We start from the raw sequence: 144179 nt of genomic DNA, 5'->3' as shown, positions 1-144179 counted from the left end.
TCTCTCTCTCTCTCTCTCTTTCATTCTCTCTATCTTCGCGTTTCCTTTTTTTTCCGAGACCCATTGTCCAACTTTTTCGTTCTTTTATCAACGCCAACCGAGCCTTCCACTCGGCGACAACCGATCGTATTTCCGACCTCACCGAAAAGTGGAAAGAGAGAAGGGCAGGTGCAAGAGAATTCGCGCTGAAATTGGGAAAGCTCGACAAATTCAGTCTCGTGATAAAAGTCAAATGCTCAAAGAGTAAACGAGTGAGATGGAAAGAGAGAGAGAGAGAGAGAGAGAGAGAGAGAGGAAGCGAAAGGGAGGTGAGAGTAAAGATGGTTAAAGAAAAATAAAGAAAATAAAGAGAGAGTAATATTTTCATCTTTCCAATCCTCTTTTCATCTATCTGTCCAGCCTCGGTAAAAATGTCGAAGGGACAGCGAACGTAAGTATTATACATATATACGTCGAGAAGAAAGGGAAAGGACTATTCGCTTTTACTACCGTCTGAGCCATTAAAAAATCCAACCACGTAGAAGATCTCGCGAATCGACGAACGATATATCTTCTATACGGAGATTACCACCGATCGTTCGATCCTTCGGATCCCTTCCGTTTCCCTTTCTCAAAGTTCCATTTCCTCTCGTCACCTTGTCACGCTCGCTTTGCTGATTCATTCAAAATCGAACCACTTTTTTCCCTTGCACATTTGTTCTCTCCATTATCTTATCTTCTACTGGCATCTACCACCGTTTCCCAAACTCTCGCAAAACGAATGAATCGCATTCAACAATTTGTTTTCTTTTCTATTTATTTCTCTTTCTCTCTTGTTATTTCGAATACAATAATAAAAATTTAAACTCCATCAATTAATATTTATATTTTACGAACGATCCGAGTAGATAGTCATAAAGTTGCTCGTTAGACGCATTTTTCTTGTTTACTACTATCCGCGTAATTTATACTTTGAGAAGAGTCTAAGTGCAAATAACAGAGTACAATCTACTTCGGTAAGATCCTACGACCGTGTAGACCGTTCTGTGAAAACGAGCCTGAGAGTATTGCGCCGGGAATAAGAGTTTATATGAAATCGGAAACACTGGAGAGCCAATAAATTAGCGCACGGTACTTGTCTGCAATTTTCTCTCACGCTTTTAAAGGGTTCGCTTAGCTCACGCTACCTTTTGCGTGTACCATTGTTAGCTGTTACGCGATCGTTATTACACCCAAATCCTAGTATTTTCATTTAATTTCTCTTGTAAAGTTAAACAAGGGAAAATCTTTTTACGAGACTTATAAATCGACTTTACGATATCGAACATTTTCACAATTTTTTTTTCTTTGCTTCTTAAAAAATAATATCTTATTAATAACAACTTCAAACTTCAACGATCGTTGAATTTAATGAATTTTCCAATTATATTTGCTCTTATACAAATATGGATAGTTATATTTCGAAATAACGTAGTTATACTATTCCTATATAAATTAATTATCGGTACAGGCAGTAACGGTATAAATCATTTTGAATGATACGAGAGCAATCTTCTAACATTTATCGGAGTGATGGATATTTCCTGTTCAATCGAAAATCGACCGATAAAAAGCGGATAACGGATATTCAGTTTCCGATGCATTCACGCGTCGATATTTTTTTTTGTATATCTCGATATTTTTGTAAAATCATATTATATCGACTCCTCGTCTTCTTCCCCTACTCCTCTCTTCCTCCTACTCATCCTATCGGCACTATTTCTAGGAATGAAACAAAAGCCAGTAATCGCTTTGCGAGTCTCGATCGAGCCAAACGTGTTCAAGTACCTATCACGACGGATTGAGTATCAATCTAACTGAAAATGGTTTCATTTTTCGTAACGATTGAATGTTTGGCTCGTCCTCAAATTAGTTTTGACATCCCTCGAGAACGCCTGTTGAAACAGCGAAAAGGATTAAAAGAAATAGATTAAATATTACCTAAATCATAGAAGAGGTATCGATACGATTTTTACATAGACTATAGTCTCTGTGAAACCACATATATAAATATAAATTTATAATATTCATAGATTTTACATATGCAACATCAGAACATTTATTTATGAGACCATTGATAAACCATCGTAACCGTAACGTCCGGTGTACTGATTTAAAAATTTTACTATTATCAATTGAAATTGTTATATCGAGGCAGATAAATTCGAACGAACGAACAAATAAACGAGCAACAACGCGGTTCTTCGAGCTTCGTCGTCGTTAGTACGAATTTCGAATTTGGTAGGCAGAAAAGGAGAGAGAGAGAGAGAGAGAGAGAGAGAGAGAGAGAGAGAGAGAGAGAGACAAACCGTGGGACAAATCGAGTTTCACCGATAAAATTTATTGCAACTAATGACCACCGTCGCATACGCATATTATGTTTGTGCATTGAAAATAGCAGAGCGGAAGAGGAAGATAGCTCTCTCGCACGAAATTAATTTAATTATTTGCTTTAGCCATTGCAACGAGAGAGAAGGAAAAAAAGAACGCTCTCGTCCAATCTATCGATGACAATTTATAAATAGAGGAAGAACCACGGGGGTTGGTGTTCCACTCCATGGGGGGACAGGATACACGCTGGCTGCTACGGTTATGAGGCTAATTACTTTGGTGGCTCTGCGGCTTTAGTGATTACGAGTGATCGTTCAACGAAAAGGGTTGAGTGCGAAGAGTAGGAAGAAGAGAACGAAAGAGGAAGAGAGAGAAAGAGTAATAGAGGGGATGAAAGGGAAGGGCAGAAACTATCGACCAACATGAAGCTCCGCTCAATCTGTCGGTTCGTTTACCAGCCCTCAACGAGCAGCTTCCAAACCGGATTCTCTCCCGAAGGGTCTCCAATTGTTTTTCTCCGTGACGTCACAGCCGGTTGAGAGCGTGACACCGTAATGGCACGTAAACGGATTGCTTTCCGTTGATTTCGCTCTGGCCGATTTCCCAGCTTCCACTCGACCAATGTCCGCATTAAAAAATTAATCGAACCTTTGACTGTTTGTTTCAACGTTTTATTCTCATTTCGTTTGTTATCTTTTGCTTTTCTACTTTACTACTCTGCTACTTTTTTATCAAGGTTTATCGATCTACGCGAAGTTTTGCTCTCTCTCTCTCTCTTTCTCTCTCTCTCTCTCTCTCTCTCTCTCTCTCTCTCCCTCTCTCTGTCTCTCTCTTTCATTCTTTATCATCGTACTGTAATCTTCTAGTCGACGTTGAATTTAATTTCCGATAGAAACGCACAGTATCGTGCCTCGAAAAAAGAAACGCCGAGGGAAATTCTTTTACGGCACAGTTAACTGAAAATATAAAGAACTCCAAGATGTACGACTTCAAAAAATAGTCTTTAAGATCGAACGTTCGACTTCGTTTCGCTTTGCCATTTGTGAAAGGAAGAAAAGAATGGAATCGTCCGTACAGAATGGCGAGAAGGTCCTGATTTTTATTTATTTCGACCCATCGATCGATCGATCGATCGGTTCGAGGTGACCTCTCGAGGTGACACGTTTTTTTAACATTGTATACGGTCGAACAAGCCATCGTACGTTTCTTTTACTCTCGTTTGACTTCCTTAAAGCGCGAAAGAGCTAACGGAAAGACAGGACGGCATCAAAGGAACATCGTTATGTTCTGAGAGACATGTCGTCTCGAAACGTTCGATACAAAGATCGATCTTTTGAAGGATTCTAAAGGCATTGAAGAATATAGCCTGAACGTGCTTCCTGAACACCAATAGGACTCCTCGATGAAAGAACACGTTATCCGTTGGAATACCTTTTGACACCAATCACTATCCCTATTAAACGTCAATATCTTTGAAATTAGATTTGTAAGTTGTATTATAAAAGAATAATAGAAAATCAAGGAAATGCAATTTAGAATGAACAGGCAGAAGGTAAGTGGTTCTTACAACCAATCCCAAAGAATTCTCGCAAATCGTTTCGGGTCAAGGACGATTGCTGGTAGAAGAGAACAAGTTCTACTCGCCGGGAGTTCAACAAAAGAAAACTTTTCGAAGGTTTCGCCGAACTTTCGGAGGGTGTAGTAAATAAGGACTTAAATCGAATTTATAGCTAAGACAGATAGGAAGAACCGAGTTCTCTTTTCGTAGAGAAGCCGATAACCTGCATCAAACTTTCGTGGATATTCTCAAGTCGATAAGCGAACTTTTTGTATTCGTACGAAATAATTCATTTTCAGTTGCTCCTCGGAAAATTATCGAAGGAAATCTCTTAGGTGAACCACGGAAACGACGCTTGCAGGAGTATTACTAATACTCGCTCAATTTGGGTCAAGTGCAGAGGCGTTGGGAACGAGACAGAAACTATATATATATATATATATACATACACACACACACACACACACACATATATATAAAGAGAGAGAGAGAGTTAGAGATGGGAAGTTGTTCTAAGCAGGTTGCCTCGTGAATGCAAATTTCCTCCAGTCTCGGCCCGCTTTCACGGTAATTTAGCCTAATGCCGGGAACTCCGTAAGCGCACGATTATTACGAGGATGTTCGGAAGGCCGAAGCGTCCAAAGCGTGCCGCAATTCGATGATCTCGCTGTCTACTTGAGCAAGTAATAAACGGTAATAAAGGAGAACCGCCAGTCGAGGCTATGGGACCCGTTACAAAGCGAACGTTTAAACTTTAACCCCCCGAAGACTTTACACTCGAGCGAACTTACGAGACTCACTCCAAGCTCTTTCAAAAAGTCGAAACGTTCTTCTTTATGTTTACTCAGACGACGCGGAGATGAGGTGGGTCGAAGCGAACGAAGGTGGAAGGAACGGTCTCGCTCGATTTTTCGTTGGCAACCTTTGACTTTAGAAAGAATCGGAGATTCCTCGCGCGTTCCATTTTCTGGCCGCACCTCTTCTGCTCCTGATCGCATTCTCTTTGATATTCCGTTCCTCGTTCCTTCCGTTCTCTCTACTTCCTCTATCCACCTTTCTACGCCTCCTTACATATTCGATATTTTTCTTCGCATGATATTTCAGCGCTAGAATATGGAATGTATTTGTTCTTTGATCGGTCGAGCGAGACTATTCGTATCTATATTTACATTGCCGGAAGTGGTCGCTTTATAAGACGGAACTAATAACATTCTAGACCTTTTATATCTTCGCTGGAACGCGTAGAATGATTTTTAAAGGAATACCTTCGATAAACGATATCGGTAAAGAAACATATCCTCTAAACGTCTTGGATCGTAAACTAAACGGATATTAATCGTAGGAAGATCAATGAGACATAAGCATACGGCCGAATAACCCGGGGAACATTCTAATCCCAATGAGCAATCACTGTGATCTCTCTATCTCTATCATACGTACACAATTCTACGTTAATCTCGCTCTCCTAGTGCTCGACCAATCGCGTGTACACACCTACCGGTTCTGCTCCCGTCACCGCGGACATCCGTTAATCAACGCCTAATTAAGTGCGTCAGCAAAGTGCATCGGTTTGTACTCGAATCGATTTACCTGCCTCCGAGTGCCTTGTTCGAGGAGACGATCGATTCCGCGCTGCGACATCGTCTGATCTGGAACACCTAAGGGAATTAGATCCAACTAGATTAGGAGAAACGGCGCGAAGGAGTCGATCCTTTTACAGGGTGTCCCTGAAACGGATGATCTTTCATTTAGAATCTGATAAAGGGATCATTAACTTTTACAATCGACTTTATTTCATTGCTTTAATCTTTCTGATCTCCCGTATCGATTAGATTTTCATATTTAATCCTAACTCGAATATTCTCTCCGGCGTGAGAAAAAAGAAATTATTTTCAACGACACCCCATATATTGAACAGGACGATAATAATAATGATCACGTACCAATTCGATTGAAAATGCTCGAGAAAGCACGCAAGGAATTATATATCTAGGTTAATGCGTTAAACGTACGCCCATCCAGTGTGAATTCTTATTCTATTTACACAAACATTAGTGGGAAACGATCATCGGTGTCATTCCTCGCTCGAAACTTGATCGAACGTTTGATACGCATCGTGAACGTGAAAGCGTTAGAGGAAAGACGCGAGACGAAATGATCTTACGTCGTTCTCGTTGTCTTCTATTGTCGCTATGCGACGAGGACAACGACGAGGAAGCGAAAATTGTCTTACTGACAATCGCAGGAAATGGTCGATTAATGGCGCCGCGATGCGCACAGCATTTTCGTTTTCGTACCACGACGACGACGACGACGACCATAACGATCACGATGACTAGTTGTCAGAAGTAACGCTGATGGAAGCATCGACGAACTTTTGAAAGAACATCGACGATTTTATTTCTTTCAATCTTAAATACATCCTAATAACTTTTGTTTTAACAAAACTAAATCAATTACCATAATTAAAATAACAATTATATTAATTCTCATATAATCAAATTATATTATTATATAATTGAAAATCTTCATTTTAATTATCAACAAAAATTACTATTTACATTAATTCCTTTCGTATAATAATATAATAATTTATCACAAATATTATATGAACGGATTTGGTTTACATCGATCTGAATTTGAGTGATGTACGATTTTAATAGCCGTATCGAAATTATATATAATTCGAACTAATAATTGAAATTTCTTCACTTACATTATATCATAATTCAATATAATATATTCTATTAATTACAATGATAATCATAAATTCTTATATGTTTTTATTTTATTACATCAGTAAATAATATATCTTATTAATTTATATAAATTATAAAAATATAATAATCTTTTAAATAAATTATAATTAATTAGTAACATCTATACAATAAATTAATATTTCATAAATCTGATATCTTATACGTTTTTATTGTTTAATAATTTAATAAAAACTTTCTAACTTTTAATTTAACGAATTTTACAACGTGCCACAGGAAAAGAAAGAAAAATTAATAACAATAAAACTAATTTCTCATTTCATATTATTCCAATTTTTTACATATAAATAATATAAAATATTCTCCATAAATGTAAATTAAAACTCATTGTTGAACTAAATTTGAACTTGTTTGGTCATGTAGAATTAATTCCATAAAACGAAAATCAAAATCAAATTCCAGAAATTACTAACACTTACAGAAAAGAAAGGAAAACGAAAAGGAAAGAAAAAAAAAGGAAGGAAAATCTGAGGTTGCCACTTTCGCGGTTTACCACACCGACCCACGAACAATAGTTCCTCCGCGCCATAAACTCTCTTTTCCTTCTGGAAACAGAATTTTGGTTTTCTTGTTTACGGCTTTTACGTCACTCCGTACGCTTTTGTGCTATTAATTAACGGGACACGTTTGATCCTCTGGTCACCTATTAAAATTGTTCTATAGCCGTCCTTTAAAATATAAATTTAAGATTATTTTAAATAAAAACCAGCTATTCAAAAGATCATTTTAAGAATCCATTCAGGAAATGAAAAAAATAGAAGCAGATAGAGAACAAATAAAAATCTATAAAAATTCCATCAAGATTCTACCTTCAATTTCTCTCTCTCTCTCTCTCTCTCTTTATCTATTTCTCTCTCTCTCTCTTTATCTATTTCTCTATCTCTTTTTATCTCTTTCTCCCTCTCTCTCTCTCTCTCTCTCTCTCTCTCTCTCTGTTTGTCTCTTTCTTTCTCTTTGTCGAACATATCGACAGTTCGATTCGCGCGTTAGGGCAATGTGTTTCCGAGCTATCGAAGCGATAGCATGCCTTTCGGATAGGATAATTCAACAGAGTTCCCTCTATCGTAGAGGTAGAATTTCACTTTCCCATGAATTTACGTCACCAACGGCTCGGACATTCCATTTCGATCGTTTCGCGTCGTTTCGTAACTGGCCGTGCTTACGATACCAACCACGTATGTGCGTGTACACACGTGTTCGTAACGTGCGTGTACACGTGCGTATACGTGCGTATACGTACACACACACACACACACATACATATAAATATACGTATATCTATATACATATATTTCGTAGTGCGATTTACGAGAGATCGTTAAGCTCGGTTTACACGCGTCGGGCGTAGAATCGTACGTCGGCCAGCCTTAATGCACCCTCGTCGTTTCGTTTCGAAAACGAACGATCGTATTATGTTACGATGGCACATTACCAATAACGAGAACCATGATCGAACACTTTCCTCTCCATTTCCATGCAGGCGTAAATTGCTTGGAAAAGTTTGTCATAAAATCAAGTATTTCCTTCGATAATTCGTATAAACGTCTTTTCTATGGAATAAAATGAAAGATAAATACATATCTCCTTTATTTATGTCTTTTATTTTTTGTCCCAGTCGAACGAATATAGCAGTAGTCGATGCACTTGGACGAGATCGATAAACCATAGGCATCCTTCTTCCTTCCTTGTCTATGGAGATATTGGGGAACAACGAGAGAAATAGAGAAGGGGAGAGAGAGAGAGAGAGAGAGAGAGAGAGTATCAGAGATATCCGGCTTCCTGTCTCATCCTAAAAGCCCCACTCAAAGACGGCACACTTCTGCTCCATACTCACCGAGCGAAATCCGAATTTGAAATTCGAGTATACGATTCGAGTGGTTTCCCGGCCCGCTCTGTACCAAAGCGATCGGCTTTGGAATACGAAGCTCGCGAACTTCTCGAGTATGCTTTTCTCTTTCTTTTTCTTTTTCTCTTTAGCATTCTTTGTCTCTTCATTTTTTTTACTTGATCGTAATAATAACTCAATTCTTTCGGTAAGTAATGTTAAAAAATAAATAGTAACTTTACTTCATGATTTAACGATAAACCATCGATAACCAAGAGCAAAGAAAAAAAGAAAGAAAGAAGAAGAGAAATAATAGCCTTTTATATCTCCATTCGTCCCAACGTTCGTCCAATTAGCCGAACGCCAGGTATAAAACACGTAGGTGGAAAATATACGCGAGTGATATAACAATACGGTAGGGTAATTAAAATGGTAAATTTTAACGGCGAAAGCAGCAGAAAGCAACAGCACCAGCGAGAAGTTAGCCCCGACTAATTAGCAGCCGTGGATATTTACGTCTGCTTAGTTTCTGTTGCATAGAGAAAGCTAGGGTAGAAATCCAGCTCCCTGTCTACAACGAAAGGAGCACAAGCCCTTTTCCCCTACTACGATCACTTTTAGGACTCTCTCTTCTCCGCTTTCTCTTTTACCGAGTCGCGTCTCCTTTCTCTCTTCCCGAACTTCCCCCTCTAATCTCTATATCTTCTTCTCTTTCGGTTCTCGTGTAGCAGGAAACCAATTATAAGTGTCCCGGAAGTTGGAACGAACTGTGGAAGTTGTGTAGGAAATTGCGAGCTTGGAACCGCGTCTCTTCGGGCACGCTCGTCACCTCCAACCCTTGCCACAGCATCCCCATCGACCAAGGATAGAAAGAGAGAGCGTGAGAGAAAGAGACGATGGCAAGGGTCGAAAAGATATATATATATACACATGTGTGTGTGTATGTGTGTTTGTGTGAATGTATATATATGTATGTATGTACGTGCCGTTGCCTGGACGCACACGCATACGCAGACGATGACCGAACAAACTCGAATGGTTCGGGTCGACGAACGTAATTTGCAAGCCACCACCGTTCTCTCTCTTCTCTCTCTCTCTCTTTCTCTCTCTCTCTCTCTCACTTTCTGCCTCTATCTTTCTCCCTCTCTTTTCCAAAGGAGAAACCGCACTCGATGGAGTACGACGAGAGCACTCCTCGCTAGAGTTTACGCCCTTCTATCCCTTTTCGACGTTTCACGTTCTATGATAAAGACAGCGTGTTCCCTCTACAGAGTTAATCGAACCTTTTTAATCCAAGACGCGTATCCTATTCTTTAGAAAAATTCTTTAGACAAATTTGTTTATCATTACTTTCAATAATTCAGCTGAAATTCAGATGAAATTAAAAAAGAAAATATTAAATGCCCGATACTTTCCGTCGTTCGACGACGCCTTACTAATAATTTTCCATTAGCTCTTTCTTTTATAGCTATTATATATCCATTTATTCTCTCGTTACATTATTTACTTTGCAGTTTATAATCATCGTTTCACATTAGATTAAACTCTCCTTTCATAATGCACGTAGAGACAAAGCCCGTCTACAGAGAAAGACAAAGAGAGAGAGAGAGAGAGAGAGAGAGAGAGAGAGAGAGAGAGAGAGAGAGAGAAGACGGACGTTTCGGAAACGTCGACAGGGATTCTCCGTTAGCGCCACTCGATAATACGTGTCCCGACGGAGAGCGGATACAGGGATGATGAATAAGCAGGGTGATATATAAATTCAGACGAGAGAGGAAGATCGTTCACCCTTGGAGAGTAAAAAGCATAAACTCACGGATCGGCCATTCGTTCGCGTAAACGAGCCGAGGCAGGTCACGGACTAACGGATGCTACACGGAGTAGACCGATGAATCCTAGAAATAATTCAGGATAGAGGGAAAGAAGGATGATGGTACTGTATGACGCACTCGTAAGCTCGTTGTTTGGCCTAAAAGAAGTACGACATGTATTAGCGCGTAGTGCGTCGTCGGTAGTCGTCGGGTGAATTTCGAGAGCACTCGTCGACGCTTCAAAATGGAACAAAATCGTAATTTATAGACCGTCACTCACGAAAACCACTACGCTATTCGTAGATTGCATTTGGACGAAGCAGAACGCTGTCGGGAGAATTTCGCGAGATCCCTCGTCTGGTCTCTCTACCTTATTCGTCTCTGTCCCCTTGATTCCTCTTCATCCTCCCTTCTCCACCTTCCACCTCTCTCCTCTCCTTTCCACCCGCTCACAATATTCCGTGGAAAGCGGAGCCATCGATCTTGCCTTCGTTAAGAGTCCCTCATCGTCGAAACATAAATCTGGCCTCGGCTGTTTTAGCTCACCAAGACTCGATACATGAAAATTTACGCTCCGCTTCGAACGAGATGGCCCTCGTTTCCTCTTCCTCTCTCGCTTTCTCTTTCTCTTTCCTTCTCTCTCTCTCTCTCTCTCTCTCTCTCTCTCTCTCTCTCTCTCTTCTTTTACATGTCCTCGTTACCATGCAAAAGCTAGCTAAAAAGAAAAACGGATCCATCATTTCGCGAGCTTTCGTAATTTATGATTGCTCCGATATTCGAGATAAATGTTTTCGTAGAAAGCCATACGTTCCTCTCTTTCAAATCTTCTTCTCTCTACGGTCAACTCTACACAACGACGACAACGAATGTGTTGGATATAAAATTATTTTTCCCTCCAATTTCGATCGATATTTTCGAGTATTTGAGATAGTAGATTTTACGAAATGGAGGAAATGAAAGAAAACGTCCAATTTAATGAAAAACACGATAATACGAGAGATAATCTTCCGAAGAGCGATACCATCATTTATTGCCGGGTTTTCAAACGATCCGCGAAACTCGACTACTCTTTTCAGTGCTAACCGAAGTACCTTTTTAGGAGCGAAATGTCGCTCGAAGTACGACTAGGAAATCCCGAGAGTACCGTAAATCGAAGCGCGGTCATGCGACTTTCCATCGTAGTAGCAATTACCGCCGTGGGAGTTAAAAAGGAGTTAAAAAGGACACGTGCACAACGTTGTAAATTCTCAACCCTTGAAATGACCTTCTCGATGGAGACTCGCTTAACGTCTCGGCCAACCATGAACTAAAGGAACGACGTGGGAACTTATATGTTGTATTATATAGTCTGTAAGATATAACATAATTATTTCAGAAAAAATTTGTATGAAAATTTTCTTATAACAAATTGTTAGATATGCGTATCTGTGTTTATACATATTCACTGATTATATGAAAAGAATTGATTAATGGAAAAAAAATTAATTTAGAGAATTATTTATAACGATTAAAACGTTTCTAACGATTTACTTATGATTATTAAAAATATAACGAGAAGACAAAAAAAATGTGTTATTTGAAACGATTTTTATTTGAAACTCTACAACTCCTGATTCGGAAGATGTAATACGCGAATAAAAGTAAATAAAATAGACAAGTATGATAATGACTCACTGATCTACATATATAATTTCTTTAAATAAATGCATTACATAGGGATCTACATAAATTTCTGTAATTTACGCGAGCCAGCAGAGTATTATTTACTACAACTCGTACTCGCATCCCTTGTTCATTAAAGTTATGAAAGCTTCAAAAGGTTTCTTCGCAACGGAAAGTTATAGAAAAAGCATTTTAGAAGTAAATGTATTCTCTTTTTATTCATGTAATTGTTACATCATGTGACGTAATTTAAGATGATCAGACCGTGAAGCCTTTACCAGAGATTGATTTTAAGAAACGTGAATTCGATGCTGAGCGACGGAATAGGAGACAAATCGATAGGATAAAATAAAAGGAGATCTGATAAGTAAACAGGCTCGAACGAAATCAAACGAAGCAGAGAAGAGAGTATTAAAAATAAAGATATCAAGTTGCTTACTTTTTCCACAAGCGGTATATTGACTCGGAAATTGGTTTCTGTCTCAATGATTGGCGAATAATGTACAGCAAAAGTTATGAAAGAATACAGGACGTTTCAACTTACCATAAATTTACTGATTTCCGGATACAGTCTTATTATGTTATTATATACAGAATGAAATCACAAACTTATCAACTAATTAATGAGCAGATTTATAGAACGATAAATATTGAGTTCTTTGACTGTCTTTTTTTAACCGATTCGTTTTAATTTCCTTATCCAGCTTATCATATAAAGATAAAAGATTTGCTCCTTCCATTGAATAAAAATATTAATGACTAATATTTTGATTGATTGAAAATTTAATAAGAAGTCTATTACATTACGAAACTACGTTTATTTGACACAACAATGTAACTGAACAATTTAACGAAGAATTTAACCGAATACATTCTTATAAATAGAAGTATCGCAGATCTTCTGAATTGTTTATGTTTCCAGAAATAATTAGATAAGTGCTTAGGTATTCTGAGTTTCGAAGAATTACGAAGTATCGACAACGACAAAATAAAAAGAAGCGTCGGTATAACTTTTCGCCTTAAGTGAATTCAACTGAAGCATATTTTTAGCCTTCGGTTAAGAAAGATATTAAGTGTATGAAGAAAAGAAGCAGGGCGTAACATTGTCAAATATTATCGATTTAATGAGATCGATTTCTTTTTGAATGCGTTTTTTTATTAAAATAATATGTAATATAATAATACGGATTAAAAAATTATTCATAAAAAATTTATTTTATCGCGTTCGTGACGCGAAATATCTTTTGAAATGGCATTTTTGATAAGAAGAATAAGTATTCTTCGAGATTTTGCACCGCCATGATTTCAAACATATTACGCGGAGTATTACCACCGCAACGCAAATCCATTCCGCTCGCTTACGCTCGACACGGCTATGTCTCCGCGACCGCGAACAATTACGCTAATTAGAGAACCAGTAAGGTTGGATCTTGCACCACCAAACCCTTCCAATTTGCTCACCCTCTTACCACTTCTCTCTCTCTCTCTCTCTCTCTCTCTTTCTCCCTCCCTTTCTCTTCGTCTTTCTCTCTTTTTCTCTCCGCTCCTCGACGCAACCCAGACGGTTAGCAGAATTTTAATGAATTACAAAACAATGCGGTACCTCACCAACATCGCCGTGTTTCTCTTTCCTCTCGTCTTCAACTTTTTGGATTTCACTTTCGATAATTAGACTAGACAGACCGCGGAATGAAACCTCTTCTCCTTTCAAATAATCTGTTTCCTTTCTATTCTCGACAAATTTTAAGCTCCTTCCCAGCGAATTTATTTATTTATTTAGTTGTTCGGAAGGATTCAGATGCTTTTAAACGAATGCGCGTTGAAGCGCAACGACGATTATAATAATAATACCGAGGAAGAAACGACGGAGATTAATTCGATAATCATGAAAAAGGAAAAGAAGAAAATATTGATCGCATTAGTCGTTCGGCGTGATGGGAAAAAAATTGATGAAAAGCCATATCCTTAATCATCCTCTATATAGATCAATAACTCAACTGATTATCGTCACGTCGTCGGAGAATTAGGAAAATTATTAGACGACTTTGGTGACTTATTTTGCGATCGTTTCCACTTTAATGACAGGAAAACAGAGCATTTAGTAACGGCCTCACAGAGTAATCGGTCTCGTAATTAATTACTGCATCGGCCCCTCATCCAATATTCCAGACACCGTGAGCGCTGCAGACCACTGATAACTGAAGCAATTCACCGCTTGGCCATGTACTACGTGCAAACTGTAGTGTGGAACGTAGTACCATTTCGACCAAACCGTTCCTGAGCTAACTCGAATTTGGTCTCACGATCAGTTCGAAGACCACACAATTCTTATTCCCCCATAGCCTTTACCTTAAGACGTGAATAACGAACGCTATTCTATCTTGCTATTTAATCTTTAATGGGAAGAATATAATACGTTAAACGATCAATGAGAGAAATCCCTAATATAAAACCTTCTTTGCTTTCGGAAATAATCTACCTACAAGATGTAAAATCGACTGGAATATGGGAATGGAATTTCTATTAACTCTTTTTATGGGAGCTAAGAAAGGTGATGAAGGATATTACGCAGTATCCACTCGTCTACGATGGATTAACCGAAGCTCTTCAAACATTGACCTTTTCTGCTCGATTCAGCAGGAATCCATGAATATTTTGAAGCTCGACGAGGAACCTTAGAATCCATCGTTACTCTCGACGGCGACCTCTCGATTTGGATGAAAATAAAAATTCAATAAAACAAGAGTTTACCGTGCACTCACTTTTCTAGGAAATATAAGATTTCAAAGTGCTATTGCTCGCGATCGGAATATATTGGATCGTATTTCTACGATACACTATATTTTTTCGTAGAAACACATGTGTGTGTGTGTGTGTACACATATATATATATATATATATATAGATTTATATTTCTTTTTTATTCGAACAATTTGAAACAGCAAAAGCGAGAAATACATTCCAAGGATATCAAGAAGAATATTTGAAAAGTCGAATTTTCACGATTGAGATTCGACGATACAATTGGAGAACAGTGGATTTCGATAATCGGCGATGAAGTTAACGTTTCGAGACGCCGAGAGGGCTCGACGCGTTGCTGCTCATTCCATGCGTTTAATTAAACACAGCTGTTTTGACACCGGGAAGACATAGTTTCCGCGGCGGCATTCGGAACCGGCTTTGATTTAAATGTAACATCTGCCGCGTCCGTTCGTATTAAGCACGAGCACGAGCTCGCTCTCACACCTGAAAATCCTCGAATCCCATTTACCCACCGTCGATCGCGTTGATTTAAGGTGCGATCCCATGGAATAAGTATCGAAAATTCTCTTTTACCTCGACCGTGCATGGCCTGTTAGAGAATAATGAACGAGATATTACCTACGTCGGATTTGATAAACACTCTTTCTCTCTCTCTCTCTCTCTCTCGCTCTCGCTCTCGCTCTCTTTTTCTCTTTCCCACGATTTACTCTGCCTCTCGACGCTTCGAAATTAAGTAGAAATAACATTTTTCTCGGTGTAGGACTCCATAGAGATATCTCTCGTAGCTATAAGTAAATTCAGAGTATGGATCTACGAAGTGGAAACTTCTTCCGACACGGACATAGTGCAAGGGGAGAGAGAGGAAGAGAAAGAAAGTGAGAGAGGGAAAAAGAAAGAGAGAGAGAGAGAAGATGGTGGGTCGCCTTAAATCTTCAAAAAGCTCCTTTTAAGTTGCTCCGACGGTTTCCAGACGGGTATCCGAGTGGTCGTTTGAAGCGAGGACTGATTAAAAGCCTCGCGGCAAATTAAATACAGGAATTTCCACCACTGTGAACCTCTCTTTTCCTTTTTCTCTTTTTCTTCTTTTTTCTCTGCTTTAGTCTTCTAGCACCATCCTGACAGAGACAGAAGCAGCCGAATGAAAGAATCTTGAGACATAGAAGATAAAAAATCGAGGAACGAAAAAAGGGAGAAGAGGTGAAAGGGTAGGGAGAAGGGCCACGGATTGCGAGAAGTAAACGATTAAAAAAAGTTGGCTTCGGCTGTTAAAATAAAAGTGAAAAGGGATCTCAATTCGATAGAGAATTCCTCGGATATTCTTAAATATCCTTTGGACACTCGACCTTTCTAATATTTTTCTTATTCACGCCCGAATGCACCTACCCGGACAAGACATTAAATTTATTTGAATCTTTTATCGAAGGAATTTCCCTCGTCGACCAACCCTTTCTACTCTTCTTCTTGTTCTCGCGATCGAGATACGTTTATCTCATAAATCCACAGTGATTTATTAAAACTGAACCACTCAGCTTTAGCCTAGAATTTCGATTTAATTTATCTTGAAAATAAAAAAAAAACAACGAAGGATTTTCATTGTCTAATTTTCCCTATGGTCCTCTTTTAATTTCAGTTAATTTCGCCGATGGATTGGTCGACTTCCCTTTCTACGGCCATTTTGTTCGGACACAATTAATTCTAGATGGAAAAATGTTTCGTACTTAAAAGAAGAAAGATAATGAAGCACCCTCTGTGCGTACCACGGAACTTCGAACATCTTTTTAAAATGTTCATGAAACATTTTCAACGGTGTTACTCATTCATTTAGGTAAAATTATTCAAAGCTACGAACGTTTTAATAATACTTTCGTAAATTCCAGAATGAACAAACGATAGATAGAAAGCTATTTTTAATATCTGTAAGAACCTTCGTACGATACGATTATTTACGCTCTGATCGTTACACTTTCTAATCATTCAAATTTCTCTTAAAAAATTACAAACGTTCAAAATTCTTTTTGCCATATTAATTAACACACACACACACACACACACACATATATATATATATATATTTATATATTACACTACATTAAATAAATCGCGCTACACGTATTAGCTTTATCGTATCAAATATTTCTTTTCTTATGACATACTTATATCCAACAGGAATGCTATTAATTATAAAATTTTTCCTTTTATCTCTATAATATCGACCGAGATAGAAGCCAGATCGTGGTGCAACAAATCTTAAAGAATTTCCACCGTAGCGAACGAAGCGAGATAACGAAAGCTCTCGGGAAACAGCTGGACTAATTCTTTATTTTATTTTCCTTGTTGTTTTCTGTTTTTCTTTTTCTATTTTCCTCTCTTTCTCTCTCTCTCTCTCTTTCTTTATTTTCGTTGTCGTGGGCGCGAAAAATAACGAAGCAACCTGCCTGCCTTAATAACGGTACGCTTCTTTTTATGGATGATATTAGGAAGAACCGAGGGCATATGTGAAATGTCGAGCGCTCTGTATACCCATTTTCTTTCTCTTTCTCTCTCTCTCTCTCTCTCTCTCTCTCTCTCTCTCTTTCTTTTCTCGTTCATACGGAATTCTGTACGGAATTTCATTCGACGAGAAGGCAAAACAATGCGAGATGCATCTCGTTCGTCTGGTATTCCAACGAAACACTCGTCTCCTCGTACTGTATCTCGGCCCTACCAGCGACGTACTCGTTTATATATTTCTCCAAGAACTTTCTCCCTCTCTTCTTACCCTTTTCCCTTGGTAGAAATTTACTGATTCGTTCGATCGAGTCCACTCAGGAGACCTTTCTATACGTGAGTAGCTTATAAAACGTCTTGCGGTCGATGTTTCTCGCGATTACGCTCGATTCGCCGAACATTTTTACGACGCTTTAACGAGCTTTCTCGACTAACGAAGACCGTAACAACATCAAGAGATAAATCGAAACTACTATCTCCTTCTCGCTCCTATAAAACAACCGTGAAATTTAATGCTGTCTCGCTTTTATTTGAACCAAAAATCACCACAAAATGAAATCGGTGATTTTCGTCGATAATATTTCTGGACGACGTCTTCGAAAACGATTTTCACCATTTCATCTCTTATTCAATCTTGTAGCTTACCAGTTCTTTCCGAGATTTTAATGGTTAATAAGTAAAGTATCCTTCGGAAATGAAAAGTGAAAGGAAGAAATAAAAAAAAATAAAAGAATAAAAAAAAATATTAGAAAAAGCAAAACTTCCTACTATATTATAACGTTTTTCTCAAAAGCTCGTCGAGAATGATACTCAACTTTCTCCGTAGAACGTGACGATCTTAGCGAGCTTCGTTCATTCATCAAAAGGTGAAACTTGGTTTGTTAGACTCGCGAACAAATTCGACTCCCTTTCAGATGCCATCGAGCGAACAGATGTCTTTTCCTTGCTGACAAGATAAACCTAGAAACCAAAGGGAAAAGGAAAGCTGAGCACGACGACTTGAGAGGTGAAGGAGTAAAAAAAAAAGAGAGGGAAAGAGAGAGAGAGAGAGAGAGAGAGAGAGAGAGAGAGCAACGAAAAATAGAGAGGGGAACCTGGAAAAGTTTTCGCAACGTTCCAAGCGCTGGCACATTCTCGCTCCACAAATGCAGAGGCCGTCTCGAGAGGTCGTTGAGCCTCCGTCTGGTATTCTCGTCCTTAACCCTTTACCTTCCGACGCACGAACCCGTAAATTACACTCGAGATCTCCTTCCGTGAAAGAGAGAAAGAAAGAAATAGAAAGAGAGAGAGAGAGAGACAGAGAGAGAGAAGGGGGAGGTTGCTCAGGTTTTCGTTCGAAAAGTTTGCCACTTTGATGCGATCGTTCGTTCCTACGTATTACGCTTATAAAGCACCGACGAAATAAGCCTCGGGAATTTCTGAATGTTGGAGCTACCCTTCATTCTCTTTACTACGTATTCGAAAGCGACCGAGTTCCAGATTTTCAACGTCTCCTTTTAGAATATCGCTTCTTACTCTCGTTCGATAACAGTAAAATAGATCGTTGAAAAAGTTGTGTAAAATGTACGGTTAATTATTAAAACATGTAACGCGTATAATTATAACTTAAAGCTTCACGAGTTTACAAGTTTCCTATAAAAATTATGTTCAACTTACTATCAGCTAACAAAGACGGAGATTTTTAATAATAACGTTGAACATATCGTACGCAGGGATTATTCCTTAATTAGTTGCGTTACGTCTGACCAATTCCAGAGAAGTTCGAACGACTCGACCCTCTCGCTTTCACCAACTCGACATTAATTAAAACGTTCTCTTTGAAGCAAACGTATCTATAGTATCCAGAACTCTAGTATTCGCGGTATTTGGACGATGTTCTCCACCCATTCTCTTGTTCCTTCTATTCCTAGCTCTCTCTTTCTCTCTCTGTCTCTTACTCTCCTTGCCGAGGGCAATTCGAAAGCCTGTGTAATTCACAACCGTAAATCGGAATTAAACTTAGTGCTACTTTCGATGCCACTATTATGTTCGACGAACAGGTAAAGAGAAAGGGAGAGAGAGAGAGAGAGAGAGGGAGGAAGAGAGAGGCAAAATCGTGTCGTTCCTTTCCTGTTCCCATCATTTTCCTGTAACAATTAATAATCTCCATTCTCGTAGAAATTCATATCATTCTAATTCGCTTTGAAATCCAAGTCTCGTTCTGATCAATCGTAATGATTTTTACAAGCTAGATACTTATCTCCGTTCGATACTTCAATCGATTCTCTTTTCAGAATCTCATTCGAACCAATCGACTTTCTTTCATTTTGGATTTCGTAACTATCTCATTTAACACGAGAAACGAGTCAATCGTTCTCGTACACCAGCCAAATCGATTCGAACGGCTCTGTTCTGGATTTATTGAACTAAACGATTATTTGCTCATAAAATGATTACCGCCTGCCGAGCATTAAATTATCCGGAGCTGTCAGAAACATTTATTGTTATGCACGTTGTCGGACACATTGAGCTATTGTAAATCTGATCGTTGAATTCGAATAAATCAATACGACTCAAAGAGCGCAAAAATGTCTAGTAGAGAAAAGCAGGTGTAGCTTTAACTATTCCTTGATTAATTATCCTGCCTGATTACACACTCTTTCCAACCGAAGTCTAGTTCGAGTTTATTGCTAAAAACGAAGCACTCAGGAAGGACGGCTTTCTTATCGAAACTTTCTAGGAGACATCTTACGGAACAAGAAAAGCTCCTCGAAGAATCCCAATCTTCTTGTCCTCGCCATTTTGGTGAGTATCTCTCTCTTTCTCTCTCTCTCTCTTTCTCGCGAGCACGAACTCTCGAACGACGAGACATTAATCGCCAAGTCTCCAAAATCTCGAGGTTAGCAAGAAATTCGATCGAGGCAGTTTGTCGAATGATTCTCAATGTAATATTTTTTCTCTTATTCCTTTTTTCTTCTATCTCATTGGCACGCTTCGCACGCAGAAGTTACCGTAGTTTTCTGAACCACTGGCTCTTACAAAAGAATGATAGAATATAGGTAAAAGTAAAACGTACGCCGATCTCGTGCTCTCTCCTAGATTAAATGTCGAGCCATCGCCACCTCTTCTTCTTTTCCTTCCTCCTTCTCTGTTAGGATCCATCAGGATCTCTCCAGCACCAACACAAGCCCATTTATCCGGCCATCGTGGCCTGCTTGCCGAGTCCGGTTTCTCTTATCTGTCCTAGACTCCCTCTTCTTCTGCCCGTCTGTCTGTCTGTCTTTCTTTCTTTCTTTCTTTCTTTCTTCCTTGCTTTCTTTCTCTTTCTCTCTCTTTCTCTCTCTTTCTCTCTCGATTCACCTATCCTTTTTTAACAAACCTTCACATATACCATTCGTTTTCTACACGCTCTTTTCTCGTTTCTGCTTCTTCTTCCCTTCCACTAACACGGCTTTTTGAGCGTTCAATTGTCCATGCTATTCTCCTCCCACCACTTCTACGAGTCATACTCTTCCTTCCTGTCGTCCTAGTCGTTCCTCTCACGAAAAAGAGGCAAGGATAGACAGACAAATGAATTGAAAAAAATTGCAAAAACTTTCCAAGTCATCGTCGAGATGAAGGTCTGTCTCTTGTCTTCGAAATTAGCGGTGCCTTCGAATAGGAAAAATCCATATATAATAACAATTTTAGCAATCAACCATAGTTACAGAACAATTTAACAAATTCTTAAGATTTACTTGAAGCAATATCGTTTTTTAATGTAACACCCACTTGTTTAAACTTATGAAGGCTCTATGATATCTGAATAATCTCGAATCTCGAGGCAAAATTCCTGAAAGCTTAAATGAAATCAAAATCTTATTGTGATAAGAAAATATGACGAATCGTCGAGGTTCGAAGGACGATGATGAAAGATACGGGACATCGAAGAAACGGATAGTGGAAATGGAATACGGCATCCATCTCGGTGGTTGGGAGAGATTTACCCTTAGCGTAGAAACTTTAATTACTTTCCAGGGATTCATTACTCGATGCTAATAGACACGTATTCAGTTCGTCTTTTTTAATTTTTAAAGTTCCGTGCCATGAATATTGAATGTCACGTAGAGTCCCTGCTCTCCTCCTCGTTTTAAAGACACGTTATTCCGAGCAAAGTAATTTATGGTAGCCGGTCTCGGGGACCATTCGCGGAGAAATTTCTACCATCGTCGTCTAACAAACATTCCTTAGAGAGGAAAGGGGCTTGCACGAGAGTTCACGGATAATTGCGAAGTTTTATGACGCCCTAGCGGTCTTCCCGCCACTCAACTTTCTCTACCTCCTCTCATACTCTTTTTCTCATTTTCGAAGAAAAACTTGTTCCGTACAACTCGATTCGCATGATTCCCTTCTAACAAGCGGTCCAACGCGACGAAGAATTAACTTCCCGCGAAGAAATTCATACAAGCACGAAGTTACTATCCTTTTAATCACTCTGGGAGAAATAAAAATATTAAATTAATCCTCTGTTAGCTAGTTATTTGAATAATAGACGGCTTCTTCTTTTGAACTAATTAAATTTTACAATATCCTAAGAAGTCTAAGTTTCTCTTGATATACGATAGAAACAAATTCATAGATTTCGTTATTAACTTTAATGAACCAAAACGTTACACGTTATATTATTAGTAATGCACGTGGTATGAGTAGCGAATGGGGATTCAGTAATGTAACATTAATACTGAAATAATAGCAAATATCAGTATTATTAGCATTAGTAATAGCTGTGATTTAAATAACTTCAATTTGATAGTGCTCTAGATATCCCATGTCCATGTTATTCGATTATATTTGTAACATCTGACAAATAACATGCTGATGTTGTTAACATTGAATATTAATAACATCGAACGTATTGATTACGTTATATCAACGCAGCAATATGGAGCGAGATCTAGAAAAATATCAATCTCGACAAAAACTTTATTCAATTTGTCTTCGTCTATATAATATACAATAGTATAACTTTTATTAAGCAAACATTGATCTTCGGATATAAATTAACCATTCATTTTATAATGACCAAATAAAATAAGATAGAAAGTACATATAAGTGTATATTATGATTTCCGAATTACACAGCGTTATAGTTCGAAAGGAACAAGTTTGAAAAACAAAGAATATGGATCGAGGTATGTTCTTTTTCTCATTCGAGAAAAAAAGAAATGAATTTTTTTTTTCCTGATCGATGAAAAGAGAAAAACTAAAAAAGAAAACAAAAGTAGAGGATAAAGGAAAAAAGAGATAAAGATCGCGAGCGATAGCGTTATTAATTCCTGATTGGTGGACCATGACGCATAATACGTCTTCCCTCCTTCTCTCTTTCTCCCTTTTCGATTTGCATACTTCGACGATCCGTTGTTCAGCGGAGGATGAAGCAATAGCGGGGCTGCCGACCAACGGCAACACACCACCGCTATCAGAGCTGCTAGCGATGGTAGTGGTAGTTCGCATACCAGCAGGCGGATCGATCGATTTTCAATTAGCTTCAATTAGATCACCGTACTCGCCGGAAATTTCAGTTCGCGAGATTCCAGCCGGTGCGTGGAAGCACGTGCTACGGCCGAGCGACAAGGAGTCGCAAGTTCTTTTCTCTCGTTTCTTTTTTACTTTTCGTTTTTTTGTTTTTGTTTTTTTTTTATTTTTCTATGTGATCTCATAAAAGAAGAAGAAGGAGGAGAAGAAAGATTAAAAAAAAAGAACAACAGAGACGAATTCCTATTTCGAAAAATTCCATCCCCCTTTGGAAACCATACAACCATACATCGGACTAAGGAATAGAAAATCATATCGATTTGATATCAATGTTATCTGAGATTTTGGAGAATATTCTAGATAGGAAACACGAAGCTTTCGAATCGTAAACTAGTGTCATCGTCAAAAGCTAATCGATGGATCGGCGGCTGGTTTAAAGCTGGACCGTTTGAGCAATCAAAATATCGGGAGGGAATGGAATCTGGAAGCGAACGTAGCTCGGTAGGCCAGTTATTCCTAGTTCAACGTTACCCTGGACGTTCCAAGTGGCACACTGACTGCAGTTTAGATAATGGCAGGCCAAGTTCATTAGCATGGTCTGCTCTAGAGAGTTCTAGCCAACCCCTTTCTCTCCTCCTCTCTCTCCCTCTGTCTTTGGCTCGCATCAGGTTTGCCACGTTTCATCGTTCCTCTCTCCTCGTTCCAGGAATAACGACCTAGCAAGCATCGAACGTTGTTACGAACGCAACTTCGAACGAAGCTAAGGGAAAGAGAAAGAACATTACTGACATGTAAAGGCTTTAAACTCGTTGCTCGATTACCGTTTTCGTCGTCATGAAAAGCCAGAATCGTAAAAACGCTGACAATACTATCGTAAATTCGCTCTGTTATTGCTGGTAATTCTTTCAGACCACTCGAAGAATAACACGAAACTGAGTGAATTATCGAGTAGAATGAATTCTAAAAAAAGATTTTTTACCGTACAATGGCAGATAAAAACAATTCATGTTTCCATTGATATTCTCGTTAAGCAATATTTTTGGTACATATTTCTACCAATCTTTCGTTTTCGTTAGATCATACAGGATAAATTTAGATAAGTTTTAACGTATCGGAGATAACGAACGGTAGGAAAAGAGGACAGTGAAATATCCGCAACGATAACGTTTCCTATAGTGTTACCAATAAAGAAGCACGGTCTCTTGCAGATAGATCAAAGAAAAAATTAGAAACATCTGTTACAACGATATTCACGGTATCACGAAAATCGTAGTTGCTCGATTTTCATACTCGTTAATAAAGTGAAATGGAGGAGAATATTCTTCTACATGAAAATGATCTTCATGATCTCTTTGAAGGAGGGAATTATTTCATTAGCAGCTAGTATTATATTTTCCTTGAAATTTATAATCGTTCATTAACGATTTTCGCTTAAGAAACATTTTAAGAGAGAATGGTTTCACGAAAGCTTTATGTTAGCAAGTATATAATACGATCTCGTTAACGCGAAGCTTATATTCGCGACTTCGGAAGGACGAAGTTTTCGTAACAATTTGTAACCAGAGTCTCATAGAGAAACTTGGTGTAAGACGCGACTCCCTCTCGGCTATAATTAGTATCTTTGCTTTGGAGGAAACAGATAGGTTGTCGAGAGCTAATACACGAATTAATATACCCAGTATCGTACGACCTGGCCCGCTGTGTTACCCTTTCCCCTTCCTGTCATGGTAAAGCTTCCGGGAAAAGCGATTAATTAACAAGAACGGAGCCTACGCGTTTCCTTTTATCCCACCCCGAACTATAATGCACCGGTGCGCCTGGATGTTATCGATTATCTTGATATATCGTTGCAATAGATTATCACATCGATGTAATTTTAATGAAGGGAAAAAGGAAATAGATGAGGTGTATCTCTATTTTTTCTTTACTAGATAATTTACTTTATCGAAATTAATTTTAATTTTACAGGTTTAACCATATAATGAATTTCACATTTCGAACAATTTTGAAAAGATTTTTGATCGATGAGTGAACGAATATATGAAATTTATTTTAATTAAAAATAATATACCATGGATGGAAGATATGGAATTTCAGGTAAATTAATGAATCATATTTGACAAAAATTTGTTGATATCATTCCTTTAATCAGGAATGAAAAAGCAAATGATTTATTTATTCTTTAATTATAAAAGTGATCTTTGTCATTTCGTCTTCCCTAATAAACAAAGTAATAATGCAAATAATCGTAATTCTTTTCTGCACGATAAAAGTAAACGATAATATATCTTTTTAAACAAAACAGAAAACAAAGATATATCTTATGTCCCAACACTTATTATCGTATGAAACGCCCATTAATTTTTCTATTTTCACAAAAATGTAATTCGTTTAAAACGAATTTCAAATTACGATGAGCTCGTAATACCGGACAAAGGAATTCGCATTGAGTGTTATCGACAGTTTCTATTTTTTTTTTTTTTTTCTTTTCGTAGTTTACGTCAAAGCAAGACATTGCGGTCCATTCGCGAAAAGAAGAAGGAAGTCTGAAACGACACGTTTTATAGGAGCTGCTTCATCGAGAAAAGCGTTAGTGCAGTACCGTACGAGTTTTCCACTTACTTCTACGCGTTTCTAAGATACCCTTGGGTACGAACCGTGTTGGTAGACGAAAGGGCAAGAAAAAAAAAAAGAGGAAAAGGACGCTTCTCCGACCATCCATCCACACGTCCTAAGGGACGAAGAGGACTTTGGATGCGGGCTTTGATCTACCAACATTCGATATCACGCGCCACGAAACGCCAGTAACCTTCCGTTCGAGTGCACCTTTCGTACGAGACGGGAAATAAACGAGTGGCTACGTAAGAAGAAAATAAAAAGAAGAAATAGAAGAAGGATAGAAAGGAAAGAAGAAAAGAGAAAGGAAAAAAGGAAAGGAAATGGAAGCGTTCTGGAAGACCTCGTGCTGCCAGACGAAACTCTTTCCGATCACGTTGCAAAATTAGTAGGAAACTTGTGGGACAAAGAATCGAGAAAATAGTTGAGTACTTTTAGAGAAAGAGAGAGAAATGGTTTGCCAAGCGGTAAAACGTCGGGTCTTATCGCCCGAACACTTAAATCATTACGGGGAAAGTTCTTCAAGGGGTTAACGAAAGTCTCGTCCTCGTGATAACGGCGCGTCCTTAATTCGCGAAGGAATGCCATAACTCGTTACACTTGAAACTTTAGAACGCAGAGTTTTCACGTCGCATTTGACTTGAACCGACTAATTTTCCGTCGTTTTTACTTATTCTTTCTTCTCTCTCTCTCTCTCTCTCTCTCTTTTTTCTCTTTTCCCTTTTTCTTCTTCTTCATCTTCTTTCCTTTTCTTCTTCTTCTTCTTTTATTTTCTTCTTCTCTTTTAGACTAATGTACAACTGAAATATGACTTTTTTCAATTACCAACGTTAAGCTCGTATAAGGAGCTTTGGGATGGAAGGTAGATGAGTAGGGTTTCCTCAAAGAGGCGTTCGTTTCCTTGCGAGTTTACCTCGCAAGCATCTCGTTTAAAGTTTTCGTTGACTCGAAAGATCTTTGGCACCTCGATGGAAACTTTACCTCCCATGAAATACGAATGAAACGAAGAAACGAAGAAACGAAGCGAGGACTTGGAAATAGAATCGAAGGGATACTCAAATATTTCTCGGTGACTTCGACTCGCTTTCCACGACCATTTGTTCCCATTCGTTTACGTTAATAAGCTTTGCCTTGTATATCATTCGGTCTGCAGGATTTTATACAATTTATCGTATATAATTATTATTTTTGTACGCTACACTGCTCGCTTTTTCCATTTTAATCTCTTTAAAGCGCAGGAAACTGGTAACAAAATAACGACAATGGATATCCATGAAATTCCATAAAATTTATTTTATTTTCCGATTCGATCTGTCGAGGATTTTGATTAATTTCGAAGAACAAAAATTAATTTCAAATATCTCTCGTCGAAAATATTTTTCTATATTCTAAACCAAATTGCAAATATATATTATGTGTGTATGTGTGTATATATAAATATATATATGCGTATGTGTATGTATGTATATTTAACGATACGTATATATATACTATATATACAGGTATATACGTGTAAATACGTATATATATATGTGTAAATTTATGTATATATGGACAGTATATATCCGATCAAACTTTCGATATCCCATGTCCATCCCCGAAGAGAATTTATTATACACCCTTAATACAGAACTCCCTCTAGAGTGACCCTATTTCGTTTCCCTCCTAAAGTTTTGTTGACGAGCGAACGAGGAATCGCCTCGGGCCCACATATCGCAGCTCGTTCCGTTAAATTCCACGGGCCACTTGCTTCAACGCATAAACTTCCTTTTCCCTTTATGTTTCATTACATCCTTTAACTTATCCAGTACTTCCTCTAGGCTCCCTTCTCTAAGTATTATTAGTTACCTACTAATTATCCTTAAACTGAAAGCATTGAAAAAAGTTTTTACAGTAGTTACTAATAATAAATTTGATAACATTTAACAAAAGTTTTTACGGTACATATCAATAATAAATTCGATAATTTTTCTCAGAATAAATATATATATATATATAGAATAGATTGGTGGAGTGCTAGTGAAATGCTATCGAATTATGTCTTTTAGTGCGATAACGCGTTTTATTGGAGGCGAGTGTTCTTTGTTGTTACGTTCTTTGTTAATATAATTTAAAGAAATAGAATAAATGAAAGAACAAAGAGACAGAGAGCGCGACAGTTAAACAAAAAAGTACATGGCTGAAAAGTGTGTGCTGGAAGGAAGGAATTAGTCGGAGAGAAAGCGAGCATGAAAATGGATACAACGTCCTTATTATATAGTCGCTTGCTTCAAATATACGTATAGTTTTATTTCTTTTTTATTAAATGGTCGAGAGAGCTCATTCATTTCATCTGAATACCATACTTAACTCAATACTTCCCACGTATATAATAAAAAAAAAAAATGATTTTCACACTTTTATTTATGAAATATATGAATTGTTACGAAAGAAATTGAAAAAAGAAACGATCGATACTACGAACATATTAATATCAATAGATCTACTTGATCTAATTGTTGATATAATCATCCATCAATAATAAAGCATGGATTTCGACGAATCGAGAACGGAACAGAAACGAGAACGTGGACCTTATGGGTTACGAATTCATCAGTTTGGATCCAATCCTCATAGATCTTGCGTACAAAGTAACGCTAGGGTCGAGCAGTGTCGGTGGCGTAACACTCAGGCCTAGAGTATAGCTACAGCATAGCTTAACGAAGTATTAAGAGCAAAGCACTCTGCGTAAGCCAGGGATATGCGCGATGGCGCATACAGATGTGATGCAAATTAGCGTTTAGTATAAGCCGCACCAACCTCGCTAGCGATCCGCGTTCGTCTACCCTTTCCCTCTTCATATCCTATACGTCTTTCCTACTACTTACGTACGATAAGTCCGATTACCGTTTCTTCCTATCATTGATTTATCATTTTAAATCGATCGAGTATTACGTCGTGTTCGTAGATTCGATTAAATATTAAAAAAAAAAAAATTGACACGATCTCTTTTATCTATCAAATGAATTGTCACGTCAATGGCGATTCAAGATTTTTAAGTTAAGAAATAATGTTTTCACTTGAGTCAGTGGAAACTAATAAATTTAAATTAAATTGCTATTAGGAAGGAAATTTACCGTATATTATATTTCAACGTATTATATGAAAACAAATATATAAAATAAAGCCACATTATTAAATTATTATGAGCTATATAAATTAGACAAAAGTTATTAATTGTAGTTAAGTTTTTTAAATATTTGTAATGTCAAATTTAATTTATAAATTTATAATTTATATTAGTAAACTAATTAAATTAATTGAATTAAATTAATTTATAAATTTATTATTTATATATTTATAATTTAGAAATATATATATATATACACATATATATAAACTATTTAATATACCTCATATTTTTCTATAGTAAGAAGTAAAACGTTGATAAGATACAATTTTAACGACCGATAAGTATTTAATAATTCATCTAAAAATGATACTTCAAATTATACCATGACGTTATTCTTTAGATTATTATTTCTGATTAAACTTCTCCGTTGAGTGATATTTCTTGTCTGAATTCAACGTGGGTTGCGTCTAGTTGATCGAATGGTAGTCGGCTATCTACACACATATATATACTACTACCACAATTTAGATTACTATCCAACCATAATCGACTTTTCTACTTGGAGGGTACTCATGTCTGACCACCAAACGGATATTCTCTACTTGTCCCGATAGCAAACTAACTCGTACTTCTATTCACGATCAGAAATTAATAACTGGGCAAAGTAACGATGCAAAGTTTCTCGCAACGTTTCCGCAAGACCCCTAATTACTTGGAATATCATCGCAGTAGCATCACACTCGTCCATCATGGCGTGCATCGCGACGCGTCGGTCTCAAGTTCCGTTCTAGGGCGCATCGTATTACGTCATGCAGGTATTAACGCGCTACCTGAATAGGGTCACATTTGCGTAATACAGACGCGTATCTGAAAAGACCGGACGGGCCATTTCTCTAACTATGTTCTGCTAGTTAGGAGACCGACGGTAATCCAGGCGTAGCTGCTTCACAATAGACATTAATCGATCGATTCACTTGAAATCGTTTGACCGATCGATCGAACACCCTTCCCCATCGGAGAACCATCTCCTACGCATTCCATAATCATTTCATACCGTCACCTGAACATTTCTCTTTCCCTCTACTAACTAATTTCAGATAATTACCAGAAACCTATAATAATATGAAATCCGTTCGTTAGATCCATTCGTTCGACCTCTTCGTTAGAATCAAAGTTGCAAACTGAGAATTTCAGAATATAACTTTACATGAAAAAAGAGAAAGAGAGAGAGAGCGAAAAAAAAGATCGTTAGAAATATAATGCAATTTATTTTGAAGAAGTATACTAATTCTCAAAGATTTAGCGATACGAATGAGTTAATTTTGACCGACAATGAATACCGAAAGCCTATTTTATACGATCCTATAGAAAACTGTTTCTACGGTGACTCGTCGCTACTTTGATTAGAAACATTCGGTAATCCGATCGAATAACAGATAGACGAGGATAATCCACGCATTATCAGAACGTTTCCTAAACGCCAAGTACCCTTCTTTCAACATCGACCAGCTGAAAAAATATCGTTCGTGTCAGGGATGTAGGTAAATAATAGGAGAGGGATAAAAAGAAGAAAAGAAAATGCAAAAATAATCCGAAAATGGACTGATACGAAATAGACTGATATTACTTCTAACGGTGAATTTCTCATTATTCGTGGGATTTTATCCGAATCTTCTTTCGATCTTCGAAACGTTACACGCTGCTTCCGTACCACTCGTTCGCTCGTATTCTCTTTCTGGAATTGGCTCCTCGACGAATGAGATCGGTAAATAGTTTCGACCACGTCACCGAGAGCGACCGACATTTTCTTTTCTTTGGATCTTGTGAGATTGCCAGCCGTCTTTCCTCCTTGCAATTCTTTTTACTCTCTCTCTCTCTCTCTCTCTCTCTCTCTCTCTTTTCCTCTCTTTCTTTCTCCCTCTGTTTCTTTTTCGATAAATATTAATAATGCAGAGGGAAAAAAAATTGCTACGTGAAAAAACAGCTGATTTCTTTCGTAATACATTTTTTCCGAGCGCATGTATTATTTAACTCGACACCAGGATTTCTCTACCTTCTCGAGAAATCCCATCGAGGGTGGTCCTTCGATTCGATATAACTTGGTTGCTACCCTTAGCACATAATCGGAAAGCGTTGAAGCATACTCCGTTTATCGTCCTAGAAACGAGATTTTCTCTTTCTTCTCTTTCACTCTGTTTACTTCTCTCTCTCTCTCTCTCTCTCTCTCTCTCTCTCTCTCTCTCCTTCTCTCACCCTCTTTCTCTCTATATCTGTCTTTCTTTCGAGCTTGCTTTCTCCTCTTAACGACCGAGAGTACATAACGGACGTTAATCTTTCCGCTAATGTTGGTAGTTCGGGCGTTCCAAGGGATCTTGAGATCTTAATCGCGATTGTTAACTGGAGCAGCTCCGAATTTTCGCGTACAACCGCTAAAAGATAAAGAGAGAACGAGAGGATATAGAAGGAAAACGATAATACAAACTACGAAAGCAGCATGTTTTTCTCAGGAAAAGTAAGAAAGAGAATCGGCTTGCTTCGATCAAAAGAACCGCTCGTAGGTTTTCTCTTTTTGAATTTTCTGTTTCCTTTTTTGCTGGCAAAAGTGACTGGTATAGTAAATTGTTGTCTGTCGTGAGTATGATCGATCATATTTACATAATTTTTGAAATCTCTCTTTAAGCAAAATAATCTGCTCTTTAAGCAAAATAAATTTGGAAATAATCTTCTTGTTGAATATTAATAGATTCTGTGAAGTTTTAACAGCATGTCTTTCCTTTCAATGAGTTTCTATAAACAACCGAAAACTTTGCTTTATTCTTATTTCAGAATTGCTTACAGAATCATTTAAAAACTTCATTCATTTATTAGATAAGTATTATCATATAGAAAAATAATATTTAAATAAGTATTATTATTAAGGAAGCTTTGCTAAAATCGTTATCAGGAATTGCTTCATTTTATATTACGTTATTAAATATGTATTATAAATAAAAGAGTTAGTTAACGTAAAAATTTTAAAACAGAAAGAAACTATGATCTTTATTCTCGCTTGGTCGCCCTAAGCTTTGTTATTGCAAATACTTGATACTTCAAAGCCAGGTCTTACCCGTAACTTTTACAGTTTCCATTTTCTATCCGACTTTTCGTGGAACTTCCAAAGAGATGCCTTTCTCTTAGTCGTCCTTTTCTCATACGACATGCCCTATCTCTTTCCCTTCTCCTCGTTCTCATAAATTTCCTCGTAGAAGCTCTCTCTCACTCGGGACAGAAGAGAGGTGTTTTGCTCGAAACTACGCGATTGCAATATTTGTGACCGGACGAAGCTAATATTTGCATATAAATTGAAATTTAGTGAACTCGAAATAACTCGAAGCCAGAAATTTGCAGCTTTTGTCGGCCGACCAATGAGACAGAAAGGAATAGAGTGAAAAAGAAAGAGAAAGAGAAAGAGAAAGAGAAAGAGAGAAAGAGAGAGAGAGAGAGAGAGAGAGAGAGAGAAAGATCGCATGCAATTATTAATGTATTAAAAACATCGAATGCATCGAACGTTCGTAAGAGATAAGATTTGTCCCTTTCGGTTAAAGCAAAAAATCAAAGTCACCTTGGAACGTAGTGAAAAATTGACTTCGGTCTTGATCCCATGAGAAAATTCCATTGGGTCGTTCAAGCCAAAAAGTATCTATATGAAAGAAAGGAGAAGAAGAACGATGTAAGAGTTAGGAATCATGAATCGTTGGTTAGCACGTGGAGCAGTAAGTAAAGGAACTGCTGGACGAAGGAAAGCCGTCGAAGAAAAGACATCGAAGAAAAAAAGAAGAAAGAGAACGTAGAGAAGGAAACAGAGAATAGGAAGTTTCTCGTCGGCACACGTTTCCAATGGAGATTCCAACTGCGTGATAAAGTTCATTTCGTTCGCCCGACCGGCTGGCGACGACAGTATCTTCTCTCTCTCTCTCTTTCTCTCTCTCTCTCTCTCCCTCTCTCTCTCTCTCTTTATTTTTCTTTTCTCTTATTTCGAACTATCCGTAAGAGATGTGGGAGCGAAGAATTGCAGAGATAGAGCAGACATTCGATCTCGTAACAGTTTGCTGTAAAGTGGAGAACGATTATCGGCGTAACTACGTGGAAATTGGAGCTCGTTCGTTCTTTCATTCCGAGACCACCGGCAAGATTTTTCGGTTCCTTCGCAGAGAAAGCAAGAAACAGGAGCGAGCAACATGAACGTTCCTTTCTTTTCTCGTCCGCGACGATAAACCGTGAAAAGAGAACGACGCTGGGTTAAACTCTCGCTTCGAAAAATGTCAGAGGCTGATGGGTACTTCGGACGTCTATCATTTCCTCTCGATTAACTACGAAAATTCCTTGATAAATTGGATCTTTCTCCTCTCTCCTCTTTCTCTTCCTCGTCTACCACCACCCCCTACATCTAGCGAAGATGCAGATACTCCAAACGTCTACCGACAAATTTACTAACGCATTCGCTTGGCATTGCCTTTAGTTTTAGCCAATAAATGCATTTGCCAGTTTCCGAGTTATGCTGCCCTAACTCTTACACGCCATTCGCAGATGGTGTATTAAAATATAGATGGCAAATTAAAATATAACGGCGCGGCGAACGATGGCCTAATTTAAAAAACGATCGATCGTAAATAGGGGAGAAAATAATCACGTCTCGTCGATACTTTACAACGAGAACGATAATGTATAAAAGAAAATTATTAGGCGAATTTTAATGGGATTTATAATTCGAATCTTCTCTTAATTTAATGATCTCGCTTATTTCTGATCAAGAAAACAATCGACTTGTAAAAGCACCACGAAATTTCTTCTTTCGAAATAAAGGAAATTGATTTAATCCAGAATCGAATGTTCCAACGAGGAGAAGCATTAATTTAATAAATTAATCTTCCAAACGACCCATAACGGTTTCTTAATTGAACGTAGACGAGACGAATGGACGATCATTAACGTTGCGCACCAATTCCTCCCATCATCGTTAATTAATCCAAAAACACGCCATGCCGTTAAGCGTAGCCATGCTACGGAAGATACGAAAGAATATCTTTTTTTTATTACACGACATTCGAAGGAAAGCGAAATGAAATTCGAGCGAGACCGGTCTTCGATCTCCGCTATTATTTTTTTTCTCTTCTTTTTCCTATATGTTTTTTCTTCTTCTCTGTGTCCTCATAAAGTGGCACGGAAGTTTCCAAACTCCTCGCGTAGTCTCCTTCCCGTCTGCAGCCAGTGGGATGCTCTGCCAAATCGGTTCTCGTAAATACAAGGACGAACGCGGCAAGCACGATCGTTCGATAACTTTACCAGTTATTCCTCTTTCTTTGCCGTCTATAGTTGTGGTAGAGCTTCTTCTTTCCCTTTGATCATCAGAAGAAACGTCCCCTGAGAGACGTGCTCGCTATGACGGTCATTCCTTTAAAAATTATACTCGGCTTTCTCCACTCAATTTTCAACTCAACGTTTTCAAAACTACGATTTCTGCTCTCCGTTAATTCCTCAAAATCAGTTCATTCGTCGCTTCTTACGTATTTACCTCTTCGAATTTCACCAACCAACCTGTTTCCAAGTCATACGTACAAATTCGGTACGATCTCAATCCTTTAAAATAATTATTAACGCTTCAAATCATTATTACGAGTTACATCGCGAGTAGAAGAAACTTATATTCGTCCGTTACGGTCATTGAACCGCATTAACCGACCGGAAGTTACTCGCTTCGATATCGATTCGAGGTACATCGACCATGAACGCGGTGACTTCGTAAATCTCGAGTCGACTCAAGAAAAGGAAAGAGAAAAATCGCCCCTTAACGTTTTACCTTATCCTCTATCTTTCTGTCTCTTTATCTCTATCTCCCTTTATCTTCAATTTTCCCTTTCCTTCTATCTCACTTTCTCGTAATGTCGTTCAGTAAGATTTCCCAAGTAATTTTCTCCTAACAATTCACCTTGTACCTATATTCCACAGTTAAATTAGCTCACATTAGATCGCGTCGTATCAAGCTGATTTCATTCAAAATTATGCTTCACCTTAATGGGTTTATATTACACGAGTTACGTAGTCCTGGCTGCAACGTGTATATCGAATTATGAAACAAGTGCCTTCAGTGTGGCGTCTTCACAAAACTCGCTTCGTACGCGAGTGCGTACGTTGTCAGGTGTTCTGTGTTCCTTGGAGGTACATATATGTTCGAGAAACTGGATCAATAACGAGAGAAGATGAAATTTTGTAAATAATCGACATCCTCCGAAATTTCATTAATTATTATAAACCTTCTTTAATCGCGACGTTTTTCATTAAAATTTTCATTATTTTGAAATTATTAAAACGTATTAACAATTTCGATATTATAGTAAAAATTATACAGGACGATCGAAACATTTTAATATTTTTTTTTGGAATTATTAATATGGGAGAAATGTTGCAAGACGAATTTGCATCTTTCGAATACCTAATGACAATCATGATCTACGAAATACATCATTCGAAACACGTAGGTTTAAGACCGTTATGTTTTTCTCATCCAAATGTAATTTTTTCCAATCAAGGTCAGAATTGAAAAAAAAAGAAAAAAAAAACGATATCCTTCGAATTATTCTTTTAACTGTGCTTAAAATTATTTTGAAAATACATTTCTATATCATTATATTCACCCTTTCGAAAAGTACAACTTCTCCCTCCAATATTTTTTCATATTAATCAATTCAAGGGGAATTTTTAGGCGTTCAAACTTAAATGGGACACCGTGTATATTTTACGCAGAAATCATACAAATGCGGGATATCTTATGAGGAAGACAGAGAGAGAGAGAGAGAGAGAGAGAGAGAGAGAGAGAGAGAGAGAGAGAAAGAGAGACAGAAAGAAAGAAAGAAAGAAAGAAAGAGAAAAAGAGAAAAAGAGAGAGAGTAAAAGAGAAAGAGAGAGCGAGAAAGAGAGAAGAAAGCAAGAAAAATGGAGAAAAACGCAAAACTAATTCTTTCGACGATGCCGACTGGACGACGTAGGGTGAATTCGCACGGAATCGGCGAATTTTTGGGAGCTGCGCGCGTGCACAACATAAATCGCGGTTAGAGTAAAGGGATGGGAAGAAAGCGAAGACAGAGACGGAATACAAGAGTACGTTAGTTCCAGACGAAAGAGACCGAGGGTTGCTGGTGGTCGCGAGATAACCACTGACGAAGGGCGAACCAAAAAGAGAAAGGAAAAGGGATGATAAAAATAACAACTCTTTCTGTATCTCTCTTTCCTTTTATTTACGTTATTATAACAACCTCGTACCTCGTAATTCTCGCTTTAATTATTATTAAGTGCCATCGTTTTCCCCGTATCTAAGTGATTGTAATTCATGCGCGCGAGCTTGCATTTAGCGATGATATAATGTAAAATGGCATTAGGAAATGCGTATTAAACGGTGTTTCTACACGAGCATAATAACGGTGTCATTTCTTTTTACTATATAAAGATATACAAGAAGAGGAAAGAATAAAGGAAAAGGAAATAAAAAATTCCAAGAAAGATAATTGTTCTACGTTTATAAATCTGACAAAACGCATATATTATTACCACTTTAAAGAAATTTATGGTTTGAGGGAAAGAGGGAACTCGAAAAAAAATGCGAATATTTGCTAATTTATTTCGTTGAAAAAAAGGAGTATAAAAAGAAAAAGAAAAACAGAATAAAAAGAAAATACGTTGTCAAAAATCTAGAATGATTCTAATCAAATTAAATTGATAAAAATTCAAATAAAACTACTAAAAGAATAAGGAAACGAACAGATAGAGAAAGTCGATAAGAAATGTCTTAGAACTTTAGTTGAGTCGCTTTTGTAAATTCAATGCTGTCACTCAAATGAGAAAAGAACATACGAACTGACGAGATCTTGAGCCGTTGACTCATAATTATTTCTTCGTTATTTCGAGAGAGCCCTTCAGCGTTCCTTGTGGCTCTTATAAGTCTGTAAGTCGTCGGGTTTAGTGTAAAATCTGACAGAAATGTAGAGAAAAGTTAACGCGACCCAAAGTCAGTATACATTCTTTCCTCTTTCCCTCTATTCTCTTTTAGCTGTAACGTTAGAGGGTCAGAGTAAGAGAAAAAGAGAAATGAACGGACCGGATCCGAGCGATCCAACCTGCGTGTGAGTGCTTGCGGGATGTCTTCGTAGGTACGGAGAGCAGTACGACTCAGACTCAACTCTTCGGCCTTGTGAGTGCAACGCTTTATGAAGCATTCGCAGACGTGCTCGGCGTACGAGCGGTCGAGACTAACCACTAATTGTACCTGCCAGAAGAGTTATTACGAGAGAAGCGATGAAACAGTTGGCTTCTCTACTTTCCGGTATTCCGTAGAAGTAATCTGGGACCTACTACCATCTACCTCGTTACTACTATCACTGTCATCGTTCAACTCGTTTGCTCGTGATAACACGTTTCACACTTTTTCGCCTTTTTTTCCTTTTTTTCATTTTTCCATTTTTCATTTTGTTCTATTTTATTGAGATTCGATTTTCTCATCAAAGAGAGGTACTCTATCCGTATTTCGTATCAATATCGACTACCAATTATTCATTAACGAACATGAAATATTAAACGGCAAATAAATCGGTACAAAGGAACTCATAAATAATTCTTATTATTGTATTTAAAGTCCTTTGTATCGTGTATAATGTGATAGAATTATTTGTGATTCATTTACCATAGAAATTCGTTTAAAACGATAGAGACGAATAACGATAAACGAAGGGCGAGCAAGAGAGAAAGGAAGAAGAGCAACATATTGGACGACGCGTTAATATCGCCTTGACAGCAACCTCCATGTTCTGCCATTAAAATTTGATTATAAATCTTTACGCGAGAAGGGGGTTGAAGAGCATGGGATACGGATATAAGGGTCGGTAGAAAAATGGCGGGGTAATATCAGCTACCTTGCCATCCCGTTGATTATTCCATTCATTGTACACCTCTCGTTGCTCGTTTTTCGCATATTTTCAAAGACGAAGAGGAAGAAGAAGAAGAAGAAAAGAGAGAATAAGAACAGAGGATGAATGGAACAAAGTGTTTCCTTCCCCACCTACTATTTAATTCCTTTATTCATAATTTCTAACCATCCCTGTCATGTTTCGTTACTTCTTTTAAACCTTATCACCTCGGAAAAGACTTATTTTATTTTACTTTATACGCCACTTTAAGAATCACTAGCGTACAACTAAAAAGTATCAGCCAAGTTCGATCGTTCTTTAAAAGGCACAAGAAAAATTACGATCTTCGAGTTATTAACGTCTGCAACAACACGTTTCAAGGGAAGTTCGCGAAAGCTTTTTCCGAACTTTCACGAGTACCGTTCTTCTTCTTCTTCTTCCATCTTTTCTTCCTCTTGTTCTTCTTCTTGTTCTTTTTTCTTCTTGTTCTTCTTCATCTTCATCTTCTTCTTCTTCTTCTTCTTCTTCTGCTTCTTCTTCTTTCGAAAGAAGGTCTTGGCTCGGATAGTCGAACGTGCTCGGAAGGTTAGATAATTCGTGAGTTCTCAAAACGAGACTCTAGTACGTGAAGTGAAAACGTGGAAACTGCGATAAAGAGCAAGAGAGAGAGAGAGAGAGAGAGAGAACGAAGATAGGTGGCATCGGCAAATAGCCACGCATGCGGTGAAATTCCGGTTTACAAAGCGACTGTTTGTTCAATGTCCACATACGCATATTGGTCCTACATTAATTCTTCCCCGGTATAAAGACCATACTATCTACATGATTCGATTAATTGTTGAAATTGGAATGTTATGTCATAAATATCGAATAACGAAAGTAGAAACTCGAAATCTTTCGTGCTAAATGTCGTTAATAACTATAAAGTAAATAAACGATCTCCTTACAATACCTATTCAAATAGTAAAACGTAAAAATAGTGACTTGTATTCTTCTAAAAAGATAAAAAAGAATTGTATAAAACCATATACATTTATCCTATCTAATTGACCATCTTAAACGTCTCTGTTATTTTTGATGATATAGGAATATATCTCAGGACAAAGTTGAATAGTTCGAAGGAGAAAATAGAATGATAATATGGAAATTGTGTAACCCATGTAACTAGTATAACGTTAGTATCTTGTAACGTAGAACGTATCTATCCTCTAGAGGATCCTATTTAGAATAATTCAATTCTTATTGCATTTACAAGGAACGTAATGTACCTTCAGATGGACGGATAACAATGAAAGTTTCTAATTAGCGAAAATCGACGTTGATACGATGCTGACTTGATGGAATGTACGAACGAGAATTAGGTTATTTCAATGATCGAGTACAATGCTAACGAGATAACGACACACAATACGAAGCTCTCCCTTTTCGATACGCTCGGGCTTCGATGTACGGCGAACTCGGCCCTTTCCGTACACCGCCGTCATTGCATTTGCGGTCGCAAACAATGCTTCCAATGGTTGCAGCGCTCCAGGGGTTAAACGACGACGCATAATGCGCCATTGTGAAAACGAGTTAATTTATGCTGAACTTCGTCTCTCTCTCATTTATTCATTCTCTCTCTCTCCCTCTTTCTCTATCTCTCTCTCTTTCTCTCTCTCTCTCTCTCTCTCTCTCTCTCTCTCTCTCTCTCTCTCTCTGTTTCTCCCTCTCTGTTTCTCTTTCTCTTTTACTTTCTCATTCTCTTCGTCGTTGCATGCCAACATCTGTCCTTTTCACACTTTCGTTTGGACGCTAATTTTATCCTAAAAATTAGTACTTTCCTCGCCAAATTTCAGCCTCCGTTTCTCATTCTCTTCGTTGGACGATCTTTTTCTAATTGTCCCTTTCTTTCGTTAATAAAAGAATGATAATAGTCGAATTGTAAAGAAGAAGTAAGTAAATTATTACAAAGGTTTTATGGAATTTGTAGATAAGTGATCTCGATATACCCAACTATTTAATATTCATACACTAAGATTTGAAAGGTATATTTGGAACGTGATTAGAACTCAGAGAAGAGATTAACTCGAGATTCTTATCGATGTCTATTCTAAAATCGATTGAAACAAAGATAAGAAAGTTCAAATTACATGTTAAAGAGAGAGAAAAAGATTGAAAAGAATAAAGAAAAAGGGATGAAGATAAAGACTATGAAGAGAGAAAGAAAGAAAGAATAGGAAGAAAATTGCAATTCTCTTGAAGGAACTCAACACCACCCGGAAACTTGCTCTCACGAACGGACGAGTTGCGCGTTAAAGTCGTAGGCGTTCTAGGTAGGAAATTTCGAAGAGCGGTTGTGTAGTCAGCGACGGCGATAAGCCGCCCTCCGGGCGAGACGAGCCAGCTAAGTAAAGGAACTTACCAGACGAAGAGCCTGAGACTTGCTGCTCCTACTGCTACTATTACTACTACTAGTACCACTATCTAGCCCCATGATCCGACGTAATATTACGGGCGCAACGGAGCTTTTGGTACTCGCCTGTTTATTATTAGACGCCCACCTACTGCCACTATAACCTGCGCCCTTACACTTCTGTGTACCTACAAAGTGAACCAAGCGAGCCTTTAGATCCAAAGGATGAAGATTTCGAACTGACAGCGAGTAAATAGGCAGGTACTATTAGTGAACTTTTCTAATAGTAGTTCAATCGATTGAACTCCTGTAAGAAAAGTTTCACGTAAATCATTTATCCGTTTAATTTATTTTATTTCCTTTTCTTTCTATTTCTTTATTGAACCAACCAAATTTTCATCGCAAACGAAATTGAATATTTTCAACGTGTAATAGTTACGCAGGGAACTACGTAGGTATCACAAAAATTTTCACGCTGATGCAAGAATTAGAATACCTTTTACAATTTTTCCCATGGTAATGCCCGATGAGAGCTTGACATGAAAGCTATGCACGTAATAACGGCAGCTAGACTAAACCGGACTAACAGGTGAGGGAGTTGGTGGAGACGGAGTTCAAATTGTAACTCTTCGTAAACGTTTTAAAAGCCAGACTAATACGGCGACGATAATATACTATCTTACATTTTACATACATACATACATACATACATATATCATATATATATATATATATATATATATATATATATATACACACGTAATTACTATATATAAATGTGCATATATATACGTAGGTATATATAAAACGAAAAGAAATCCATTTATACATATAATTATGCGAAACCGGAGAAATAGTTCTTGTCTGTGTACTTTATTATTCTATTCGAGAAACTCCTTCAACGTTGTAGAAAAATATTGTTCGACGTGAACGCACCCCAAGGATAAATAAGTGACGTAAAAAAGATTAATAAAACCTGAAAAAAATGGAAGACAAGAGAGAGAAAGAGAGAGAGAGAGAGAGAGAGAGAGAGAGAAAAAATAAATTTTAAACAGCATTTTTTTTTCAGTCCGTTGGCATTAAAAAATAACGATGCTATCGTGACTCAGATAGAATTGTTATACGCTCCCTCGAGACATCACTTCTCCTCCTCTTTCATTTCATACTTTATTTCTTTCTTTATTGTCAGCCACGTTGCTATCGAGATGCGTGCATATATTTTTAGAAATCGGATCGATAAAATCAAGTAATAGTACCAATAATAAAGCGTATGTATTCCATTGGGATTATTTTGAAAAAATATATATTTCTCAATGAATTATATGAGTCCTTTATTTTGAGAATGGCTTAAGTCTATTTTAAAAAAGATCAAGTTATCCTTTATAACGATTATAATTCTTACGTTATTTTCTCACTTTTAAACAATTTACAGCCAATGTGTTCAAACTCATATTTCATTAATAGATTAAATTTAAAGATATTTAGATTTAGATATAGATATTAGAATTAGATATAAAGATTTCAGATATTTCATTAATAGATTAAATTTAAATTAATAAAATAGATAGATTAGAACAGATGATATTTTATTAATAATTAGATTAATTAGTTGAAGTGGTAATTATTTTTATTCTGAAAGTCGGTTAAGTCTACATTCGAACGATAAATTTGTTATCGCATCGAAAAAGATCAATGATGTTATTAACGTTCTATATTTAGAACTGTCGCTGTTGTATAAAAATGTAGAAACAATCACAACAACTAAATACAAATATATAATAGACATTGCAATATATACCACCTGTACATCATGATCATTTTAAATCTTTCCCGTATAAATAAAATAAAGGAGATATAAATATAATATAATTTGATTGCATAATTCTTTTAAAAGTGAATAAATGTTCAATTTTTATTTTTACAGCTCAAGATGATAGTTTTTTAGATGCATTGACTTTTAAAACTATTATAATACTTTTTAAAGAATTCACGTTTTTCTAAAAATTAAAAATATCATTTCATTAAGTTTTGAAATAGCTTAAGTCCATTTATAGCCACAAAAACATCCTATCTTTTAAATAATGTTTATTAAGCTGATTGGATTTGTAGATTATACATTTTTTTAAACGCAAAAATATTATACTACCATTATCAGAAATCAATATTTTTAGATTGATTCAAACGATCTAAAAAAAGTATACTTAAGCCACTTTAAAAATAAACGGCTCGTATAGAACAAGATTATATGATTTCGAAATAATATCATTTTTCTCTTATTCTGAAATTTTGTTTCTTTATCACCGTGTGAATGAAAAAGATGGAGAAACTATTTTCTGTGGAAATTTTCGAAAGAAGAAAAACAGCAATGTTGTTGAAATTATGAATGCCAGAAGTGATCAATGTTTTTAATAAGTAATAATAAAGAACAATACAAATAAATACTAAATGCAACATTAATAAAACAGACGAAAAATTCAATTCGTTGAATATAAACGTTGAATAAAGACACATATGTAATATATTAATAAGATATTGTTACGTTTTAACACTTAAACTCACAATTAGCTTTGTACTCGACGGCCGCAGAGAAAATAAAGATAGCGCATTTTGACTTGCCGCATCGATGAGTATATATAAACTCTATTATTTTTGAAAATTAAATATTATCGATACAACAAGTACCCATGTAACTACATATTACTTGATCATTAATGTGCGACGTGGGACATGATTTTAAAATTAATGACTTGCTCTACTACGCTTCACTTTAAACAACGCACGAAAACTTTAAGTAACAAATTACGTTCTCCATGCTCCATCGCCTCTTCACCCATTTCCATTTTCGTGAAATTTCGTCCCCGCGAATTGTCACGAAGAGCATGCGAAAGGATTTATAGATAGCAACGGTATAGCACGCGAGGCCATTCATTGTTATTCATCGCTGGGCGTAAATAACTAGAATCGGTCGTGATATCCGGCGAACAAAAGCAGCGAAACATGGGTAAGGGATGGAGAAGGGAGGGAAAAGAGAGAGAGAGAGAAAAAATGCTCGAAGAAACGCGCGCGTGCGGCTGACCTCAACGATCCTTCACTCATTCGGCATCGCGACCTTAAACGCGAATCTCCCTCCTTCTTCCTCTTCCTCTTCTTCTTCTTTTTCTTCTTCTTCTTCTTCTTCTTCGTCTTTTTCTCTTCCTTCTTTGTTTCCTACAATGAAGAAACACGAACGAGCAAGTACCTCAAACCATATTTCATTCTCTAGCCTTCGGTATTTCCGTTCAGCCGATCTCAAATCAGTCTTGACTATCTCGATCGAACGTATTTACCTAACGTATCACGTACTTTTCACGAATGTAATGCTATTGAAAGAAAGAAGAAAAGAAAATATATCGTAATTATGGTTTACCGTCATAATTTTTCTTTTTTTTCTTTTTTTGTACCGTATAAAATAAATAGAGAAATTTATCATGCAAATGAAACGTCATCGAGAAAAAGAAATATAAATGCCGAGAAAATGGACTGTTTATAGTAATTGAAATGGTCGCTTCGTGGCTAGAAAATAAAAGTAATTTAAGATTTGAAAAGTAAGTGAAGAGATAAAAGAAAAGGAACGTTGACGTTTATGAAAGGATGCAACTCAGACGCTTTCCTTTTTCAAGACCGGTCTCTCGAAGTTCGAAAGCTTCGTTTTCATCTAAAAGACCTTACCTTGACTTTCCAGGTTCACCGAGAGAAGGAAAGAAGAAAAAGGAAAGCAGTAGTTTATAACGCGCGTCTCGTACTTTAGTCAAAAGAACAAGACGACAGCAGTTTCGCGGTTATGAACGGTCTTTCGTGGTGCCTCTCGAAAGCCGTCTTTTTCCTTAAAAGTATATTTTCTTCGTCGGTGAAGGAACGTTACAACGTCTTTCTACGTATACTTATATATAAATATATGTATATTGTGTACGCACACGTATTCAAGAAAGCACACATATAACTACCGAGAAACCGCCGAAGTTTGGTCTTTGAATTTGAAAGCTTTAAATTTGATTCTCCCTCTTTGGTCCTTTAAAAGCATGTTGTGTATAGCGACAAGAAAAAGAGAAAAGAGAGAGAGAGAGAGGAAGATAAAGAGAAAGAGAGAAAGAGAGAGTTAGAGCTCGCGGAAATTGGCAGTCGACCTAATCTCAGCGAAGCTTTTCAGTCGACCCGCGTTTCACAGAAAATTCGAAACCTGCAGTATCCCCCTAGGTTCTTGTCTTTGAACGTTGGCTGGTGTACATCGTCGCCTCCATGACGACAGCAACGACAACGTGTAAAAGGAAACTGTATAGGTACCTCACGTCAGAAAGTGTCGGGCTTGCAGTGCTTCCTAAAAGCTCCGTTCACTTGCTCTCTTATGTAGCAACACGTCTTTCTCCCTCTCTCTTTCTCTTTCTTTACTTTCTTCTCTCCTCTTTTCCTATCACTTTCTCTCTTTCTCTCTCTTTCTCTTTATCGCTCTTTCTCCCTTCACATAATACTTGTGAAAATTGCTAAACTTCAAATTTACAGACCATAAATCATTTTGCAATCGCCTACTTCTCATTCTTTCTCTCTCTCTCTCTCTCTCTCTCTCTCTCTCTCTTTCTCTCTCTCTCTCTTTCGCTTTCGTTCTCGTTCTCTTTCTCTTTCTCTCTCCTACAATATCGTTTCTTAACGAAGCTTAACGGCGCATACTTTGGTGCGAGAAACTTTCTTAAGAATCTCCTAGTATTACATCTTATTCCTCTATCTCTCTTCATGGGTTTACGTTACTAATACTAATCTCGTATTTTATCTCGCACACGCAGCCAACGATTATTTCAACATTAATTCTATTTGTCACTGTCATTACTTTCGTCGATATTTATACATCATTTTCAAAAGCTTTGCATTTCCATCTAAAATTCACACTTTTCCCTTTGTACCGCGCAATTTAACTCGTCTTCATAAAATCCAATAAATTTCAATATATTCTTTACTCTTTTATCAAAGAATACGGAATATTATCCTAATGAAAAAAAGATGCAAATGATATATCTTAGAATGGACTAGATCGTGAATTTCTTTCTAAAAAAAAGAAAATATCAACAATAAAAAGTATAGAGCGAGAAGACATTGAGAGAGTAATAAAAATATAGCACGAATAAATCACGCGGGAGAGGTAGTATTGCGAGGAGAATACTGTCCTCTTTTTACCCCATATTTGCAACGAAGTACCTTTAGAAGAAGAAAGAAGCTCGAATGCGTTCTTCTCCAACGCGTAATCAAAGTATGTGGAAGAGGAGACAAATACGAAGGAATCGAAGGACGACGTCTCCGAGGCAGCAACCAGTCGACGTTTTAGTACAAACAACCCCCCGCGCTTGCGGAGAGCTTGCGCGCCAGAATGTAGCCGCGAAGAGAGCGGTCACGAGCAAGAAACTATTCTTTTTGTCTCTCTCTCTCTCTCTCTTTCTCTCTCTCTCTCTTTCTTTCTTTTTCGCTATCTCTTGACGGAGTTACATTGGACGAATGGAAGGAAAGGAGACGGACCGAAAGAACATCGAGAGAGACAGACAGAGAGATAGATAGATGAATAGACGAACATACAGAGAGAGAGAGAGAGAGAGAGAGAGAGAGAGAGAGAGAGAGAGACGGAGAGATGAATAGACGAACATATATATAGAAAGAGAGAGAGAGAGAGAGATGAATAGACGAACAGAGAGAAAGAAAGAGGATGCTGCGCACTCGCACGAGTCACCCCTTTCGCTGCCCTTCTCTTCTTCTCGTCACGGCATCGTTCGTCCTTTTCCGATAGTCGTCTCGCGCGTGCTCGTCGATCTCTCTCTCTCTCTCTCTCTTTCTCTCTCTCTCTCAGAGAGTTGCCGGCGCTCCCACATCTCGGCTCGGCGGCAGGCTCTCTCGCAGTCTGCCGGCGACTCTTCGATGGGAGCGACGGGTTCGCAGCTCCTAACGGTTCGCCGGGTGTCACGTTTCCGTCGACGGAAATAAATGGAACGTCGACTGATCTGAGTACCGTGAGGTCGACACGCGACGAGAGAACTATAAAAGCGGTGCAACTAAGAAAGAGACAGAGAAAGAGAGAGAGAGAAAGAGAGAAAGAGAGAAAGAGAAAGGAAGAGTGAAACGAAGAGAACGAGCGAGACACGAAGCTCCGAGAAAGCTTTTACGTCGAATGACGATTTCTCTACGCCTTAAGCTCTTTCCTTCCTAAACTCTTGAAAGCTCTAATCGAGAAAGGGTCAATCGTGACTATTCTCTCCTTTCTCTCTTTTGATATCGCGGACTGTCGTGCTTATTACTACGTTCGAACTTTCTTGAGATTTTTCTACGAAGTGAGTTTTCTTGCTTTCGCCGAACCATTCGACGTGCCCCGTTCGTTCGACATTTCGTTTGGCTCTCTGTCGGAGAGGAAAAAAAGCGCGCGGTCCGTCTTTTTCTCTCTCTTTTTCTTTCTTGGGTATACAAAGCTCTTATAAGGAAAAAGAAAAAGAAAGAAAGAAATGTGATTAACCAAGATAGAAATTACAGTCCACGAAAGGGTTCTTCCTTTAAAAAGCGTGTTCCGCCTCGGTGACCACAAGCTACGACGGGATGGGGTGACGCGTCGGATGAATCAAAGGGAAACTTAATGGATACGACGAGAGCAATTGTTCGCTACGAGGGCTACCGAGTCGAAGGTACTTAACGACCTTTCGTTATGCATCTCTCTCTCTCTTTTTCTCTCTCTCTCTCTCTCTGTCTCACTCTCACTATCTTTCTCTCCCTCCCTCTCCCCTTCTTCTCTCTTTAAAGTTATTTTCACACGCACACACCATCACAAAATACTCTCGGCCCTCTCGACGAAACAACTCGAGAATATTACTTTGATCGATCGATATCGGTATGATCGAGAGTGCTTTTTGGCGGCAAGCTTTCTCGATGTTTCCGATAAGTGGACAAATTGGGTAGAAATTATGGTCACTGTGACCGCTTACTCGATGAATGATGCGACAGGGCGCACTATGCATCGTGAATCAGTGGACTATACAATATCATGAAATTGTCACTTGAGCGTGCTCGCTTCAACCCAAACGCAACACAAGTTTCCCGGCTTAATTACCTTACGTTTTTGTTAAGCTAGATTAGAGGATTCTTTTATCTTTGATGCAGCATTGCTCATCGAATCGCTCTTCTTATCGATCGTTATCGAGTGTTCGTATATCGAGGAAAGACTGCATTTCATCTTTTATAGATGACTTTTAGCCATAAAATGTTTATAGAAAGCTCATTCTTGCTAGCGATAACGTTATCGCCAGCTTTCGATGGCGTTGTATCGTCCCTTCGGATTTCTCCAACTACCCTCTATCTATCTTTCTCTTTTCCTCTCTTTCTCCCCTTGCATTCGATATTCGAGCGTAATCACGTCGACGCCGCGAACAAACGTTTCGTTTCACACGATGCTACCCAATGTAATTGCTAAAGTTTCCAACACCATAACGAAGTTTACATTCGTAGCTATCGATGTTCACGAACAGTAACGAAATATCAAAGCTTCTCTCTGTCTCTTTCTCTCTTTCGTATCGAATAATATGTAGTTTACGAAATTGGAGAATCGAGGAACGTGGTATGCGCTAGTCATGTAGAGTCGATGAAAATGGACGAAGCTGAAAATTTCTTTACAGCTCGTCACCAGGCGAGGCTTTTAACGCTACCATATCCGCGCTAAAATTTAAATATATATTCGAGCTGTTCGTACGGGTATGTGCATACGATACCGTCGAACTTCTCGTTGTTACAAAAGCCGCTCGACCTCCCTTTTCGAAATGGAAAAAACATAAACGAGAGAAAAAAAAGGCATATGTACGGGTTCATACCTGTGTATAAGAGAGAAAATTTTCCAACGTGTTCTCTTGCGACTCTCAGAGCATTAGAATTCGAACGAGGACCGAAACGAACTCGGTATACGAGTTTCGCAAACTACGAAAAAGCGTACGCGACGTCATTCGAAATAAATTCTCGCGTACACGAGATATAGGTGCGCATTGTTTTCTATTCGTAATTATACCGAATTTTTCTTTTTTCCATCTTTATTTCCCGCCTCTCTTCTTTTATTGTAAGCTCATTAGAAAGTTGTCGATAAAATAATAATAAGAATAAAATCAATTTAAATCGCAAGCATCGAAATCGTCTCGTCTCGCAAACAATCCGATATCGGAAAAGGATTAGCGTTTTCCGTTCCGAGAGACAGGGTCGTGCTAGCATCGAATGATTTTGAAGCGAGCTATAGCAAGGAGTGGCCATAATGAAGCGAGGAGGCAGAGCTTATACCTGAATAAGATATGAATATGCATAACCGTATTGTTTAACACGATGGTTTCAAAATGATAACGACGTAGGTTTATCGATAGTAGCACAGTAAGGTATTGATGTAATATTTTTTCTTTATTTTTAATACAAATTTAAAGATTTGAATATTTTTATTTCACTAAAAATTTCACCATTGAGATTGTTTGCTAAATGAATTTTATTTATTGTTAAACTTGCGATTTTACTCAAAAGAGCAGTGTCAAACGAATCGCAAATTATTTTTTCAAAAATAAATATAGACCATGGGTAGCTGCAAACTTTGACCGTGAATGTATAAAAAGAGAGCAAAGATTTATATAAAGAGAAAAGTAGAGAAAAGGAAAAAAAAAAGAAATAAAACAAACGTATTTCTATATAACTGAACTCGCTCTGACGTCAAAAGCTATCGTTTAAGAGAACTCGCAAACTCCAGAGTTAACGATTTATCGATCGCTATCAAAATTTTGAATGGATCTCGATGTACAGCTTTAAGCTGAACTTTTAATTATATAAGAAGGAGTAAATTTAGAAGTTATTACGAACAACACGCAATTCGTCATTGAGAAATATTTGCCATTATTAACTTTCGTTGCTAAGAAAAGCGTAGAAATAGATTTGGACTATGCAAAAACGATAAATTCTCTGGAAAACAACAGAAACATTTTCGGTAAAATCGAGAAAGACAACTTGTACTTCTATACAATCTTTTCTCCTGTCAGCACTCCTGCTTTTTACCACTCAGCAGAATTTATTTGCGCTTAGATGCAAAAATACGATAAATGTTTCAAGGATCGATATTCGTTTTCGTTGTAGGTACATATTCCTCCTATCCTTCTCTCTCTCTCTCTCTCTCTCTCTCTCTCTCTTTCTCCCTCTTTCTGTTTCTGTCTCTTAATCGTCCCGACAGATTCGTTGAATCCGAGCAGTCAGCTTGACGGGCCAAATTTTCGCGGCAGTTTTTGAACAGAACGGATTTCCCAGGCGTATTCGTCTCGTTTCTCTTTTATACTCACTCGCACACACACAAATACATACATACACACACAAATACACACATGCACAAACGCATGCGAAAAAACTGAACTACACGGACTAACTTTTTATTTACCAATTTTAAGAAAAGAAAAAAGTGTTTCGTATAAAAAAATCGACGCCGTTGCTGTCGGACATCGGTGTAAAAAAAACATTTAAATTAAACGTCATATTCGTATAATTACATTTCAAAGACGGATAAAAATAAATAATTATTTTTTTAAATATATTGTATCTATTACTGTATATACATAAAATCGCACACACGCACACACATATATATATATATTATTTTCTAACAAGCACATACGTCGAGAACATTTTCCAAAGCGATAGGAAATTAAATCGCGAGACGAAGCTGGAGATGTTTCACGATCGATCCTGCTCGAACACGAGCAGGGTGCTCGTTTCTTCGTTATCGTCGCGACTCTCGCGTTCGAAATGGCCGGGAAGTCCGTCGTTCGACTTGAAAGATCGCGGTATCGAGAATTAAATTTCCATCAGGACCGAACGAATACAACGTGCCGAGCTGGTTACGACGTCATCTTCTCACGCTCGGCCGCTCGTCCGGAACGGAGTTTCTCTCCGTCTTTCTTCTACCTCTTGCTCCTCAGCAACTATCTCTCTCCGTGAGACGAAAAATTATTTAGTAAGGGCCATTAATGTTCCGTCGGCGTTCATAAATCGACGTGGTTTATCGTGAAAGGGCTACATAAGTACTCACTTTGTTCGACCGGCTAGTATCCAGCTCGTAACGACGCCTTAATGAAGTCGTAAAACGACGACAAACGACCATCATTTTCTCTTTTCTCTCTCTCTCTCTCTCTCTCTTTCTCTCTCTCTCTTTCTCTCTTTTTCTCCCCCTTTATTTCTGTCTATATTTCGATGATTTTACAATCTGGATCAGTTCAATCTATATCCTCCACATTTGATCCCTCAACGCTCTTAACAACGAGTTACTCTCTCGTCTCTCTCCTCCACGCAAGATAAAGAGAAAAAAGAGAGATAAAAATCCGATAGGCAACGAACAAACTGCAACGAAATTCATGTCCGTAACATGCGCGGTTGGTCATCGTATCATGCAAAAAAAAAAAAAAAGAAAAAGATCGGAAAAAATCGAAAAAAAAGAAATCGAAAAAAATCGAAGACCATCGGGAAAGAGTGAAACTTGCATCGACCGTCGTTTCTAGCTTCCCCTTTCTCTCTATCTATCTCTCTGTCATGTACATAGAACAGGATACAACATTATGGGATGTCGAGTATCACTGTTCCGTGGCGGCTACAAGCGCAATCGCGCAGTTCGCACGATTCTCGCGTAAAAAGGCATTAACGAGTTTCCTGCGTTTCGATCCAGCATATCGAAAGAGTGAGCGAGATAGAAAGAGACAGAGAGAGAGAGAGAGAGAAAGAGAGAGAGAGAGAGAGAGAGAGAGAGAGAGAGAGACAGACAGACACGCATATACATATACTAGAATCCGATAGCACGAGCAAACGTAATCCGCGAGCTCGGTGTAAACACGGCGTTTGCCACGAACAATCCGATAACGAAGTGCTCCGTTCCTCTCTCTCTCTCTCTCTCTCTCTCTCTCTCTCTCTCTCTCTCTCTCTCTCTGTCTCTCTCTCTGTCTCTCTGCTCCTCTTCCTCTTCCTCATCCTCCTCATCCTTTCTCTCCGATCCTTCTCGTGCGTCATTTTGTGCCACAGGACACAAGCTGACCAGTTTCCGTTACGACGCATCCTCATTCTATCGGTCAACTTCCGCTTCTACGAATACGAAAATCTAGTCTCTCTCTTTCTCATACATACATACGCATACATATACACGCACGCTCACGCACATACACACATACAAACACTTTTCTTCGTTTTCTCTTTGTTTCTCTGTCCAGCCAAAACGGAGAACGTACCAACTCCAATTAGCAGCTGGCGGCAATTAATAGTGTACGTAGACGGTACTCGTTTACTCTGCCGAAAATTCTCTTCGTAGTAACACCTGCCGCTACGATCGCGCTTACACGTCGAGGAGAAAAACTCTCTCTCTCTCTCTCTCTCTCTCTCTCTTTCTCTCTCTCTTTTTCTCTCTCTCTCTCTCTCTCTCTTTCTCTCTCTCTCTTTCTCTTTCTTTCTTTTTCTTTCTTTCTTTTTCTTTCTTTCTTGCTCGCGTGTTTCTCCGGGGCTTTGGAATTAATGTTCTGCTCCACCGAACTTTCCGCGTTTTCCGTTTTATTCATTCTATCGTTCTTTTGTTCTTTTTTTTCTTGTTTCTTTTATCTTGTTCATTTTATCTTTCTTTTTTTTTATCACGAAGAAAGGAAAAAAACCAGCAGCGTTAATATCGGTATACATATATTAGATGTCTGATAAAAACCTTCGATTACGATTTATTTAATTTCGATTTACGATTTTATTAATTTCATTTTTAATTGTATCGATTAAAGACTGTATACAACTTTAATACATTATTATCGTGAAGTAATAATTATACAATATAAATTTGTTTCGCTATTACCCCATTCAAAATACTCCAAACATTTGATTGTAAACAGAGAGAAAGTGAAAAGATGAATGGACGTGGTTACTAACAAAATAATCCGTGAATGATCCGTAAAACTACGTAGTTCCTTCGTAGTTTACACATTCTTTCTTGCGGAACTTGCGGACGATTGTGAGACGAGAGAAAGAATCAAGGGAGATTATCTCTCTACCTTCAGAGCGTCGCCTGACGACCAAAGAAATTCAATTAAGCGTCTAGCAAGCGATTAATAGCCCACTCGAAAATGTTCGCTGGTGCTTACGAGAAGAACGTCCACCAGACGATAAAAAAAAGAGGACAAGATAGAGATAGAGATAAGGAGAGAGAGAGAGAGAGAGAGGGAGAGAGAGAGAAGGAATCATTGCGTATCGAAGACCTCTAACATCGTTTTCTTTTTCCTTTAAAAAATATAAACAAAAATAGAATGAAGGTCTCTTTTTTCTGATATTTTCAACGAGTCGTATGTTTTCTAATCCGCAATTTTCGTCGGACGAATGACGAAGCTCGAAACGTAGAGAAAATGAGAACGAAAAAAAAAAAGAAATATTTTCGAGAGAACGAATCCAGTTTGCTATCCTAACTGTTGTTGCGAGAGAGAAAGAGAGAGAGAGAGAGAGAGAGAGAGAGAGAGAGAGGGAGAAAACGTGAGACAATATTATCAACGCTTCCAACGAAGCAGAGTAAACTTTGAAAGAGAGAGAGAGAGATCAAACGATTGGACGATAGATAGATCGTCGAGAGAAAGTAAATCGACGTATAATGTCTCTCTTTTTGGCGTTTAACGAGAGGATGAAGATCAGATCTACGAATGATACGGTCTTCTCTTCTATGGACCAATCGAGAGGGAAACGCGATCAGGGATAGTCGATTTCTCCAAAAGATACGATCTCAGAGTTTCGAAGGTACGAACTGAGAAGAGTAAGAGAAAGAAGAGAAAAGACTAGAGCGACCTTTGACCTTTCTCGAATCCTTCCGATCGACTACTATCACTAGCTTTACTACCAAGTCGATCTACATCCACTCAACGGTATCGCGAGTATCATTGCATTTACATATCCTTTCGACTGGATTATTTCGCTTCGCTTATATTCGAGAGAGAAAGATAGAGATAGAGAGAGAGAGAGAGAGAGAGAGAGAGAGAGAGAGAGAGAGAGAGAGAGATATTACGATCGTTGCTAAGATCGAAAAACGGTAATGAGTCCTCCTAGTACATCGATCCATATGATGACACATCTTATCCCTTCTCGTCCACTAGATACATATTATCGTTTAGGTGTATGCTGTGTGCGCGCGTGAGAGTGACTTTGAACAGTGTTGGAATACGGGTCTTCAAGAAAGGGAGTGGGGTGAAACGAGAAAAGGATTAAGGTCAGGGTGGAGACGCGCCTATCATCGTCGTCGTCGTCGTCGTCGTCATCGTCTTCTTCTTCTTTTTCTTCTTCTTCTTCTGCGTTCCACGTTTATCTCCTCGCAAGCTCTCACCCTTCACGGACTTTCTTTTTCATCACAAAGCTTGCTAAAACGCGTAGGTGAGTATTATCAAACTCCTTATTGCTTCCATTCTATTTCGTCTATCTCTATTTTTCTTTCTTTCTCTCTTTCTCTTTCTAGACATATACATACACACATACATTTATATATATATATATATATATATATATATATATATATATATATCCTCTTTCTCTTTAATCGGTTCTGTACGCGTTTGATCGTTCACAAACTGCAAGGGATTAAAGCATTGCCCTTTGCACGAACGCAATTCGGCGTAAAGCTCTCTGTGTCGGCAACGCGGCTTTGGAAATGGGCGATCGTCTGTGAGACGACGGTTCCGTTGACGGACGTAGATCTTACGTGATTGTTCTGTCGTCTAACAGAATCGATTATCTTCCTATGAGATACACGACAGATGTGCTTCTCAATTTCCTAAAGTGACTACAAAACTACTTTATTGCTAATCCGATAAAAACATGTTATTATTATGTCAACGTTTGCATGGACAACATTACTCGAAAGTTAAGTAACTTCAGAAAGATTGAAAAATTATAATTTATCTATTAGAAAATCATGATATTTTATCAATTCACACACATACATACACTCTCTCTCTCTCTCTCTCTCTCTCTCTCTCTCTTTTTCTTTCTCTTTTTTAAATATGAATGTTCAAAGCTATCTATAAAGTTATTTACAAAGCTGTCTAAAGAAATATCTTTCTCTAAACTCCGATAATATTCTAATATAGGGACTAACTGAAATTCATGTATCGATTATTCTGAATCGTTAATGAATGCTACTGCATTGATTCATAAATTCCGGTTACGTCCTGCAAAGGGGCCTTATCGGTTACCGTGCATTCCATGCCGACCGCGAATATTAGCGATCGACCAGCATCGAATTGAATTTGCTAGGCGTAGTAAATGTGTTCTGGTGTACGAATTTCTTCTAAAATTTTCTACGTATTCGTAAAACGTTTAAAGAGAATGGAAAAAAAAAGCTTGATACAGCTGACATTTCTTTTTCTCTTCTTTACATCGCTTTAACGCGATCACGAATGACAGCGATCGTGCATATCGGCTCTCGTTAAAAAGTTAAGAGAGTTTGCTTCGTGTTCGTTTTCCAAAGGAACGAAAATTTTTCTCGTTTCTAAGGGGAAAAACGACGGGATCGACGGGTAAAACGAAACGATGGTGATTCATGAGAAGAATATTGCAGAGAAATCGTCGATAAATTTCTTTCGAACGTACATGCGTACATATTACTTTTGCCTATAGTAACTTTCAACGATTTCTGCCTTTGACAGGAGCAAGGCAAATTAATTCGCGACAGCTGTCTCGATTGTCGCTTCGATCAACTACCAGAGAGTCGGTTACTGCCCGATAACGAATCAGATACTAGAACGTTCGCTAAGTTATGCTTATTGAAAGTGGGCGTAGAAACATAGACAAATTTGAATTATCGATTAGTCGTCCATCGATGATAATACTCTTTATCGTAATCGTTTGTGTTGAGTTTGAAAAGTTGCTCTTTCATTACGATTCAAGTCTTAAAAATAAAATGTAGTTTACTTTCTCGATCATAGAATTAAAATAAATAAGTACGTAACTCTATTACTCTGTATAAAATATTAGAAATTCAATCTTTTCCTTTAGGAGGATTTTCAGTCAGAAGTCTACAGCTTATCGTAAAACTTAAGAACCGTACCGAATTAAACTCGAATACGGAAATAAAAGAGATCTTTCTTAACGTTTTCATGATAAGTAAAATGTAAATCGAATAAATGGATCAAGACGAAACTTTGCTTTGACCGATCGATATAATAATGATAATAACGTATATTGTATGCCTGACAAAGGCTATTATTCTATGAAGATCAGAGAGAGAGAGAGAGAGAGAGAGAGAGAGAGAGAGAGAGAGAGAGAGAGAGAGAGAGAGAGAGAGAGAGAGAGAGAGAGAGAGAGAACGACAGAGAACAGGAGAGAGAGAGAGAGAGAGAGAACGACAGAGAACAGGAGAGAGAGAGAGAGAAGTTACAAGGCATATAACAATGGTACGTCGACGCTCAATCAGCACCGATCGACACCATCTCGATACGAGCGAGTACTCGTCCTCCGATATCGACTTCCCCTCGACACGGGTCATTAATTACGATAAGCCACTCGTGTTTCATAACACTCTCGCGACGATACCACGCTATCTTTAAAAGGAACATTCGTAGAATGTTCAATTCAACAAGCGTTACGAGTCTCCAAAGTAATAATTATAATATATATATATATATATATATATATGTACGTATCATACGCATCCTATTTCGTCGATATATAATTAATTTGACGAAGTTTGCTATTTATAATAAAAAATAAAGTAATAATAAAAAAATAATAATAATAACGAATATAACGATACGTTTTCACGTGTACAAATAAAAACAAGCGATAAACGCTCGTCGCGGGAATAATATGAATATATCTGATATTCATCGTCAGTCGAATAATGTGATATTAATTTCCTTTTGTTTTCTGTTCTCTTCTCTACATATGTATATAATATACCCGCCTATCTATACATATATATATATATGCATATATGATATACTATATGTATCAACATATATGTTATACTATATGTATCAACATACATGTTATATTATATGTATCAACATATATGTATAACATATATGTATAAATATTACTTTTATGTACCATCGAGCAGGAGCAGACGAAAAAACGTAGCGAAATCCTTTCCGGGGATTGGATTTCTCGTTTCGATCGAGCGAATAATTCGGTCCACTCGGAAACGCATAACGCGTTCTCTTGATCGTATCGTAGAGAAAAAAAGAAAGAGAAAGGGAAAGAGAGAAAGAGAACTACCTTCGATCCAAGGATTACAGATAGTGTAGCTTCGTATCACAGGAAACTCAAAATCGATTTTACAGAGGTATATTATTGCGTTCGACTAAATAACAGACAACACTGGTTACCCTCGAAGCTCCCTTAAATCGTTTCATGTTCCTTTCTCTATAACCCTGCGATATGGTTTGACCTTACGATCATAGTAACATTCTCTTCATTCTGTTTTCTCTTTCTCTCTCTTTTTCTTTCTCTCCCTCTCTCTGATCGTCTGCTATCTTAGTCTGTCTTATTGACTTTATCTATCTGTCTTTATTTTTCTGTCTGTCTCTTTTTTTGTCTACCCCTTCATTTACCTACCTCTGCCTTTTTCTTTCCCACTGCTTCGATCCGTACATACGTCGTTTGATTAACACGAGCATGAGAGAGTGTGGACGGCGTGGTTCGGCATGCTGCTCATGACACTACGAGCCTACCATCCATTACTCTCCCCTTTCATTTTCTCTCTCTCTCTCTCTCTCTCTCTCTCCTCTCTTTCCTTCTATGCTTCTGTAAGAGAGAAAGAGACAACTTCCTTCTCTCTTCCTCTTTCTTTCCTTGAAACACATACGTATCTTCATCCTTGTTGTGTATATTCGTTTTATATTATAGTATAATATATATATATTATATATTATATATATATATATATATATATTATATATATAAGCGTAAGTAAGAGTGGCTTTGTGTCTTCTACTTTGGTTCTATTCTTTTTCTTTTACCCACTTTTTTTCATCTTTTTCCTTCCCAACATAACATAGCAAAGAAGAAGAGAGACGCCCCGAAGAATAACGAAATAACGTGGAGAGAGAAAAGAGAGTTAGGCGATGCTACTCGTGACGCTCTTTTGATTTTGATGGATCGCTCCTTCCTCTCGATGGTCTCAACGGATTCCTTCGTTCCTTCCATTCTATCTTTCTTCCTTCTAAAGCTTCTCTCGAATGCGAGTAAAGCCGATATCTCGATCAGGATCGGTATCTTTAAAAGAACGATTCTTTTTCGGATACTATTCCTCGCGTCGATGAGTGAAAAATCCATTTTAAAGAATTTCTTTTCTGATCTTAATAAATGATTTAAATCAGTGATTTCTATTCAAAAATCGGATGTGATTTTGATGATATTTACGATCAGCAGGTCGTTACGGAAGTCAATCAAAGAGTATCGCGAGAAGGTAACGTGTTTTGCACACTATCGAGCAGCTCGATTGATTAGAGAGGTATTGGAAGTTTGCCAGTGGTCAAGTCGAGAAAGGAAAAAAGGAAGAAGGAGAAAGGATGAAAGAAAAAGAGAAAATGCGCGCTCGCGAGAGAAAGAGAAAGAGAGAGAGAGAGAGAGAGAGAGAGAGAGAGAGAAAGAGAGAAAGAGAAAGGAGGACGAAGGGAGGAAAGAGGGTGTGTTCACGAAGCTCGTAAGCTTTGGCTGACCTCCGCTCGTCTATCCTCGGGAGATGAATTTTTTTCCTCCTGTCAGGACCTTTGTCCTCGCGAAGTAACCGTTCGGCCATGGCTCCGAGCGCATTGTCCGCCGATGTGATAGATACTCCCACGAGCCACGTAGTTACGCGCACGACTCGTCAGAAAGAGAGAGAAAGAAAGAGCAAACCGGATACGCTTGTATGTTTTACGAGCTTGCACCAGGGTGCATACGGGTTTTATCCTGTGGGAACCGAACAAGCATCGTCAGCACTTAGACTTTTCGGATGATCGTTCCTTCTAATTGCTTACAGTACATACATTCTTTACATCCTGGTTGACGTTCTTTCTTTTTCCTTTTTGTTTTTCTTTCTTGTCGTTTTAAAACGATAAAGAGAAATATCGCATCTATTTTTTTTTAAATGCATGTGGTAAACATATTAATATTTAATGTAAGATTGATATTCTGTGCAACGTATATGCAAAAGTTTCATTTCTTATTCAAGTTTATCAAAAATACGATGAGTAATCTGTTTTATTATTTTAGTTTTATTATTAGATCTACTTTGTAGCAAGTATATTCCTATTCTCAAAAATCGTTAAAAAGAAATAAAACATTCTAAAAATTCGAACAGTACTAATTGATAACAACGTAGCTATAATGATATAATCCATTTTTCTATTTCCACGTGAAATCGAATCAATTATTTGAAATAAATATATTAACTATAAAAAGAAAATCAAATACAATGTATTATATAGTATTCGATTAGTTACACAGGGGCCTTGGATTAATTCAATTTTCATATATATAATATATCTATCCTATATAATGTACTATGCTTTCCAGCTTATTCAGTTCTCGATTATCATGAATCATAAAGCGCAGAATGTCAACGAGTTCGGTTGACACGAACGCGCGCACGTGCATTAGAAATATTTCTATAAATAACGTTGAATGATTCCGTGGGTATCATCGTTAATCGGTTTTCCTACACTCGTACGTTCTCAACGATCGCGAACCGCGCGAAATGAAATTCCGTTGCGCGCCTGACATACGACCTGTAATTCTCAAGCGTACAACGTGAAAGAAAGAGAAAGAGAGAAAGAGAAAGAGAAAGAGAAAGAGAGAGAGAGAGAGAGAGAGAGAGGGGGGAGAAAGTAAGTACTTTGACAGTCGAAACTCGTACTGATCCCATCTTCGATTTCACTGGAACGAAAAACAAATCAATAAAGAGTCTTAAGAGACTCAAATATGAAATACCCGAGAAATAGAATCGAAAGATTCTGATCTTAGAAGAGTTTCTAGATACATAAATGGAAACTATAGTATTCGATAAATTTGTCTTAGATAAAATGATACGAAAATAGTTTACATCTTTCTTCTATCTAGATAGATAGACTGTTAAATGAAAGTTGGCATTTCGAAGGATTCAATAAATCTATCGAAATCTCTGTAGAAGAAAATTTTAATTAATTTTATTACATTAATATTACTCGACAAATAAACGCAAAATTTCTTGAAATAATATAATTGCAAATTATCAAGAAAATTAAACTAATATTATCGGATAACATGTGTATCAATTTTATTTCATATCGATCTCCCTGCAATAAGAGACGTTCCTGAGTAATTATCGCGATTACAGCGAACCGCCACAATCATGGACAACATCACGTTTCTACTCTCACGCTCGTTATCGCCTTCTACACTATCCTGTCCTCACTACTCTTCTCCCTCTCGGTCTTTCCGCGATAGTAATTATCGCTCTAATTACACCGTTTTGTCTAGCGGCGTTACTTTCGACGAAGCGAGGTAGTTAACCGAAATTTCAGTGACGAAGGCTCGACCGTTGTCCTTCTCATCCTCTTCTAAATCGATCATCCATCAGTCGACTGTAATTGATACTTAATTGGTATTTCAATTTTGTTAAGACATGTGTATCTATTACATAATTTTATAACTTCAATCTGCTAACAACTTAATTAGAAAATATTTAGTTAAATATTTAATTAAATAGGTCGATATTGAACGAAATTCAGCAGTGTAAATATGAATAAAATGTAAATTAATACAGTGAATTACGGATCACAATTCGAAGCACTGAAAATAATTATTTGACGAAAATGTAAATATATGAATGATCGTTCGAAAAAATGTAAAGAACAATTAAATAGCAAAAATCACGTAAGCAAAAGGATGGCAGATAAGTTTTATCGATTCTTATTTTTACGTTCCACTTTCGTTTATTCGAAAAAGATTTTCGTAAGATCTGATCTTTCCACGAAATTGAGGCACCTGTCGGCACTATTGTAAAACTTCTCTCGAAGATAATTTCAAAACGGGTTCCTACGCATCGATCGTCCTGAAAACTTCATAGAACAAACCAAGTTCGTTATTAATTCAACTCGTAAAATACATTCCCTCTCGATGTATTTTCATAGTTAGCAGAATCCAACTTAAACTTTTATACATCTAGAAGGATTTAATCATTCTGATGAAAGAAACGAAAAACGAAAAGACGATACAAAGAAATGATAAATGTACGACTTGGGGCTTCATAACAAATTTCATAAGAAATTTTATTTTTTATTACTTAATTAATAAAACGTTATAAATTAATTAATAATAACAATCGTTGTTCTCGTATGTCTATCCCTTACGATTTAAACGATAACAGCGTATTCTATTTGGCTCTCTTCTTCTGTTCGGTGATCATCGACTTCCAACTTGACTCGCAGCAATTTCCTTTTCTATTTACATCCCAACCTACCTCTCGTGTTTCTTACGGAACATCCGTTTTGACTCCATCCTCTTATCTTCTCTCTCTTTCTCTTTTTTTTTCTTTCTGTCTGACTGTCCGTCTATCTCTTTTTCTCCTTTTCTCTCTCTCTCTCTCTCTCTCTCCCTTCCATAGTATCAACTTCTATCTCACTCGTGGCAGCCTTGTTCTCCCGTGGGCTTTCATACTCGGAGAACTGAATGGAGTTACTCTGTGAGACCATCCAAAGGAACTGCGATCTTGAAATCTCTCTTTCTTTCTTTTTATTCTTCTCCTTTTCATGTCTTAAAAAAGAAACCTGGTCGACGATGAAGGCGAGATGCGTCGTCGTCCTTAAAAGTTTATTCACGTTACTTTAATTAACTCTTCATTTGTGCTTCTTGCTATACTTTTCCCGAAAGTCACTGATTAGTACAAAATATCGAAGAAATTAATGAAAAAAGACCGCAACAGATGAAGCAAAGAAAAAGGATAGAAACATCTTTGTAAATTGTATTAGAAAACTTCGTGTTATCGCATGGAGTTCCAACGATCCTTTAATATTAGACGGATCTGTAGATAGGAGACGCGATTTAAATTACATTTTCTGACCGATATATATAACTTTGCGGTAGTTGCTCAAAGAACCGTCGATTGGAAAAAAAGAGAGCAAGAACTTCTTCGGCATAATAATAAGGATTATATCGAAGGTAGAAACCGGTTATTAATTCAATGAATTAATTATCGTGAGTCGTTGAAAGGGTCAAAGGAGATCGTTCATAAAGGAGCTTCCTATACAATACATATTTTTCTGTCAAATAAGAAAGAAGAAATGGAAAAATACTGAATGAATATCCGTCGCATAATGAGAATTCATCAAATAAATTCAAATGCTTTCCGTGATAAAACTTGTCGATCGGAAAATCCTCTTTACATGCGCTCACCGAATGAATTTGTATTTGCGACCTCGTTTCTGTGATAGAACGAGACAAAAAACGAGAGAGAAAAAGAGAAAGACGCAAAAGTGTTCTCCCAATAAGCCTGCGGGTTCAACCTCGTGAGTAATACGAGAACAAGAGAGTCGAAATTTTTGTTAAACGAGTAGATTTGTTCGATCGGTGATTTAATTCTCGACATTCGGCCATTGGCAATAGCACGTCGATCGTCGAAGCAACAAGTTTTTGTTGCGTGTGCATCTCGCAAGCATTGATGCATCGGCAAAATTCGATGCACCAATTACCGAGGAAACTCTCAGTTGCAAAAAGCCACTCGAAGGTTTTACGACGAACTTTCTAATCGCTTTATAACGTTGAAAATTAATAAACGAAGAGAAACTTGTCCGTTGAATGTTTGGCTTTTCGAAAATCGCATCACTGAAAGAAGGAATCAAGAAAATAATATTGAATGAAATACTTTAAATCTTATATCGTAGTCATACTTTACCGACGTTTTCGATTCGATCGATATCTTTTATTATTGGAAAAAAAATAAAAAAGTACGAAAATAAGTACCAACATCATGGACGACCTATGAAGGATGAAAAGAATGTCGAGAAATAAAGATTTCCCTTCGGCACGGAGATTAATTTTCGAATATCTTTCGTTGGCAACGCGAAAAGCAAGAATAATAATTATCGCGTCGTCACCGACAGGAGAAACTCGCTTGCGGAATTTATCCGTTTCCCAAATACTTCTCTCCCTCTCTCTCTCTCTCTTCTTCTTCTTCTTCTTCTTCTTCTTCTTCGTATAAATCCAAGCTTAAACGACGTTTACCGCCATTTATAAAGCGCTACCTCGGTCCTCCTCGAAGTGCCTCCGCGTCGATTAATGGAATTCCTCGGCGACGTGCCGGGCGTTCGTGCGAATAAATTCGCGAAGGGTCGTCGAAGTGACTCCGGGGAAAGTACCCACGCGGCTACGTTTCTACACTCCTTCTACACTCCTTCCGAAGCACCCACCCACCTTGAGCTCTCAGCCAACACATCCGATCGTTAATGGAGCTTTGCCGGAAATTGATTCGGCAGCAAAGGATGAATTCACTGAACGCTCGGAGGTTGCAACGTCTCTCAGGGGGTTGCTTGCTCGCAATCCACACTGCTATCCTCGCTTCGTTCGAGATCTCGATAACAAGGAAAAAGCTTATCCGCTTTCGAAATTACCCGATTCATCGTCGAAATATTGCGACATCGCAAATTTAACGGCTTAATGAACGGCTCGATTTCCTTACCAATTTTTTGATCGAGGGCTTACGGACGTCAGCCGGATCTTTAAATTATGTCATTTTATATTTCTTCTACTTCTTCTTCTTCTTCATCATCTTTTTCTTCTTCTTCTTCTTCTTCATCGTCTTCTTCTTCTTCTCTTCGTCTTCTTCTTCTTCCACTTTTTTACTTTCTCCTCACGGAAGTAGCAAAAAATTCAATCCGTTTATCGCTACGGGGAATGGCCAATTTAACGGGCTCGTGAATTTCTCCGTGCTACCTCACGACATCTCCTTAGTCCTAAATTACCAATGCTTGTTTTAAAAGCAACGAAAAATAAGAGAAAGATCGTACTCTCAATTTCACATGTATATAATTCGACCCATTTGATCTTCTACATCCTACTCATGGAATAATATTTGTTAAATGAAGTTCGAGTTATACGAGGAGATGCGTTATATTTTATTCAAGAGCCGTGAGATATTCATGGTTACTATCTTTACGCTCGAAGGCGGAGGAACGTCGCTCTCAACTTCTCGCTGGTTTTCCTCGCGTGTACTATGTAAGTACATATATCTGATGCAAGTTACTCGAAGAACATAGTCTCTTTCACTCCCCCTTTCTCTCTCTCTCTCTCTCTCTCTCTCTCTCTCTCTCTCTCTCTATCTATCTTACCCACGTCCACGTACGTGTTATTTCTTCTCTTAAGTGCTCATAAGTACCCAGTATTAAAGCGAAGCACCTTTTATATCATCTGCCCAATAGAGAAAGACATGAAGAAGTTAAAAAGTGTGTATATAAGAGAGGAAAGAGGGAAGAGATAAAAAAAAGATGATGAAAAACGTAAAGCCAAATTTCTTGTTTACTCGTTAGAAAGAAGAAGCCGAGAAAGCGTGAGAGAAAGATAGAGAGATAATGACCGCCAAAGGAAACGAAATTTCTTTGTCAATTAATCGAGTCTTCCTACGTACCGATAAAGTCAATTAACCAATCGAGTTAATGAGATGTCCCTTAACGACCGTCATCGTTTTCTTGCAACCTTCTAAGCACTGGTTACCAGAGAAAAACTTAAACTACGTGCACCGTATTTCGATTTTATTCTCACCGAACGACCAAATACACTTTACTCCGAGAAACTTATGACATCTAACACTTGTTCGTAGAACGTATAAAGAGTGGAAAAACAAAATATAACATCTATCTTTTCTATTTGATCTTCCGAAAGTTCGATAAATTATTCATAGAATGTTCATTTTTGAGTTTACTTTACGAAGTACTTCGAGTTTTGATATCGCCTACTCGAGAGTAGAAAGTTAATTAGATGTGGGAGCATATCTTCTTAAACTTTACGAAGAAGTTTCAACTATACAAACGCGGATAATCCTTCTATATATTACCGGAACGTTCTCGCGTGGCCGCGTCACGCTCGTAAGTCGCGATCCCGGTTCGAGCCTGAAAATGGATCCTCTTTTTACGAGGAGTCCGGTTAAAAATATACTTCCTTCTCACTCCCCCTCTACATTTCTTTTTCTCTTTTCCTTCTCATCCAGCACGGTCCTTTACAGGAAATCACGAATAGCTCGTAAGTTCGGCGAAGACCCTCTCTTCTATGAATATCTCTTCGGCCAGACAGAAGAGAAGAGAAGAGAAGAGAAAAGAAAGAGAAAAACTAGAAGAAGATGAGATGAGAGTGCAACCATATTATGTGACATATATATATGCATATGTATATACGTACGCCTATACAAGGTGTCCTATGAAATTTTCACAAATCTCTCGAGGAAATAAAAAGCGTAAAAATACGAGATATGAATTGAGCGATTTAATAAACCGAATACATTCATCCTTCTATGCCCCATAATAAAAACAAATATACGATGCATGAACGTCACGAAAAAAAGGAAACGTACGAAATAAAAAGCCAATCTCTTTTTCGACGTAATGCAAAGAGCTTCAGCCGGTGTGTCAAATTCGTGTTATCATAGAATCCGAGAAAGAAAAAGAAATGAATGGGAATAGAACAGAAACATAGACAGAAAAAAAGACAGAAGAAAAAAGAAAATTAAAGCGGTTTAATAATCCAAAAAATAAAGCAACGTTACCCGAGAGCGAAGTGTCGCATTCGCTCGTCGAAATTCGTTCGCTCAAAAGACCTTCCTTTCTCTCGATAAATTTATCCGCGATATAAAATTTCCACGCGACATACACGATAGCTCGAAGGTATCTTCAGGTAAAAATGAAGAGAGACTCTTGGAAGATAGTTCCTCGTCGTCTTGATATTAACCAAAGACATTTCGTTCAAATCCGACGAGATAGAAAAAGAAAAAGAAATAAAAGGAAAAAGAAAGAAAAAAAAATCGATCGAAACTTTCTTCAAAGGGTTGCCTTGAATTCGTGCGTTTTGCAGTAATTTTCTTTCTCGCGGTACGTCTCAAAGGAGCGCCGAGCGAATCATAAATCTTCGGTTACGTCGAACGGCGTACCTATACTCATATATACACACAACACACACACAGATATATATAGTAAAGGAGTGCGAGAGAGATAAAGGAAGCAGAGAAAAGAGGGAGTTTTCCTCGCAGGCTCTTTTACGAGAACTCTAGCGCGTATTTCCATGGTCTCACCCCGAGGCGCTGCCGAGTCGAATGCATCGTGCCCGTTCATACAAGCACTTTTATATCTCTTACGAGTAGGGCGTCAAAAGGAGGACGAAGAGGATGAGGATGAGAAGAAGCTTTGGAACGCGGAAGCCACATGCGAACGGTGGCTCGCTGAACCAGAAGACACGTAATAACGTGTTCTTGCTTGGTGAACTTTTAAAAGGCACGCGCGTGTACCACCGTCTCTCTCTCCCTCCTCACTCATTTCACCCCAAGCCAACGTAACATCTCGCAACTCTCCTTTCCTCATCGTGACATTTTCGACGTTATCCTCTCGAACGACGTTCCACTTCCTTTTATGGTTTCAGCCTATTGTACGACGTAATCACAACGGCGTGACCTCGTCGCGAGCTTTTTCCAGTACGTGATGGTTCAGAAAAGAGTATATGGAGAATTCTTGCGTTTTACAATTCTTGAGTTTTACAAATCAAAGAGTATTCATAAATTTGTTTCTGTCCACAATGGAGAAATAGAATGTATTCGATGAAGAGGAAAAGAAGAAGAAGAAATAGAGTAAATCAACGAAACATCGGAAAGATCGTTCTACTCTACGTTGACTTACCTCAAAGAGAACGGAGACAAAGTAATTATACAAGTGGGAAACATACTCGGTGTACTCATTAAAACCGCACAAAGAATCCCAACGAGAATTCGGTTCTTTGCTCGGTGTCCTTGCTGGAAACAACGGACTATTCGACCTATCCATGCTTCTCTTCGCTCTGGGCAAGCCGTGTTAGCCTCCATCGAACGTTTCTACGAGCAAACATTGGCACAATGGCATGAGTTTAGCGCTCGTACACTCTTTGTTCGAGGAGGACGTTCTGGAGTGCTAGCTGTGTTTGATCGTATATCTATCTACTGTTGTACCACGTCATCGAAACGTATCCTTTCGTATCGGAGTTCCTTTTACGTCGAGACTCGTCGCAAGCAAAACGCTTTAGTGGAGTACAAATATCCACGTATGTGGATGAACTTTATTACACCTCCAATCTATATATGTACGTTTAATGTACATATACCGTACTTACGTATAAATATAATATATACGTATATTACTCTTGACCCCTTTCCTTCGTTTTCTTGTTTTCTCCCTCCCTCTTATATTAAACCTTTCCGCTGCATTTTCGCTTCTCTTTTTTCTCTTTTTTTTTTTTTTCATCGAGGAACGAGTCTGATCGATTGCTGAGTAAACGTGCCTACGCCGAGGTTATAATCATAAAAAAAAGTCGGATTGTACAGAACGAATGGATGAAGTTTAATTGAAAATTCGTAAAATCAACCTGTTCCGATGAATCTACGTTTTGACTTCCGTGTGCTCAACGTTCGAGTTACGTAGGAAGAATCCTTTTTACTCTTATTTCGTTAAAGGGGGATGAAAGACAGAAAAGAAAAAAAAAAGAAAAAGAAAGAAAGAAGAAAATCGTACTTCTATCCCACTTATATAACTAGTTGCTCCTCGGTTGAAGTTCGGAACGAAACAAAGACAATACCATTAAACCGCGGCAGTTTATTGGAATTAAATTAGACGACACTCCTAGAAGAGAGAGAAAGGAAATAGAAAAAGATCAAGGATTGAGAGAAAAAGAAAGAAAGAAAGAGAGAGAGAGAGAGAGAGAGAGAGAGAGAGAGAAAGAGAGAAGAATCTCTTGAAACTCTCGAGGTTGTTACCGAGAGATCTTAGATTTCACGACTGTACTCGCTTTTAGTTCGGGAAAGAGAGAAAGAAAGAGAGAGAAACAAAGAACTCCTTTCAAACTTCATCGCGATTTGTGTTTTCCACGTAACGGGTAAAAGATACCTTTCCTTTCTATTGCTTACCTCGTGGTATACATGCAAATTAGTATCCGCTGTATACCTACTACTATCGTTCGAATGCTCCGAAAGAAAAATGTCGTCGGAATAGATATCGACGGTCTTTTCTATCGGAAAAGTTAAGTCGAGGAAATAATTTATTATATTAGAAATTTGGGCTCTGAAAGGAGATCAGAACGATGCATAAGAGAAGATATTCACACATATAAATATAAAAGAATCAAATTTGTAGGATAAAAATAGAAGACAAGTAGATGAAAGATAAGATGATATGGGAAGTAAAGGATGATGTATGACGTCAGTGAGTAACATTGTTCGTCGACCTCGAGAACCTACGTTGACCTGAGTTCGGAGGATGATCGAATAGGGATAACGAAGTAGGGAATCCAGCATTAGCTAGCTTTCAGGGATTTAGCCCACGGGCTATACAGCTGCGGTGGATGCTGCAAGTGTAGAAGAGGAAGAGAAGGAGGAGATAGAAATGGTGCAAGTGGTGGTGCAGGTGGTGGTGATGGTGGTGACGGTGGTGGTGCTGGTAGTAGTAGTGGTGGTGGTGGTATCGGTGATACGCGGAGATGAAAACAGTAATTCAAATCAAACAACGGAGTTACCAACGTAGAATACCGCCTTCAACCACACGCTTCTAGGTGTGTAGAGGTTACACAGTTGTAGTTGCAGGGAGCAAACGGAGAACGTAGAGGCCTCGTTTTCGGCGTGTCAGCAGCGAGCCCGCAAATATACGGCGTTTCGTTCCGTTCGATCAGCTGCCGTTACCATTCGTTGTTGTTCTCTCACGCGCAGGGAATACATGGCAAAGGGTCTACCCGTTAATTCCGTACGAGCTTACGATAAACCAAACTCCGGTCTAATGTGATTTTATCGACAAAAAGCTTCAACTACGTAGTCGTCCTTCTCCAATCTTCTTGCATAATCATGTACTTTGAATATGTGCTCCTCCATTCCTCGCTCTTGCAACGTTGAACAGTTAGGAAAAATTATCTCTTTATGTGTTGGACAAACTTTGAAACACTTTATGTACTTATCATTTAAACATTAGTCTACGTTAATACAAAGTTATTTCATAGTAACTAAAATCGTCGAAAGTGTTTTGCGTTGGACATTGTGTTGGTTCGAGATTAAAATAATATCGCGAAGAATTTTTTTACGTTGCTTGGACGTTCCTAGTTTTTCTTTTCTTCTCTACGTATCGAGCAAATTGAGAAACACCTTACGTACTCATAATTTAGATTTATAACACGAAATTACTTTATCGTTATTAAATATCGATCATTGAAGGTGCTTCGTTTTTATCTTAGTTCTAGATTAAAGTAAAATCGTGAATAAATTTTTACGCCACTGGGATGTTTCCATTCCTTTTTTCTCTCTACCTCTATCGGAGAAACTTTGGAACGTTCTACATAGTCCTAATTTACGTATTATTATATACGAAGTTACATCATTGCAATTAAATAATAATCACCGAAGGTGTTTTGTTTTGCGTTTGAAACTCTGAGATTAAAATAAAATCCTAATTTTTTTTTCTCTACATATCCCTAGAGAGAAAGAGAGAGAGAGAGAGAGAATGGTGAACAGGCACCGCATAAAAAGGAAGCCAGTCGAGATAGGTAGATAAAAAAGAAAAAAAGACAGCGAGACGAGACACACCCTGTTTCGCTTGAATTTCCGAGCAAAAGTTGAGTTTGCGTACGCGAAGGGATTTTCTCTCTCCCTTTCTCTTTCTCATTCATTCGTTCGCTCGCTTTTACTCGTTTCGCATAGCGAGCGAGCGAGCGACCGACCGGACTAATTATTTCTTGTCTCTCTCGCCTTTACGGGGTGTTTCCGGAGCGGTGCGGCTACAAAAGTACTTAACACACCGCCCTCTCATCTGATAACGCGCCTTCCATTAACGGCGTATCGTTTCGAGTTTCTCAACACTCACGACCCTTCATTGAGGATGAACACAGAGGAGAGAGTACGCACGCCGTGTCCGATAAGTTCCAAGAGTAAAAACAAGAATTCCTTTGGCTTTTCCTCGAGTTATCGTTCTCCAAAGATTCCTCTCGTTTACTTTTCTCTCGAATAAAAAGAAAATGAACAAAACGAGGAACGAGTAGTAAGAAAAAAATTAATTTAAAAAAAAAAAGAAAGGAAAAGAAAAAGGATAGAAAGAAAACACGAAATTAATGACTCGAAGGAAATTCAGAAAAAGAATTTCGTCAAGGAGGAAGGAAGAAGTTAGGAAGAATTTCTTTGCAGTAAACTCGCAAAAGAGACGAATACTCCAAACTCGTTGAACGCGAGATGAATGGAGCGCGAGAGAAGGCGAGAGTAACGAACTGGCCGGGAAGAAGGAAAAGAATCTTTCTGCTAGTATCTCTCCATGTACCGTGTAGCAGGCTATTCCCGAGTACTGATGCAAAAACTTAATGCATCCAGCTTCCTTCATTCGCCGCCTCCGCCATTCCGCTGTAACACTTTTCCTAACGACTCGATCAATCGTTCTCGTTATTTTCCTCTATCGTTTCTTTGTTCCCACCCAGGAACCTCCATTCAGTCCAAACGCAACGAAGCCTTTTCGGCACGGAAACATCGAGATTTCTCGATAATGGCCACCGCCTATTCGTTTCTTTTTCTTCTTTTTTTTTTTTTTTTAAATCTCAGCGATTTTATGCATGGAAATAGAATATTAAAAAAAGGTTCAATTTTAGTAAATTGGTAATCTCTTTTAATCATGCAAATCATTCACATATATTCTTATAAATTATGTATTAATTATACTCGAAAATCTCTTTCTCGCTCACTCACTCACTCACTCGCTCACTCTCTCTCCCTTTAAACTGCACCATATGGAACACGCTCCAAAAATTCTGTTCCTCATTGTTCTCTCAAAAATTCAATATCGAACAATGAGTATGGAAATCTGAGCATACTTGTGTAAATATCAACTAGACTTAGTCGATTTTTAATTACGATGATCTCCGATCGATTTTTATCTTTCACTTAATTCCATAATTACATTAATTCCACGATTTTGCGACTTTATAACATTGCACGTCTATAATTTTATACTTTTAATGGTAATTAATGGTTGAAAGCATTTCCCGAAAGTTCCACTATCTAGCCGTAAATCCTTCTAATGAATTTGCTTCAATTCCTTCTATTTCTCGAATGAGAATTGTAGCAATACGTTGTACTGGATGAAAATCGTTTAACTTGGAAATAACGAAACTCCGTTTCACCTTTCAGAGACATCGTAGAATTTCACGAGTCTCAATTTTCGCGTTCGAACACTCTTTCCTCTTCGTAAAATCTATTTCGTTGTGATTTGGAAACTCCGTGAATTGAAAGCTACATTTCGAAAACGAATTGATAGGTATGATATACGGTATAAACTATAATCCTGACTTCGCATATACAGACGTTCATATTTTTTTCACTTCCACGAATCTTCCTTCTCTTCCATCTCTTTCTCCAATCTCTTCTCTCTCTCTCTCTCTCTCTCTCTCTCTCTCTCTCAATCATTCTCTTTCTCTTTTTTTAAATATATGTGTATACGCACTCGACATATACACGCGGTGTAAACAATAATAACGCACGGTACCGGAGCACCAACCGGACGATATCTCTTCGTTCCAGCGAGACAGGAAGACAGAGGCGAAATTCATTCACGATTTCCATGGAAATCGGAGAGGAAAGTTTTCTATGGATCATAAATCGTAATATACGTTGCTAGTTTATACCTACATCGTATCACTCGTAGGAGACTTTTCATATTCACAGAGATTACAACAACGTACCACGGAAGTCTGATTCATCCTCAATCCGTGAATACTTTTTAAAGTTTTGGGAACTTGGATAAAACCATTCCGCCTCAACAGCAATTTTAACAAGAAAAAACTCGTAAAGGCAAATAGGAAAAGTCTGGAATGTACAGGACTTTTTCCTTTTTGTTCTTTTTTTTGTATAAAAAAAAAGATGTCATTTCATGAAAAAAAAGAAAAAAAAGGGGACAAATAATTAAAACAGTTAATTAGAAATTCGTTAGGTAATCTTCGCGTTAGAAGATAATCTCGATCTACTAAGAGATCGCATAGCGTTTGTATTTGCATATTTGCAAAATTAAACGTATATATGTTATCGAAAAACAGCATTGAGTTTACAGATCGTCATCGTTTTCTTCGTAAGTCCACTTAGAACCTCAAACGAGTGGAGTTCCTCCTTGTGGTCCGTTCTAAACCAAGGATCGACCATGATTCAATGAAGCAATATCGAGAGTTCACCTAATTTACTTAACGAAATCGGATATAACCCATAGCCAACTTTGATAATATTCACTTTAGATAGAAATTCTGATACGTTTCACCCCATGATTTTCCTTTTTCCGCTTCGTGTCCGTCGAATATCTGACCGGAAAGTAACTTTTCTTTTTTTCTCATGTCGCTTTTCCTTCTTTCTCGACGCGGGACAACGAGTAAAAATAAAAGATGAGAGGAAGCTCAGATGTCGAGAAATCTCGTCGCGCCTAACGAGGATAAAATAACGAACTCGTGTTGTAATATAATTAATGCCTGTTTAACTACGACTTTATCGTCGAACATAATTAATTTTTTCCCTGAGGAAAATTTTTGACCCGAACTAAAGAGAATAAATAAAAAGATACAGAACAGACAACGACGAATACGACGGTGCTATAAGCAATTTGAAAAATAAAAAAAAAAGTATCAGAAAAAAGAGATCGGGAACAAGTACTATGTTCTACCTGTTCCTCTGTATTCTCGGAAAAAACAGAAATTGGTGCTTCGAAGCGTGTGCCGTGTTTTCTATACACCGGAACACGCTCTCGATACGTCGTAGACGATACAATCATCGATCCATTGTAGCTACTTGATTTTATTACGATGCACGGGCGCCTCTCTCAGCCCGTATGAGCACCTCTCGATTCTTCTTTGAATACACGAAAATTTCGATGAATCGCAGAGAAGTTTCGAGTATATCCTGGGAAAACTATTTCGAATTCAATCAGAACCGAATAAAACGTATAATTAATCGTAAAGCGTGCGATCGAATAAACAATGAATGAAGCGAAGTAGATGGTAACAAAATGAGCTCCATGCTCTGGGATAGGTAAGGTTGTGAGGAATATAAAACGATGAAAAGCGTAATGGAAAGATGTTTCTTTAAGGCACCTTCCTTTCGCTGGGTGAACACGACGGAACTTTTTAACCGCCTTTAGAAAAACGATCCTAAGGCAAGGAGCTACGGTAGGACCACGGTCTTCGCGTTCTTTTTTATTATTTATAACGGACTTATAGTCGTGAGCGTAGGTAAAAAGAAAACAAAAAGAAAAATGAAAAAAAGTAAGAGAAAAGAAAAAGTAGGAGTCGCGTTTAAATTCCTCCCGTTGTTTCAACTTAAATGAAAGAAAACTCCGGAGCTGCGTTTCCCTTCCTAATTAAATCTGCATCTCCTGCCCGGCTTTCTAGTCGTGGTTTTTCCATGTTTCTCTTTTCGTTAAAATCAAGTAGTAAGGTTTTTCCAAGTTTTAAGTACTAATCGCGTTACGATCGATGCCTACTTCGGTCCATGAGATATAAGATTTCCGTGTAAAAAATGTAAGATAGGTATGCGACTCAAATGCAAGAAATTACGCTTTTAAACAAAGAAAATAATATAGGAGAAAAGTAACTCTTTAAATTTGCATTAGCACTGCTAACAATTAAAAGAAGATAGAAATATATTTGTAGATAGCTTCGAGAGTGGATAAATATTAATAAAAATGTAATTAACTCGTTTATTTCATCTACAGTATGTAATATGATCAAATTATTTGCAATATTACTATTTCTTTGTTTTATAATAAAATAATAAATATATTTTAATTTGGAATAAATATATTTTTAATTTTAATATTTCTTCGTTTTATAATGGAATAATAAATATTTTTTTTACTGTGTTACTTTTTAAATATTTCTTTTACATTTTTTTGTCATGAATTCTCACATCTTTTATAAACACGTATTTCCAAATGAGTATATAATCTATATTAGTGTAATATGATATAACGAAAGTCTATTCTCTATGTATACATTATGTTAAAACATTGTAATATGCTTAAAATATATTCGTTTATTACATAAAACAAAATTAATGAGAAAACAGTGAATATATTTGGCAATTTTCAATAACTTTAAACATTTCGAAATTGTCACGCATGAAAATAGTCGAATGATAGAACCAGTGAAATAGGTAATACAGAGAGAGAGCGGTCTTTTTGAATGCGGACCATTAAATAGAGAGAAGTATGATCCGTTCGAAAAGGTTTTAATCTGCTTGATGTCTACATGTCGATAACAAGACGTAAACGCGCATGCGATATCAGGAAACGTGATATTTAATCACTAATTTTTTCCATCTATGATGTTGTTGGAATAAAGAGTATATTGAAACATCTGTCACAACCATTCGCCTCTTCAATACGTTCCGATGTAAAGTAAAAAGAAGGAAAGAGAGAGAGAGAGAGAGAGAGAGAGAGAGAGAGAGAGAGAGAGAGAGAGAGAGAAGTATACGCATACTTGATGAAAGAGAGCTTTGAGAGGTTCGCTCGACTTATCATCGTCTAGGAATCTGCCGAGCGAGGAATCGAAGAAAACCGTAGGTAAATCTGAGCGACAAATATCATCCAGCCGAAGGCGGAAAAGCTTTTTCTACATTGACGCGCGTATTTCAAAGATTTCGTACCGAAGACGAAGAAAAAGAGAGAAAGAGATATTTCAAGACGAAGAAAGAGTGAAAAAGAAAGGAAGAAAGAGAAAGAAAGAGAAAGAAAGAAAAAGAGAAAAAGAGAGAGATATTTCAATCGCGTACTAGTCATAAGAAAAGATAATCTTACTAGATGACTACAATGAATTACATAAGGATAACGGGAAAAGGTTTCATTGAAATATTTCTGGAAAAATGTCGGAGATAACGTATTTTATATACTTGTAAATACCTACAATACTTACAATATTAACAATCATAAAAAACATAATTTGATCCGATATTAAAGTCAACTCGTTCAACGGAAATTGAAGTACATATTCGTCGGTTTTGATCCCCAAACTCAATCAAAGATTTCGATCAGAAAGTATGGGCGTAGGTTATCCGAAATGAAGTTACGGGAAAATCACAAAAGGACGGAAGCGTAACGTTCTCGTAAAATAATAAGATTGTAGCCCGGTCGATCGAATGACGCAAGAAAGATAGAGCTATTAGCAGCGAAAGCTCACGGCTCGATGGGTTATAATCGACGAGGATCAAGGTATTTACTCTTCTCGTCTCTTCAACATCCATCCATGAAAAAAAAAAAACAAAGTGTAAGAGAGACAGAAAGAGAAATAAAAGATCCGTCTAGCAAGCTCGCCCATTTTTTCCATTCGAACGGGAGCTTTCGGGGCGTAGTAACAAGCGCGTACTATCTATGAAAGCTTTCGGACTATTTATCCGAATTCGTGGATACGGCACAGGTGCTGGCCGTATTCGGGCTCGCAAGTGTGACGGACACGTCATACCGTAACGGCACTCGAATTAATCCTCTTCGCCCCCTTCGACGGCCCTACCTTTCCACTGGGAATTACGGGAGAATCCCAAAAAATGCCGTGTCTGCCCGCTAATCCCGGATAATACGCGGGAAATTGGAAATTCTGGTCGAATGCGAATAGCGGGTTGAAAATTGGTGGGAGAATCCCGAGAGAAAGAGAGACAGAGAGAAAGGTCCATGCTCGTACATATATACGCGATTCTCCGCTCTTTGAACCTTATCGATATTGCGAACGCAAATAGAAAGACTATACCTACGAATTCTATGATGATAGCCATATTAGTTTCTGATAGAGAAAGATCCTTTTTATCTTTATACGGAGGCTTAAAGCACACGGCAATGGCATCGTTCATTTTGAATCAATTTTCGTTTAACCTCTATTCGATCGCTAATGGTGATCGATCGGCTTCCCTTCCTCAGTCTCACACGCATCATTATTTATTCATTAAAATGAAGGACGAGAATTATTTTTGAGGCTCCCTTGAAAAGCTCCGTTAACTTGGGATAAGACGTGTCGAATTTTAAGATGATCGATATCCAGTTGAAGGAAAAAGAAAGCTTTTCTCGTAATATCAAAAATATATCGACGTAAGCGATTTGCCAACGAAGGGTTTCACTATTCTTTTCCCAGTGGTGCGATAGGACCAAAGGAAGGTCTACACAAGGGGAAAAACAGTAGGATATAAAACGCATTGCGTCGACGTCGAGAGACAATCCACTCTGAGAGAGCGCGATGGCTTTTTCTATACCTTTTGCAATTTCGTCGGTAGAACGAATGAGTTAAAATATGGGCTGACCTTTACAAACAGTTTTTTCTGTACATTCGTACTAAATACGAGCTTGATTACTTGCTTATGAATGTTTAATTATATCACCGGAAAATTAAAATCATTCTAATTTTGATAAAAGATCAAATTGGATACGCAATTTATTTTATTGCGTTATGTAATCGCATTATAACAATTTATCCAACATTATATTATACATTTTTCTTGATTATTCCTCCATTCTCTTCTATATCTTTTATCACGTGACAAGAATAAATCGTACCTCTAAGTTGACATCTACGAATTATCTCCTCAACTCACAAATGTTGACTTTCGAAAGAAACGTAAGATGCACCAAAGCATATTGTCGTGGGAAAAACTCACGAAAAAAAAAGTTCGCGTAAATCAAACAGGAGTCTACCCTGTTAACATTGGCCTAGACGTTAAGTTCTACCCTGTGCTTTATCCAGCAACTCCGCAAGCTTTTCTTCGAGGCGCTTCTCGTCCCTCACAAAATAACCACAGTAATAACTCATCGCTCGACCGATGCTGAGATGTAAGAAAGGAAAAAAGGAAGGAAGAAACCAACGGAAGAACGCGTTCGCACTCTATCAACGTGACTCAGGTTCTCACCCTTTCTCTCTTTCTCTCTCCCTCTCTCTGTCTTTTCTCTCTCGCAGAGCGTGAACTTTACTTGGGTTCATGGGTGAAAGGAGAAAGAAAATTAAACAAAAAAAAAAGAAAAAAGAAAAGGAAAAAGAAAAGTCTTCCGCTTGCTTTATTTTTCTTAATTCTCTTACATTGTTGCAGCGTTATATATAGTTAATTATGTTCGATGCATCTCTTTTCATTAACTGTCTTTTTTCTCTTTTCTCTTTTCTCTTTCAATTTGTTTTCGCTGAGCTTCATAAGATTCAGTTCGATGAAATTAATTTGACGATTTTGAAAGCAACGTGACGACAGACCGACCATGAAAAAATAATAAAAAAAAAAAAAGGACGAAAAGTGACAAATTGCCAACTGGCTCTGATACGAACGGTATTCGATATTGATCGTAAATTTTTCTCGGTTGAATTTGGAAATTTATATCTACCCGCCTGTGTGATATTTGTCTTACGAAGAACTTTCTGTGATTTATTCAATTAATATATGTAGGTTCCTATATCCACAGATAAGTAAAGTCGCTGGTATTATTGTTACCATTAAGAAAAATAAAATATAAGTAGAAAATAAATTAACAATTTTTTTAACCTGTTGCCTGTGCAAATAATTTGCAAATTCCATGATTACAGGAAAAAAAAAGGAAAAAACACGTGGTTGTATTGGTAAATATAAAGATTTAGTTAAAGTTTCGTAACGTGTAATTTAATTTAAATGAAAAACAAAGAGACGAAAAGAGAAAGAGAGAAAGAGAAAGAGAGAAGGAGAGAGAGAAAGGAGAAAGAGAGAAAGAGAGAAAGAGAAAGAGGAATTACGAATACAAAGAAGAATTAATTAAAATGATTGCGAGTCACACGGATATACCGAACGTAATCTCGGCTTACTGGTCGAGATAAGCATAGAATAATGGCACATCCCGCTGTGTTACGTGGTATAATGCCGCAAAAGGAACGAATGTAGCTGAAGTCGCAAACGGGGATATCATGGGCAGCGCATGACGGCTAATCCGATGTCCTCGATTACCCTCCGTCTCTTTGCACGTTATTTCCCTTTGTCTTCGAGCGTTCCTACAATCTCTGGATATATATACGCGTTTATTTTAATATTCGTAGGAAGATTTCGAGATATATGTGTTCTTAGTATAACACTTCTAAATCGTGAAAATGAGTTCCTTTCTCTTGTAAATATGTGAAATTCATAGATTTCGTGAAGCACGTACTTAAGGAATATCGTATAAAGGGGAGAACGAGATGGTGCATTACACATTAACATGACGGTCTTTGATCAAACAAACTCAGAAATGTACCACGTTAACCAAACACGTTCCAGAATCGATATCACTGAATCTGTTCGACCGTGTATATATTCCTAGAACGTTCGTCTCCTAGTTTCGTCTATCGCGCTAAGGAACGCAACGTTGTTTCCGTCTCGACGACAGTGTCGATTGTGATGCAGAAAACGATCGTATAGTCATGAGAGAATAAACAAGCTTCGGACAATACGAAAAGCAAGTTTGCAAATTTAATAGAATCGATTCTTGACATATGATTGGATTGGAAGATCTACGTTGAATTAGAGATATCGTGTGGACTAATTTCTCGATCAATTTCTATTTCTATTAAACTCTATAGAAAGACAGTCTCGCGTTTTTTTATCAAATATTAATTCCTTTCTCTCTAATTTACTTTATGGTAAAAATAAATAGTTTCTTCCGAATTGTTTCCTTGACATTTCTAATCTCTTGAAATATTTCAAACGTGGTTTAACAATTTAAAGCATTGCGAAGAACGGAGTTTATTTTCTCGAGTACTTGGATATACTTGGTATTGGGGGTCCTTAGAGATTGACAAGATTCGTCCTAGTGGCCATCAAGTCTGTGTGTGTGTGTGCGTGAGTGCGTGCATGCGTGCATGTGTTTGCGTTCGTGCGCGTCTGTGAGTGTGTACATAAAACTGACTCCACGAGTAAACTTTTGCCGCAGAAATTCAAACAAAATTACAACGGGCAATTTCCGAGCATCGGGGAAAAAGTTAAACACAATTTATTCTTCCTGTGAAACTTTACTCTTACGGTTACTAGCAATGACGAATTTACTTTCGTTTTGTAGCTTCCTAGATTTAATTCAAACGAGACCTTCTCCCTCCTCCTTCTCCTCCTCCTCTCTCCTTTAGTTAAGACCGTCATGGGCAGACCTTAACACGGTGCATGCGAACTACGTTTATTTACGTTAGAAACTTCGATAAAACATTTCTTGCGTGATTATACGCTTTATGGATGATGGATAAATGCGTGTATTTGCAACGTAAACGAATAAAACGTATCGGCAAATGTAACTTACGTTTCGGATCGATAAATGCTTAAAAGCAAACTTTAGAGAACGAACAAATATTTCCTCAACGTTAACAACTTTCTCTCGCGTCCTATGCTTTGCGATTCGAAATATCGGAAATACGTGTCATGCGAAAGATCGAGAAAGACGAAATGATAAAGAAATGGAAGAAGTGATAATCTGTATCGGTGAAAAACGGAAATATATATATATATATATATATATATATATATATATATATAAAAAGAAGAACAAATCTTTTTAGAGTGATACCTGAATGTTGACAATCAAAATTCAATCGTGATCGTGAGAGTGAAAAATATGTGTCATAACAAATCGAAAAAGAAAAAATAATAGTGAACGAAAAACAAAACGAGAATGATAAACAAAGGTAACGTTAATTCGAAAGAACGATAAAAAATCATAGACGACTTGCTTCGTATTATTGAAGTGGCTCTACTAGCAGCAAATCTCTCTCTCTCTCTCTCTCTCTCTCTCTCTCTCTCTCTCTCTTTCTTTCTCTCTCTCTCTCTCTCTCTCTCTTTTCCATGTTCTCATTAACAGCTGGGCAAACGCTTTACGAGTGCGTCGAGAAACGAGTAGATATAACATTTCCGAAATATGCCAGATGCGTGAAAATCTTCCTCTATACTTCTTCCACATCCTCTTGTTCTACACGTAATGAACTTCGTTGTATACAAAATTAAGCTTACCGCTGTGATGAGGAAAAAATCAAATGTTTTATAGCGCCGTACTAAAGAATATTTTACACGATGAAAACGCTTAATATTTGTATTACAACGAGGATAATAACAATAATGATAAAGATGATAATAACAACAACAATAGCAATAATAACAATAATAATAACAATAATAATAACAATAATAATAATAATAATAATAATAATAATAATAATAATAATTCCAAAACATATTTTAGTGTAACATTTTATTCTTTGATCCTTTGAAATTATCGTCGCTTTGTTTATTCGAGCGATTAATGATCATTCGTTGTGTTAACCAGAGAGTATATCGATAATGTCACGTATATATTCTCTAATACGTTCATTGTGTATAGCGTTACCGGTAATGCGTACCGAGTATCATCATATTATCTAGGAAACAAAATCCTACGGATATTCTATCGAGATATTTTGCTCCTCGTACAAACATACCTATGTACGTGATAAATCCCAAATAACGATAAATGTTCGATAGAAGGTGGTGTATAATACTTATGATCTCGTAACACGTGTTAGGTCGTTGTCAGCCGGCAGATCGATTCGATTTCCCATCTTTTCCTCGAAGAATCTCCTTTACTGCTTCTCTCACTAGAAATGGAATCCCACTGATAGAACGATCGTATGTATGTGTGTGTGTTTATACGCGTTGCGTAGTGAATAGAAGGGAAACGTATTAACGAGGAATAATAGGGGGTTACAACGCCGACTCGTTAATTAATTGCGTGCCAACCGAATCAATTATGTATCGCAGGCTGGTATTACCAAGTACGCTCGATCGATTCGTTCCTACGTAATAGTGAAACTTAGAGACGATGGATAACCGTATACGATGATTGCATCCACTCTTGATGGGGTCTACATTCGATGACATGGAAAAAGATCGATGAATTAAATATATTTCTCATCGAGTGGAAAAAGAAAAATGGAGAAAATTACGTTAATTAACTACGCTATAACATTGCTACGATGTAACCTTCCTAATTAAAATGGAACTACTAATTACCACGTACCGAAGCAGGGTCAATCATCTGACGTAACCAATTACAAATTATTGTTACTGATAAACTTTTAAAGTATTTTTTATTTTACTTCCATGATTTTAAATTGTTTTGATTTCAAATTAATAAAATATATTATTTAATATTCTCAAATATAAAATATTTTAATAAAATATATATGATTTGACATATCTATTACATTATCTTACAAATATACATATATTTATGTATATATGTGTATATATGTATATATATATATGTATGTATGTATGTATGTATATCATAAATACACGCCCACATACGCACACACACTTCGTTGATTGCCTTCGCCGAAACTTTATAATAAGATATTGTTTACATGCTTGTTCTGATAAAATTATTCGGAGTATCCTGTCTACAAGAACGTCGTCTTAAGATCGCCCTTGACATCAATTTCGACAGCGAACTCTCGTAGATTGCCACAAGGGAGATGGATCGTCCACTCGAAATAATTTATCGCTCGGCAAATCGTTCTTCCGATCAGCGAAGAGGTCGGGAGCAATCGAGTTCTCTGACACGTTGGACAGACTTCTTTCTTTCTCACTCTCTCTCTCCCTCTCTCTCTCTCTCTCTCTCACTCACTCTTCATGTCAACGTATAAGATAATTCGCAGGATATAACTATTTTGCTCCCTTCCTTTTTCACTCTCTCTCTCTTTCTCTCTCCCTTCCTCTCTCTCTCTCTCTCTCTCTCTCTCTCTCTCTCTCTTTCTCTGTCTTTCTCTTTACCTCTCTTTTATTCTCTGTTCGATAAATAAAACAAAGAGACAAACTTTAATGAAATTGTAATGCTCGATGATCATACTACCGATCACGATCAACGACATGCAAATTAATTAATAAAGCGGAAAGATGCCCTCATCATTAAGTTATTAAAACTAAAACTCTTGACGAAGGGTACCAGACTTCAAGAGAGAGAGAGAGGGAGAGAGAGAGAAAGAAAGAAAGAAAGAGAGAGTGAGAAGGAGTCTCGGTAGAGATAGACAAGAGGATGAAAGGGTATACTTTTCCAACGCTAACTTTAAAATTGACTTCGTTAACGATGCACTTACTTTCCAAAAGTTAACGTTTAACTTGCTTTCGCGTTCAACATACAACGGAAGAATACGAACCGTGAAGGCTAGTAATTTGCACAGAGCGTACTACATTTCGAACTTTTATCGTAAGAGGAAAACTTCGGTGACGAGTAGCGAGAGTGAAAATCGGTTCTGTGAATTTTTCTTTTTTTTTTCTTCAGTCACGGACTCTAACCGTCTTGCTCGTTACGATAACAATTTAGCGAGAGCTATGATAAAACGATTTCGAAGTAACTCTAGAGAACATATGAGAACACACTCTTTTTCCTTTCTATCTATCCATAACGATGTTGCGCGATTCTCATATGAATGACGAGGAAAATGATACGATGAAATGGATACTGGAATACCATGTAAAAAAGAAGAAGAAGAAGAAGTAGAAGAAGAAATAAAAAAGAAAAGGAAAAGAAAAACGAAAAACAAATGCGAAAAAGAGAAAAAGGAGAGTGAGAGTAAAGTTTCGTTGGGCGATCAAGCGTAGCATGGATTTTTCAGGAAGTAGAAAGAAACAGAGGGAAAGAAAAGAAAAGAAAAGAAAAGAAAAGAAAAGAAAGAAAGAAAGATAAAGAGGAGATGGGGGTTGGGTTAGGGGTTGATATTATACCTCGTTACCGGCACGAGGAAGCTCTGGCACTTTTCTGCGCGTCGCTGCTTTCCAGCAATAAGCGATATCTTCTTTTCTAGGCGACGAGTGAATCGGCCGCAATTGTCAGACCGTAGTATAGGGAAAGAAAAAGAGAGAAAGATAGAGAGAGAAACAGAGAAAAAAAAGAGAGAGAGAGAGAAAAGAAAGAAAGAAAGAGAAAGAAACAGAAAGAGAGAAGAAGAGAGAGAGAGAGAGAGAGAGAGAAAGAAGATGAAAGCAAAAGAATGAAGAAAATAGAAAAAATAGAAAGAAAAAAGAGGAATGAAAAGAGAGTAGAAAGAAGATTCGCCGTGCCGCTTTTTTCTCCGGGTCACAGAGAGCTCAGTGAGCGTAGCTCAGCAACGCGTTGCGAGGCTACGCGCTAGGCAGCCCGTTCGTTCTCAGGAAACTCGGCGAAACGTCTCCATGCTCGAGGGCATCATTACCAGCCGTAGGAACAATACAAGTCCCGGGGCCATTTTCATTGCCCGCTCTATCCTCCTCCCAATCCCTCCTCCTCTCTTCGTCCTCCTTTTCTCCTTCCATCCGTCGTCGTCGTGCGTCATTCGTGCGTATCAAAACGAAAAGCCGAGAGCTAATTGCAAACTCACGCTCGCCATGGATAAAACCCTCCAGACATCTTTTGCGTCCTTATCTTGAACCGTTTGCTTCTTTTTTCTTCCTTTTTCTTTAACTAATCCATCATTGCTTTTTCTTTCTTTCTTTCTTTCTTTTCTCTTTTAGTTTTTTATTTCTTTTTTTTTTCGATATGAGACACGATTCCGCGATAATTATTTTTTAAGAAAATATTAATATCGAATGATCGTGTTGTATATACTTGGAAAGAAGGTTACCAGTAAGTGGATATTTCGATAAAATTATGAAAAAATTTACAAACTGGAGCAAGTGCTGCAAGTGCCAACCAAACAGTAATAAAGTATCGCGATATATATCTGAAAGAGAGAGAGAGAGAGAGAGAGGGAGAGAGAGAAACCATACAACTTACTGCAATTGCTGACGCCATCGGAATCGTAATGAGAAACTCCAGGCATTGGCGTGACCGGAGTAGCAAAGTCCCTTCATAGAGTCGCTCCACTTGCCGTTGCAGTTTCCAACTTACGGAAACGACGTGCCGGCCGAGCGCTCTCGAATACGGATCTACCCTTAAATTGTTCCCCCTAGTCTAAATAAATGACGATATTAATTCCGATCGCCAAACGCGCTATTTCTGATAACAGGTAGAGAAACTCCGCCTATGAAACAAAACCGAAGCAACAAGACCACTACCTTTCTGTATGCTATTCGTTTCGCGATCGTTTTTAATAAATATAAAAATATATTTAAAAACCATATACCATTTATATGTGAGAGCAATTCAATATTAATCTCTTTTAATCCGAAACATTTCTGAGAAAAAAGAAAAAGTAAAAAAGGAAAAAGAAAAAACAGAACCTCTTTCCATTCTATATTTTTGTATACTTAACAAATTCTTCGTGGATAATTCTCCTTTTATATGACAATAGATAGCTTGTTCTTTTTATAATATATACGTTAAATGCACATAAAAGCGTACTCTTCTTTTGAATCTGAAAGAGAATGGTTTCTTTTCTAACAAAATGACTATTACTCGAAACAATGCTATATAAATAGCGAACATACCAATTCAAAGAAACTGATCGCTTGTAAATGCAACTATTTCATTAAACGATCTTTGGAACGATCAAAGAATATACCTGTAAAAGAAGCTGGGAAAACGCTTTCGTTGAAAAACGAAACGATGTCCATTTGAACTTTCTTCCGTTTGCCATTCTTTTATTCTCTTCTCTCTCTCTCTCTCTCTCTCTCTCTCTCTCTCTCTCTCTCTCTTTTCTTTCTATCTTATGCGTCCTGTTTAAAACTCGCAAAGTAGAAACGTCAAAAGCAGCCGTGTATCTACGTAGGTGTAATGACTCCTTTGATTAACATTAGGAAAGCTTCCGGCCAGTCACGAACGATATCCTTCGTGTTTCTTTCCATTTCTATCTCTTGCAAAACGTGACTGGCCTTGCAAACCCCCAAGACGGTCGCTTTCCTTTTGCTAGCTTGGTACGATCTCAAAAAGCGGAACCTCTATCTATAAGAAATACGTTCTTATCGCATTCTTTTCACGGACGACACGAAGTCAAGATGCGAAGGTTCTTTCACTTTACTCGGTGCGAATGTTATCTATTCTCGTTTCTATTCCTTCGATCTTTGATCTTTGACGTTGACAAAATTACGTGTCAAGTATATACCGGGTAAATCACCTGAAATTAAAAATGTTAATGTTTCGGTTAGTTATAATAATAAGCACGTATCTTTTCAAAGAAAAATTTTATTGGAAGAAGATTTACAAATTCTAGGACTTATATGTATATAATAGACAAGAATAGGGATTACAAGTTTAACTTTGTAAAAAGGAAAGTTATAGTTTTTTATTTGTGGTTGTTATCGACATTTTTTTATATACCTATATATAAATAGAACTTAATGTTTGAAGTGAAATTTCTTAGGATACGATAGTACGAATTCGAAATGAAATGAAACGAAAAATAAAATACGGAGAAGAGCCCTTACTTTTTAATATAATGAATATGCTTGCTTTCACAATTTCGTTTTATACAGAGCTTATCTCCGAGTTGAAGTTTGAGAAGAGGGTAAAGATTAGTCCCGGTTAATCCTACCCCTCTTTGTTAGTGACTCAGTAAAGCGAGCAAAGCACGTTTCACATTTTCGTTTTCTTCTCAGTTCGTCTCTACTGTGGCAGGGAGATAGTTGGCAAAATGAATTACACGCGTTACATGTAAATGTTTTTTTTCCCGTATACTCTGTTTAATGAACCTTTATACATTTACGATTTGCGTCGTAATTGTTATCCGTGTATTATTATTTTATATTTGATTTTATATTAATGTTAAGTGACATTAATTGAAAGAATTAACAATTCTGAAGAAAAAACAAATATAGAACGTATAAAATCATTCCGTGAAAGAAAGCGTGTCCAAAAATCTCCAGAAAATGCTCCATGAAGTGTTCTATAAGTGGAGGATATTTCAAGTGCGTCAAAAAGTGATGAAAAGTGAAGTTGCGTTAGGATCAACAGTGCTAACTGCTCAATCGTCGATGGTCGATAATGTTAACAATACAATCAATACGTCTACTAATATTTTATTCAATTCAACTGAATTAAATCTACCTTATACAAATTTCAAAACCAATAACAGCGCTCATCAGATATTTCGAAAGAAATTCTCAAACAATCCATTCGGCTTTCCATGCGGAATTTGTGATCAATTGTAGTTTAAAAATGACATTAACAAAATTACTCAAGAACACCAACAATTGTTGAATGCAGTATTTCCCGGAGTTAATTTAGATACTGTAATGGCATGTAAATGTTGCATTCAATCTCTGAGTCGTGGACACGTTCCCACTTTGTTAACATCCAATGGTTTTCTGTATCCACAAAAACCATTTCACCTTCTTAAATTAGATTTAATATTGGAACGACTCATTTTCCCACGCATACTATTTATAAAAATTCGACCATCGTGTCATAGACAATATGGGATTTTTGGACAAATTATAAAATTTCTTCTGTTTTGATAAATAATATTGCACATCAGTTATCAATAGGCATTGATGATAATCATTGCATCAGTATTTACATCAAAAGAAAAATATTCATAAATCGAGCTATTTTATGATTATCAAACGTAATATTAAAATATATTTATAATATTTAACGTTTAAGATATGGTTACAATCTTTACCGTTTTTATGATATTATAATCAATCCATTTTTGATAATACATGAAACTAAAGTACAAAAAGATGAAAGTAAAGACATTCCTATCGAAGTGAATCTTATTGGACAATAATAAACAGTGCCATGAACTAATGAAAAATATTTTTAAACAGTTCCAAGACAAATGAATTCGATGAACACATAAAATAATTATCTTTATTCAATGTTTACTTTGTTCACTTCTGAATATTCAAAGAAAGGCTATGTGTTACACTTTTCATAACAATTATAGATTATTCAATTCGATCGTCGTGAAATAACTTCATATCATTCGTATTATATAAAAATAAAAGTTATGTGTATAAATATAACGTGATTCTAATATAATATGACAGCAAATTGAATCAAAATAATACATCAACTATTATTTAGAAAGTAATATTGCTTTCCTTAGATTTATACCAAATTTAAGTTGATATTAGATGTTGCGTGAACGAAATCGCGACTTATTCGCCATAATAAGAAAAATATTATGTTCTTCGTACTAAGAGAAGAATTAATGAAATCAGTTGGGTTTATTTACTTCAAACCTTATATAAATTGAAGAATTCAGAGGACATGGCGGTTCAACTAAGTTATATTCAGAAAAGCACCCTGATTAATGAGAACATAGTCACCTGTGCGATATATTTTAACAAACTTGTGAACGTACTGATAACTTTACTGTAATCGAAGAAGTGCAATCCATTTGAAATTCAACTTGTATATGAATAATGTAGGATTCAAGCGAGGATGAGTAAGAGTTTCAATATTAACAGATCTTATTTATTAAAGGAAAAAAAAACTAGATTATATTATAGGAAAGAAAAACGAAAGTACAAAGTTCTTGATAAACTCACAATAGTTTCCCAATAATGACTCACTCTCGATAACGTCTTCTTTTACACGTCTGTTTCCTAAACATTCTTTCATTCTCTTTCACTCAGTCTGTCAATATTATTCACACGTGCATCTTAATCCTTTCTTTGATAACGCAATAATATTTATCGCACGTACGCTTAGACTTTTAACTTTCTTTACAATGATAATTTAGCAACATCAAGTACAAAATCTGGAAACAATCGACGCAATTATTCCACGGACAGTTAAACAATCTCAAATCTGCTGTTTGTAACCAACAGTCTCTTTATTGGGTTATAAGAAAATGAATACGTCTGAGTAATAATATCATGTATCAAAAAATATTATATGAAAAAATATAAAAGAAATAAAAAATAGTATGTGTAAATAAATATTGTTATATTAAATTGAAATATTTTTATGAAAAAATGATTATATCATTACATTAATTCCACAAGTTTTATCTCTAACACGACTGGTGATCACGTACCCATTTTTTTGTTTTCACAAAAGTTATAAATTAAATAACAGAAATTTAAAATGTCACAAATTTCTCTTTCTACGATCATTATGAATAAAAATATCTTCTTCCGAATTGTTTAAATATGTAAACCTATTTATACTAATGTTTGTCCATGATTTTATATATCAATAAGAATATCAATTTGTGTTGAATGTGTACTGTAACTTTAATAGACTTTTATCAAGAATATTATATCATTATTATAAATTGTACAATAATGTACAAACAATTAGATATACTACGTTTTCTTTCTTGCTTTATTTCATTTTTCGAGATATCTTATAAGTTATAAAATAATGTACTACGGAATTATTGTTGAATTCTTTACTTGACAAAATCATGAATATTATTATAATATAAAATCAAAAGTTATTGCATTAGTTTAACAAATTTTGTTTTTTTAATGAAAAATACCGTAAGCAGCTTGTATCGATAAACTTTACGATTTCAAAATAATTAAAAGATTTCACAAGAAGTTTCAACCCTTGCTACATCAATCCCTTCGAATCAGTTTTTTTAAAAAAATTTTTTCTATTAGGTAAAGAAGCCACGATATTTATACTTTCAATATGGTTGGTGACTCGTTGAGTATATAAAGGAGAGTTCTCGTTATTTTTGATATTTCCAATGCCATTAATTCGAATTAATTTTATAAAAATTATCATATATCAATATACCATATATATGTACAATGTATACATTTCAAATAAAGCTATATACATTGGACATAAAAATACGATAGATTATTATATACACAAGTAAAGAAGACTCGACAATCTAAAATAATAATTATTGTAAGATCCATGTCACGTTTTCCTTGTTGATAATGTTTTTTAAATACATAAGATAATAGAATATTCTAATTTCACATTTTATATTAATTTGATCAAAATAAATCATTGCGTGGACATTTATACAAAATTTCTTATTAAACTTTTCAAGATAAATATACATCCTAAATAACAAATGATAAATTAACAAAGCGAATGAAGGAAAATAAAAAGATATGAAATGTTTATCTTCATTCCACTTATCGTTCGTAAGATCGAACTTGCCTATCATTCTCTCTTTTGCTTCCCTTCCACGATTATTTTAAGAAGGGTAAAAAGATGAGGGTTCATGGCGCAAGTCTTCATCAGTATCGCGTTGCGACGCGTAATTTCATTAGCAGAAGATGGTGTCTGAGAGAGAAAAAAAGGCATAGACAAAAGGACAGAGAAAAAGAGAGATAGAGAGAGATAGGAAAAGAGATAGAGAGAGAGAGAGAGAGAGAGAGAGAGAGAGAGTAGCCTCTGGCGCATCGCAGAAAGCTTGTATTCTCCGCATTATGCAGATTCCGTCTTCCTTCCAACCGACGATGTTTACGTCGACAACGAAAAGCTAAGAATCTAAATTAACCGCAGAAATTCTCGACGATGGTACCTTTCTTTCTCCTTTTAAAACTTCTTTTAATCCTCCCACCTTGCCCGCCAGCGAGATAATAATCGAGCGGAATAATCGAGAGACATCGAGAGCTCCTTTGGTGGAAATTTAAAAAACGATGACGTATCGGGTCGACGGGTTTAGTGAAAAACAAAATTGAATTTTTCAATATGACAATGGAAAGGAATTTACGAATTAAAATATACGATCTTAAGATTGCTGATTCAGACTACGATCAAAATGTAGAACAATGCATTATGATTTTCAGCGAATCACGAACTGAGAAGCAAAGTCGAATAGACGGATTATTAAAATATCGAAAAGCCAAGGCTAATCTACAAGGACGATAGGGAGGCCGAACTCTAATAAATTTTCAATGCTTGCCAACCTATGGATCTTCGACGAATAAAGTCGGTAAAGCGAAGAACCGAAGAAGACTCTGCCCTTCTCCTGATTACCATCATATTAGATTTTCGATGAGACTTTTCTTCCCTCTTCTTAGCCCTATCGACAAATTTCTTTCTCTCGGTCTTCCTTGCTATAAAAACACCCCGAGGTATTCTATATTTTTTGTTTGTATATATACATTTAATTCGATTCTTTTCTACAATTACCTTATCTAATTTAAAACTTTTGACGTTTAATAAACGGACCGCTGGTATTCATCGAAGCCGTTCTTATCTCTTTTTCTATTCCTCTATTTTCTTGTTTGTAATATTTTCTATTAAAAGATTTGGAAATTGAAAACGATATTTCGAAAAATGTAATTTTCCTTTTCAAGAAAGGCCAAGGGAAATTCGGAAAGGTACTCGTCTCGATATACAAGTGGATTCAGAAATTGGAAAAATTCTTTTGTACTCGATTGCTGTCTCTCTCTCTCTCTCTCTCTCTCTCTCTCTCTCTCTCTCTCTCTCTCTCTCTCTCTTTCTTTCTCTCTTTCTCTTTTTCTCGTGACCCTTTTCTCATGACCCTTTTCTCTTCTGCAGCGGATAGGATCTCAGGTTGTACTAAAGTTTGAAGAGAGTAGGTACGTGAGTAGATGCGTGGGTAGGTACAAAGTGACGTCGTATATTTGCCGAAGGTCTACATATACACACAGACACACAGACATTAGGTATCCAAAAGACCCTCTTGAACGTGATTCTGAAAGGCGTCGAAGTTGATAAAAGGAGAGCTTGTCGATCGAAGCTTTCTTTCTTACTTTCTTTGTCTTACGATCTCTTCTAAAAATAATTTTAAGATACCTTGCTTTTCTGCAACAGCTTGAATTCTAGTAGCGATATTCATATACCTAGCAACTTTTTTATTTAGTTATAAATTAATTAATCAATTATAATTCAACATTTAATAAGTATAATAATAATAGTAATGAAAGACCTTGAAGAATCCTTTTTTAAAGTTTCGATCACTTTGGTATATCCTTGACTATTATTATACTACTCGGAAGACGTTTATATTTCCATAACATATCACGTTACAAGGAACGTTCGAATATTCTTCCTCTTCCTCCTGAAGCAAAACAGAGCGTTATCCAGTGCACTGATAATAGGAAGTTCGGGCGGTTTGTCGAATATGCGCGGCTGTTTTCGCGAATCCGAAACTTCGGCTATCGGTTGCACGTGGCTGAACTTTGAAACTGCAGCCTCACGCTACTGGAGCAGTTTGGTTCAATTTCGTACCCGAAACTGAAATCGATGCTATCGATCGGCCCCGCATGAGTGGAATTCGCACGTGCTGCACCGTTTCGACTCGATGACCGTGTAACGATTATTCTCCGAGTGGATTTTGATTAAAAGCGCAAGCCTTTATAAAAATATTTTCAAAATATTATATGATGGATAACGAAATAAGATTCTTTCGAAAGAGAAAAATATTGTTATATATATATATTAATCGAAGTGCAAATTATTTCTATATGAAAGAAAATTTGAAAACTTTCATTCTATGCGGATATGACTCAAGCAACAAAGATGAATATCACAATGAGAATTCGCTCGCCACGGTGCGCCAGGCAACGTAAACGCAGCGATACAATTCGCCATTCTAACTGAAGTACGTGGTAAGCCGCAGTGCACCGCAGTAACAATAATTTAGCGCGATTAGTCGCCAACGTCGGTCTCTTTGAATGCACCAACTATCGGCCTTGCCTCCCCTCTCTCTCTTTCTCTCTCTCCCTCTCTCTCTCTCTCTCTCTCTCTCTCTCTCTCTCTCTCTCTCTCTCTCTCTCTATACATATATGTATATCCATTCCTATCCGTCTGTCTGTCTCTCCCTCTGTTTCACTTTCCTAGTAATACCAAAACGCCACATCAAATCCTGAAGTTGATTTCACGATGGAACTGCTGCCTATCGCTTGCAAACGGACGTCAGCTTTATCGATTCACATGTACAAGCTCGTTCGTTCCTACAAGACAAAGCATTCTGATTGCGCTCTACTAAGCATCGTGCCAATACCGACAGTTTTCTTGTTTATTAGACAAACCCGCAGAGAATAGTTCTCTGCGGATTTGTTCTCGACTTAACGAATAGTCCAGAATTCATACTCCCATATGTGAAAATCGAAACAAAATTTTCGTATTAAATTATCCTTTCGTTCTATTACAGTAAACGGAACTTTTCGTTGTATCGAAAGAGTAAAGAAAAAAATAAAAAAGATTATTCGAGAAAATAACGACATAGTATCATCATTATACCGATACCGATGCATACATGTTAGAAACAAGAGAGAGAGAGAGAGAGAGAGAGACAGAGTGCATGGCTGATAAAGTTAAACGACGTGTGTATGCCATCCGGTAAATTTCATGGTTCTGGGAAGTACCGTTAAGTAAAAAAGAGAGACCAGGAGGTTTCAGAAAGAAAAGAAGGTTAAAAAAAAAGTAAGAGAAAAGAAGAGAGAGAGATACATAGAAGATGCGGGTGAAAATTGAATCCCGGGCAAAGATTAGACGGCCTCTAGCTAGTGAGATTGCTTCAAAGAGAACGAAAAAAAAGGATGGAAATAGAAGTGAAGTATGGCGAGCGGGCAACACCCAGCCAGACGAAGAGGAGGTGGAGGATTGGAGATGGAGTTAGAGGTGGAGGTGGAGTAGTGGAAGCGGAGGTAGAGGAGTATGCGTATTCGTTACCAGGAAGCAACAGCAGAGGCATTTTGACGTTTATACCATGATGGCTTCAGCTTTGATGCTTTAACCAAGGATATACTGGGCATTAAATTTTCCTATGTGTGTATGTCTTTCTCTGCCTCTCTCTCTCTCTCTCTCTCTCTTTCTCGCTCTCGGTCTCCTTCTCTCTCTCTATCTATCTCTTTCCATGGGGTATCACAGAGGATATTGAGCAGGATACGTAACTACGAGTTACATCAAGGGTATGTACCTTTCGCAAAGGGCCAACCCCTCTGTTTCTCTCTGATTAAAGTATGAAAATCCACAAAGCGTAGTAACGCTAAGCGAAACGAGCAAGATGAGCTCTAGAAAGGGTAAGTTGAGAGAGGCTTGCTAGCCAGCAATGTATAAGCATTAACGACCTCGAAATGAGAAAAATTTAACGATTTTGTTCAAAAGCATCATCCTAACGATTCTACCGATCTTCCTTCCCTTACCCTATTCATTCCTTTTGCCCTTTCCTTCATTTATTTTCATCGAACGAGTACATAATCATCTTTGAAGAACGCAGACTTTATATACGTACCTAAATCTACATGTACACGTTTGCGTATATATATAGGTGCTCATCGTGAAACTTTTTATTCAAACTTAAATTACAAACCGTTAGAATGAATAATAAATCGAAAGCTCCGGTTTCCTCTTTAATTTTCCTATATCCCGCATTTTTGTTGTTTCGAAACGGTGCAGCAGTTTCCGGATTATTATAAACATTATTTGCGGTAATTGCATTCTTTATTCATACGAACGCTTTGTTAGCTTCGAGACGTATAACTTCACGATGTCGGAATCCTTTCTTTGTGAATACCCATGTACGTAGCTCTCTACTCGCGTTAATAAGAAATGTAAAGGGAAAGAGAAAGAGAGAGAGAGAGAGAGAGAGAGAGAGAGAGAGAGAGAGAGAGAAATAGAGAGAAAGAGAGAGAAAGAGAGAGAGAGGGGGGGGGGGGGCGAACTTGGTTGCGAAGTACAACACAAATGGTGCTTCGGGGAATTGACGAAAAGGTTTCCCTTAGATTCGAGATTAGAACTATTTCGTAAGCAACTAACACCTCGAACGCCTATAATCAATTTTATAAGGAAATCCCTGTTCCCAAATAATTTAAAGCTGAAAGAGAGGAATAGGTAGAGTTCAAAGATTTATTTACAATAAATAATAAATAAAGATTTCAATCAATGTTACGGAGCAGTAATAAGAATTTTACAGGAATAAATAAATTCCAGTTGATTATAGTCGTACGTTAATTCGGTGCATTATTAAGCATATCTACAAAATACACACCCGCATGCACCAACTTGAAACGCGCAGATATATACATTTTTCTCTCTCTTTCCCTCTCGCTCTCTTTCTTCGGCCGGTTGGCGTAAACCCAACTAATCCCACAGACATAAACCGATCCGCTAAGTAGATCCTTTTGCCGAGGATTCTCGTGATGACCCAGCTTACACATTTCTGTCTCTCCTGGATTTCGTCCAGAAAACAAGTAAACGGTTCCCCGCTAGCTGTTAATTTATTTAAACATTATCATTGTTTTTGTTATTTTATTATTTATCCATTCATATACTCGTATTTGGAATAAAGTTATAACAAAAATTTTCTCTTCTAATTTCAATGGTACAATTTAAAAAAAAAAAAAGAAAAAAAAAAGAGTCGAAAAGCTTTATTCGACGAGTTTGTCTTAAGAAAAATTGTTTCGGCAAAGAAAGGAAGAAAAAAAGTCGTGAAAAAGAAAGAAATGCATGATCGCGAAGAACGTTGAAACGAAGAGAGACCTGAGCAGAAAGAACACGAAGAAAAGCGAAAATGAAAATGCAGCGTAGGAAGGTTTTCACGCAGGAAGGAAAAAGGGTATAATGTATGGCGCTAGGAAGAGGGAAGCGTTATATTCCCAGTTTTAGAATCGGATAAAGGAACGTACTCCATGTCCGAATAATAAAAACTGCGCTATTCTCATAACTAGCTACCTACCTACCTACCTACCTACACTGATTTTTAGTTTTCTTGTCAGGAATATTATTATTCGAGTACGTATGAATCTTTTCAGAATAAAAAATATTTTATAATTTCATTTCTACTTTAAAGAATAAGAAGAATAGAGGAAATAAAAGATCTTCGAATCGGTAATTGAAAATACCGCCAACATGGATAAGAAAATATGGAAATCATTCGAAGTTATATCACGAGAGAACCCACACCGAAAACTATCTACGTTGGATGGCAACGTATATAAGCGTAAAAATATTTCACGCTACCTCGACGTTTACCTTTAAATTAGCTCGGGGGAAAGGTCGGTGTATGAGAATCGTGCTCGCTCCGTCGTTCCAAGATTAAACTTGCAGCAATATAAATGATTATTATCGTCAAGCGTGTATCGGGCCACTTTCTATAACAAATCCCGAGAGTAATTTTCGTTCTCTCGAATCGATACTCAAGCCAGGATGGCCCTTTGTTTCCGTCAGTCTCGTATTAAAAAAAGAAAAAAAAAAAGAAGAAGAAAACGACTCGGAAAGACTATTAGATTAATGAAGTTAACTTTTAACTCCATTATGTGGCCGACTTATGAAATATAAATTGTAAAATATCATTGAGCAATGAAATTAAGTTCGGGATAAAAACACGTTAAATATTCAACCTTTTAGTAATTTTAATTCTAAAAATATTTCCACGGATTCCATAGATAGGAATTCTCAATTTGGAGATCTATCGAAAAGCTCCAGAAAGGGCACTGAATTTCGGGTTATCCACGAATGACAAGGAAAGAACGAGTTTCAACGGCAAGGCAGAAGCCAACGGTAGGAAATCGAAGCATGTGGTCGACTGAATGGGAATCTGCCAATGTCACAGAAATTTTCCGATCACGAACGTATCTAGATACATCCTGGACAGGAAATCGTCTCTCCGAATCGGGTCGTGACCGATTCGAGAACTCGTGCTACATCCGGCCATCTTCCTCGCGTTCCTCTGAAAAATTGGCAAGTAGAAACCGTTTCAACGTTTCAACGAGAGAGAAAAAGTGAGAGATAGTTCGACCTCATTACAATACACCATAAAATTCGAAGAATTTATTGCAACGCGATAATTTTACTCGATCTGGATTTACTTAAATTTATCGAAAAATGTCAAACGCTTCGACGGCCGGACAAAAAAAAAACACGAAGTTTGCTTTTTCGTTCACTTCATAAAATATGTACCTATGTTGGCGGCTATGTAACAACACGTCCACAAAATGAATCCAACGAGCGAACGGTGAGAGAGCAATTATAAATCACCTGTGTTTCGATCGAAGTGGAATTACTGGGCGTGCGGTAGCCCGTCAAACTTTCTCGATTGCCAAACGAAATGCGAGCTTTAAAGCTCGTTTCACATGGGCACTCGCGGTTACGCTCGCCAAAGTGTGCTTTCATCGAAATAATTCTCGATCCATTTTTACGTATAAAAGGCTAATTGATATTTCACCGATCTACGCCGACGAGTGGAGTGTCGTTATTAACGTTGATGCGTATAACAAGAGTACTCACTTTGCTGATGTCCACTAAAACGCTGTCCCTCCCACTCTTTCTCTTTCTCTCTCTCTCTCCTCTCTCTCTCTCTCTCTCTCTCGTTTAGTCCTGCTCTCAACGTTTCGGAATGTATAGTATCGAATCGACAATTGCTCTTAAATCGATGAAACTATCATATCTGTATATACATTTAATATTCACACAAATATAAGAATGATAGTTTGGGAATATTAATTTATATTTACCATTACTGTGTTTCGATCAGTCAGTATTACGCCCATACGATCGTTCAGGACAAAAAGCATAATTTCGTATTCATCCAAAGCTTTCTATTTTTCTTTTGTTCTACAATTAATTACATATTACGTAGTTAGCGAAACATGGAAAAAATTATATTCATTTGTTACATTCATTCTGAATCGGTTTGAAAACATGTTTCTGTATTTATGTCTGATAATCTTGCATAATGTGATTCATCTAGTATTCTAAATAAGTTTTTATGTCTTTATAGCAATCTTTGTTCGATACGATTACAAATTTGTATTTAATTTTTGTAACTTAAAAATTTACGTGAACTATGGACATTTAAGAAACAATACAAATTTAATAGATTTTGTTAGAATTCGTAAAAACAGTTCTAACATTGGGTAGAGTCCGGAACTCAAACTCCGATCTATCGTTTTGCGAGTGGCTGCTGTAACCATCAAGTTACCCAGGCCCTTCTGTCAATCTCCCCATAAATCCCTACTTATATGAAATGGAGGTGATCGCCCCCAAATATCGATATGAAAAAGTTTATTTTTTGCCGAAATATCACTAAAATCCTCGACCCGGCCTACTATGGATGATCATATTTGGACCTACTAAAGGAAGTGAACATATCTATAACGAATAACGATTTAGGTTATTTTATTCATTTTGAGTGAGTTGGGCAAATAAATTTAACATTAATGTAAAGTTAAGTTTGTCAAGAAGCGATATACATAATATGGTGGTACTTTTTTAAAAGTCACTTCAAAGTTTATAAAAATGTTATATACAAAATTAAGAAAAAAATTGTTATTATTCCATTACAATTATTTATTAATTTTAAAGGGTACTTCAGTATTAAAATAAAATAAAAGGAACAAATATTACGCGTATGCCACTTGTTTGATAATTTTTGGATGAAACTTCCCGTTTGCGTTTTAACAATAATTAAATACATTCAATAAAAATAATTAATTATTATAATAATAATGATTATATATATAATCGATTATTTGTATTGAACTAGAATCTATGAATTGAATTACAAATTATATTTCGTTATTAATATTTCTTAGATCTAAGATTTTTTTAAATCTTAGATACGGAATTTTTGATATTTTGTCCGTTTTACGAAATACTGTGAGCAAAGCAGAAGGTAAAGATCTACGTAGATAACCTTATCTCGAAAGAAGATGGACGTCGGTAAACGGGATTGGTCAGCCGAAAACCATTCGAACTTTAAATCGGCCGTAGCCAAGAGAAGGTACCATCTCTCTTTCTTTCCTTCGTGCCTTCGCTATCCTAGCCTAAGTTACTGCACGTACAACGAGAGCAGTAAATTTTCGAGAAGCTATCACGTCGAAGCAGGTCGAAACTATTCCACGTAAGGACTCGAAGGAGTCCTTGAGTTAGGTAAAGCGATGTCAGAAGGAATGACCGGTTGGAAGATCAGCGATTTCCGGAGAACGAGGCCGAAAGGAGATTACGTATGTGCCAATACTCTTGGAATCTGAGAATCGGAGACTTCTCGTTTTCCAACAGCACACCTACGTTAGGACCTTCCACACATACACTTGCACGTATATACATAAACTTAACAGGAACATCGTTTCTTTTTCACTACGCGAAAGGTTGCCCCCGTTGCCCCCAAAAAGAAAGTACTTTCGTTGATCGAGCGTTAGTACTTTTCTACCAAAATACTTCGCATTTGTTTTCTCGCCATACAATTGGCCTTCCGGAGAGAAGTTACAGCTTTTTCTCTTCCTCTCTGTTTCTCTCGTTCGCTCTCTTCCATTTTACGTGAAAATTACAGCCGAGAGAAAATCGTAAAATTAAATGAATAAATAGAAGCAAATGCGTACGAATTATTCCGATCGTAACGATATCACATTGTTACTATTGAAAATCGCCAATATTACGTACAACCCGTGAGTGTTTCTCTAATTAACTAATTTCGGTAATTCGTTTATCCGTGAGGGGGAGAGATTCAACGTGTATCGACATCTATATACACACTGTAACGCGAAATGTCTGTCACGGATTTTTGGATTATACGATGCAAAATCTCGGCTTTGGCGAAAGAGTAAGAAGAAACATTCATGACGAATCGTGTGTACTGAAAACTGCATGAGTTTCTACCGTTCTTCCCTCTTCCTTCCTTCGCTCTATCTCACAGCTCAGATTGAGTAGGAAGGAAACATTCAAATCACGTTCGCACTCGTCACAACGCCCTTTAAATCGAGGTATTTCAGACGAATGTCGCGTACTCGAAGGAATTCACAAAATGTATTACTGTCTAGGCTAATTCAAGTGGTAGACATTCAAAAGGACAAGTCTCTCTCTCTCTCTCTCTCTCTCTCTCTCTCTTTCTCTCTCTCTCCGTTTCTCATATTCGTGTTTCATCGACTAACGGAACTCACCAGGAAGAACGTATTATTCTCAACTTGATCCATCTAATCTCTACATATTACTCAGAGATCAGAGGAATGGTTAATTTCGTTGATAACTTTCTTTCACCAAGAATAAATTATACATTTGACGGTAACGAATTGGGAATAAGTTTGATTGGATTGCATTTGAGGAAGATCGATTTCTCGATTGATGTGAAACTCGGAATAAATCGACGAAGATTCACTCTCTATTTTCTCTCTTTTCCTATCCTTTTTCTTAATATATTCTTGATTCTATTTCTATCTCTATTCGCCTGCCTCCCTTTCTTTCTCTCTCTCTCTCTCTTTTTCTCTTATTGTATTCTTCGGTCTTTTCATCTATCACTATCTATCACACTTTCTTTCTCGCCAGATTCCTCTCTGGCCTCTTACCCTCTATACCATCTCTTTTAAGCCTCCGTAGTAAAGACAAAAAGATGAAAAAGTAGGGTCGACGGTAATCCAAACTGGGACACTATGGATTCACTCGAAGCTTCGGTCTGAGGAGCCTCTCTCGAGCCACTTCCGTTCACGATCTCCGGAGGCGAAAACGTTTGAGAAAGGGGATAGGCTTTGCGGAAATTGGAAGTTTCTTCTTTCTCTTTGCCGTGGAGGAACAAGGTAAACCGTTTAAAAGGCGATGCGGAGACAGAAAGAGAGGGAGAGAGAAAGAAAGAAGCCAATAACCCGCGAGCGACTGGATTTTGCGGGCACAGGGGATTCCAGATGGAAAGAAGGAAACAGAAAGAGAGAGAAACAGAGATCTTCTCGAAGTTGATTCGTCTTTCTATCAAGAGCGACGAATCAAGCGTGTTCTTGATGAACAGCTTAAACTATTCTTCACAAGTAATCATTTTCGTAAATCCTCCAGATTGTTCGAATTAATGTAATTAATATTCTTGTTAAAATATGGTGCCAGAATAAATAAATATCAGTTTATATTTTTTTGATAATATTGCTTGTGAACGCGATCAATCAGTAGGAAACTTTCTTAAAACTTCTATGATAGGCAACATCGATGTACAGATATGTAAATGTGTGTTGCCTACTATTAGGGGCTTAAGATATTAATCCAAACGAAATTATTGAGTTATATATATAAATGATGTACTTCGTTATCCTGAGAAAGGTAGAATCATTTGTCCGTGATGATACATTCTGACGATATTTCACGGAGTACAAAGTTTCGTCGGGGATAAAAGAAAGGACCTTGACAGCTCACATAAGCGATAGCTCGAAGAAGACGTTAAGAAGATACGTAGTGGATAAGGAGGATGGGTAATCTTTCATGGCGCAGTCAGGATTCACAAGGGAGGAAGAGAGGTGGAAAAAGAAAGAAATAAAGAAAAGGTGTATAGCGAATACCGAGCTTTTAAGATATATCTATATATCATGCAACGAGTATTATATGAAGTGGCACATATGAGAAAAAAGAAGAAAGTGATAAAACACGAGAGGGTTTTTTACAATTTCCCTCTGTTTTATGAAGATTTCAATATATATATATATGGACATATATATATGTGTGTGTATATGTATACTTTATATATATATATATATACACATACTACATTATTAACTAGGACACAGATTAATAATTTCCTCATATATATCATTTTTAATTAATCATTTGCCGCTCTACTTTATATACCTTTCAAATTTGGAAATCGTTCCGAGTTAGTAATATAAATACGCGAACTGTGAATTTATGAATCAGCATTTTATCAAATAATACGTCTTCATGATCATTTCTCGATCATTTTTCGAGTTTGACACTTTTCAATGATTTCCAATATAGGCGTTACGGATTATCAATGGAAATCTTCACTACTTGTCATCATTTACTTACAGAAAATCTCATTATTCTGACGCTGTCCAGAAACCATTTATGATGGAAAAGCTTCGAGTCGAACAGAACAAAGAACACGCAGAAAATTTCTTATTGCTCGACAAGAAGATGGATGTATTTTTCTTTTACGACTATATTCGTATCTACATAGCTCTTTCTCTCTTTCTCTGTGTGTGTGAATATATATGAATATTACATGTATCAATATATATAGTGTGTAAATATGGATGATATACACCTATATATATATATATATATATATATATATATATATATATATATATATATATGGATGATTCTACAAAAATAGAAATTGTTTGCTTTTTACTTATTATACTTTAATTATCATTTAATTGGATTATATTTTCAATACAAAGGAGGATAATAACTGTGAGTATATAGGCAAATAATGAAAAACGGGCAAAGAGTAGCATATTTATTTTTAAAAATTATATTATAAAAAATTCTCAGTTTTCTGTTGAATTGCAAATCCCATTAAATTATAACAAATGGTTACAAAATAATTTTAGAATTATATACAATTATATGTATAAATTATATATAAACGATCACAAATATGTCTTAAAACTAATTTACATTAGTCACTAATATCGACAACAGTTTTATTTATTTTATTAAATTCTATGTTATTGATAGATAACATTATTAAACTTTGTTCCAAGTTTTAATTCTCAATTCCCTGATATTAGAATCATTTGCATTATAATGCCATGTACGCTCTTAACGAAATAGCCACTTGAATCGAATGAATAAGTTTGAAGTGCAGTTAGTCCGCGTCATAAGTTTAGCGACGAGTCGTTATTTTTATTCATTTTATCTCGCTTGATCTGTTGAACATAGTTGATTTTTAATTGGTAAGTATTATTTTAAAACTTTATTGTTATTAATAACTTTCATTTGATCTAAATTATGTATAAGTTTAACTTACAAATTTTCTTTAACAATTTAAATCTCAATATAATTTAAACGAGATTTTTTTAATTTATAATACATTTTTATACATTTATAATATATTTATAATATTTTTATAGATTTATAATATTTTTTAAGTTTTAAGATATTTTTAAATTTATATGTACAAAATTATCCAGCCCCTGAGAGACAATGTAATAAATTGAGCATTAACGAGGGAATTGATAAATGTATATTAAAACGAATATATTTTTATATTTATTCTTTAAAAAGATATAAATAAGTTTATTAAGGACAGTTAAAAAAATATATATACATATATAAATAATATATATTTTATATATATATATTTATGTAATATTCATTTATTTTTTTTTATTTCTATATCAAAATTTATAAAATATAGTATATATTTAACATGTATATTTGATATATATTTATAATATATTTAATATTAGTTAAATATTCAAAATCAACTTTTAGCAAATTGTGATGCAATAAATTAGTTTTCGTAGTTTATTGGAAGCGATTCATTTCTTTTAGTTTTATACATATATATTTCCAACTTCAGAAATAACTTTGGTTTTGTACGTTTATACGTGATTCTGAAAGGAATTTTCTTGTCTCACATAAAATAGACGACGTGGATTTCCACTCTTTCCATCACACTAATGAATTGTCAGTTCTCTTTAACAAAAATTTATTGAAGTATATATTTGATAAAGTAATTTGAGATATATGACATTTGTTTGTAATAATCCTCCTCCAAACATTTTTGTGAATTCTATTTTAGCGAAATAAAAGCGTACTATTTTGAGAGAAATTGATGTAGGATGAGCAAATATTTTTTTTTTATTTTACGATAAATATGACATTTTAATATTAGTTTTGTTGTATGTACGTGAACTTTTTTTATTTTCTAAAAATTTACAGAATCATGCGGTATTCAATTGAATCATCGATCAAATATTCAATCTAGCAAAATATCAAAAAACCAATTCCCTGTTCCGGAATTATTTTGTTAAGAATAATAGTTAATTTACTTTTAAAATAACAGAAATAAAAATTATTTTCGTGTTAATTGCACAGGTTTTCTAATTATTCTCCTATGAAAGGGATAAACTTGAGATTATAAGTATAGAAGAATGTCTTTTTTTCCTTTTTTTGGTAAAAGAGATACGAGTTCTTATTTAAACTATAAAGTTTCAAATACTTACTCTTTAATTTTCTACTTATATTCCATTCTTTCGAAAATCTTTTTAGTTCCCTAAGTATATTTTTTGAAAAAAATGTTCATAAAATCATAGATACATATTTTTTTGTAACATTAATAATACATTTCGTCGCATGTCATAAACCAGTTAAAATCCATCAAAAATATTGAAAGGGATGTGCACAAAAAAAACTATTAAATAATTCCTATTTCTGTAAAATCAGCTGTATACAACGTATTTTATTTTTATGTATGCATAATATTATATATATACATATATATACGAATGAGTTGTGTATATAAATATAAAAGTGTGTTTTTTTATGCATGTACAATATAAAATATTCGAACGGACGCTCGTTGTACATATATACACGCATATATAAATATATACGTATATGTCTATAGAATATTACAAATGAACAGATACAAATATATGTATATGTGTTTTTGTATATAGGTACAAGACCAGCTTCCTCTCGCCACAGCGTTAAAATCGTTTCACGTAGAAGCAAAACGTTTCCGCGCTTTATTACCACGAGCTATTGCGTGAGAGAGTCTGAGCTTGCACGTATGCGCAAGAAAGTCTACGCGGCCGGTCGTTGCTCTCGAGGAACGTACTACCGTGCACGCGTTTAGATCAAAATGATGTCTGCCTCGTAAAGTGCACTTATCACGTGGGGAGATAGAGAGAGAGAGAGAGAGAGAGAGAGAGAGAGAGAGAGAGAGAGAGAGTGAGAGAAAGAGTGGGAGGGGGAGAAAGAGTAAAAGGAAGATGAATTCTTAACCACTTCTTTCTCTCGATGCATTTTAATTCTCGCCTCGTAACGTCCCACTATGCTGATATATTTCTATTCCCAGGAGTAATAACTAATTTTTGTCGAGCTTTTTTTTTTCCCCTCTTTCTCTCCGGTAAATATTCCTCGTTAAAAAGCACGTGATACGTACTGCTTTTCGTTAAAGATCCGTCGTGAATTAATTTATTTTAAAACATTAATAAAAATCATTTTGAATAAGAAATTTTCTCGGAGTAGTTACGTAGTTAAAAAATATTATGAAATCTATTGCATGGTGGATAAAAATGAGTACGTACAAAAATAAAATTAAACGCGAATTAAGCGGTGAAATTTATTACAAAAAGGAAAAAAAGAAACAGAAGAATAAATACAAGGAAATTAATTGAAATAAAAAGATCAATACGTTGCGTATGGAATGAATAAAAAAGAAAAAGAGATAAAGAGAAAAAGAGAGAGAGAGAGAGAGACGAAGAAGGAGAGAGAAGAAAATAAAAATGGCATATCATGGGACAGTGACTTTGAAAATATAGTCTATAACGATCATGTAATAAAAGAGTTTAATGAACCATCGAGACTATATAACCGGAATCTAATAAAATATATCTACTTTCTGTATCTTTAGGAACTCGTAGGTTTCACGTAAAGGGTAAAAGTTCCTGTTATTTTATATCATTCGTCATAAAACGATAGGAAAAGAATAGAACTTGAAAGTGAGTACATCATTCGAATGATATCGTTCTAGTAAGAGAAAGTTTTATGATGCTTTGAAAAAGTTTTCACTACTCGATATTTATTAATACTCCGTTGTCAAATTAGGAAGAGGTTCGTAAATAGCCTTCTCTAAATCGATACAAAAATTTGCATACTCAATATTTCTCTCTCTCTCTCTCTCTCTCTCTCTCTCTCTCTCTCTCTCTCTCTATCTATCTATCTATCTATCTATCTATCTATCTATCTATCTATCTCTCTCTCTCTATCTCTCTCTCTCTCTCTCGTTTTCGTCCTCGCTCTTTTTTTGCGACTTAAGGTGAATTAAATCGAGCGAGACCGCTATAAACCGATACCACTACCCATAAAACATTCTGCAAACTGAATTCAAAATGGCGAACTTTTCGCAACGAAAGGTGACCGCGAGTTGCAGCTGCATACGAAGAAAGAACTACCCTTTAAAATGGTTTTCCTCTCTTGCAACTTTCTACGACCTCTCGTTGCGAGGATATTCGCTTGGAGGAATCGCGATTCCGAGAATTTATACGGACGGCGAATATCCACGAATGAATGGGAAGAACGCCTTCCGACGAGAAATGCGAGGATATCAAACCTGTCCACCGGGTTTTTCTTCCTCCATATACCTAAATTAATTCTACTATTTCGACAAATTTCGACAAATTTTATTGATGGGACAAACAAATTTTCGTTATTCACTGATGCATATAATCGATCGATTGCCTGTTAAATAACTATTCATGTATATAGTTTATCGACGAATGTATTGATACGCGGCAGATGTTTTTTATAAAATAAATAATTAAAAATAAAATAAACATATCTACTATGAAAAAAAGGAGAGTAAAAATCTAAGGTAAAATTAAAATTCTAAAACGTAAATACAAAAATGATATTTATTTCGCTCGGGTCTCCTCGATACCGATCCTCAAAACGCGTCCTAAAAACAAAAAACACAAACTAATATCATGTTCTATCGATTTACCAAAACCTCTTCATGCATTTATTTCGATGGAGTCAAATACTTTATCTCTCTTTATTAGCTAAGAACAACTTACACTACTGAATATTGAAACTTTTATATTATTTAAAATTGAAAAGTTAACGAGATAGGTAAAAACTCAAGTAGTTTTAGATAATTTAATGAATTTTAAATAAAACAAACGGAAGGTAGAATACTTTCTTAATAACACAGAGAGAAACAAATGACTTTTTTATTATTCTTTAATTATGAAAGAAATTAAATCTTCATAACGAGTTAACAAGTTAATTAAATGCTAATTTAATGAATCAAATAATCGTAAATTTCTTCTATGGAATCCGTAAAATATAAAAGTAGAAACAGCTATTAACAAAATTTCAACACTTATTACTGTATGAAATATCTATTAACGTTTTTATTTTTGTAAGAAAGTAATACGAAGCAGATAAAACATCCCCAACGAATCTCGGATTATGATGAGCTCGTAGCACCGGATAAAGACATCCGTACTGAGTGTCATAAGTGATTCTTTTTCTCCTCGTGGTTAAAACTCAATTGTAGTACATTGTATTTCATTGATGAATAAAAGATTTGCACAATTAAACACAATTTAACAGAACAAAAAATTAATCTTTACGTATTCCTTACGAAATCGCATCAATTTCTAGTTAGTCGATTTTAAAGAGAAATAATTCAATTCGAATGTTTGACATTTTAAATAGAAAAGAAAAAACAAATTGTTTTGCGCGAAAAAGCAACTTTCTTAGATCAGCTGAGTGACATCGGACGAACGGAGTCATGGTGTTGGTAGGGCACAAGGGATCGACTTTATGCGCGTTAATCGGATTTCCGAGAAAAGCTACTTCTTTCCTCGACTATACCCTCGATAAATACACACAAATATATATATATATATATATATATATATATATATATATATATATATATATTGTAGTAGACTTACGAAGGAACGTCAACCAAACTTTATTAATACTATTTGCAGCTATAGAAGTCCTGCTTTTCGATGAAATATGCAGTCTGAAGTGTTTACATAAAAAGTCATTCCCAATCGAGCTCTTGTAAAAAAACAACTGTATGGCGTATTTCATAAATGAATCCTGAGCTCCTGGAAACAGTCTACTTCCTTTGAGTATACTCAGAATTTCGCTATGCTTGTTCGCAACAATATATGTTATAAATATATGTATATCGTCACTGAAGATGAGCTTAACGCCTTTCTTATGCGTTTCGCAGAAAGCACTGAAGCATTACGTACGATACTTTACGAGCTGAGCCCATAAAAGTGCTTCTCCTATGAAAAACGCGAAGCTGATACAAGAAGTATGAAACATTCTTCCATGAGAAAAAACTGACTATACTCGCACATGTGTTGAGCTTTAAATCGCTTTCTTCAAAGCTTTCTCGAGTTGCCTATACGCGATGCATAATTCGGAGTATAGCGATCCAGAAGTAGAATTAAAAAGTAAAGATGGTCAAACGAAACTATCAAACCATGTATTCTCCTCATCCTTTTCCTCAATTTTATCAGTATTCATCTAAAAAAGAGGAATATTTTTAATACTATGATAAGAATTTTACACATTTTATACTAAGGAGTCATGAAATTTACTTTATCTCAAAAATTATTGATTACAATTATTAATATAAAATGTTAAATACCTCACTTTTTACTTTACATTATTATTTAGTTATTTGCGTTATATAAAATTTTCTTTTCGTTGGCATACGACTTATGATACATTATAAAGTAATATTTATATTTTATTTAATTTTATTTAATCCACTCTGTGGAACTCAATCTTTCTCTCTTCAAAAGAAAACTTCTCCTATTACAAGAGACCATTATAACGTTGAAATTATTTAACTCCAGTTATTAAAAGATTCTATTGCCTACATAAACTTTGTAAAAACAGATCAAATAAAACATTACAAAGAGATCATAAATTTTATATCAACTGTAACGATTGTAACATAGTTAATAAAACACACTTTTATGAAAAATATTTCTCACCACTGAGAAAGTATCTAATCGCTTATTGTATCTGTTCATGGTCTCTCTGAATTCATACGTACGGAAGTGGCAAGAATAAAGTTAAATTAATGTGGCTCTGGCGCGAACTCGTCCCTTGGTTGCTGACTGAGACAGAGATAGACAGAGAGAGAGAGAGAGAGAGAGAGAGAGAGAGAGAGAGAGAGAGAGAGAGAGAGAGAGAGAGAGAGAGAGAGAGAGAGAGAGAGAGAGAGAGAGAGAGAGAGAGAGAGAGAGAGAGAGAGAGAGAGAGAGAGAGAGAGAGAGAGAGAGTGAGGACGGAAAGGGAGGGTTACGCTATACGTTTCCGTTGCATCAAAACCGGACGTTACGCAGACGGGGAGCAGTTAACGTCTACAACGGCAGCAATGTCGCCGCGGGTGACTATTCAACGAACATCCTCCCCTATAGGGTGTTTCCCTGTGAGATTAAATAAACGACGCGTATGTATATCTTCTCTCCCGAGAATATAATGGAAATGCACGCTCAAGATTCTCCCTTCGTCCATCTTATTTACTCGCTTAATTATAACGAACGATATATCTCTGTCTATCTCTTTCTCTCTTTATCTTTAGTGATCTTCACGTTTCAACGAAACTCTCTGTATAACTTTAACTACGATAAGCTTCAAATAAAATTTGCATGCTAAATGTTTCAGTCAAACGAGAACTACGCTTGATTAGATATATTTGTATAATTTTATACGAATGCCATCCGTAAACTGTTAATAAGTTAATTTATTTATCAAAAATACACATGTTTTATATATGTATATGTATAAAATTTAATATGTTTATTACGTACTTAAATGGTTGATAAATCTAAAGTTCAATTTAATTAACGGCTACTTTATTCAGGATAATGTACTCAAAAGAATTACAATTACACGGTACAATTAATTCTGTTTTCCAGATGAAGCTCGTAAACACGAGAGAGTAAAGGGAGCTGCGATCACGGATATGACGATACGATGATGCGAGATCCGCAAAGACGGAAACGAGCTGCTGGGAGTCGGCGAAGCCTGACTCTTATAATTCAGGCTCTGCTGATACAAAATCTCAGTGTACTAAGAGCTATAGGACAAACATCGGAATGTCCACCAACGGAATCCATTCCAGGTTGTCCTTGCTATAATTTCCAGGATGGTCTCTTTCTCGAATGCTCTGGCGCCACGGAGGAGACCCTACGGAGTACTTTGCAAGCTGTTATAACGGCGACTGGTAAGAACGTAATTTAATTATAAGAGAAAATCGTCGATGAGACGAGCATAGAGAAATATTGAAAAAATCAATAGAAATTTTACTAAATCTTACGTGATGTAAACGATGATTACACGATCAAAGTTTCGCGTCGTAGTTTGATAACATGATCGATACATATATCTAATGATATCGTAACGAAATCGAATAATCTTGAAAATCTATTCCCGTCAAAGATAAAAATGCAGAAAGAAAGAAGAACAATTTCCTTTCGAATCTTTTCAGGAGCAGATACGATAATACAGTCGTTGAGCGTCTACGAATTGGATAAAAGCATCGAGATATTGAAAGAAGACTGCTTTCCGGCGGAAACACAAATAAGACATTTGCAAATATCGCATTCGTCGTTGAAAGAGATCAACGAGGTCGCCTTTTCTAATCTGAGGAAAAGTTTAGAATCTCTAGCTCTTTTGTCCGGACGTTTGACACACGTGCCACAGAAAGCGTTGTCCGATTTAAAAAAGCTCGATGCCCTTCACCTTGAATCAAATTTGATTCAAGATCTTTCTTCGTACTGTTTCTATGGTCTGAAATTATTGAAATTGAGTTTAAAGAGCAATCAAATCTTGAAGATATCGGAATACGCGTTCGCCGGACTGGAGGACAGTCTAAGCGATCTGGATCTAGCCGAGAATAAGCTCAAGTTATTTCCGATGGCACCACTTAGGAGACTCGAAAGCTTGGCCTCTCTTCGACTTTCCTATAACGAAATCTCTGAATTACCGGACGATGGTTACAGTCTCCTTGGTTCCTTACTGATTCTCGATCTGAGTAGCAATAATTTTGAAAAATTGTCAGAGAATTGTTTCAGGCCTTGTCCAATATTACATACTCTTTCCCTTTACTACAACTCCATCGAAGCAATTCACAAAGATGCTTTTATATCATTGAAAGACTTGGAATCGATAGACCTAAGTCACAATAAAATAGTTTTTCTCGACGTGACTACTTTTAGAAGCAACGAGAGACTTCGCACGATCGATCTCAGTCACAATCATATCCATTATATAGGCGGAGTATTCGCGAGGCTACCAGAATTGAGAGAACTTTATCTCGCGGAAAATAATATTCTCGAAATTCCTGGAGACGCGTTCGCCGGCAGTGTCAGTCTCGCGGTGGTTTATCTTCAACAAAATGCTATCAGGAGAATCGACGCGAAGGGTTTAGCCAGTCTGACTCAACTGGCACAATTACATCTAAGTAACAATTACATCGAAAAGGTACCGCGAGATTTTCTCGATCATTGTGAAAATCTTTCGTCATTGTCTTTGGATGGCAACAAAATTCGGGAACTTCAACCGGGCACTTTCGTTAAGTTGCATCAATTAAGGGAATTGAGACTGCAGGACAATCAAATAACCGAAGTGAAAAGAGGAGTATTTTCACCGTTACCCTCTTTGCTCGAGCTTCATCTACAGAACAACGCGATCACGGATATGGAGACTGGCGCGTTGAGAACATTGAATAGTCTTCAACACGTTAACTTGCAAGGAAATCAGCTGACGATGCTGGGCGACGTCTTTCAGCTATCCGCTTCCGAATCCTCATCCGGTGGGAGTTCTCTGGTGTCGATTCAATTGGACAGCAATGCTCTGGCCGTGTTGCACAACGATTCTCTACGCGGACAGGCTTCCGTTAGAATTATGTGGCTCGGTCATAATAAATTAACACACTTGCAAGCTCCTCTCTTCCGAGACTTGCTCTTGGTCGAACGACTGTACTTAACGAATAACTCCATATCTAAGATCGAAGATTCCGCGTTCCAACCGATGCAAGCACTGAAATTCCTCGAGCTAAGTATGAATAAGCTCGGTCATGTAACTGCACGCACCTTCTCCGAACTTCACAAGCTCGAGGAATTGTATCTCCAGGACAATGGACTCCGTAGATTGGATCCTTACGCTCTGACGGCTTTGAAAAAATTACGAGTGTTGGATTTGGCGAATAATCATCTCGCCGTACTACAAGACACTATGTTTCAAGAGGATCTACCGATAGAAACGCTCAATTTGAAAAATTGCTCTATAACGAGCGTAGAAAGCGGCGTCTTCGGTGGTCTCCTGAATTTGTCTTATCTCAATTTGGAAGATAATTTGATAACCGCCGGCGCTCTTATTCGTCTGCACGCGCCAGGACTTCGAACGTTGCTCGCCTCCGGGAATAATTTCAGTCACATCATGGAACACAGTCTGAACGGCCTGCCTTCCCTTCAGGAGCTCATCATCGACGATGCACAAATATCGAAATTACCCGAGACTATTTTCCTTTTTAATAGAAATTTGGCACGGCTGCATCTCAATCGGAATCTTCTCAGAGCTCTACCACCTGGCATCTTCGACAGATTGTTATCGCTCCGTGAGATTCGTTTAGATCGCAACCGATTTCTGGACATTCCCTATTCCGCATTGGCAAACGCACTCAACCTCGAAATACTCACATTATCCAACAATGAGATAGTTAATGTGGACGTGGCCAGCTTTGTTAGTTTAAAGTATTTGAGAGAATTGGACTTGAGCCACAATCGGATAGACACAATGTCTGGCTTTGCCATAGCCAATCTATCCCACTTGCTCTCCGTGGATCTAAGTCACAATTACTTAAACGCTTTACCTGCTAACTTCTTCGCACATTCGTCGATGTTACGACGCGTCAACCTATCGGAAAATAAATTCCGACAAATACCAGCGGTCGCTCTATCCGGACAAAATCTCCCCGGTCTCGCCTGGCTGAATCTAACAAGAAATCCGCTCAATAGAATCCACGATCTACCCTCGGAGGCTATGTATCCGATCCTACAAGAGATTCACATATCTGGTACCAATCTGAGCATCGTCACGTCACAAGATTTCGAAGCTTTTCCGGCTCTTCAGCATCTCTTTCTAGGTCAAAATTGCATCCTAAGAGTATCGCCAGGAGCATTTCGTAGCCTACCAAATCTATTGACCCTCCATCTAGGTATGAACAGCCTAGAGATTTTACCGAAAGAGAGGCTCCAAGGTATGGAACATCTGCGAATACTGAATCTCACGCACAATCGATTAAAGGAACTCGAGGAATTTCCAAAGGATCTTAAGTCTCTTCAGGTACTGGACCTATCCTACAACCAGATCGGTATCGTTGGCAAAGTGACGTTCAAGAATTTAATTAGCCTGGTCGAGCTGCATCTCTATGGTAACTGGATAAACGCGATCTCCAGCGAAGCATTTAAGCCTTTGAAGAAACTACGGCTTCTCGATCTAAGTAGAAATTACTTGGAGAACCTTCCGCTGAACGCTTTCCGACCTCTCGAGACACAAATACGAAGTCTTCGAGCCGAAGGTAACTTGAGGTCTTATAAATTAACATGTATACAGTTCTATTCCTCTTTCTCCTCGGTGTTATCCTCAAATATTAGACTCTCCGTGATTACATTTACCGCGAACGTTATTGACGTTTGACAAGTACCAAGTAAACCAATTAATCTCAAAGAAAATTTCCTGAAATTGTAATTTATTAAGTAATTTTTTATAAACGGTTTATATTTATTAATACTTAGAAGAATTGCAATGATTATCAAGTCGTTAACGGTACGGAACCATCAATTAACTTTTTACTTTAGTTCTTACTGTCAAATTGATCAAATTTTATGAATTTAAAAAAATGTATAAACTCTTTAGATTCTTTAGATTGATTTCTCTCGATCTTTTATCTTTTTCTTGTTAATTTCGTATATTAAACAAAGAATTAATTTTTCTTTATACTTTACATTGTATCTATATTCTAGAAATCTTCGGAAATATGTGCATTCTCATTGTTTATAAAAAATTAATTAATAAACTACAATTTCACGAAGTCTTGTTTGAAATTGATTGGCGTACGAATACTTTCTACACCTGTTATAACTACTAACAAAAATTCTTATCATCGACGGATAAGAACTCGATTAACTAATTGCAATACTAGTTATAACGGTAATCATAACAATAAGTGTCCTCTTCTAACATATTCCTGAGTGCATCCGATTTCTTCCAATAAAACGTTCACGCGAATTTCTAAACACAATGTCCAAAACATTTATATGTATAAATCGACTATCGATCCAAGCGAAGTTGCTGCCGGTTGTATTCGCAATCCAATCATATCGCCGGTCACGTACCGTCGTCTCGAATCGATACCCAACATTACGACAATCAAACAAGCCCGGCTTTACTGTCCTACCCCATCCTCTTATCAAAGTTTGCCGGCTAATCTCCCATCGAGCTTTAAGACCTAACAGACGTTCCCTCTAATCTCTTCCACGAAATCTCCGAACACCTGACACCTACTCTCTTTACGAATCATTTTTACCTCTCCACTATCAATCCGAGTATCGATTGAAATAAGATGATAAATCTGATCGAGTCTAACCTTCACAGAAAATCCCTTACATTGCGGATGCGAGTCACAGGAGTTGTGGGAATGGCTGAGGGATCATCAAAAGTTGGTCGGTGGAGTAGGTCGTGGTCGCGGCCGTGGAAGAAACGGTGTCGGAGTGGGTGACGTCGAGGGTGGTTTACTGAAATGTGAGCAGCCACCGGAGCTTCGTGGACTCGTCTTTCTCGATCTCGACCCTCATGCTTTTTGTTCCGCTCCTCTTGTCCTCAAACTTGCGATACAGGACATACAGCCTTTCTCGGTGTTGGTATCGTGGCAAAGCAGAAATCATTCGGGACTTCATGGTTATCAAGTGGCCTATCATGCATTGGATAATGTCGCCGAGGTGAGTGTTAGTTTCTTTCTAAACTTACAAATTCCACAAATGCAAATGAAAAACTGTGATAGAATCGGAGATTAATCGTTGAATTACAGGTACGTGGTAAATTATTAGATCCAAAAGCACGCTCGGTGAAACTGACAAAGCTGTCATCGGACACTCGATACCTGATCTGCGTATTAGGTCTCGGTAGTTGGGGTACACCGATCCCAGAGGATATCGGTGCCTGGCAGTGGAATTCCTCTCATGACGATTTAATCGAAGGATCAACGTTACCGGTTATGTCCGATTCACCAACAAGTCGATGTACCGAGGTTAGAACGTTGGATGCTCCGGATTCGATAGTCGGTGATGGTACCATGAACGATAGAGGAGGTCTCGCTAGTATTCTAACGAGACGCTTGGGTTTGATAGTCGGTAGCTGCATGGGATTCGTTGTCTTTATAGTGTTAATCTCAGTATTAGGTTACATGAAGATGAAGAAGCAAAGGGCTGCCATTAAGAGGGATCAACCGATAGCCTCAAACCCACCGGAGTACATGTCCTACAGGCACTTTTCCTTGCAAAGCGGCGATCGAGCAGAGAATCCATGTCCCAGCTTTATCAGCAACATCGGCACCACACCTTTGAACTCGTAGCACAAGCCGAACGAGTCTCGCAAGCACGAATCTCGCGAGCACGATATTGAGATGAAGAGCGTTTCGACATACACAGGTATCTTCGGCTAACTTATTCGCTATCGAAATAACGACGACCGTCCAAACGTCGAGTAGTCGAGGATATCGGCCCGCTCGGAAAACGAATCTCGGGAAGAGTCTGCTTCTGATCGGTGCGTAAAACATGGACGTTTTTTCATCATGGCACGTTATACAAACACAAAGAAAAACGGACGAGTATATATGTTTCTTTTTCGAGATGTCGCAAAATGTTCGTTTTTCGAAACTCGCCAATAAATTCGAATCCGGACATCGAACTTTCTCATCTACGCGAAAATCAACGTAGAACCATGAACGATTTATCACCACAGAAGATTCTTACGATGCTCGTAAAACTTCTTCTTCTCTCTTCTATTTCTTGTCTTTTTTTTTTTTTTATTTCTTTTTTTCTCTCTTGTTCTTCTTTTTTACATCCTTCAACTCGGACGCTGCCTGGTTAAACTAACTGTGCCAAAAAGGGATCGGAAACTTGCTACTTGCTTTTCTTCCAATCCTTCGAAATCCTCTAAGATCGACCAATCGACAAAGGAGGAAACTTTAAGACGAAGACTTTTGAAATAAATAGACAGAGAAACGCGATAATAGTTAAAGAAGATCGATCGTCCTCCGATCGTTCATATTTACTACCAAGCAACAACGCAACGACTTCCGTAAAACTTCGAATCGCTTGCGCGCGAAGACTGATTTTTTAAGTGGTTTATTCGATTCTCGTCACTACAATACTTCCCGTCTTACGATTTTAAATCTCATCGGTGTACGATATGAAGGAAAGAAATCATTGTAAATAAAATCAAATGAAATAAATGAAAAATAAAGAGAAGGAAACAAAGGAAAATGCGACTTAACGATTGTTCGTACAAACGTGTATATCTAACGAAAAGAAAAACATAAATTAATAAATAAATAAATAAATAAATAAGTAACAAGAAATTCCGTTTCCATAGTGCTGCGAAAGCAATATTACACTTATTCATAACGATAGTTCTTATGAACAGCACTAACGGCGAAATAAAGGAGGTATGTTCGGTTCCGGACACACGGAAAAACACTTTAGAATTAAAGAATTGTCGAAGTTCATGTGTGATTCCTGCCAAACGAAAAAGAAAGAGAGGAAGAGTGAGAGATCAGACGTAATCAATCAATTGCCAAAACTGTTGACTGTGTACGAAAGCGTTACGAAGAATCAGTATATTGTATATAGATAGAGAATATGTATACACTTAACAATTCTTTATTATAGTCTAGGCTTTCGTTTAATAAAAATTCGTCAAAACTAACGATCTTGCTTTTCTTCTTATAATACCTTACTGAAAAAAATACTTTTGATTCTGCTGAAAAAAAGAAACAACAAAGAAAAAAAAAATAAAAGAAAATAATAATATCTCATCTCAAAACGATATCTATCGAGAATACAATCGTCCTAAGATAACGACAACGCACAAGTACTTTTCGTTTGTAAGCCAAAATGTATTATCGGTAAAACGTTTAACATTTACCGTTCGCCATGCGGAAACCAAATGGAATTTCCAAGCGAATTGGCAGCGATCCGTTGAGCCATCTCGTACGACTAATTAATTAATTATAATGGAAGCTTAGCCGGGCCAGCTTAGAGCGAGTTTGCGGTTCGCTTAGGTCTCGTAATTAACTTGGGGTCGAGCGATTCTATCCCTGAACGTCAATCAGTTTCGACCTGGCACATCGAAAACAAAATCAGTCGGCTCTAGGATGTACTGTGAAGCTCTATGTACATACATACGTATATATGTAGGTATTTAAATAGATAGATACGGAAAATACTGACCGATTGAGGTAAGTAGCATCGATTTTGAAAGAATTCACTCCGATTATTTAATAAATCTGTAGAAAGAAAATTTTATATAAACATTATTATAAAAATATAATTATAATAACTATTTCAAATACTTAAGAACATAGGTAAAGTAAATCATCGTTAATTACTTAATCTCCGAGGTAGGAGAAAATGTTCTTTCTTCTTTTTTTTTTTCCTTTTTTTTTTTTTAACCGAGTTCCGAAGTGGAGGATTTCCTCGTTGTATAAAGCATCTCGCGAAGCCCGGAAAGAACGGGGGAACTCGCGTGGCGACCGCGATTGCAATTACAAGTCGTAATTAATTCCGTGGGCTTCGCTCAGACTGTCGCGTGCTGTCGAGGTGAAGATGGAGGACAAGAGAAAAGGAGAGGGAGGGAGAGAGAGAGAGAGACGGAAATAAGTGCTCCCCCTTGTAATCCAGAAGTACCAGTGTGCCGCTAGAACGGCTCGTTTCTGTTATTTCGTAATTAAACGCTCGACTCAATCGACGAAAATTAGCAATTACACGAAATAGTCCAGAGGAACAAAGGGAGAGATAGGAAATGGCTTGTCTCGTTCTTTATTCTCCTTCAAACCTAATTATTATTTTATAAAATTTTTAAACTAAATTCACATTATACGGAGGAATATGATAATTTTCATTTTTTTTTTCTTTTATTGAATATTTTTCCAATTAATACTAATCTTAGTTACGTACTATAAAAATTACGTTTTAATAAAAATAAAATAAATGTGATCACAAGTTAATTGTTATAAAGAAAGTTAAAGTGAAGCAAAACTAAAAATAATTTTAAAGCTTCTCTTTAGACTTTGGTCTTACGCAACGTTCATTCTGCTACGATCTGATTGACAAGCCGAACAAAACAAAATATACGAAGCATAAAAAAAAAACAAAAACATAGCCGTCATATCGTCATGCAAAAATTCATGATAGACATGTGTCTAAATATTTTCCAATATCTCTCTCTCTCTCTCTCTCTGTGTGTTTCTTCTTTTTCTAATTGTTATAGAGGAATAAAGAATTAATCGAAAATAAAAATATGAACAACAAAAAAGGTCACCAATATTTTTCAATCATTTTATTATATGTTACTAAATATCTTTAGCTAATACTATTACTCGAGATGAACACTATCAATCAAAGTCATGCTTCGAAAGTTATCCAACTAGATCTCTATAGAATTCCATGAAGTATCTCCATAATCTTCCTATTCATATTGCCATTCGTAAATCAATTAAACTTGTATGATTTTGTTGATACGATTTCGTTTAATATTTCGATTTCGAATTAACTATTCCACTTAATTTATAAACCATTTCTACTTAATCCTATTATTATATTTTGTTTTCTTATACACATTTCTTTATAATTTTATAAAAGGATTTTTGAGTAATTTACAGAATTATAATTGTTAATAAAGAAATTAATTTATCGCTTTAAAGAATGATAAAAGAAAGAAATGAGCGCGTGTGTACATACCGTAAATGTCTCGGTAGATGTTTGTATATCGCGAAATAGAATGGAGGGGTGGTTGCCGAGGTAGGGTAGTAGTTATAGCTAGTACTTTACAGCCAAGGAAGACTCTGTGTAGAAGCAATTTTATTAAAGTCCGTATCCGCATCTAGCCATAAAGGCTCTTTCTCTCTCTTCCTCTCTTTCTCTCTCTTTCTCTCTTGTTTTCCATCTTTGTATACTTTGCTATATCTTTCAACTTCGTTGAAGGAGTCCACCTACCGAATATTCTCTCTCTTTCTCTCTCTTTTCGCACGTGTATTCACGAACACCAGAGCAATATACGTTGAATTTCTCGACATGGGATATACACAAAGAACGAGAAAGGCTTGCTTACCATGCTCAAGCGATGCACTTGCAGACTAGGAAATTATGCGAGCAACCGAGTTCTCCGTTTTTCCTTGCACTACCCTTCCTTCCGTCTCCTCGACTTCACGACTATTCTCTTTCGCGGTGTCTGACGTTCCTAAAACTTGTATGGAATGTCCTCGCTTAGAAAGCTACTATATTTCCACATTTTGCAAAACGATTGGCTCAATAACTTTTTGGTAATAAGAACGAGAAAAAGAAAGAGAAAATAAAGAAAAGAGAAAAAGAAAAGATGAAGAATAATGGAATGCTTTGAAGAAAAAAAATTATTGACGTTCGATTATTAACTACTTCTAAACGAACGAATAGAAAAAAGAGAGAGGAAAGATAAATCGAACGAAATTATATGTGGCAACGAAAATATATTGATATAATATCGTAACTCTTTATAAACGCCATTTAACTTCAAAATAACACACTCGTAACAAAGTATCTTTTTCGAATATTAAGTTATTTTTTCGAATATTAATTTATTATTAAATTTTCAAAATATTAATTAATAGTTCATATCCGGAAATTATTATTATTATTAACAAACGTTATTGTTACTATATATAAAAAGAAAAACTAAACTCTTTAGTTTTTCTCTTTAGTTACGCGCTCTTTACAAACGCGTAACTTTTTAAAAATTTAACTAATTAGAAGGATTATTTTACTAGATGACGCGTAAAAAAGATTGTTGAAAAAACAGGGATTTGTCGAAAAAAAAAAGTAAAGATTGCTTTTCACAACTTTTTTATTTAAGGCTATAATAAAAATGTAAACATCATATTTCAAAGATTTATTTCTGCAATATACATAATAAAACTTTCATTATCGACTATATATAAATTATAAATTATATTTTTATAAAGTCATTATATACTAAATAATAATAATTTTATAAAGTTATTATCTATTAAATATATATCTATATAATACTGAATGGTATGACAGATATAAACTATAATCTTTATATGTGATTTGAAATCATTCAGAGATTCAGAGATTCTCGAAAACGTCGAATATTTCTCTTTACCTTTCTTTTTTTTTTTCAACGAGTCTCTCGACAAGTAGTACTTAACGGTATGACGTGACTCACCCCTGTATAGTCGGAAAATCAGTGTCCATCGAGAGAAGGTGAAATAGGATAGAAAGACGCCGCTTAAAATGCTCCCGCGCAAGTCGTAATCTCATTTGGAATGATTCCATTCTCTCGGGTTGATCCTCCCAGGGACGAGGAAAGTGGTCTAGGAGCGAGAAATGCCATCGTGAAGAGGCGATAGAACCATCCTTGCGTGAGAAGAACCGATCCGGAATCAAAGGAACGGATGGAAACTGCTTTTTCATCGCTCCTACTCTAACTTTTATTGTACATAAATCATAATCTCGATCCATTTTCCTCGATATCGAGAGGCACCGCCTAGATGACACGATCGATTCGAGAGAAGTATTTATTTTACTCATCTGAACGAGTACGCTTGAAAAAAATGGAAATATACCATTTTACGCTGTTAAATCTATCAGGTTTATATGAATTCACGATCGATTAGTCGGAAATTGTAATCTTTCACATTCAACGGGGATAAGCGTGCTTGTAAAACGCAATACTTGCTCAAAATACTAACAATTGTAACAACAAAAATGATAATAAAAAAATGTTTAAACAATTTCTCATCGTTCGTTCGTTCGTTCGTTCGTTCGTTCGTTCGTTCGTTCGTTCGTTCGTACGTTCATTCGTTTGTTCATTTGTTTGTTCAATAAAATACCATTGGAAAGAGACGACATAACGTTGGTTATTTATTTTCCTAAAAGCCACGAGCCAACGTATTACATAGGAATTTTACCAATGACGTATAATTAATATTTACTCACTGTCCATTGGGAAATGAGTATACTGAAAGGGAGGTGGTGGTTATTGTATACACGGAGACGCAAAGAAAATCAAAAATTTTGCAAAATACAATTAATGCCGGTGCGTTCTAGTACTCTCGTAGTAACCACTACTAACACCAATACAAGCCTTGCATATTTCGATGCGTTCGTTCAAGTTAAACAATTGTGACCCATAATAATAACGAATGATAATCCGATAAATCTTCGACGCTTCTGGCGTTCGGGAAACGCAAAGTAAATCGGTATTCCCTTTACGATATCACGTGCATCGATAACAACATTAATTATTAATTTTAATCGAGCAACGTTTATCGCTTCGTTCGTTTCTGCATGTTAGTCCAGTACCGATTTCTCGCCGTTTACGAAGCAATACGACAATTCATTAAAGTAATTCGCACGAAAACAGAACACACCGTTCCATTAACGACCGCCAACTTCTCGGACCATTTATCATGGTAATGAACTAAATTCATTCGATTTTGCTCATGCAAATCAATACCATTCATTACCAAACTTTCCACATTCTTTTCTTATTTTTTGTTTTACGATTACGATAACCTCGCTGTATTAGTATCATCTAACTCGATAACAATTTTATCTTCGATCTTTTTCGTCTATTCGAGAGTCGATTCTGAACTATTTTAAAAGGACGTATGTACATACATACCATGTGTTATATATCTTGATTCTATAGGTATATCGTATTTTCCGAACAATTCGAAAAGGTACGAAAGAACGCCAGACTTTATTAAAGTTACGCAACTCGTACGTTCTCACCTCGTGCATGTCATCGGAAAAATTTGTCGTAACGTTCAACTACGCTTTAATAACTCGGACACGGTTTAGCAATTCCGCGCGCGACATAGCACGAAATATTATATTTACCTGCAACCTTCCAAAAGTCTATATACATATATACATACATATATATATATATATATATATATATATAATATAGTCATACATACATATATATATATACCTTCGGAAAGTTTATATTTATATTTATATTTATATATATATATACACACACACATATAGTCTTTCGGAACGTGTGTGTGTGTGTGTGTGTGTGTGTGTGTGTGTGTGTATGTGTGATGCATAGAGAGTGTTTACCTGCAACGGCAGGATGAATAATTTTACGAGCGCGCCGAGTGCATTTAATCCATTTTCATCAGCGACGCTACAAAATTACATATCTTCCTGGTGCGATAACAATATCGATGATTTTCATTGAAACGAAAATTCGAACGAGTCTCCAGAGGCAATGCTGATGAGGTGGATAGTTATATAAGCAAGAGAGAGAAAGAGACAGAGAGAGAGAGAGAGAGAGAGAGAGAAAGAGAGAGAGAGAGAGAGATGACCCGTGATTGCCAAAATGTGCTATAACGGCCGATACGAGCGTGCTAAATCGCCTAGAAAATTTTCACCCTACCTAAGGACATCGTCATTACGATCAACGTAACATGAAAAATGATCGTTTCTCGTGATTAAAGCCAGACAAAAAGAATACAAAGAAGAGATACCAATTTTCAAGACAAAAAAGATGATAAAAAATATCTAATTCATTCGTAATTTTATTCGTATAAAAGAAAAGGAGCATGAGTTGGAACGATTTCTAACGGAATACAATGTCCTAGGAGGGTTGACTCAGTGGCATAGAAATTCGATCGTGATTTATTAGATCACGCGATAGCACTCAATCTCAATCTACGATTCAACTAGAACGAATCCCTCGTTTAAAGTCGTACTTCCCTCATCCGAAAAGATCGAGAAAGAGATGGTACGTACTCCGTGTCTCATTCTAATTTATGCACGACGTGTATTTGAAATAACGACGCCGCTTAACGAAGCCAGTCCCACTTTTCTCGAAGGAGAACTCTCAGACATCCTTTCTATAGGGGCAACCACCCTCGAAGCAAACGAGCAACTACCACCCTCGAAGTAAGCGGGCAGACCCTAACCAAGTCACCTTGGCTTTTCGAAGAGAGGAAAATACGCATACCGTGACGTTCTGAGTTGAATAAAAGGTTTGAGTTTTCGTGTGTATACCTTTTTGTGTGTATGTGTGTTATACCTGCTCGTATAGAATATCGTAACAAAACCGCACGTTAGAGAAAACGAGAAAGAGAGAAAGAGTTCTCGGCTGTGTGCCAGTTTCTTAAAGAAAAATGGAGGAAACGCCGTTGACAAGCAGCGACCCGTCCATCGATGAAATTCTCCTTTGCTTTTTCCTTTATCGTTCTTCCACCATTTCCCAAATGGTAAGCCATGTTTCTTGATGTCTCTTCGATTGATTCGAAACGAATTCTGAGTTATCGAAGAGGAAGTTATATGCACGTGGTTCACGTAAATACTATTTTAGTCACGAACACCTGTAAATTATCGTTACTTTCTTTTTCTTTAATTCTTCTCAGAAATGTTCTATGATGATCTTATGCGATATTGCACATTTTTAAAGAATTATTAATTGTACAACAGAATGGTATGGATTTTATCAAATCCTCGCGAGAATTTTGAACAAAGAAAAAATGATTAAAAAAAAGTTCATTCGTTTAAAAAACAAACGAAGTAAAAGAAGAAAAATATTTCTCATAGACGAGATCTTGAGAATAGGTGTAAGTAATTTCGACGTAATAAAATTGCATGAAATGACACGTGTCTACGTTTCTTTTCTCAATAGTAAACATTAACTTTCTGCCCTTTCATTTTGTTTTTCTTTTCTTGCAAAAACTCTTTTTTCTCAAACATACTTCTCCTTTGCATTACTATTCTGGACAAAGAGAAACAAAGAAATAAGAGAAGAAGAGGAAATGAGAGATAGAAAGAGAACGAAAAGCAGAATTTCTCGTTATAAGCATTCATTTCGTATCCACATAAACCACAGGGAATTCGCAAAGGCGAAAGAACACACAAATCGCATTTCTGTTAAGCGAAACAGAACACGTTTATGTATGTCCATCCATTGTACGCTTCTATTAACGACGAGAAAATTTCAAATTGCTAAAAACAAGGCGATAGAAGTAATAATGAAGAAGATTTCATTTCTTTCTCTCTTTCTCTCTCTCTCTTTCACTCTTTTCTTACTTTTTCATTTTTTCTTGTTCCTTATTTCTCACTTTTTTTATTTCCTTATTAGCTGTCTATGAGGAGTAAACTTGTTGTACAAAAAAAGTAATTATCACATTGTTTAAATTAAAATGTTAGTAAAAATTATAGCATATTCGTAAATCTCAAACATTATAGAATATATTGATATTAGAATGAAATAAAAAAATTAAAGAAGAGAGAAATACAAATATTCATTTAAAAATAATTGCGTACGATATTGCAGATAAAGTATAATATTTATAAATTTCTGGATATATTCTTTTCTTTATTCTTTTTTTTTTTTAATTTTCTATCAGTTATTCATTAAGATATTTGCCACTGCTACCATTCGTAATAAAATCAAACTTCAAAGAAGCCGAAAGATAAAATATTACTCATTATCAGATGCGTATTTAAATGTTAGCAGTCTTTATCATCTTTAATAAAGATCGATTACATAAATTGTTCTATTTCTAGTAGACCTTATGAATCAGTTGCTTTCTTTAAATTATGCCTATAACTTATCAATTTGTAAAAATGTACATACGTTACCATGTCATTTGTAAACAAAATCTTTTAACAGATTAAATTTATAATTTATAATTTTTTTCAAGTAATTGATTTTTTCTATTTTTTAAGAAAATTATGAATGTTTAAATTTTGTAAATAATATAACCGAAATTTTTTCAAAAAACCAATTGACATTCCATTATATTTTAATTCAGTTTTACAATAGCAGCATATATTCTGTGTTTAAAGAGTATATCCAACATCTTTTCAATTTTGCGACACAACGTAAGTAAACACTTTTAAAATAAGTGTACAGAGCTAACAGGTTAAATAATTATAAGACCGAAGAGAGAATAAAAAGAAGATACCACAATATGTTTGAGAAATAACTCGCGATCAATTTTTTATTGGCTTTTTACAATGCGTCGAATCCAATTTCTTTTTTCTCTCTTTTTTATTTTTTTTACTTGTGGTTTTAAACTACACGTTTTTCCCCTATGCATTAATGCTCGTAAAAAAAAATGTACAGGCGGTAAGGAAACGTAATCTCGCGGGTAATTTTTGTAACGAACGGCAAGGCGAAAAGAAAAGCAAGCAGACACTTTAATTTGCCGCAATATCAAAAGAAATAATAAAATGTGAAAATTCTCATTAGCGTAATACTCATTCTGAACGAAGTGGATGGTAGGAGAGCACGGAATACGGTGAAATTACTGGGAGACCTAACGATAACGCCATATTGAAACTGCTGGCTCGAGGTGGCAAAGGAAAAGCGAATCTTGTCTTCCTAACGTAAAACTAGATTATCCTGGAAACTGATGGAACTCGTGTACAACCCACGGTCCCTTCTCGAATAAGTATGTAGTTCGTAGCTGAGAGGTACACTCGATTTCGAGCGAAGTCAAGTATAATATAAGACAAAACAATATGTTGTAAATAAACGTCATTTTCGAGATTAGTTTGTACTCATTTAAACTAAATATTCTAACTGCAATCTCATCTTGTATAAGATCGCTCTCTAAAAACAATATCCCATCAACGAAAGGAACATGAATGAATATTTTAAATAAATTCAATATAAACGATAATTATCTTAGAAGATTGAGTATAATGTAGTTACGGAAGAAAAGCAAGATATATATATATATATATATATATATATATATAAGTATCCATTGTATTCTGAGTAGAAAGAGAGAGTTTCATCTTAGGCACGTCGTTAAATTTACCGCAGTAGTTTAAACGGAAATCGTACAACAGCAAGATGACATTATGTGGTAGTGGTTATTTCCGTCTGTCCATTATGGCAACTAGAGAACAAGAGAGAGAGAGAGAGAGAGAGAGAGAGAGAGAGAGAGAGAGAGAGAGAGAGAGAGAGAGAGAGAGAGAGAGAGAGAGAGAGAGAGAGAGAGAGAGAGAGAGAGAGAGAGAGTGAATAGTCTTGTCATCTTAGACCACATTCGATTTATGTTTCCTATACTATACTGAGGAAATCGTTGTTTATCCTTCCCTACTCTATCCTATTATCCGCTTTTAACTTATAAATAATTAAATAGACTTTTAATCGTCTCAATCTACTACGTAGTAACATCAATATCAATTTTCGATGATGAACAATGTCCAGAAAAAAAAAATTGAATAAAAAATTATTACAAATAAAGAGAAGTACTTGTATACATAAATGCTCGTAAGAAATACGAACGTATTTCATATAAACTATGATATTCGTTCTGATATTACCGTGAGCAACACCCATGATAATATTTCAAACGGATAATTAATAAAACACTTGCCAGCTGCAAAGATTGCTAAGAATTGGAACGAACACGCACGGCTATCGACAAATCGATGATGAAGTAACAATACGAGTAGTTATTAGCACGGAACTGAAAAGAGAGGAAAGAGAGTGGCAATTTTAAAGCATTCTCGCTTTTAATTGAGTTGGTATGATAGAAGAAACAGACGAGCGCTTAGTCGGCAAATAATAATAATAATAATAATAATAATAATGAAGTTCTACATTTTCCACTGTCGAGATTTTCAATGATTAATTAGGAGATCGTACCTTTAGCTGAGAAAACTCGATATATAGCCAAGTATTTTATTACAGAGCTGCATTCTCGCTTTCCTTCTTTCTCTTTCTCCTCTCTGTCTCTCTTTCTCTCTTCATTTCTCTCTCTTTCTTCTTTTTTCTCCTTCTTTATCTCTCTCTCTCTCTCTCTCTCTCTCTCTCTCTCTCTCTCTTTGTTTTTCTCACGGCGAGAGAACAAATTAATCAAGAAGGAATACATTAGGCTCGTGTCCGTGCAACGCCGCTCGTTAGACAACATCGAGGCTACTAATAAATTTAGTGAAAACATCTGTCAAATCGCCGAGACACGAGTCACGTCCTTGTTCTCCACGAAGTATCTAGCTAACACGCCGAGACACGCGGCAGTCATAATTAATGACGATGAGAGAACAAATTTCTCGAGAAGGCTTGCTTTCTTTCTCTTCTTTCTTTTCCATTTTCCTTCTTTTTTTCTTTCTTTGTTAAGGAGGAGTATCAACCTCGAAATGTTAAAAATACAATATTTTCGAAAGAGTGCAAACTTTTTAAGATCTCTTCTATAAATATCTACGAACAAATGAGTCTATCTTACATCGTTGCAACAACCCATCGTTGAAGTTCCCTTCGAGTTTTTATACTCGAAGTTGTCTTAAGTATCTATTTTGTCCGTCTCTTCTCTTTAGAATCAAACATTTTCGAGATATTTTCCAAAGCCTCCAAATACCAATGATCGACCGACGAAATAGCTTCGTTACGTTCCCGTAACGATACACGTAATATTACAAAAAAGGGGTCGCTGAACGGGATCGAAAATTGTATGCATAGAAGCTGGCTTACAAACTCTCATGGCAGACCATTATAAAGTTTATGAAAAAAAAAAAGAAAAAAAGAAGAATGAGAGGGAAAAAGAGCGGAAGAAAGACAGAGAATACTTCGCGTTATTTCAACGATGTCTTTTTCGAACGATAAGGGAATAAATTATTTTTTAAAGCTTTATTCTCTTTCTCTTGTTCTCTCTCTCTCTCTCTCTCTCTCTCTCTCTCTCTCTCTTACTCTCTTACTCTCTCTTTCTCTCTTACTTTTCTCTCCCTCTGTATATGTATCAGATCTATCTACGTTCACATTTACGCTCGAAGTAAATCGCTGTCTTTTCTTTTTTTTTTTTTTTTTTGACGTACACGTTTAGGAAAAGGGAAAGGAAGAACGTGAAAACGTGAAATCCACGTGATAAAGTTTATCGACGAAATCGGCGAATACTTCACGAGAAAACGGACGCAGAAAGCAAGTGAGTGAACGAGCAAGAGATAGAGATAGATAGAAAGAGATAGAGAGGGAGAGAGAGAGTGAGTGAATATCCGTAGACGGCGAAGGCTGTTATTCTGACGGAAATTTCTCGAATAAATATTTCTATCGGTTGTCAACCCCACTTTGAACCCCGTTCGGCAACTCACCGAATTCGCTTCCGTTCCGATTTTCCAACAAAATCGTCAAGAAATTTGAAGATCTGGACCAACGAAGGTAACCGATTTCTTCAACAAAAATCTTACAAATGGAATCGTCGAAGAAAAACGACTATATATCATCTAAAGAAAATTGGTAAACGTTTTGCTATTTCTGCTTTGTTAAAACATCGAGCATTCTCTATTGTTGGCATATATATATATATATATATATATATATATATATATATATATAAGTACATGTGATGTCATCCACGTGTTATTTCGACATTTCTGTTTCTGTAAACAAAGGAAGGAAAATATATGATACACGAATCATTGAAAACTCAATCATTTGTAATATTTTAAAAACGACTCAATGAAATAAATTAATCATTAAAATCGCGCTTAAGCGTACACTTCACAATTTTTTTCTTTCCTTCGTTAAAGTTACAGTTATTTGTTTTTAAATAAACGAACAATTCACTCTCATATAAACTTCTAAACTATCCTTTGATTATCCTTCATTATCGACCGATTTAATAGAGTGGTTAAGTTACGGGTCAACGACCTAGAAGACACGCCCGATCGATCGAACTTTCCTAAAGCTTTCTACGACGATTTCTTGTTCGCATCGAAGCGTAAAAAGCCATAACAAAAGCCCTAGAGAAAGAGGAAAAGAGAAAGAAAGAGAAAAAGCAACACAAAGAGATACCGTTTGGACAGGCTTTGTATAAGCTGGACGCAGTAGAACGTGTATCCGGACGCGAGACTTCATTCGAAACGCATCGGTACTCGCGGTTCACCTTTTCAGGATGTCGAAAATAAAAGCAAGCGTATCAGCGCGAAATGGTATTGAACGAAATACGAAGGTAGAGAGCCGTAGAATCGTTGCTCTCTAGTACGCTTTGCAGAAGAGAGAATTCTATATAAGTGAAAGAAAAAGAGAAAGAGAGAGAGAGAGGGAGAGGGAGAGGGAGAGGGAGAGGGAGAGAGAACAGAAAGCGAAAGAAAGAGAAAAAAAGTTAAAAGAACAAACAGTTACACGACAGTTGGTGCGGATGTGGAGTTGGCAGCAGTTGCAGCGTACCGGCCAGCTTTTTCCACCTGATAAAATTTAACCAATTAACGTCAACCAGTAACTTACTTGCCGCCTGGCTATAAACCCAAGAGGCATCGAGAGATTCGGCTTGTTTGTACATTTTTACTCTTCCTCTCTCTCTCTCTCTCTCTCTCTCTCTCTCTCTCTCTCTCTCTCTCTCTCTCTCTTTCTCTGTCTTTCTCTCTTCCTACCGTATTGCCAGTCGTTTCAAATTTATTGGATCTCGCGGTCGGATAAACGAAAAGAAAATACGGAGAACGTGCGCTTTGTAAAAACACATCGTACACGCTCGTTCGGAAATAAATATTGATCTTTTAACGTTGTATCCGTGAGAGATAGAGAAGAGGGACAAAGAAGGAAAGAGGAAAAGATAGAAAGTACTCTCTCTATTTTTTAGCGTAAATTCGTTGCTACCATGAAAAGCGTTAATTCGGTAACATAATGAATGGCTATCGTCCCGAATCACTTTTTTTTCTTCCTTTCTCCTCTCTTTTTCTCTCTCTCTCTCTCTCTCTCTCTCTCTCTGTCTCCCTTTTTTTTGTTCCAAGGATAAAGGATCCCTCCCGACGTGTAGCCCGTGGCGATGCCGACTTTAACAAGAGAAACGAGCGCGCAACATTGCGCATGAATTTTCCCGCGAAATTGGGTTAATGGAGAAGCGTAATCAGGCGAACGACGTTTCATAGTTACTACGAGCATTATAAAAATATGTTGCACCGAATGACATTAGCACGCTGATATCGCTTGAAACGCAATAAAGATGAAATGGAAAGACATAATAGAGAAAAATATATAAATTAAATGTCTACGTCAATGTAAAAATTTACAATAATTAGTAAAGCGTAGTAGAAGAAATTGGAAAAGGAAATGAAAAGATTTCATTAATGAAATAGGATCTATCTCTTTTTTCTGATCGTATTGATAAAGGCCCAATTAATATCTCTATTAATTTATTACCTTTGATATCATGACTCTAATTTTCAAAGGCACTGGATTGCTTCGATTTCTAAAGGTTATCTCTCTCTCTCTCTCTCTCTCTCTCTCTCTCTCTCTCTCTCTCTCTCTCTCTCTCTCTCTCCCTCTCTCACCTTTCGTCGACGTGCACGGATAATTATCATCGGCGAACAACGTCAGACAAAAGAGATTTATGACAAATCGATTCGGCGCCACGTATGCGTAGGCATTCGTCGAATACGCGCAACGAAGTGGTCACGGTTTGCGCTTGGTGCTTGCTCGTTTTCATCACCTGCGGCTGATGGTAGGTTTATTGACGAGATGGATAGATAGAGATAGAAAGATGTATATACATATATACATATATATATATATATATATATATGTATATATAAAGAGAAAAAGAGAGAAAGAGAGAGAGTCAATAGAGGGAGAAGGAGGAGCGTTGCAAACGAAATGACGAGTACCACCGATAGAAAGTAAAAAGAGAGGAGGTAGAAATCAATTTTCACGCCGCTAGGACTGCCTTTCGCTTGCGATTGGTCGAAAACCGTGGGACGCTGCATCCCTTTTAACCACGCAGACACAAACGCATCCACGCAGACAAACGCATTATCGGCAACTCTCTCTCTGTTGCCTCGTTAAATTACCGACTATCCCTTCCTCTCACACAACCCTTCGGCAAGAGGGAACATGATCATCCTGTTTTAATATTCTACCAGCGCGACAAACGCGTAACAAACGCGAGATCATCGACCGATAGAGGTGGTACGTTTATCCCAGGATTTTGAACTTTTCAAGACTGACAATGAATTTCGTTCAAAATTTTGTTCGTCGATGTATGTAAGACCGTCGTCGATGAATTTCTAAAACGTTTGTTTTTTGAAACGGTATGAAATGTACGAATCGTTAGTCAATATTGAATGATTGATATAAATGTTGCTTAAAATATGTATTAATGTAACTAATTATTAGGTATATTGAAAATGTCAACAAAAAACGAAAAAAAAAAGAAAAAGAAAAAACAAATTTACTTCGAGTCCGAATTAAAATTCCACGTTGAATGTACTCTCTACACGTTATCGACATTCTCTTTCATCTTTTCCCTCGAACTTTGTTTCACACACCGAGAATAGATTGCTGCGTGTGTCGCGAATCCTGTGATGGATCGACGCGTGTGAGCGAGAAAGAGAATACACGAGGAACGTTCGAATTCATTTTCTCCGTGATTTATCCAGCCGCGAAGAATGGCTCGCTTGATATCTTGTTTTCGTTTTTTATTATTTTTTTCTCTTTCTTCTTTCTTTTTCCTTATTTCTCTTACAGGATTTATGACGAGCTTCGAAATAGAAGCTTCGAAAACGAGTACGAGAGAATATATAGAATGTATGTATTCATTTCCGATTCATTTATCGCGTATTAATTATCGTCGTGGTTATCGACAGCAAGCTTTTAACGTAAAATTTAGCTGTGATTGTAATAATAATTTGACCCGTTTGAGCTTCGAAATAGAGTCAAGCACAAAAGGGAAAAAGAGTAGGGAGGAAACTTTCATGCGATTGGTTGGGAATATCATAGACCGGATCGAATCCTGTTATACGTTTTAATTCAAGTACTCTCGATACATCCAGTATCCAGTCGTTGTCTTCGTTCGAAGACTGGCTACGATCAAGATCGATCAATCGATCTCTCTCTTTCTCTCTCTCTCTCTCTCTCTCTCTCTTTCTCTGTCTGTCTCTCTCTTTTTTCTCTCTTTCTCTCTGAAACATTTAATCGAACGTCAAGACGAATAGCTTTTTTCGTTTCTGACCCATAACAGTAATGTTTCAAATCGAATGGAAAAACGAAATCCAATTTGAAAACTCTATCTTCATTATTTTTCCTGTAATAAAATCGATTGCATTAACCTTATCATTAAGAGCAGACGATCGGAACGGTTAATGACAGTTCTCTTTAATCTAATAATCAAACGGTTCAGATTGCACATTTCGCTCTGTTAACCAAATTTCACTTTAGTCGCAAACATTAATAGTTTAAAAGCGTACGCATCGCGAAATCCTAGTGTTTACTACAATAACCTAAGACGTTCCTAGGTAAATGCATCTAACGTATGCAAAATGCTCCTTTCGTGCTTACGCAAGAAAAGGGATGCTATCAAATACACCATGCTATCAAATACAAGGATCAATGTAGTATGCAATTGACTACGTGTAATCTATAATAATAAACTAACTATCATGGAACTACTCATTTCAGAAATTCTGCTTTGTTGTGGCAATCGATGCACCGTAATTGAATACGTCCTTCGTAGATACAAAGCTATAAAACAATCTGTTCAATATTACTACAGTTAAATATCAATAATCTTATTATAAATACAATATTAATAATCGGTTAAATATTACTGTAAGTAGTTTTCCAATGATATCCGACAAACTTTTAAAAATCGTCAAAATAATTTTTTCATTACGAGCTTATCCGGTATACAGGATATTCCAGCAACAACAGTACGATTGAACAAGAAATGATTTTTCTTTGTAAAAAAAAAATAAATCGAAAATGTAGTTTTTGCGTATGAGCCACCGTTTTCGAGAAAAAGGACTTTTCGAATCTATTTGATATATTTGTATTTACTATTTAAAATAGATTGAAAATAATCATTTTCCAGAAGATTTCGTTATATTTTTACAATCATACGTCGATCAAAATGACAGCGTGATTTGAATAACGTTCTTTGTACAAACAACTTGCCGTGAAAGCATTACCATTGCATAATCCTAAACAGAGGATCATGTCCACATATTCTCACGTAGTATATTTTGACATTATTGTGGACCGAAAGAGACTGCTGTTACAGCACAGTAGTGGCAACAACAGGAAGCAGATAATAATATTACTCGTGTTTGTGTTTACAAACATGAGTAAAAGCAAGTCCATCGAGTCGAAACTTGAAGTAAGTACAAATATATTAAATAAATTTTAAAAATTATGTTTTCTCCAAAACGGAGTTTCATACGCAAAAGCTTTACATTTTCTACTTATTTTTTCACGAGAAATCACTGTTTCGATTATTCAACTGTTACAAGAACACTCTGTATAATCGATAAAAATAAATTTTCTAAATCACAAAGAAAAATTATTTACATCGATAAGTTATTTCTTTCAATCTGCACTATGCTGTATATATCGTTTTAATTTTTTGTAAAAATCACGATCTCAAAAATTCGTTATGAAATATGTGTATTTAAGAAGTAGAAACGTTCTAAAATTATATTGTAGGATCAACTTTTGGAGAAAAAAGAATTGTACATAAAAAATGTTTATTTCTATGAAAATATTAAAAATTTCTATTAGAGCAAAAATAGATTGTTTTGTAAAAAGATGAATTAAACGCAACCTCTGAATGACTAATAAATTGATTAATATTATTGCGAATCTTATCGACTTCGTATTGTATCGTCTACAAAATACAAAAACGTACGTATGTACGTGTCCTTAACAGATTCTTAATATCGGTTTTCGTCACAACGACGAATCGTAATTCACGTCGAAGCGCTCGAGGCTGTTCGAAAAAAGATTCTCGAACGAGTAAGAGTTTCGCAATAAATCTTGGCTCGGAATGAAAACCACCAAGAATTTTCTACACTTCGATGGAAACGAAAGAAATAAGTAATATCAGTATTTATTAATTAAACGACGAAGTTACAAATCGAGATAATAAAGAAGAAATTGGCAGCAAAAAAAGAAGCCATTCGTAATATTGACCATCGAAAGAGTTTAAAAATCGAAGCAGAAAAGTAAAACCAAAGGTAAATCTCGTAGAAAAGTGATGATACTCGATCGGTTTATCTTCGGTAACGTTGCGTACCGTAGCACAATTTCCGTTCACGTTATCCCATTATTTTTACAGTGGTAGACGATAAACCCTGCTGCCACTCCAGATAGCGTTATTTTCGAAATGGGGGATAAACAAACGAGTTGGCATAGGTAGCCAGGTTTGCGTGTCAATCGACGAGGATCAAAGCGAAGAGCGTTTAGGCTCGATCGAAATGTTTTTAAGCTACGTACACGATTGCGACGAATACATAAGCGGAAAAAAAGAGAACTTGTGTATATTCGACAAAATTAACAAACGGAAATTTCCAATTCTCATTGCTTTACTAACAATTATTTTACGTTACACCGTCAGATATTTACTATAGGAGCTACGACAATGAATCTAAAGCCTCTAATCGATAATTTAACATTGAATCAAATTTTAAAATCGTCACGAACGTGTACGTACCCTTATACCGTCCTTCCACACCCTTTCATGCACGAAGCTGCTCTCAGCCACGAAGTACCGACAAGCATCGACCATTGCATAGTCATTATCGACGTATCAGTGGTCCGAACGATAGCCTCGCGTGGGCTGATTACAATTTACATGCATTAAACGCGACACCAAAACAGACATTCAGGTCGTACAGAGAATCAGCCGTTCGAGTAACGAGCGCTTCGGTTAAAGTAAGCCAACATCCGTAATTGATTTTGAACGTTTCCCAATGTAACGTTGGTTGGCTAAACTTCTAAGCGAGAGAGAATATCGAATCTGATTATGAAATATCCGTTGTGTTAAAGAGTCGAATTAAAACGGAAAACGGTCGTCCCTTTTATGTTCGGATTATCCACTCTCGCCTCTTCGATCGGGCACGAAATTTTCAAATTTAAATTTGAGCTATCGACTAAAGCGGGAAAAGACGAAAGAAAAAGAAAGAGAGAGAGAAACAAGAAAGAGCGAAATTTGCGCTGAAATACTCTCAAGTAATCTCATTTTAGAGAGAATTTTCAATCTAGCTGAACGGTCCTCTTCGGCTTTATAGTATAATTTTAAAGGGCATAATTCGATGCAAGCTCGTAGTAGTACTTTATTCTTAACAGCACCAAAGCTGTCGATTTTTAAGCGGATTAAAAGATACATCCAAAGGGTTCTCTGTAATTTTTATTTAACAATTCTTTTACGATAACACGCGCTTCGTCAAAAAATTTATATTTGTTTCCACGCAAAGAAAAACTTCTCTTCTATTCATTATAATTAAATAAATTGAAATGTCATAGATAAAGTTGCGTTTAAAACTATTCCATGAATTCTGTCAAATGAAATAAATATCGACGTATGTACAATGCACATTCATATGTATATACGTATTACGATAAAACCAGAAGTAAGTGCGAATGAAAGAATTCGATTGGAATCAATAAAAGAAGTTGCATACTTGCAGCTCGGAAGCTTTTGAAACGCATTGAATTTTCTTTCCAATCTCACGCGACTACAAAAATTGTTTTCGATATTCCAAGTGGCATTGTCACGAAAAGGAATTCAATAAATCAGTGTGTATACCTCGACTTATTATTGCGATTGTTATTATATTATCATAGTCTATTTCATAGGCGTATAATAAAACTTGTTATTTTCTTTGTCTATCGGTCCTTTGGAAACTCTCTAATTTATAGGGTTGAATGCGTATACTTGTTTCGTGCTCGAAATAAAAATTACTTTTGTTATCGCGTCGTTTCTTTTTCTAACCCTTTCTCTCTGCTCACACCCTCTGATACAACAAAAGGAGAAAAAAAGAGAGAAGATATGAAAAAACGGAGAACACATACGTATATCGACTACGAATAGAACAGCGATCAATTCCAGTTATACAAACGATTCACTTTGTTTGATTCTACGTAACGCACAAATTGAACTGTGCTTTTCATCCCTCGCTATATTTATACGATCGGTGCCGAAAGCAAAAATTCAGGAAGAAGACCGTGAATCGAAGAAAAATAAAGTACAATTTTTCGACCCGAAAAGAAAACGCAATCAAAATAAAAACGAAACTATAAAAAACAACACATATACAACAGAAGCACATACATCCCACACATACACACACGCTAGCACACAGATGAGAAAGAGACGAAAGTCACTTCAGAAACGATGTTCCGTTGTGTCGCCAAAAGAAGAAAAATCAAACGATACCGCGAATGCTTGGGATAGTATGAACAAAAAAGCAACATTATCCAACCTAACGGAAGATATATCTTAAAAACAGAAAGAAAGAAAGAAGAAGAGTAAGAAAAAGAGGAAGAGAGAGACAGAGAGAGAGAGAGAGAGAGAGAGAGAGAAGGCGTTAAAAGGCCGAGCTTCGCCATTTTCTTGCAAGCTCACGGGTCTTCAATTTTCTTCGTCGAGGCAGTCGAGGAGAAACAACGAAGGTAGGAAAACACGTTAACGACGTTTTCCCATCCTCTGAAGTAGTTCTCTCTCTCTCTCTCACCCCTCTTCTCGTCTTTCTCAAGCCTACGATCGTTAAACGAAGAATCGTCGCATGGAAACCATCCGACCTTATGCGAAACGGCACGCGGCTCGTAAATTAAGGCCACCAACACGAAGCCGAACACACCAGCGAGAATTCTCTTTCTTTGTCCTATCTTTTACCGTTTCCACTTGGACCCTTTTCCGAGGCAGATCGAAAGGACTAAATCTGCGAGGAACACTCGTAAAGCAGTCTCACTGGCTAGCCGGCGTAACCATCGAAAGGTCTGTAGCGATAGGCGATTAGAGTGAATCTCTGCGGATCGGGGATAAATCTGTGGTGAAGTTATTCCAAGAGACCCCTACTACTATGGTATGTGCTGTTGGTTATGGTGGCTGGTATTGGTGATACTGCTACTGCTACAACTACTGGTGGTTACTACCACGAGAATGAGAAGAGACAACGCCAGCAATTCGAGAACAAATTATTGCCCTCCTGCAATTGCTTTATTCTCTTCTACATTAAGGATACGTATTCTAATACAATGAACTTTCGTTTTCAATGTTGTACCGATAGAAGTGTGTAATGAAAGAGAAAAATAAGGAAAAATAGAACATAGATAAAAAGATATTATATATATATATCTTTCTATATTAATATATATATATATATATATTTATATTAATATTTTTGTAACAATTATATATATTTATATTACTGTGTGTGTGTGTGTGTGTGTGTGTGTGTGTGTGTGTGTGTGTGTGTGTGTGTGTGTGTGTGTGTGTGTGTGTGTGTGTGTGTGTGTGTGTGTGTGTGTGTGTGTGTGTGTGTGTGTGTGTGTGTGCATATATAAATTTAATGGATTTATACTTTTAATTTTAAAGAGATAAGTAAAACATAGAAAATTTTTCATATTTCTCATTACTCCCAGAAATCTCGCAATGGATATTGTACTCATTGTTACGAGGTGAGCCGAATTAAACAGGAATGGCTCGAATGTTAATGTTACGATAAACACGAATGTCGATTAGACAGTCCGAATCCCCGCTTTGACTTCCTAAATGCGTCCTCGCGAAAATGTATCGCGTGCTCCTCTTTCGCCTCGCTCTGTCTCTCTCTTCCTGCAAACACGTGCATATTTAACGGTGACGTTTTGCGCACGGTACGATGAGTTCGAGGGAGGGTACACCGAAGTGGTACCACAAGCGGACGAGCGCGCGGTGTATAATAAATAACCGGTGAAGCGAGATTTTATTCGAAATGGCACGTCGCGGAAAGCTCGCTAAAACCGGAATGGCGATTACGAGCTGTCGACGTTCTCGCGTTTCGATTTACTCTTTCGATCGATTTCGCCTGGCTGTTTCTGACATGTCCACGAAAAATTAACAACATACCGTAAGTACGTATTATAATATGGAAATATCGTACTTACGATATAAAATTTAAAAGAAAGTTTAACAAAAAAAAAGGAGATGTAAAAATATGTAAAAATATGACATGTAAATTAAAAAAAATAAAAGAGAGAGAGAGAGAGAGAAAATATAAAAAATTCGATTTCCTTTCGACTTTAAAACGAAAATTAAGAAACCGTACATATGGTTCAGTTATAAGTCGTAGCGTGAATGAAGCTGGAAAGTTTGCAATAAAATTGTGTCGACGGAAGGATGAAAAACGTAACGCCTTTCATATTCGTAGACGACGTTACAGAAACTTCGTTCTTGCATGCTCGAAGGTGGACTCGAAACGATGTCATCCCTTTCCTCTCTCTTTCTATCTCTCTCTCTCTCTCTCTCTCTCTCTCTCTCTCCCCCTTTCTCTCTTTTCCTTTTTCATCTTTTTCCAGAAGACTTTCTTCTCCGACGTACTCGCGCTGGTTACATATCTGTCCTCGTGGTATCCACATTTTCGCGAGAAGTATCGATATATTTTACGACGAGATAGTAAAGCGTCGAATCGATGGCCATTGTCGATAGGATACGTTGTCTCCCTGTTTTACTGGAGTAACCTATGCGTAATATTTCTCAATGTCGCATATGCTCCCACGGTTTTTCTGATCCGTTCCAATGGATCTAGCGATACTAACGTGTCGATCGTTCCAAAGGAAAAGACGTTTCTTTCTTCTTCTCTATTATTTCTTTTTTCTTATTCCATATAATGACATCCACGGGAAAAATTCGACTAGACGAACTCTGTACGAATTCTTACAATGAAAAATTTTCCATCTTACTGTACCCAACGAAAATATAAAAACATTTTATTTCTTTCCTTCTATTTCTCTCTGTTTGTCTGTCAGAGAAATTTTATAATCGTAAAAGTTTGCTTTCTCCACCGGTGCTCACTCTTTCAGTAATGCACTGAGACGTTAACGAAATAGCACGGAGTATCTTTTACATGCAGCAGCCACAAAACAAATCACGCACGCATCATTTGTCTTTACCTCTCTGGCAGAAAAGAATGAGGGAGAAAGAGAAAGAGAAAGAGAGAGAGAGAGAGAGAGAGAGAGAGAGAGAGAGAGAAAAGCTTTTTCTTTAAGCCGGTTTCGAGGGACGAGTCTGTTCTCCTTTTCCTCTTATATTCAATACGTTTTAGTCTTGAAACCTCTTCTAGAAGCGATGTTCAGCTACGTTTTAATGGACAAAAGCAAGGAAACTCGCTTCCTACTTTCACAAAAGCGTCTGATGCTTTTCTCAAGAAATAGCAAGGGTGAGATCGACCGACACTGGAAGGGGTAAGGGTAGGGAAAGGGGTGGCGGAGGGGGAGGAGGAAGGAGAAGAGAGTGGAAGTGAATAAGTCGAGGCGCAGTTCTTAATTGATACGCCCTGTTCCAGCTGGATGCTAATTACGACTAATTCTCTCTTCTCGCATGCCATTTCCTAGCATAAACTTTCGTCGTCTTGCAATTTCACGATTACTCGCAACGCCGGATATTTTGATAATTTACCCAGTCCACCTTTATAGCCAGCAGGACGAACGTCAAAACTTTCGTTCTTAGAAAGACTCGTCGAAATCTCGATGAAACTAATTAATCGTCCTCTTCTTCTTCTTCCTTTTTTTTCCCCTCTTCGGCCACGCCTCTCACGCCGAAAATTTGTCGCTCGTTCGCAGCAGGGCACGTGTTTATTGGCAATAAATAATTGATGCAATGAAATTTAATTTCACGAATAGACGAGAGGAACAATTTACATCGATCAAAAAAAAAAAAAAAAAGAAAGAAAAAAAACAGAATGGAAGAAAGGAAGAAAGAGAAAAAAAAAAGAATCGAACTTTCGATCTCTCATCGGTCGAAAGCTCTTTACGAATTCACAAGAGAATCAATTTTTTAACGCTCGTTCACTCGGTTATTCGGAACAAATACTTTCGTCGTGAAGATGACTCAGCCATTTTATAATGGTACAAGAGAAAAAAAAAGAAACAGAAGCAAAGAAATAAGAAGAGGATCAAAAAGGAGCAAGAAAAGTAAGTGTAACAGCAAACCGAGAAAAATTCTGGCAAAGTACCAGACAACAATTTTCTAAAATCCATTCATCATCCGAGTATCGGGAAAAGGTGAATAAAGAAAGAGAACCTACATGAAAACGAAGATAGAACGTAGTCCTAGAGAAACGGTACGACCGATGAGGATGAAGTGACCAAGGCGAACTAAACTGACAGACAAACAGACAGACAGAGACAGAAACAGAAAGAGAGAGAGAGAGAGAGAAAGAGAACGAAACTTTTTCGAGGCAAAGCTTCGATGACATATACTACTATTGGTCCCTCATCGTCGTCGCCGTCGATGCCACCAACGACGACACTCGCGTACTCTCCATCGGCCCTCGATATCGCTACCTTTCAAAAGTCCGTTTCTATTCACGAAGCAACCACTCTCAATACGACCGATCCCATTTACCTAACTGCCACTTGAAAGCTGCCGTTTCTCGTGGAAAACGTTCTCTCTTCTCCTCTGCATCTGTTCGACTTCTTTGTAGCTCGTTGAATGATGAACCGACGAACAGGGATGAGAAAAGAGCATCGATGCGCTTCTCAAAAGGAACAAAATGCGTGTGCCAGAGAAGGCATACGAGTGATTACGAACTTGGGAGATTGAGATGAAGAAACGATACGTAGAGTATAATCCATATCTCTTTATAGAATGAAACATAAGCTAATGAAAATGTAATCGAGAAATTTTTCTAAGAAAACACAACAGTTTCGAAGGAATGACTGATAATATAATCTATCTCATTGAATTCGACAAATTTATGTCGGAGATAATATTTTATGATACGTATCGAATATGTACTTACCTGTTTATGTCTTTCACTGATATGCCGAGCTATAGCGATAAACGAAACTGAACGAACTTCATAAAATTTCCAAGAAACTGATTCACATACGCAACCTTCTATTACGATCAATTGGTATTATATAAAAGTAAACATCATACGCTATCTTTTAAGGCTTTACAAATTAAAAAAAAAACACAGGTTTATTTATCTCTTTTTTTTTTTTTTTGTTATTTCTTTGGAAATGATAAATCGGTTGTATTCTGTTTTATATCACTTTGAAAACCAGTCGCTTACGAACATTCGTCATCGCTAAATATTCGTCGTTACAATAATTATTACGTAGAAGTTAAATGATGTTAATATTTCTTAATTCGCTTTTAGTAAGATTAGTTATCTGACCCGTAAAGTGTTTTTTAAAATGTTTTACCAAACTTAAAACTAATATCGAAGAACATCGAGAATAAAATAATTTCGAAATTTTATTCTGATTCTTTTACAAGAAAAATTATTAAAGAATTGAGAAAATAAGAAAAAAATATTGTACTGATACACAAACATTGTTCGAACTGCGATTCGTACTTACTGTGGTCACTGAGAGGTCCATTGTCTACGGAAAGGATCCAATGTCCTTTAGTGTTAAGAAACCGATTGTGTCTAATGTTGCGCACGAAAATCCATTAAGAAAACAGAGAAAATCGGAGCGATGGAAAGTATTAAAACTAAAAGCACCAACGACAACTTCTTCTGTGAAACTTGCATGTTAGGGAAGCATACACAGAAACCACATTTTCTTAACAAACGGAAGAAAGTTCAAAAGCCAAGAAAAATGACATACTTGGACATCTATTACCCGATTAAAATAAAATCTCCAAAAGAATCTCTGTATTTTTTATTATTTAAGAATGAGTGTACAGAATTTCAGATAGTTTATTTTCTGCATCACAAATCTGAATTTCCGGACAAATTCAAAAAGTATGAAGCTCTAGCGATTAAACAGACCGGAAATAAAGAAAGAATTTCGCAAAAGGATAACAGAAAGGAATATTTGTCGAAGTATTGTTAAGAATTTTTACGAGCAAGAGATATTGTTCACGAAATATAGTATTAGACACCGTACGTTCCGCAACGGAGGAACTGAACACGAGATGCGTACGCTTGTGGAGAACGTCCGATCGATATTGATTGCGAAGACTATATCTAAGACGTTATAGGTAGAGATTGTAAACACGCCAGAGTATGTTTTGAATAGGATACTGTCGAGACAATCAACTAACATAACAACATACGAGTGCTCGTTCAGACAAAAGCCGAAACTCAGCGCGTATTTCAGAACGACGCATAACATAAACATGGTCCAAAAAAAAAAAAAAAAGAAAAATTCGATTCGAAAAGTGAGAAGATGAATATCGTCGATTACAAGGAAAAGTCGACGAATTATTATTTATGGGATATTGCGAATTGGAAAACTTATATAATTTGCAACATAGATTTTAATGAAAAGTCAGAAAGCCTAAGGCATCCGAGAGGGAAATGTGAATTCAATAGCATTTCGGAAATTTCAACTTCTCGAACAATGAAAACGAATTATCACAACAAGTCATAAGTTGAAAATCAATTTGAAGAGAACAATGCACAGGGAAGCGATAGGGTTTCGGAAAGAAGAGTTCTATTACGTAACCAAATCTGATAAACTCTATTATATTCGAAACCTAATCGGTACAACAAATTCGGTTACAGTTTCGTTGTATTGTAAATTCAGTACTATTAATGTATTACTATTATGATTGCAGTGTAGTACGTAATAACGAAGCTGACAAACGAGCTATGCGGGAAGAAATTGATGTAGTCAAAAAAAAATATAACGTGAACATTTTAAAATGAGACTAAAAAACAAAGAATCTTTAGCTGCAAATATAAAATTTATATTATTAAATCGGACTCGAATATTAAGGACTAACGTTTCAAAGCTAGTTTAACGATAAAAAGTTTTTATACATTCGTACCGGTTATACTGATGATTGTATGAATCGATTCGGACGTTGTCAGTTTATCGAGGTTGAGAAAAAATTTGAGATTGCGCAGTTCGACGTAGAAACATAGTTTCTTTAGAGTGATCTGCAAGAAGAAATTTACATGAAACAGCCGCAAGGTTTTGAAAATTCAGAGAGAATCGACGGGGCGTGTAGATTACGCAGAAATTTATACGGTCCCAAGCAATCCTTACGCTATTGTAATGCAAAATTTGTGTACTTGCTGAAAACTTTTGATTTACATACAAACAGAAAGTGATCATTATGTCCTCAGAAAAAAAAAAACAATCGTATTTTTAGTAATCTATGTTGACGACGGGCTTTTGTCAACCTCAGAAATAGTAATTGTGCATGTACTTTGGAGAATTTGTGATATAATTTTCAAATCACGATCGGAAATGCGAAACAATTTATTGGTATTGAAATTGAGTACAATCGTCAAAATCGTATGATGAAGATAAGACAGAATTTGCATATTCGAAAGATGTTTGAAAATTTTCGAATGAAAAGAGCGAATCAAGTGAGTGCTCCTGCCGAATCTGGGTTATATCTAACTCGATCGAACCTTTCGAAGGCCAAAGATCAAAAAGAAGAAAATGGGAGATGTGTCTTAAAGTGAGGTTCATAACTTTTTGTCGGATCAATCGTCCTAAGATAAAATATATCATTAATCAAGCGAGTCGGTTAATTAAAGTCTAGTAAACTATGAGCAGAAAACATAATCAATCGCTCAGTTGGGTCCAAGAAAGAAAAAGATAGAAGATATTTTGAATCAAAGCAGGAATGATCAACACAAGAACAATTGAGATATTCATTTCCGGACTTACACGGGTATTGTGATAAATATTTACGTAGCTCGCAATACACGTATTACGATAGATATATCACGATACGTATATCTCCGTATAAAACTGACCTTATTCTTCCTAAATCCAACACACTCATTAATAACATATATTGTTCACCATTAATTTTCCGATTTAAACTCCGATAATTTACATAGATTAAAGATATTCTTATACGATACGTATCGAAAAAATACTTCGTAATGAATAAATAAATTATTAAAACGTGTAATCTTAACAATATTTTCGATAAACTTTTTCGAAGATAACATTTTCTTTACACTTATATCAAAAAAAAAAAAAAAAACTGAAGTGAATAAGAAAATCCATAAAGTGTTATCTTGCTTTTAAAGGATACAAAACGTAATAAGGATCAACTACAAATATTACACTATTGTTAAAACTTACATGTAATAGCATTATCAAGTTATACAATAGAAAAGTATTTTTCTTCTTACTCGATATAGTTTGAAAAAGATAAGAAGCTATACCATCCTTTAGCATGATGAACGGAGTCATCCGATTGTGAATGTGCAAAGAAAGCCACAAAGATTCAAACATCTCTCGAATGTCTCTCGACGCTTTGGTCGACACTGGAATACCCCAAAGTCGACCAAAGCTCGATTTTATGGACCAAGAATATCCATCTTTCTATGCCTTTCTTCATGACCTCTCTTTCTACCTCTCTTTTTCTTTATTTCTTTATTTTTCGTCGTTTAACGAGATCGTGTTGTCCGTCGAATAAAATGAAAAGTTACGAACTTTCTTTTCTTCAATTCTTCCTGTATTGACGTTGTTCTCAAAAAGTAGGTAAAAGGTGAGTCGGTTACTGAATTGCTAAACCGACGAACATTTACGATTACAATATTTTGTTCTTTAACATGTTCTTGTAATTATAAAGTCGAGAATGAACTGAATTGTCTATCTACATAACGAATGTAATATTCGAAATTGCATCTTCGATTTTTTTCTTGACGCCTATTTCACAAATTATTATATATTATATAGTATACAGCGCTATGAACTATGTTAACAGTTTATAATTTGGCATAGAATAAGATCTTTATTTATTATGCCTAGTTAAAATGATTTCCTTCTCATTTATTTACCTTTATCTAGTTTCTAAAATAATTCTTATGAAGATGCATATTAACAATGAAAATTGATATAAATGTATTACGTTTACTTATTGTTTAGTTATATCCGTGAATATTTAGTTTCTTAGAATATCTTAAAACAAGCAACAAAGTCAAGAGATAGACTTTTATTATTTACGTCGCTTATCTTATACTTATCCTTGAAATATCTATTTTTTAATAGTGTCATTTTCTACGAGAAACTTTACGTGAAATTGTTTAAACAACTTGGACACATCTCCAACAGAATCAAGGGTCATTCATTCCATTTACTCGTTCTTTTTACACTTAAATTTTTCCTTTTTCTTTTTTCTAATTTTCTTGCTGCATTTATATCCGTATATAAGGAATCGATAAATGCTCTACGTAATAGTAGTAGAGCATTTAATATTAATTATCCGATTCGTAAAAATCTACATAACACATTAAAGCGCAGTTAGCCTCATTTCTAAAATACAGGGTGAGAATAAAATCTTTTCCACATTTCAATAATTTATTCTATAGAAAATATGCAGATTACAAATATAGAGTTTTTTTTTTTAGAGATTATAACTTAATTCGAACATTTCTTTGTTTATCTACTAATAAACTTTTTATTATTTTAGTTAAATTTTGTTATGTTTGTTAATATGCCTTATTTGTTGCTCGGAAAAGATTCAATCTGTACTCGATTTCTTTTCAAGTTGATCAAACATTTCTTCGATCATCATTGCTACTGCATTCTTTATTTTCTTTTTCAAAATGTCTATATGCAATATCTATCTGATGTGCAATATACATCACATTAGATCTACCATTTTTTTCGGATCATTAACACTAACAATCTATTCTCATACTAACTTTTGATGCTTTTAACATTTGGATATTTTATTTAGATATTTACATTATCGTAAATTATCGCCGAAACATATTTGTGATATGTACCACAAAATACATTAAGCTTTCATCTGCAGAGAAACCATTCTACTATTATTGATCAAATATTGCTATAATTATTTATCTTTGTATATATATAATTTTTTTATCTTTTTATGTATTGATTAAACTCTGTGAGTGAAAAAACGTCAAGAATTAGTCTTTTCGGTAATATAAATACCATGTTTGTAACTTGTACTATACTAGTTTTTATATTACTATTTTTTAATATGTAGGAAAGACTTTATGCTCACCTTTTATATTATATTAATAGCAGTATACTTGCAATATATTTCATCAATATATCCATTTGTTATAACTCTATTATATTCATTAAGAATCATCTTAAACCTAAAAGCAGTTCGGCCTCGTGCGATTAATTTTGGAGGGTCTGGTACAGAGCGTACCTCCAAGATAACGTGTGATTTTGGGGGAAGCTACGTCGACAACGAATACGAGGAGAATCAAGCCGAGTGATCGCATCTTACAAGTGTGATTAGCAGACTCAACAACAGAGTGAGTCAAAAGATCCTAGGCTTGTAATTTTACAAGCTAAAAAAATTATAATGTCTCGAAAAAAATATCTAATTGATTTTTTAAATCGTTTAGGAACTTTTGGTTCACTGTAGAAATGGTGACATGTCGAATGAAAATATCAATCGAAGAATGATATACAAAAATCTGATCTCATTCTACAAATATTTTAGACGCATCAATTTTAGAAAATGTATTATATTGTTTATACTTTATTATGTACTTTATTCTTTTCTTTGTTGGATTTAATAATTAAACAATATGTTAGAATCATAATGATATCTATCTATATATATATATATATATATATATATATATATATATATATATATATATATATATATATAAGAAAGAGAGAGAGAGAGAGAGAAGAGAGAGAAATAGAAAAAGAAAAGAGATAGAAGAAGTATATCGCTTTATAAAAGAAATAAATATTACAATAAAGAAATTTATATTTATAGAAAACTATCGTTGACACAATGAATATAC

The 144179-nt window shown here is 36.5% G+C and overlaps 1 protein-coding gene across 9 annotated transcripts; it reads left to right on the top strand.

The window, feature by feature from the left end:
* The first annotated feature begins 45680 nt into the window (after window positions 1-45680).
* Window positions 45681-114219, top strand: LOC122637502 (chaoptin-like). Of its 9 annotated transcripts, none has more exons than XM_043829665.1 (7): window positions 45681-46119; window positions 46316-46464; window positions 52933-53206; window positions 107148-107455; window positions 107720-110812; window positions 111889-112232; window positions 112322-114219. In XM_043829665.1, the coding sequence occupies exons 4-7, from the start codon at window positions 107206-107208 to the stop codon at window positions 112862-112864; spliced, it is 4230 nt and encodes a 1409-aa protein (XP_043685600.1). In that variant the 5' UTR covers window positions 45681-46119; window positions 46316-46464; window positions 52933-53206; window positions 107148-107205; the 3' UTR covers window positions 112865-114219. The 9 variants fall into 9 exon arrangements, with proteins under 9 accessions (XP_043685600.1, XP_043685599.1, XP_043685598.1 ...); XM_043829664.1 differs by having other exon boundaries at window positions 45681-46211; XM_043829663.1 differs by having other exon boundaries at window positions 45681-46244.
* Window positions 114220-144179: the final 29960 nt, after the last annotated feature.

This window comes from Vespula pensylvanica, chromosome 2, assembly GCF_014466175.1.
Source record: "Vespula pensylvanica isolate Volc-1 chromosome 2, ASM1446617v1, whole genome shotgun sequence".
Lineage (NCBI taxonomy): Eukaryota > Metazoa > Arthropoda > Insecta > Hymenoptera > Vespidae > Vespula > Vespula pensylvanica.
Note: the sequence above shows the minus strand (reverse complement) of the source record. Positions and strands in the feature narration are given on the sequence as shown.

Coding starts and splice junctions, on each gene's coding strand:
- LOC122637502 (XM_043829669.1), top strand. CDS start 107,206: ATGATGCGAGATCCGCAAAGACGGAAACGAGCTGCTGGGAGTCGGCGA. Junction 107,456..107,719: donor AGCTGTTATAACGGCGACTG/GTAAGAACGTAA, acceptor GAATCTTTTCAG/GAGCAGATACGATAATACAG. Junction 112,233..112,321: donor CATTGGATAATGTCGCCGAG/GTGAGTGTTAGT, acceptor GTTGAATTACAG/GTACGTGGTAAATTATTAGA.